Source organism: Bufo bufo, chromosome 3 (assembly GCF_905171765.1).
Source record: "Bufo bufo chromosome 3, aBufBuf1.1, whole genome shotgun sequence".
NCBI classification, from domain to species: domain Eukaryota; kingdom Metazoa; phylum Chordata; class Amphibia; order Anura; family Bufonidae; genus Bufo; species Bufo bufo.
Genome location: NC_053391.1, coordinates 20,280,444 through 20,424,622, shown reverse-complemented (window position 1 = coordinate 20,424,622; position 144,179 = coordinate 20,280,444). Strand labels below are relative to the sequence as shown.

Here is a 144,179-nt window from a genome sequence, read left to right as displayed (position 1 = left end):
AGGCAGGACAGGGAAAGCGATACTTAGACTGTATAACTTCAGCTCCGTCCTTCTGCTCTCCTCCTCAGGGCTGCTCTGGGCTCAACTACTCAGCCTAGTCTCCTCCACTTCTCTTCAGAGCGCTGCCAGCCTTTCGGGTATGTGCAGGAGCGCAGCTCCTTCGCTGGCTGCGCTCTCTCCTCTTAGTGGGGGGGGGGGGGATCTTCACTCCGGCATGCAGGGGGTCCACTTCTGAGCGCAGAGCACAGCGCTCTGCTGCGGCAGGCAGGCAGGGGTTCTCTATCCCAGCGCCGGGTGCGCTCACCTTCAAGGGTGGGGGGGGGACCGAACTGTCAGAGCGCAGTGCTGCTGGGGTATTTAAACCCTGCAGCACTCGCGCCCGTTTTACCGCCCTGCGCCAGCCCGCTCTCCCAGGCAGGGGGATCCTTTGATCCTCCCGCCTGTGGAGATATCGCACATCTCTGGCGCTGTAATTACAGCGCCGGAGGTGAGCGGCACACAGGGGCATGGGAACTCTGTTCCCATGTCCCTGTTAGGCATACCATCTCCAGAGCTGCCGGAGATGGTGACAAAGGGCAGAGGATCTTTTTGATCCTCTGTCCTTTGTAGAGGCCGACGCTGGACATAATTGTCCAACTGTCTGTCTCCTCCACCCACCCAGCAGGCGCATATGAGCGGGATTCCGGCCATATATGCCCATAGATGCTTGGGGCACATCTATAAGCATATATGAACGGACATTATTCACATAGGGGCAGGAATAAGCCCTCCTATATAACTGTATAGGGGCACATATATATGATAAGGGGGCATATATTAAGGGGGATTATCTAAGGGGCCACATTCATATATAAGGGGGCACAGATAAGGGGGCACAAGCCCCTACAATATAAGAGGGCACAAGCCTCTACAATATAAGGGGGCACATATTTCGCACAGGGGCCACCATGAGCCCCTGGAAATCACCATGGGCAGACGTGCGCAGATGCTGGGCACATATGCGCACATCGTCCCATGATGCTATGTCTAATGTATGCACATATATACCATACATGCCCGCACGTGTTTGCAGCCATGCATGAATATATATGCATATGTCTCAACCGTTCCTCAACAGTAACACACTAAACATGTATAAAGCAAAACATAAATTACCCATGATGTGCTGAAACACAAGGTGTATGACCGGAGCTGCACCTCGACGCGCGTTTCGCCAAGAAAGGCTTCGTCAGGAGGTAAAGATTACACACAGGTGTCCGTCTTTAAATAGTGTGGTCCACAACCGGCATTTGACTTTGCGCAAGCGCCCAGCGATTAAAGATAAAACATCATAGAAGCGCGCCACCCGCCACCCGGAAACCAAGCGAGACACGCCCATCGCGTCACATGGCCAGGCTGGGAGGAGGGAGCCGCGCTGAAGACGCGCAGCCACACCCCCCTCCCGTCCGATCACATGACACGAGGGCGCGCGTCAGTCGGCTCCCATGGAAACCAGGTAAAGGAGCACCCCCACAATGTCACTCCACAGCGCACTGGTGCGATGCGCAAATGCCAGGTGGAGACAATAGATAGAAGACAAAATAGGGCAAGTATCATAAATGTCATCTGGGCAATACAGCATACAGAGGTAACAATAGATGAAGAACATACTCAGAAAATGACATAGCATGTCTTAAGTACAATATACCAACCATACAGTACATATCATATCAGGCCAGCTTGTAAAATCCAATGATTATAAAAAATGTAAAAAATTATACATACAAAATACAATAATGAAGTATTGGCAAACAGGAGAGGATGTGTTCCCCCCTCTCAATCATACCACATGATGCATTGCTAAAGGTGACCCGTGCTATAAGTGACATACTAAAAATATATATAAATACCTTCATAGTAAATACAGTGATGTCGTTGAACAATATAACATGATAGTAGTGTAATAATAAGAAAAATGTATTAATTAAAAAATATATATATATATATAAAATAAAAAAATGAATATGAAAGAATGAAAAATAATTAATAAAATTTATAGAAAATTCTCATCCCCCCCTTCCATATATAATTTAATATATTGCATATACTAAGAATACAATTCATATATAGAGTGCAGTACATGTGACAGTATCAGAACACAAAATATAAATCCAATCCACATTATGAAAATAAAATAATAAATAACGTGAATCTAATATGTGAAGACAATAAAATAAAGTGCATCGTGCAATACGGCCCTGAGACCATAGTCACAGAGCATATCCCTATAAAAATAAATGCTAGGTACATTATAAGTGAATGTAAAAAAAAGGGGTAGTAACGTTTTAAAACCTAAATTTTAATAGGATAGTTATGAATCCCAACTGGGAAATAGACCCCTACCTGACAAACAAAACACAGACACAAAAGAACAGGGGACCTGGTGTGACAGGTCACCCGATGGTCAAAATAGACGAGCACGTCCCAGGATGGAACGGGACGCGAGTAATATGACCAGTAAACGTAAGCAAAATAACAATAATACTGAAGACCGTGGCTTGTGCCGTGGTCTATAAACATGCCAGGGAGGCAAAAATAAGGGTAGGTCTTACCGGTAAATGGGCAAGAGGACCGGCCGGTCCAATGCCCTTAGGGGAGATGTTCACACGTATGGATGCGTCCCCCAGTGGTGGTCACTTTGTGCAGGAGGGCCACAGGGAAGAAACTGTCCCTGGTGTTGCCCTACTTGGCCTAAAGCTGCCCTAAAGTGCCTGCTAATACGGGGTCCGATCCCCGCAAGGGGTGGCCCCGTCCGGAACCTAGCCCTAGGAACAATGACCCTAAATGGCCCTGTGAGGACAGGGGAGAGGGCCCTGTGGGGCTCCAATGGCCTGGGTCAGCCAATGAAAAAGAGGGAGGGGGATTAAACGCTAGTGTGGATGGATGTACAATATCTCATACACTAGTGTAAATGGATACTCTATGTCCCTACGCGTTTCGTTGGAGAGTAAAAAGATGCTATACGTGTCCTATGATAAAGGAACTATAGGTAATTGCCTATGGCAAATCCCAAAACTCGTCAGGTCAGACGCTGGCAGACGATCGGCACCTGTATCTGCAGTGCCGCATCTCATGAGGAGAAGTCACATGACCCTCACGCCAAACAGATTCTGGGTCATCTAGGACTATCTAGTCCCGCTAAGTCTGCGCCACCTTGGTACTCTCGTATTCCCTCCCTCCCCTCCCCCATTTCTGTTTTGACCATACAGATAGGTTGTGAGTGGGGAGGCATACTGTACCCTCTACCCCTGTCCCCTGACGAGTTTTGGGGTTTGCCATAGGCAATTACCTATAGTTCCTTTATCATAGGACACATATAGCATCTTTTTACTCTCCAACGAAACGCGTAGGGACATAGAGTATCGATTTACACTAGTGTATGAGATATTGTACATCCATCCACACTAGCGTTTAATCCCCCTCCCTCTTTTTCATTGGCTGACCCAGGCCATTGGAGCCCCACAGGGCCCTCTCCCCTGTCCTCACAGGGCCATTTAGGGTCATTGTTCCTAGGGCTAGGTTCCGGACGGGGCCACCCCTTGCGGGGATCGGACCCCGTATTAGCAGGCACTTTAGGGCAGCTTTAGGCCAAGAAGGGCAACACCAGGGACAGTTTCTTCCCTGTGGCCCTCCTGCACAAAGTGACCACCACTGGGGGACGCATCCATACGTGTGAACATCTCCCCTAAGGGCATTGGACCGGCCGGTCCTCTTGCCCATTTACCGGTAAGACCTACCCTTATTTTTGCCTCCCTGGCATGTTTATAGACCACGGCACAAGCCACGGTCTTCAGTATTATTGTTATTTTGCTTACGTTTACTGGTCATATTACTCGCGTCCCGTTCCATCCTGGGACGTGCTCGTCTATTTTGACCATCGGGTGACCTATCACACCAGGTCCCCTGTTCTTTTGTGTCTGTGTTTTGTTTGTCAGGTAGGGGTCAATTTCCCAGTTGGGATTCATAACTATCCTATTAAAAGTTAGGTTTTAAAACGTTACTACCCCTTTTTTTTACATTCTCTTGTCTATTTACGAGTAGTTTAGTTGGGGGGTGCCTTTGCACTACCCCCAAAGGACCACCCTTCATTCATTTTTTTACATTATAAGTGCCAATGCCCCAACTACATCATGAAATCGCCAAATACTAACAAAAAAGTATAAAGAAGAGAAAAACAGCAGCCAACCCCCCCCCCCCCACACACACACACACACATGTATGTGGGTATTAGGATGTTAATGGATATCCATTGCTCCAATAGCAGTTATTCTTCCCTAAGCCCGAGTCTCACATGTCTCCAGTTGAACCACACAAAATCGCAGCAGGGTTAGATGTACTATGAAAAACAAATGACAGCAATAAATACATAATAAAGGGACAACCAACAATAAAAGAAAAAAAAACACGATTTATAGAAAAGACTTGAAGCTAACTGTCTCGTTTAAACCTCTAGGGATCTCGCTCTTAAGTAGAACAATCCATTTTGTCTCCAGCTGCAGGAGACGCTTCTTAATATCACCTCCACGACAGCCCATGGAGACCCTGTCTATGCCCCTAACCTGTAAACATCGTGGATCACTATTGTGTTTATCCCTAAAGTGTAGTGCTATAGGTTCAAATTGGGTCAACTCGTCATACTCAATGGTAGCTGCTTGTCGGATTTTACTGTTTACATGTTCAAATACCCTAACACGCAACTCCCTAGTGGTCATCCCAACATACAGGAGATTGCAGGGACATGTAATCAGGTATATCACAGATGCAGTTCTGCATGTGATATGATGCACAATATGATAATCCCGTAGACCCTCAGAGTCCATAAATGTGGAGGTCCGAACCATGTATCTACACGCCTGGCAGTTGTTACATGGGTAGGAGCCCCATTTAGGGCCCTTACTCCCAAAGATATAGAATGGCAATGGGGATACATAGTGACTGTTAGTAAGCATATCAGGAAGGAAAAACCAAAATAAAGAATAAAAGGAACCTGTATACGGCGCCAAATCCCTCAGAGGTAGTCAGCTGCTTATTTCAGAATGGTAAAACAGGGGGTAATGGAGTGCTAAAACAAGCCGTCGTCTCATTCACTATTGAAAAATCCCAGGTGCTTGTGCAACCCAGCAGGGTTACTTTTAGGATAAATAGTGATGGTAAATTAAAGATGGTATATTAAAAATAGTATATTAAAAATGCCCCAGTGGGAACAGATTACATTTTTTGATCAAGGTATTCTCTTTAAAAGAAGAATTTTCTAAAAATGCAATATTAGGAATGGAAATTTTCAAGTAAAAAAACTTTTCAAGTAAAAAAACTCACTTCACCCAGGAGGGGCAGGGTGGGATAAAGCACATAACACCCACTCTGCTTCCTCCTGCGCCTGGGTCGCCTAAAAGATCGTCTGGAAATAAACGGCAGTCACAACTGGAACGTCTGGTAAATTTCCTCTTTAATAGCACAGGGTAGGGTAAAGGTAAAAGTGGGCTCAACGCGTTTCGGGGTCACCAAGGATCCCCTTCATCAGGAGCATAAGTAAATTACAATCGTTCACATGCATTTATACTTAAAAAGAGCGGCAAAAACCTGTTTGCAGGGCATCAGCAGCGGGGAGAGGAAGTGATGTCACTTCCGGTATGCGTTCCAGAGTGGAGCGCATATCGGCCGGCTGAGTTTGAAATAGTTCCGGTTTGCGTTCCAGCGTGGAACGCACCGGAACCTAGGAGGTAAGAAGGCAAGCACTTAGAAGGAAGTGACGTGGTTTGGAGTTGTGCTCCAGCTTAGAGCGCTTGGAGCGGCTGAGTAGTGAGTTCCGGTCTGCGTTCCACAGTGGAACGCATCGCAACTAGTACAAGACGGATGCAGAATAGTACAATTTCAGGAATGATATGGGTGGCTTGTCTGGAATGGTGATAGGGGGCATATATGGTGGTGATAATGCAAGGTTTTTTACTCTAATTCTGTATATATGGGCAAGGAGGGGAGGGGGGAGAAGGGTTGGGAGAAGAGGAGGGGGTGAAATTGCACCGATTAGTTGCTCCAGAGTGAAGAGCAAATTGAAAATTACAAATAATACAAACAGAAGTTTCATATATATAAATTGTATACAGATCTGTGTTCAACTCTGTCATTGCACCAGGAGTGTTCCGCATGAGCTTATACAGAAATTGCGCAAGAATTGTGAACAGTAAAGAGTAAAAGAAAACTATTAAAAAACTATATGGTAGAAAAATTAGATAAAGGATGAATAAAAGTGTTAATACCATATATAAATAGAAAAATTAAAATTAAAGGAGTGAAATGAGTATTAGTCAAATGAATGTTAGTCAGACTGTGCGTTGGCCTCTCCAAAACATCACCAAGTTTTTTGATCTAAAGGAGACACATATACATATATATAAACGTATATACACACACATCTACATACACACACATAGATACATGTATACGCATAAAATACATACAAAAAAAAAAAAAAACGACAAAAAATAAATAAAAAATGAATAAAAAATAAAATATGCATTTAGTCATGTGTAGCATTGATAAAAGATGTGATCTTTGCCAGATCCCTAATGTGCGGTTAAATGTTTTCGTATTTAGGATGCTTAAAGAGATATAGACAGAAATATGTGGAAAATAAGGAAGGTCTTGTGGTGGAGGCTGTGTCTGTGCGCGTGTGCGCAGCCCGTGCATGTTGGCGATGTGGGGATACACGTAGCTTTTTCTGTGTTTTGTTTTCAACTGTATACACATACATACGAACATATACATATATATACATACATGAATACACATACATGTATATACATAAACTTGCAAATACCACGCACACACACTTTCTGATTATATTCTGTTCTTGACATAGTGGTATTTAAAGGTTCTGGTTAGTAGTTTGAGTATTCGATCGATTCGTTTAATCCAAAAGGTGTTAATGTATTGAGGCGATAAATCCAGTGCATTTCTTTCTGGCAAAGTTGTTGATAAGAGGTGGTTATGTGTTCTATAGGTGAAACTTTGAGTGTTGATGGGTCCTTGTTATGTTTCTCTGAGTAGTGGCGGGATACGCTATGGGTTAGGACTCCTCGTCTGATGTTTGAGCGATGCTCATTCATTCTTTCTCTGACTGTTTGTGTTGTTCTGCCGACATATTTTAATTTGCAAGGACAGGTAAGTAAATATATCACATGTTTTGTTCCACAATGTAGGTCTTGTTTGATGTTCCATGTTTCACTATGGCCTTCTTTCGGTGTATTGAGAGGCAACTCTTTGGTCCCATGGGTGATCATGGTGCAACATAGGCACTTTTTGAGTTGGCATTTACGTATCCCTATCCTACTTGTATTTTGGGTGGTCCCTAGTGGTAGGATCATTTTTTGCGTCTCTAGTTTGGGACAGGACGGGGCAATTAAATTCTTTAGAGTTTTTGCTCTTCTGAATGTAAGGGACGGTTGCCTGGGTAGGGAGTCTCTTAAGATTGGATCTTTAAGAAGGATACTCCAATGTTTATTCAGAATCTGTCTGATGTTTTTATGTTTGGCATTAAAACGGGTGATTAGGTTATATTGGTATTTCTCATTGGTTGTCATTTTCGGTCGAGTGGGTTGGAGGGTGACTTTTTGGTTTAGGGTGCATACCTTCTTTGCGGTGGCATTGATTAGTCCCTTCGGATAGCCTTTTTCTTTGAATCTGTTTTTGATGATGTTTAGTTGTTCCCTCATTACTTTGTCATTTGAGCAGTTTCTTCTGATCCTTTTCATTTGGCCAAATGGAATGTTGTTTTTCCATTTGGAGTAATGACAGCTGGAATATTCCAGATAGCTATTCGCATCGACTTTTTTGAAATGTGTTCTGGTTGTGATTTTGTTTGAGAGTGTTTTGATGTGTATGTCTAGGAATATAGCTTCCTGAGGGTCATGTTCGGAGCTGAATTGTAAGCCCCAGTTGTTTGTGTTTAGCTCCTTGATGAAATTGACTATTTCATCTTTTCCTCCATTCCAAATTAGTATGATGTCATCAATGTATCTTTTATAAAAGATGATCTGGTCGTGGGAGAGGAGGCCTAACTTTTCCTCAAAAAGGCCAACAAAAAGATTGGCATAAGAGGGCGCAAATTTTGTCCCCATTGCTGTCCCCTTTATTTGTAGATAAAAATTTTCGTTGAAGGTAAAGAAATTGTGGTGAAGGATGAAGTGGATGGACTTGAGAATGAAATCCTTTTGAACTGAGGGCATTTCATGATCAAGCATATCACCCAGATTTTTGGAACGTCGCCATGTAACCTGCTGATAGTCTCGAAGTGTCGCCCGCAAATCATTATCTGAGAGCAGTATGGGCCAGAGATTAGTGAGTATTTCACGTATTTTACGCCATTGCGTATTGTTGGTCTCGTGGTCGCGGTATATCGACAATGTACTGTTCATCTGGCAGGGCACAGAGGGGCAGCTTCTGGCCTTCCTCCAGCGACTTAATGATAACACCCTTAACATCAGACTGACATGGCACTACAGCCAGGAGAGGATGGAGTTTCTTGTCATTCTGATTAGCAAGGAGGGGGATGGTCGGGTCTCCACGGATCTATATAGGAAGCCCACTTCCACTAACACCCTCTTATATGCTCAGTCCTCACATTATCCACAGACGGTTAGGGCTATCCCGGTGGGACAATTTTTGCGCCTTCGTCGTGTCTGCTCAAGTGATCAGAGATTTGAGGCCCAATCTAGGGAGTTGTCCAGGAGATTTTAAAATAGAGCATATAATCAACGGGACATTAAGAGGGGTTATGCAGGGGGCGTGGCCAAGCAGCCGAGTGAGATGGTAGCCTGAATCTGAGCTCCTGCTCCACCGAAGCATCTCAGACCTGCTAAACCCCACAAATATCCACCAAACTAACATCTATTCATCCCTCTAAGCTTCCTGCATGCCTCCATGATGACCAGAGGCAGGAAAAGCTTGAAGCAGCAGGGAAAACTAGACTTTTTCTTCGCCCATGAGAAGATCAAAGATGGCGCCGGAGATGAAGGCACACGGAGCACGTCTGGCTCCAGCCCTTCTTCATCAATGGGCCCACGCTCACCAGCTTACCTCCCGCACAACAAGTCTCCCTCTAATGCTTCTTCAGCGGAGTCTCCTTCTGCAGCGACTTCACACAATCCCCAGCGGATGGCAGAGGAATCCCTTCCCGCGCACCCAGGGAGCGCCGGTATCCAGGCCTCACCGACAGCCAGTCCGGACAAGCAGAGACCGAGACACCATGGTCCCCGTGACTCCGGTGAGTGCACAGCTTCCCCCAGGGGCCAGCCGGGCGTACCCTCCATACATGAAGCGCTACAGGGCCTGCAAACAACAGACCAACCAGCTTCAGGGACCCTGATAAAAGATATGCTGCTGACGTTTCACCACTCCATAACGGCGCAGATCGCAAGGTCGATCGTGCCGATCCAGGCCACTGTTAGGGAGTTGGGAGATAAAATGGAGCATGTGGAGACCAAAATGGGAGAATTTGCCACCTCCCATAATACGCTTATAGATTCTCATGAGCTCCTCTCTGAGGAGGTCACCCAGCTCAAAGCAAAGATCGCAGATCTGGAGGATCGCTCCCGCCGGAACAACCTCAAATTGCGGGGGGTCCCAGAAGATGTCACTGCATCTGAGTTGACAGTCTATATTCAGAAACTGATACAGCTGCTTCTACCCAAATGTGCTGAGCGCGATCTTATCATCGATAGGGCACACAGAATTGTCAAGCCCAAACACCTACCAGATGACGTCCCAAGAGATGTACTGGCTAGGGTGCATTTCTTCCACATTAAGGAGCAACTCCTCACTGCTGCAAGGAAATTAGAGACTCTACCGGCCCCATATGCTGGGGTTAAGATTTTTGTGGATCTTTCAGTGGCGACACTACAGCTCCGGAAGTCTCTTGCCCCTATCACCACCACTCTGAGAGCACACTCCATTGCCTATAGATGGGGCTTCCCCGTCAAGCTTCTGATTCACAAAGATGGCTCTTTTGTGGTGATTCGCTCTGTCGCTGAAGGCAAAGCGACCCTTGCATCTTGGAACATTTCTGTGGACTCTATACGAGACTCTGATGCTCCTAGACGTCACCACACATCTGGAGAATGGCAGTTGGTGGAAAATAGGCGACGAAAGAAAGCGCACTAAGGGGGTCATATCTGTTACTATCCCCATGGAGCAGTAGTCCTACTATTCTCCTCTATGGCATTTGGCAGGACTCTTCCCCCTACAATTGTCAAGGCGCAAACACGTGCCTTACTCATATCCCTCCCCCTACCTTGTCCTACCACTAGGGCAATATTTGTTGTGACTCCTCAGTCACTGTTCATGTTTTCTACTTCTCTGTTCTGGTTCTTTATGTATTTTTGGCAGAGCATTATTTTTAATTGCACTTACAGTGTGTGCGTTCATTGCTGCTGGGACAGCGCCTCCCTCCGCTTCAGGGCATCTCTTGCGTTCATAGCAATACAGATTACCAATGGTATTGAAGCTTAGCTATTTAAACGTTAGGGGGCTCAATAGCCCATACAAACGCAACCTGATGTGTAGGGAGGCTCTCTCTCTACAGTGCAACATTTTTTGTGCTCATGAGACGCATATAATTGCGGCGGATGCTGACCGCATCAAACATAGATGTTTCCCGGTTGTTCTCCACGCCCATTGTACCAAAAAGAAACGGGAAGTGTTGCTGGCAATTAATAATACTGTAGCTTACTCTGCTGTATCATCCATTGTCGATTTCGGAGGGCGGTATATCATACATGTCTGTTATCTAAACAACATTCTCTATACTTTAGTGGGGCTATATGCACCCAATGCGCACTCCCAGCGCTTCCTCCAAAACCTATTCAGTAAAGTTCAGTCTGTACAGCAAGGAAGAGTCCTCATATGTGGTGATTTCAATATAGTTCCAGATGCATCCATGGACTCTTCCTCCTCCATGAGAGAGAAGCAGTCCTCACACATTGATGAGTCTTCTAACCAAAATGTCCCTGTACGACATTTGGCGCTTACATCACGCCATGGAACGAGACTATACATATTTCTCCCCTTCTCATCTAACATATTCTCATATAGACCTTGTGTTGGTAGATAGAGCTTCCCTCTCAAACATTACAAACTCTGAAATAGGAACAATATCATGGTCAGACCATTCTCCTGTCTAGGTAAAAATTTCAGAACAATACAACCGCCCTCCGAATCCGACATGAAGGGTAAACAAATTTTTACTTGCAGATTTAGACTGTCAAAAAGAGGTAAAAATTGCTTTGTCTGAATATTTCTTGAATAATGTGAACAAAGTAGATAATCCATCTATTGTTTGGGCAGCACATAAGGCCTATATTAGAGGTATTTTCATTAAGCTAGGGCATAGGGCCAAAAAGAAAAGAGAACACCTCACTACGTATTTGCTGAACAAAATTCGAGCATTAGAGATTCTGAATAAGGCATCTCCCTCTCCTCTTTATTCAGAGGAGCTACGTTCCCTCAGGGCACAGCTAGGGGAGCACATGCTGCATAGATATGAACTGTCCTTGAAAAAAGTCAAAGCCATGTATTACTCCCAAGCAAATAAAGCAGGGAAGCTGTTGGCAAACAGAATTAAATGTAGAATCCAAAACTCAAGGATTGCTTTTCTCTGGGACCCCACTAAAACCCACAAAATGTATGACCCAAAAAAGATTTCAAATAGGTTCATGTCCTTTTACTCGAACTTATACAATTTGGCCGATAATAAAGAGGTGGTTCAACCTTCTGACCACGACATTAGCAATTTCCTTGATTCCCTCACACTACCTTCCATGTCTGCAGAACACAAAACAAGGTTATGCCGACCCATCACACTGGATGAGATAATAGGCATAATCAAGAAGCTGCCTCATCACAAAAGTCCCGGACAGGATGGTCTGACTAATTCCTATTATAAACTTTTATCTGAACTTCTGGACCCACATCTTCACTTGTCCTTATCAAGAATCATGGCTGATGGGCACATGCCTAGGGAAATGTTGGAAGCAACTATTGTCACCTTGCCAAAGCCCGGCAAAGAACCATCTACTCCCCAAAACTTCCGGCCTATCTCCCTCCTCAACACCGACCTGAAAATATATGCCAAGTTACTAGCAAATAGGCTGGCGGCGACCATACCGACCTTGGTCGCTCCTGATCAAGTGGGATTTGTCCTGGGTAGGCAGATTACAGAGTATTTAACCTACTGGATAGAGTCAATAAACTAGGGCTGCCCGCGGTGTTCCTTACCCTGGACGCTGAGAAGGCATTCGACCGGGTGAATTGGTCGTTTGCCTTCTCGGTACTCCAAAAAATGGGTTTCCCTGCTGCTCTAATTAGAGCTATAGAAGCACTATATAAAGGCCCTGCTGCCCGTGTTTTAGCCAATGGTGTTCTGTCTGACCCTTTTAATCTCTCAAACGGCACTAGGCAGGGTTGCCCCCTGTCCCCTTTAATATTCATACTGTCCCTAGAGCCGTTGGCACAGGCTATCAGACAAGCAGAAAACATCTCAGGGGTTCAGATTGGCGACAGGCAGCACACTCTTTCCCTATACGCGGACGACATAATACTTTCCCTAACCAACCCTGTCCTATCGCTACATGAAGTTAGGAAGGTTATTCACACGTATGGCTCTTTATCATTTTACAAACTTAATGAAGGAAAATCCCAAGCCCTCCCTCTCTTTATCCCTAACCAAACGCTAGAGCATCTAAAATAGCTTTACCCTTGGGACTGGCAGACCACAGGAGTCCAATACCTTGGTGTTCAACTTACCCCCACTATTCGAAAACTGTATGATGCAAATTTTCCTTGAATTCTCCTAGACCTTCAAAAGGAATTGGGAAACATCGCGAAAATGGAGATATCGTGGCTAGGCAGATTGGCAGCCTTCCAGCAGCATGTGCTCCCTAAGCTTCTCTATATCTTCAGAATCCTCCCACTGGAATTACCCGGCTCCTTTTTTACTGCTGTTAATAAACTGCTTAATGGGTTCATTTGGAAGAAGGGTCCCCCCCCCCCCGCATTGCCAGGACAGTTATGTCTAGATTTAAGAAAGTGGGTGGATTAAACCTCCCAAATATTTATGACTATTATCTAGCCACCAGGGTACACCAACTTAAGGAATGGTGGACCGTTGATAATCCCAAACACTGGGTCCACATTGAGCAGACACTTGCCCCAGTCCACAATTTAAAGGCAATATTGCTGGCTTCCCTCTTCAAGGAGGTGCCGTCACAAACCCTCCCATACTTACTTTCCGCCTCTTTGAAGGCCTGGAAACGATATCATAGTAGTGGACGCGGAATAGCTGCCTCTATAGCGAAATTCACTCCAATAGAGGCATTACAATATCTCATTCCTAATCTCTCTATGGCAGGGTGGATGGAAGGGGGCGCCGTAACAATTGCAGATCTGCTCTCTCAGGCAGGTTTGGATTCCTTTGAAAACTTGCAAAACCGATTTAATATACATAAAAGGGATTTTTATAAATATTTGAGAATGCGCCATTTACTGGCCTCAAATCCTACACTAATAGTGAATTCACACTTTGAGCTCCTGAACCAATGGGCCCTGGAACAATCCAAATGGAGGGGAATCCGCCCACTCTACTCGTTTCTAGGGAGAAAAAACTCCTTTGTAAAAACTGCCCCCATTGTATCATGGGAACTAGACTTGGGACGTGGTATCCCCCCAGCGCAGTGGTCCACTGCTATCAATTTCGCGACTAAAAGGCTGAAATGCGTGTCACATCTTGAATCTTACTCAAAAACATTACTCAGGTGGTATTTCACCCCCATGAGACTAAGTCGCATCTACCCAGGCTCGGGGCCTCTGTGCTGGAGGGGATGCGGCGGCAGAGGGACCCTTGTACATATACTTTGGGGTTGCCCCTTATTGAAAGCGTTGTGGTCTAGCATCTTTCATTTAGTTGAAAGGGCATCGGGCCGCGAGCTAAACAGAGACCCAGCTCTGGCCTTACTCTTTATTGACATTACAGAAGTCCCTTATAACTTTAGGACCATTTCTATGCACTTGTTTCTAGCCACGAAACTAGCCATTACTAGGTACTGGAAGAGTTTAGTGATCCCGACTGTGCAGGAGATTTTAAGGGCCGTGGATACTACTAGATCATATGAAAGAATGGTGGCACACAAAAATTTCACGTTGCGTAGATTTGAAATAGAATGGGCACAATGGAACAACCTATCCCCTAGTAGAGAACCTAGGAGACACGAGATCTGATTAGCTAGGTACGTTATATAGATGACACACTGATTATGCTCGCTATGTCTGTGAGGCATACTATGACAACCTGATCTAAGTATAATTCTCTGCCTTTTCTTTTCTTTTGTTCTTGTTATTCCCTATGTTTTTGACCCGCCAGATATTGACAGCTCAAGTATACTAACGCTATGTCACGTAGTTTTATACATGCAATTGTAGGAGTACACTTTATTGTTTTACGCCTGATTGCTCATGCACAGTGACCTCTGTATACTAATGTATCACACTATGATGTATGGATATTTTTGTACTGATCCTTTGTATACTACTTCTTTGTCAATCTGGATAAATGAAAAAACCTCAATAAAGACATATTGAACGATAAGAGGGGTTATGCACGTGCTAAATCCACAAATAGGGACTCTCTCTTGGCCAGCAATAGACAAAAGACTGATAACCCCAGCTGTCGGTTCATTACGCCTTTTAATACGCAATGGCGTAAAATACGTGAAATACTCACTAATCACTGGCCCATACTGCTCTCAGATAATGATTTGCGGGCGACACTTCGAGACTATCCCCAGGTTACATGGCGACGTTCCAAAAATCTGGGTGATATATTTACCAACAGTCACTATGTATCCCCATTGCCATCCCATATCTTTGGGAGTAAGGGGCCTAAATGGGGCTCCTACCCATGTAACAACTGCCAGGCGTGTAGATACATGGTTCGGACCTCCACATTTATGGACTCTGAGGGTCTACGGGATTATCATATTGTGCATCATATCACATGCAGAACTGCATCTGTGATATACCTGATTACATGTCCCTGCAATCTCCTGTATGTTGGGATGACCACTAGGGAGTTGCGTGTTAGGGTATTTGAACATGCAAGTAAAATCCGCCAAGCAGCTACCATTGAGTATGACGAGTTGACCCAATTTCAACCTATAGCCCTACACTTTAGGGATAAACACAATAGTGATCCCGGTGTTTACAGGTTAGGGGCATAGACAGGGTCTCCATGGGCTGTCGTGGAGGTGATATTAAGAAGCGTCTCCTGCAGCTGGAGACAAAATGGATTGTTCTACTTAAGAGCGAGATCCCTAGAGGTTTAAACGAGACAGTTAGCTTCAAGTCTTTTCTATAAATCGTGTTTTTTAACTTTTATTGTTGGTTGTCCCTTTATTATGTATTTATTGCTGTCATTTGTTTTTCATAGTACATCTAACCCTGCTGCGATTTTGTGTGGTTCAACTGGAGACATGTGAGACTCGGGCTTAGGGAAGAATAACTGCAATTGGAGCAATGGATATCCATTAACATCCTAATGCCCACATACATGTGTGTGGGGGGTTTGGCTGCTGTTTTTCTCTTCTTTATACTTTTTTGTTAGTATTTGGCGATTTCATGATGTAGTTGGGGCATTGGCACTTATAATGTACCTAGCATTTATTTTTATAGGGATATGCTCTGTGACTATGGTCTCAGGGCCGTATTGCACGATGCACTTTATTTTATTGTCTTCACATATTAGATTCACGTTATTTATTATTTTATTTTCATAATGTGGATTGGATTTATATTTTGTGTTCTGATACTGTCACATGTACTGCACTTTATATATGAATTGTATTCTTAGTATATGCAATATATTAAATTATATATGGAAGGGGGGGTGAGAATTTTCTATTAATTTTATTGATTATTTTTCATTCTTTCATATTAATTTTTTTATTTTCTATATATATATTTTTTTTTATTAATACATTTTTCTTATTATTACACTACTATCATGTTATATTGTTCAACGACATCACTGTATTTACTATAAGGGTATTTATATATATTTTTAGTATGTCACTTATAGCACGGGTCACCTTTAGCAATGCATCATGTGGTATGATTGAGAGGGGGGAACACATCCTCTCCTGTTTGCCAATACTTCATTATTGTATTTTGTATGTATAATTTTTTTCATTTTTTATAATCATTGGATTTTACAAGCTGGCCTGATATGATATGTACTGTATGGTTGGTATATTGTACTTAAGACATGCTATGTCATTTTTTGAGTATGTTCTTCATCTATTGTTACCTCTGTATGCTGTATTGCCCAGATGACATTTATGATACTTGCCCCATTTTGTCTTCTATCTATTGTCTCCACCTGGCATTTGCGCATCGCACCAGTGCGCTGTGGAGTGACATTGTGGGGGTGCTCCTTTACCTGGTTTCCATGGGGCGTCCCATCCATGGGAGCCGACTGACGCGCACCCTCGTGTCATGTGATCAGACGGGAGGGGGGTGTGGCTGTGCGTCTTCAGTGCGGCTTCCTCCTCCCAGCCTGGCCGTGTGAAGCGATGGGCGTGTCTCGCTTGGATTCCGGGTGGCGCTCTTCTATGATGTTATATCCTTAATCACTGGACGCATGCGCAAAGTCAAATGCCGGTTGAAGACCACACTATTTAAAGGGAGTCTGTCATCAGCATTTCATGTTTGTAACCCTTCCCATAGCTTTCAAGCATGCTTACAGTTAATAAAAACGTTACCTTTAGCATCAATCCTGGACTTATAAAATCGTCAAAAAACATCTTTGTAGCATATGCAAATGAGGGCTCACAAGTGCTCAAGGGCGGCGTTACGCTCGTAGGTGCCCTGCTAGCTCAGCCTTTTCTTCAGTTCCCCCCGCCCCTTCCTTCCCTCCGCCCGCCCATCCTTTCCCTCTGACCGCCTATCTACTAACTTGTTTTTTCGCCATTCATTGTACGGCATCACAGTAATTAATGCGCATGCGCCGGCTTCGCGCCGTTAGCCGGCGCATGCGCAATAGTTACTGTGATGCCGTACAAGGAATGGGCATCTCAGTGCGCATGCGCCGGCCGACGGACTGACTGCGCAGGCGCGGGATCTTGGTGAAACAACAAGTTAGTAGATAGGCGGTCAGATGGAAAGGATGGGCGGGCGGAGGGAAGGAAGGGGCGGGGGGAAGCAAAGAAAAGGCTGAGCTAGCAGGGCACCTACAAGCGTAACGCCGCCCCTGAGCACTTGCGAGCCCTCATTTGCATATGCTACAAAGATGTTTTTTGACGGTTTTATAAGTCCAGGATTGATGCTAAAGGTAACGTTTTTATTACCTGTAAGCATGCTTGAAAGCTATGGGAAGGGTTACAAACGTGAAATGCTGATGACAGACTCCCTTTAAAGACGGACACCTGTGTGTAATCTTTACCTCCTGACGAAGCCTTTCTTGGTGAAACGCGCGTCGAGGTGCAGCTCCGGTCATACACCTTGTGTTTCCACACATCATGGGTAATTTATTTTTTGCTTTATACATGTTTTGTGTGTTACCCTAGCGTCATTGTTTACACATACCACTCTTGTTTCACCCGTACTTTAGTTATTATGTGATCTGGCTGTCTGTATACTACGTGATGGCCACAATAGTTATTAGTGGTGGGCAAGTCTGTTATGTGTGACCTTATTGATCCTTTACATGTGTGCAAAACATATGCTTATATGTCACTCTGGGCGAATTTACAGTTCTCTCATTAGTATGCAGTTCTACACTCAGTGTTTTATGACACCTTTTCCTTGTTAGTCTGGTATATGTGAGGGTGGGGGTTCACGGTCCCGCTACACGGGGCGTCCCATGCCCTTTACCTTGTGCCTTCGTGTTATTATATAATTTATTATTTTTCGCCCCAATAAACTACATATATTTTATATGAGTGTTCTCTCATTTTTCAATGGGGTTATTGGTCTCTCTTCTCTTGTTGGTTTCAGTATATTATACTAGACCCCAGAGTATTTTTTTCACCTTATTCAAGTTTTTCTTATAGGTTGGTTTAACAGGGAAGCTACATTTCCCTGACCGCACACTGGGTGAATGTTGTGGAGGCTGGGAGTGAGTCGTACCCTGGGATGGCATAGGTGCTACCCACGCCCAAGATTGTGGGTCCTTCGTCCATCAGGGTCTCTGCCAGCAGCTATTACTGGTTCCAACCCCCACTTCTCCTCCTCCTCCTCCTCTTCCACCTCCAGCAACAGTCAGCCATCAGTCGCTAGCTGGAAGCAGTGTAGCGCTGCTGTGGGTAAGCTTTAACAGGTCGTACTGATGTTGATCTGTTTAGGGGACAAACAGCACACCACCGCAGAGCTATGGCAGAGTATAAGGGACCAGATCGAGCTGTGGCTCTCGCCACTCAACCTACAACCAGGCATGGTTTTGTCTGGCAATGGCCGTAACTTGGTGGCAGCTTTGGAGCTCGGCAACCTGACACACATCCCATGCCTTGCCCCACATCTTAAACTTAGTGGTTCAGCGGTTTATCAAAACCTACCCCAATTTGACAGAGCTACTAGTGAAGGCGCGCCGCGGGTGTGCCCATTTCCGAAAGTTGTTCACAGCTTCAGCCGGTCTGTCAACGATGCAGCTGCGCTTGCAGCTTCCAGCTCACCGACTCTTGTACAACGTGAGAACGTGCTGGAACTCTACGTTCCACATGTTGGCCAGGCTTTGTAAGCTGCAGAGGGCAGTTGTGGAATACCAGCTGCAACATGGTCGTCGCCTTTCGAGTCAACTGCCACTTATTCACAAGTCGAGGAGTGGGCATTGATGTCAGACCTCTGTGAGGTTTTAAAAAACTTTGATGAATCCACACAGATGGTTAGTGGTGATAACGCTATTATCAGCGTAACCATCCCACTGCTGTGTCTACTCAAACAATCGCTGCTCACAATTAAGCACGACACTCTGAATGTGGCAGACGAGGAAATGTGGGAGGACATTATACAGGATGATAGCCAGCCCACCCTCAGTTCGTCTTGTCAGCGTGAATTGGACCATGAAGAGGAGGCGGAGGAGCTGCAGACTGTTGCCTCTGCTACAGAGGGTAGTACCCATGGAACTTTAATTCCATCTGTTCAGCGTGGATGGGCAGAAGAGGAGGAGGAGGATGAGGAGATGGAGAGTCATCCTGATGTCGACATCGACGTCTTGTCTGTCAGTACTTTGCCACACATGGCTGACTTCATGTTAGGCTGCCTTTCCCGCGACCCTCGCGTTATACGCATTTTAGATAACACGGATTACTGGGTGTTCACCCTTCTCAACCCCCACTACAAAGAGAACTTCTCATTTTTCATTGCTATGGTGTAGAGGACGAGTAAAACGGTGCAATAACAGAAGGTACTTGTTGAGAGATTGCTCCAAAACTTTCCATCTGACAACGCTGGAGGTAGAGTCCGTACTTCCTTAGGCAACCGAGGAAGGGAGACAAGGGGAACAAACAGCAGTTCCAACAAAGGCACGGCAACACTCTCTAAGGTATGGGACACTTTCATGACACCCCGCCAGCAACCACACCCTGAAGCATGTCCTAGTGGTACAAGGGGGGAAAAGTTTTGGAAGGTGGTGAAGGAATACATAGCAGACCGTGTCAGCGTCCTAAATGATCCCTCGGTGCCTTACAACTACTGGGTGTCCAAGCTAGACACGTGGCACAAACTTGCGCTCTATGCCTTGGAGGTGCTGGCCTGCTCTGCCGCCAGCGTTTTGTCTGAGCGTGTATTTAGTGCTGCTGGCGGCATCATTAGAGTCCATTCACTCGTCCGCAATTTTTCGGAACGGAATTGAGGACAAATTCATTTCTATGGGGCAGCACGGTCCCGCACTTCAGGGTCTGCAATTCTGTTCCCGAAAAAAAAATAGAACATGTCCTATTCTCGTCCTCAATTGCGGACAAGAACAGGCATATTCTATTAGTGCCGGCAATGTGCGGTCCGCAATGTGCGGTCCGCAAAATGCGGAACGCAGATTGCCGCTGTCTGTGTTTTGCAGATCCGCAAAACACACACGGATGTGTGAATGGACCCTAACAGGTAAGCGTATCCGCTTGTCCACTGACAATGCTGACAGGTTGACTCAGATAAAAATGAACAAGGCCTTGTTTGCCCCTGACTTCTCAACTCCACCAGAGGAGAGCTGAGCTGATGATGAACATAAAGGCAATTTCAATATATCATTTATAATGTACTCAATCTACTGTAGTGTATTCCCATGCACCTTTTCCACCACAAAAAAAAAGAGTATATGGTTGAATCTTGTTTTCTCCTCCTCCTCCAGATTGTATATATTCCCTCCACTCAAATTTTTTTAATAGGGTCAGCTCAAATGCATGCCCTCAAATCAAATTTTTTATAGGGTCAGCTAAACCGCATGCACTCGCATATAATGTTTTACAGCATCTGCTCACCTGCAGGCACTTGAATATAATGTTTTAGAGCGTGAGCTCACTAGCAGGCACTAGCATATAATGTTTTAGAGCGTCAGCTCACCAGCAGGCCCTCGCATATAATGTTTTAGAGCGTCAACTCACCAGCAGGCTCTCGCCCCAAATGTTTTAGAGGGTCAGCTCAGCAGCAGGTCCTTGCATATAATGATTTGCAGGGTCAGCTCACCAGCAGTCCCTCGCCCCTAATGTTTTGGAGGGTCAGCTTAGCAGCAGGTCCTTGCATATAATTGTCACTACCAGAGCTTTGAGACGTTCTCACAGCTCTGTTTCTCCACCCCTGTGATGATGTCACTACTAGAGCTTGGAGGAGTTCTCTCTGCTCTGTTCCTCCGCCCCTGTGTTGAGGTCTTTACTTTCTGTTTCCTTCCTCCCAGCTGTCCCTCCTGTGTTTGATTTCTCTGCCTTTAAATCACCCCTCCTCCTTTGTAGGGTGCGGATTATATTTTTCATTTGAGCTGTATCTCTCGCTTGAGTATCTTCACTTGTGTGATATCTTTCTATGGACCTGAGTTCTGCTGAAGCAAGTACTTCGGATATTGTCTGCTGACTTTGGATCTGTTTTCACTGCAGCTCCTTCAATTAAGTGTGCAGACATTGTGTGTTTCTGTTTGTTTGCCGACTGGATCCGAGGCGACCCCGGTTCCGACCATATTCTGAGCAGGGCACCGGTGGCCGTGCCCCTTCCACTATTGTAGGGGTTACAGTGGTCATCAGCCTTAGGTACGCGGGCATGTCTCGATCCACCATCTGGATCTGGACATGTGCTTAGCAGCATAGGGAGAGCTTTTAGGGTCTGACAGGGGTCACCCTTTATCCTCCCTAGTTTGACATGGATCCGCTTTCTAACCTGGTTGACCGCATGCAGGGTCTTTCTTTGGAGGTAGCGGATCTCTGTCAATCTATGACTCAGCTTCATGCATTGGGCTCTGCTCCGGCCCATGGAGTCTGTTGCGAGCCAAAGGTCTCACTTCCCGAAACGTTCTCCGGGGGCAGTGAGAATTTTGTTCGCTTCAGAGAGGCATGCAAACTCCATTTTTGCTTGTGTCCCCATTCCTCTGGTAATGAGGAACAGAGGGTGAGGATTGTCATCTCCCTGCTCAGGGGTAATGCTCAGACTTGGGCTTTTTCGCTGCCATCGGGGGATCCCTCCCTTCGATCCGTGGAAAGATTTTTTGTGGCCCTGGGGCAGATATATGATGACCCGGATCGTGTTGCTCTGGCTGAATCTAACTTACGTTTTTTATGCCAGAACAAACTGTCTGCGGAGCTTTATTGTTCTGAATTTCGGAGATGGGCAGCTGATTCAGGTTGGAATGATTCTGCACTCCGGAGTCAGTTCTGTCATGGTCTCTCAGAGAGATTGAAAGATGCGTTTGCTTTCCATGAGAGACCAACGTCCTTAGAGTCTGCCATGTCATTGGCGGTACGCATTGACAGGCGTCTAAGAGAAAGAAACGAGACCTCTCTGTCCAGCCATGGTCAGTCTAGGGGCAGTGGTGCGGACTCATTCAGTGTGCAGGGGCCTCATCCTGTCTCGGTCCCCTCTGAGGAGGAGCCCATGCAGCTAGGTCGACTTGCCCCTGATAAAGGAGGATTTAATCCTCAGAGAATGGTGTGTTTTTGTTGTGGGGGCATAGGTCATTTGGCAAATGTTTGTCCGTCTAGGAGATTCATGAACTGTACTAAGAGTGATAATAAGAGAACTCCTCCAAGCTCTAGTAGTGACATCATCACAGGGGTGGAGAAACAGAGCTGTGAGAACGTCTCAAAGCTCTGGTAGTGACAATAATGTTTTACAGGGTCAACTCACCAGCAGGCTCTCGCCCCAAATGTTTTAGAGGGTCAGCTCAGCAGCAGGCCCTCGCATATTATGTTTTACAGGGTCAGTTCACCTGTAGGCCCTCGCATATAATGTTTTAGAGCGTCAGCTCAGCAGCAGGCACTCGCATATAATGTTTTAGAGTGTCAGCTCAGCAGCAGGCCCTCGCATAAAATGTTTTACAGGGTCAGCTCAACTGCAGGCCCTCGCATATAATGTTTTACAGGGCTAGCTCAACTGCAGGCCCTCGAATATAATGTTTTACAGGGGTCAGCTCACCAGCAGGCCCACACCTAAAATCTTTTACTGGGTCAGCTCACCTGCAGGCCCGCAACGCAAATCTTTTACAGGGTCAGCTCACCTGCAGGCCCGCATCTCATGCTGCCTTGTTTTGAAGTAGTAGCCGTTTATCAGGCTCCCTCTCCGAAATCGAACAATGATTCCCCATTACTGGTGGTCACCATGTTAGGCGCATAAAATAACATCGAAAGTTAATAGGAAAGATATCAAATTGGATCGTGGACGTCAAGGAGACATGCAATCAGGCAGAAGTTATCTAGAGTCAACAAAGCGGCAGCAGGGCCTCTCCTGTATAACGTTTCCTCATCCAATATACTGCAGTGACATTCCCTGTAATTTTTTATTACTCATTCCAATAACAGGGCATCTTAACCACCTCAGCTCCCCTAGCTTAAACCCCTTTAATGACCAGACCACTTTTTACAATTCTGCACTACACTACTTTCACGGTTTATTGCGCGGTCATACAACTTACCACCCAAATGAATTTTACCTCCTTTTCTTCTCACTAATAGAGCTTTCATTTGGTGGTATTTTATTGCTGCTGACATTTTTACTGAAATTGACCGAAATGTTTGCAATAAAATGTCATTTTTCACTTTCAGTTGTAAAATTTTTCTAATAAAACTACATTTCTATATAATTTTTTCTCTAAATTTATTGTTCTACATGTCTTTAATAAAAAAAATGCAATAAGTGTATATTTATTGGTTTGCGCAAAGAAGACACCCCAAGGTAATCTGTGAGGGGCATGACGAGTTTCTAGAATTTTTTTTTTTTTGGAACAAGTTAGCGGAAAATGATTTTTTCTTTTTTTTCTCTTACAAAGTCTCATATTCCACTAACTTGTGACAAAAAATAAAATTTTACATGAACTCGCCATGTCCTTCACGAAATACCTTGGGGTGTCTTCTTTCCAAAATGGGGTCACATGTGGGGTATTTATACTGCCCTGGCATTTTAGGGGCCCTAAAGCGTGAGAAGAAGTCTGGAATATAAATGTCTAAAAAATTTTACGCATTTGGATTCCGTGAGGGGTATATGAGATTTAATTTTTTGTCACAAGTTAGTGGAATATGAGACTTTGTAAGAGAAAAAACAAAACAAAACAAATAAATAAAAATTCCGCTAACTTGTGCCAAAAAAAAAATATCTTCTATGAACTCGCCATGCCCCTCAAAAGTGATCTTTTTATAGCGCCGCAGCGATTTTACGGTGTTTTTGCAGTGATCAGAAAAAAAAAAAATTCTGTCACTGCGGTAGGGCGGACTGAATGCAAGTGTACGCACAAGATCAGGCCTGATCGGGTGAACACTGCGTTTTTTGTAGAGCCTATAGAACATGTCCTATTCTTGTCCGCAATTGCGGATACGCAAAACACATACGGACGTCTGAATGGAGCCTTACAGGGGGGTGATCAATGACAGGGGGGTGATCAGGGAGTCTAATATGGGGTGATCAGGGGTTAATAAGGGGTTAATAAGTGACGGGGGGTGTAGTGTAGTGGTGTTTGGTTCTACTTACAGAGCTGCCTGTGTCCTATGGTGGTTGATCCAAGCAAAAGGGCCCACCAGAGGACCAGGTAGCAGGTATATCAGACGCTGTTAACAAAACAGCGTCTAATATACCTTTTTGGGGTTAAAAAATTGCATCTACAGCCTGCCAGCGAATGATCGCCGCTGGCAGGCTGTAGATGTACTCGTTTACCTCCCGATCCTGTGAACGCGCGCTCATGTGTGCGCGCGTTCACAGGAAATCTCGTGTCTTGCGAGAGGACGCATCGGCGCGTCCAGGAGGAATAAACCTGCCGCCGCCAGGACGCAATCCTGCGTTCGGCGGTCCTGAGCAGGTTAAGAGTCCTGTATTGTTATTTATGGTCACTACCTCCCTGAGTCGGGAGTGGGTAATTGCCGTGCGCCTGCTGCCTTCCTTGGATGTTTCTGCTTTAATAACTTGACCCACCGTCTCTGGGTGGTACGCAATTTGGCTGTTGTTGCCTTGCCTCTTTTTTTTCCAATCAGATTTCAGCCATTGACCTCCCTTGGATGTGGTATCCCTTTATCAAGCTCCCTCTCCAGCTTCGAACCCTGATTCCCAGTTTCCCGTGATCAACATGGTAGGCGCAGAAAAGAACATCGAAAGTTAATAGGGCAGACATCCAAATGGATCGTTGCCATCACGGGGACGTGCAATCGCCCAGAGGTTATCTAGAGTCATCAATGCGGCAGCAGGCCGTCGCCCCTAATGTTTTAGATGGTCAGATCAGCAGGCCCTTGCTCCAAATGTTTTTGAGGGTCACCTGCAGGCCATCAATCTTAATTTTTCAAGGGTGTGTATGATGCCCTCCTTTATGTGTATCAAAGGGTGTTTTGGAGTGCTGCTTCCTTGTAATTTTTGGCAGCCCTTTCACTTCGTGCATAGGCTTTATGAGTGTAGGAGTCCCACTACCTGAACAATTGTACCACAATGTGAATGAGGCCCTCCTTTATGTGATATACAGGCTGTTTCGGAGTGCCTCTTACTTGAATTTTTTTTGCAGCACTTGCACTTTATATACAATTGAATAAGAATGTTTCCTAATATTTTTCCCTGTAAAATTCATTCTTTGGGTGGTTTTGTGTGTATTTTTGTCAGTCTGTAAAAGTGGCGTAAAACTCGGACAACATGGTTCCCAGCAACGACCTGGGAGTCTAAGATGCATCCAGACATCGTCCCCATGCTGTTCCCGATCCATTTCGGTGGTGTTTCTGTCACTTTCTGACTTTTTACAAAAGACCAGTCACCCTACCCTTTTTCAGAGCCGAGCACATGAATATAGCAATGTGTTTTCGGGCCGAACACCTGAATACTTTGGTGCTCGATCATCACTAATACTAACCTTTTATGTGGCACAGTATCAAATGCTTTGGATAAGTCAAGATATACAACATCAATTGATTTGTCACAGTCAAGTCTAAAATTTACCTCCACATTGAAACTGATTAAATTAGTTTGACATGACTGATCCCTCATTAAACCATGCTAATATGGCGTTATTTGCTTATTTTCATTGAGGTACTCCAAGATAGCATCTGTAACACCCCAGAGTGGTGTTACCACTTTTGACAACCACCCGCCAATCCCGTCGTACTATGCCACAGTATCCATACAAGTCACATCCACTAGAGACTTCTGGAGGCGAATCCACTGTGAGTACAGTAAACGTTTAAGATTGGTGGTGTGCCTACCCATACACGATACAATCGCGATTGTATGTACAATCGGTAAAATTACAGATTTCGCACTGGAAATGAAATAAATTTGCTGCCACCACTCTTCATATTGAATCGGTGAGAAGAGACCCCGGCTAGCTATTCCTAAAGGGAAGAAACTGTTATTTGCAATCTAGCTAATAAATCCACAATTTATAATAATAGGACAATGCGGTAGTATGTCTCTTCTGAGGACAGAGCTCTTAGAATAGACCAGATGGTCAGGTAACAAGGGCAAAACTGTAACGATTATATTTATATCGCTATTTTAATTTTAAAAACTATACACTGAAATATACATTAAAACTGACGGATTAATATACCTGCCAGTTGAACAGATTGGTTGGATAGAAATAAGTAAGAGATAAAAGGGAATAGAATTTCTGTAAGTTCAGAATTACCGTGGTAGAGTCCAGTAAAAGATAAAGTCTTTGCAAGGAATAATCAAAGATCCAAGGTGCCCGTGTCCGGCGGTCGTGATGTTATTCGACTTCAGATGGTAGATGAAGGACCAGGACCTGAGTGGATCACTGTGTTTTAGCCACTTTGGAGCTGGGAGTGGCTATGACACGCACAAGTCCAGTCTTGTGTAATTGGAACAGGGGGCCAATCTTGTCCCAGATAGAGAAAATCTGGCAGCATCGTTGCTTTGCCAGTTTCTCAGTGCCCGTAAGTCAAATCAAGAAATAGAGATCATATTTATAATAAGTAGAACTTTACGAATCATCTGATACCAAATATGACTGGAAGACAATACAGTGTGCCTGAGAACCCTTATATCTCAAAGTGTGAATTTCCGATTTGCTTGCGGATTCCCTGGATGGTGTGTTAGAATAACCCGAACAACCTCTGAAGAGATTGTTCATTCCGTATTTTCCTAACCCATGAAATATAAAGAAAATATGAAAAAATATATATATATCTATGGATTGGAGGTGACTTTAAGGTCACCTTACTTCTTGTACCAACCAACTGCGTGATAAGGATCTGTCATTCTCTTCTGAAGTTTCTGACCAGGTTTAGGGTGTTAGGACCCCTGCCGTGCTGGGGCCGTTCAGACTAGAGAGAGGGCACTTTTATGGGGTTTTGTCAAGATAATATCAGATTGATGGATGCATAACCCTGCATGGGACCAGGAAGAATCTTTGGCAAGGATTTGCGAATTTACCTCTGTGAGCTGTTACTTAAAGTTTTAACTCTTTGTGTGAATGAGATGGCTCTTGTGATTTTTGTAATTTTAAAACAGGATGCATTTTCGATTTCTTCATATTGCTGAGATCTCGATGCGTTACACCACTCCTGCACCCTGCTACTGTCTTTAATGGTCTAATATAAATGTCATCTTTGTAATTCTGTTCTAGGTTCACTACAATGTGCATCTATAATATTGTTATGCAACTGTTATACATGTAATATGCCTGGTTCACCAGCAGGTGGCAGTGTTTCTGACAGAGCTATCTTGGACAGAATGGAACTCTCCATTCCATTTTCCTCCCTTTTGGGCAGAAGTGGGCGAGTACTGCTTGCTACCAGAAGGAGGTATGGCAGTTCTAGATTATTCCAGTTCAGACTCCATGCTGTAGCTGACAGGACACTAACCTATTCCTTGGCTGAAACTAAGTCAGACTAAGAGTGGAGTGCAGCATAAAGAAGGAATCAAAGTTACTAAGCTAGCCTGTCAGTACAGCAGAGAAAAGGAGATAAAGTAGAGTTGAGTTTGCCTGTCAGTTCATGCTAAAGCCTGCTGGAAACAAGACAAAGTCTGAAAACTGTTTCAAGGTCACCTTACTTCTTGTACCAACCAACTGCGTGATAAGGATCTGTCATTCTCTTCTGAAGTTTCTGACCAGGTTTAGGGTGTTAGGACCCCTGCCGTGCTGGGGCCGTTCAGACTAGAGAGAGGGCACTTTTATGGGGTTTTGTCAAGATAATATCAGATTGATGGATGCATAACCCTGCATGGGACCAGGAAGAATCTTTGGCAAGGATTTGCGAATTTACCTCTGTGAGCTGTTACTTAAAGTTTTAACTCTTTGTGTGAATGAGATGGCTCTTGTGATTTTTGTAATTTTAAAACAGGATGCATTTTCGATTTCTTCATATTGCTGAGATCTCGATGCGTTACACCACTCCTGCACCCTGCTACTGTCTTTAATGGTCTAATATAAATGTCATCTTTGTAATTCTGTTCTAGGTTCACTACAATGTGCATCTATAATATTGTTATGCAACTGTTATACATGTAATATGCCTGGTTCACCAGCAGGTGGCAGTGTTTCTGACAGAGCTATCTTGGACAGAATGGAACTCTCCATTCCATTTTCCTCCCTTTTGGGCAGAAGTGGGCGAGTACTGCTTGCTACCAGAAGGAGGTATGGCAGTTCTAGATTATTCCAGTTCAGACTCCATGCTGTAGCTGACAGGACACTAACCTATTCCTTGGCTGAAACTAAGTCAGACTAAGAGTGGAGTGCAGCATAAAGAAGGAATCAAAGTTACTAAGCTAGCCTGTCAGTACAGCAGAGAAAAGGAGATAAAGTAGAGTTGAGTTTGCCTGTCAGTTCATGCTAAAGCCTGCTGGAAACAAGACAAAGTCTGAAAACTGTTTCAAGAAATGTTTATTCAAGTAAAGCTGCCATTGAACCTCATCTCAAGGTCTAGGCTCAAGTTATTCTTTCAAATCCCCCAATTATTCCCCCTATTTATTGCTTCGGAGCCAAAGCATGGGGTCCCGCAGTATCCATGTAGGAGTTTTACTCTCTTTGGCAATGAACCTCTCTGTCTCTAGTTTGGCTGCTTTTATTTGTCTTTTACATATTCTATTTTTTCCTTATAGTTTTTTATACTTCCTTGTGACCCTCCTGTTTTAGTAATTTAAATGCTTTCTTTTTGTAATTTATTGTTTTCTTTACATTTCTGTTTATCCACATTGTTTTTTTTTTACTTCCTTACCCTTTTGTTCTCGTATGGTGTGTACCTCTCACAATTAGAGTTTGGATTAGTCACTATTTCCCAGGTTTCCCCCAACTTGCACATCTGTTGTTCTGTCAGGTCTATTGGTTAATACTAAGTCCAGTATGGCTGTCCCCCTAGTCGGGTCCAGAACACTTCTTCAACCTTCTATCCATCTTCCCCCCCAAAACAGCTGCACCTTCCTCATTGAGGTACAGCCCATCCCTACAAGCCTCTATAGAGCCTGTAGCCGACAGAGAAGTTAGCCCAATTCTCCAGGAACCCACCCCCTCCTTCCTACTGTCATGGGAAATGGGGAGGGGAAACCACCAAATACACACAACAACGTAAGTACAACAATCTAGGCCTCGAAAGCTAAGGAAGCGGGATGGTGACCTCCTAGCAATCCCTAGGCCTCTTCCTAACTCCTGCCAGTATTAGCAGATTCTGAAGATGGAAATACTCATACGCCAGATACCTGAAGCCTACTAAAGCTAACGAGCCCTAGAATAGGGAGCAGGAGATGAGACTGCTAGTTCCTCCCCAGATGAAGGAACCCACGTCTCCCTGAGGCCTAGAAATAACACACACCAAGGAATAACAAACAGAGAAGTAGACAAGCTTAGAGGAGTATGGAGAAGCAGGAGATCCAACACACCCAAGCTCAAGCAACTCCAAACAGAAAGTATCAACCGCATGGTTAGAAGTGTGAGGCGGACCTAAATAAAGCCTCATCACTGATAACTAGCTGCACCTGAGAGGTGAGATCCTGCCAAACAACATACATAGAATAACACAGAGATCCCTGTCAGCCTCACGTGCGTCAAGTCTATCCGATCTTCTCACCTCACTCACAGGAGGGACCGTGACACCTACACTAGTTCTTGAGCCATTTGTTAACCTCTCTAATCTCCTGCTGCCTTTCTTGTGTGGCTCATGGTACATGTAGTATTTTGGAAAACACTACCTTTGAGGTCCTTGCCCTAAGCTTGTGGCCTAAATCCCTAAAATATTTTTTAAGGATGTTCTACCTACCTCTTACTTTGTCATTAGTTCCAATATGGACCATAACTGCTGGATCTTCACCAGACCCTCCCAGTAATCTGTCAACCTGATCCACCATATGTCAAACTCAAGTGACAGGAAGACAACACACCGTTCGACGATCCTGGTCTTTGTAACAGATCGCCCTATATATAACCCTAATAATTCAGTCTCCCCCTACCAGCACCTGTCTCGTCTGCCCTGCTCTCCGTGCCGCCCCCTGCTTACTGGAGCCGACATTCCGATGACTGGCAATCAACAAAGACTCGTGCTCAAAATAAAAATACTGTACTTCCAGGCAGTTGGGCTTCCTACATTTATCTTTCTACATTAAGTAACTCTATCTATTTATCTACCCCCCCCCCCTTCCCTGCCAATACTCATTTACCAAGTTCCATCTATCCTGGGTAATATCTATTATATTTTCCGAAAATATCTTAATACCAAACATTTGTTATTGAATACAAATTTTATTAATTCAAATTGAAGATCAGGTGAATACAGAGGAGGAGGGATTTCCAATGAAACGTATTTGTCAAATCCAGTCATGCGTTAGAGGATTTCTCTTGTATAAAGAATAATATCTGACAACTGAACTACTACAAACAGAATAGAACAAAGCAAAGAAAGAAAATACTGAGAAAACAGATAGGAAAGCAATTCAAGGAGCTATAGATAAAGACAAATCTTCTTACTTTAATCTCAAATAGTAGGATTTTGGGGTGCAGCCACTTTAGTCTAAACCCAATTGAATTTGGTTCTAGACATAATAGTATTATAGCCAGATATTTATAGAGAACCTGTCACCACAAAATGTATTGCAATCTACAACAAGTTATATTTTTCTAATCTTAGAAAACACCTTCACGTTACATTCTATATCAGAAATCGTCTGATGCAGCAGGTCCTGCAATGGAGCTCCCCATCTGCCAAGTACCAACAATTTCAGTGGGCTTCCACCTTACTGAGCCATCTGATGTGCACAAGTCTTGAGATCTGGTAGTTTCTCCCTAGACTTTACCCACATACATCTTCTCCCTTGTGAATTCTCTGATGTTTCAAAAGACTTGATTTATGGCTAAACGATTTCCCACATTCTGTACATGCATTTGGCTTCTCTCCTGTGTGAATTCTTTGGTGTTTCACCAGATGTATTTTTTGACCGAAACTCTTCTCACATTCAAGGCATGAAAAAGGCTTCTCTCCTCTGTGAATTCTCTGGTGTCTCTGAAGTCTCCATTTACAACTAAAACTCTTCGCACAATCAGGACAATAATAGGGCCTTTCTCCTGTGTGAAATCTCTGATGTTTCACAAGATTTGATTTATCTCTAAAACCTTTGCCACATTCCAGGCATAAATGTGGTTTTTCTCCTGTGTGAATTCTCTGATGTATCTGAAGACTGTATTTACGATTAAAACATTTCCCACATTCAGGACACGAAAATAGCTTCTCTCCTGTGTGAATTTGGCGATGTTTAAAAAGGTGTGTTTTGAAAGTAAATTTTTTCTCACATTCTGTACATGAATATAGCTTCTCTCCTATGTGAATTCTCATATGGTTTTCAAGGTTACTTTTATAATTAAAGCACTTCCCACAATCTGTACATGAAAATGGCTTCTCTCCTATGTGAGTTCTGAGATGTTTAAGAAGATATTCATTCAAAGAAAAAGTTTTCTTACATGCTGAACACGAGTATGGCTTCTCTCCTTTGTGCTTTCTCTGCTGTTTAACAAGACCAGGTATCAATGTTTTTTTACTTTGTGAATCTGAAAATGGCCGGTCATCGTTGTTAATTTCTTTATGATTAAAAGATTTGATTTATTTTCAAAATCTTTCCCATATTCCGAACTTGCAGACATCTCAGACAGTCTGTTACTGGTAATCTGTGATCTTCTACTTCATAAAAAGGAAATAAAATTAAACGTCTATGAAAGCTCCTCCTTCAGTCTTCACCTAGAAAAGGAAATTATTTTTATATTAGATAAGTTTCTCTTTTTTCTAATTACACAAAGTACAAATACAATATCTGTCAGTGACATGAAAGTAACTATATTTATAAAAGAATTCTGCCAAAGTTATAATTATTATCTGCTAATGAGATGTTAAATGCATTGATTAACCCCTAAACTACTGTGATATAATCAGTTTTTGCATTTTAATTTTTTATTCCCTGCTTTCCCATGTATTGTAAAAGGTGGAAAATCATTGTCCAGGTATGATGGGAGTTATATGAAGATATACACAAGAGACATTACAGACAGATATGACATATATGGGGTCATTTATTAAGACCGGCATTTGTAGAGGTGGCAACCTGTAGATTTAGGGAAAAAAAATAGGTGTGGAAAATGATAAATGAGGCACCCTCTTCCTTGACCACACCACACACACTTTTCTAGAACTGGCGTACGTGGCATGGAAGGGGAAGATGTTGCTGATTCAGCCGCAAGTCCCCTTTACAACCAAATCTGCGACAGATATACGCCAAAGTGTCATATGTCTAATCATAAATGACCCCATAGTACTTTTACACAGCAAAGGATTACAATATTTCTACTTACAGTCAGTTCAGTGACACTTACCAGACATGAACCCTCCACCCACTCAGGACTTGATCGCCACTCAATGTCTTCTCCTCAGCAAGTCAGTGATCAAAGTAAATACTCTTGGTGAATTTCAACTTTCTGAGCCATGCTTGGGTCTTTTGTACCCCTTTGGTGGCTATAGCTATCTGCTCCTTTTCTTCTCCCAGTACACACCCAGCCCCACCTTTATAATCAATGGAACCTTTGATCATCAGATCTGGCTTTCCTCATTACAATATGTAATAGAAGAATAATGGTGCCACCTCCTTATCAACCAGTTGGTTCTTCATTTACACATTGTATTTGCAGGGTAGAGACCTATTGTTCACACTCCTATTTAGCATCTGTAAGAGATTCCTGAGATACTCCGAGACCTTTTCATGAGAGATTTAATGTAAACAATGAGCATTTTACATCCCAATGAGATATATTCCACCCAGACCTTCAACCATATGACCATCTATAATTCACTTATATGAAATGCTCCATATTATATCCAGTAGAACAGATTGTAAGACTTTCTTTAGGCAATGGTCCTTATTTCTTACAGATCTCACCTACAGGGTGAATGACTAAAACATTGAACCCTCTTTGATTTTAATTTTTTTGTTTATAGGGGTGATGGCTGATATATTTCAGCTTGAAATGATAAGTTTTACTGAGACACAAAAATATGAATAAATTCAGCTTACATAAAAATCTGTAGTTTATGTAAGAAGATAAAATGCCATGCGCAACACAGTGTTCTCTGTGTGTGCATTTTCATAATTTTTTTCATAAATAAACTACAGATTTTTATGGAAGCCAGATTTCTCAATATTTTTGTATCAGGATTGGTGCAGTCTCATGCAGATGTTGTCCGTGCTTCCAGGAATTGCCCACAGACGGACTTGTGCTTTATATTTGATTTCCTGAGACAGACTTGATATTTATGATGCTCTATAACAAATGATTGACTTAAGGAAGTACATTATTTATGATCATGGCTCTTGGGTGAAATACAGACAGACTCATATATATATATTAATGGAGACAGACAATTAACACAATTCAAGAACCTAAAAATATGAAATATAAATCCAGACTCATTGCAATTTATTATACCATTAATTCATCACTGATGTTTTTACAGATATTAACTCTTTCCCGTTTAATGCTGTAATAGGTAGTTGCTTTGCCCACACCACTACTTGGAGTCAGGTAAATTATGCAGCTGGCAGCCTGTTATTACTGACAGAAGTGGAAATAATTACGATCCCAGCATTTTAACCCTTTATCTCCCTCGATAAATGTAACCAGAATCGAACTGTTTAGAAACAAGAAGGATTCTGTGGGGAATCTGTCACCCCATGCCCCCTCATTGTGATTACGTAGGACTGAAGTATTGCTATGGCAATCAAAAATGCTTTGAATTGCCCCCAATGTTTTCCATTCCTAATTGGCTATCCCTTGGCAGGGCTGAATAGGCATAAGGTCAGTTTTTATGGTAACTGATAAACTACGCTACAATGCAACATTTCTGCAATGCATTATATGGACAATTAGCAAATCATATGTTACCTCTGGGACTTAAAAAAAAGCATAAAAAATATATAAGAATTTAACAGATCATATAATTTGATAAATAAAAAAATAAACCTGTTATCATTGAGCTAAATGCAAATAAAAAAAATCGCAAAACATGCAACCATTGCTCCACCACATTCACAGAGACGTGTGATTGTCCACACAACAAGAGTGAGAGATCCTCACATGGACATTAGGAAATAAGGTATAAAAAAGGTGTTGCGATATGTGCCAGGTTACCACCGAGGAAGAAGTCAGTCACCTATAGGACTTCGAAACGCGTCTGGAGAGAATCTGGACTTTGCAACACCATTGTCTCTGCGTACGCTGAAGATTGCTTACTTATCTGCCGCCTGCCGATTAGGAAACTGATTCGTCCCCTCGTAAACAACTGCTCCAAAGAACACTTGGAGTCTGGCGAATCTACTTTCACGTGACTGGAGCAAGCCAGGATTGAAGCACGAGGGACGCTGAAGCGGCAGAGTTCAGAGGAGCAAGCCGCACACTGACTTGGAGGTAAGGGAATAATATAGCTCCAAACAGGTGGGACGCCACCTAGAACTTAATTCACCCCACTGTTAAGCATCTGTGAACTATACCTTACACAGAGATGATAATGGCAATGTGACTTTTTGAAACATATGGTGCGGCTATATCCTATACTTACCATATAAATTGACTACCTGAACTAAATCCTATGTGAACGATCTATGGAGATGCAATAGTATGCAATATTTGCAACCCGGTATACCTGAGTTAATCATGGTGGCTACTATTTAGTCCTATTTTAAACTATATATTCCTAATTACGTCATTTTAGTGGTGTTATATTATATTATTTTATTTTATTGTATGTTTTTATGGATGAATTTTATGGTTTTTATTACTTACTGTTATGATATATGAATTAATAATAAATCAATAATTGTTAAAGCCGACTCTTCATATATATGAGTGCCATATCACAAGCTGCTATTATCTAAATATTTTATTGTGTTTGGAGCTAACACTTTTAGGATATTGAGCACCTTTCCATCCTACCTGTAGGTAGAGCCACCTCATTTAATTACATTTTCATTTTTTCACATGGCCCTTAGCCTCACAATGACAACAACTCCCGTCATTCAGATGATGATTTTCCTCCCCCGAGATACCAGTCCAGAGGTTTGTGGAAAAAAAATTAACATAAAAAGAGTAGCTTACAAGGTATCCCCCGCCTGTGCAATTTTTTTTAGCCTAATTTCACACAAACATGTGATGCGGTCATTTCCTGCCTCTTTATTGTCCTTTTATAACATGACTCCATCACTTTCTAAAGCCGTAACAAATTGTGTCTATTGAGTTCTTCTGTTTTCTTCAGTTGAACCAAGAACCTCCATATGGCACCCCATTTACACTGCTCTGTTATAGCTTTCAAGATTAAGCTGATCAGAGGGTGGTCAGATGTGACCTTGTCAAGAATAGGCGATTGCGGATAGCGTGCAGTAAATAGGAAATCTATACGAGACAGTGATCCCTGGACTGCCGTAAAAAAAGAATAGTCCCTTTCGACTGGATACATTATGTATCTACTGCATTTCAGAGTTTAGGGACCCACTTTCAATTTTGCCCAGGGCCATGCTTTGGAACGATCAGGGTCGGTTTTAGACAAAGTTGTTACCACATAAAGTGACTCGTGTCAGATTTGACAAATGGAGCTGCGTCCTGAAGGTCAAAACAGGCATTGTCCTTAAGCAGTAATGACCACTGATCATGGTTACAATTTAAAGCAGTTTTTTGGAAAATGCAAAATGAGAAGCTGATCCTTAGAATTTGTGTGCAAAACCATCCGTTTTTGCTTAACAGATACAGACACAATCCACATAATTTGCGTGAAAGGGGCTTAAATGGTGATGTGAACTCGGCCTGAAACAGTAAAACTGCACAACACCACCATTAACCCTTTCTACCCCGGGCCAGTTTTCACCTTCCTGTCCAGGCCATTTTTTTCAAATCTGACATGTGTCACTTTATGTGGTAATAACCATGGAACACTTTTATTTATCCAAGCCATTCTGAGACTGTTTTCTCGTGACACATTCTACTTCATGATAGTCATACATTTGAGTCAATATATTTCACCTTTATTTATGAAAAAATCCCAAATTTACCCAAACTTTGAAAAAAATTGGCAATTTTCTAAATTTCACTTTCTCTGCTTTTAAAACAGAAAGTGATACCTCATAAAATATTTATTACTTAACATTCCCCATATGTCTACTTTATGTTGGTATCATTTTGTAAACGTCATTTTATTTTTTTAGGACGTTAGAAGGCTTAGAAGTTTAGAAGCAATTCTTAACATTTTTAAGAAAATTTCCAAAACCCACTTTTTAAGGACCAGTTCAGTTCTGAAGTCACTTTTTGGGTCTTACATAGTGGAAACCCCCTATAAATTACCCCATTGTAGAAACTACACCCCTTAAGCTACTCAAAACCTATTTTAAAAACATTATTAACCCTTTAGGTGTTCCACAAGAATTCAAGTAAAATGGAGATTACATTTTTTAATTTCCCTTTTTTGGCAGATTTTCCATTTTAATAAAAAAAAATCTTTAACACTTCAAGGGTTAACAGCCAAACAAAACTCAATATTTATTACTCTGATTCTGAGGTTTACAGAAACACCCAACATGTGGTCGTAGACTGATGTAAGGGCACACGGCAGGGCGCAGATGAAAAGGAGCGCCATATGGTTTTTGGAAGGCAAATTTTGCTGGACTAGTTTTTAGATGCCATGTCCCATTTGAAACTCCCCTGATGCACCCCTACAATAGAAACTCCCAAAAGTGACCCCATTTTGGAAACTATGGGAAATGGTGACAGTTTATGGGTTCTATTTTGGGGTACATATCATATTTATTTGCTCTATATTAAGTTTTTTGTGAGGCTGTTTTGGCACCGTTTTTATTTTATATTTTTTTACAACATTCATCTGGCAGGTTAGATGATGTGCTATTTTTAAAGAGCAGGTTGTTACGGATGCAATGATATCAAATATGTCTACTTTCTTTGTTATGTTTTTGTGTCTCCATTTTCTGAACGCCTTATTTTTATTTTTTTTGCCGATCGTCTTGTGCAGGGGCTCGTTTTTTGCAGGAAGAGATGTTTTTATTGGTACCATTTTTGGGTACATATGATTCTTTGATCATTCATTATTACACTTTATAGGGCAAGGTGACATAAAAAATTGGTAACTATGGCACAGTTTTTATTTATTTTAACAGCGTTCACCTGAGGGGTTAGGTCATGTGATATTTTATAGAGCAGATCATTACGGATGTGGCAATACCTAATATGTATACTTTCTCTTATTTATTTAAGTTTTACACAATAATAGCTTTTTTAAACAAAAAAAATTATGTTTTAGTGTCTCCATAGTCTGAGAGCCTTAGCTTTTTTACGATTGTCTTAGAAAGAGTCTAATTTTTTGCAGGATGAGTTGACGGTTTGATTGGTACTATTTTGGGGGGCATACGCCTTTTTGATCGCTTGGTGTTGCAATTTTTGTGATGCAAGGTGACAAAAATAGCTTTTTTTTATACAGTTTTTATTTTTTACGGTGTTCATCTGAGCGGTTAGGTCATGATATTTTTATAGAGCTGGTTGTTATGGACGCGGTGATATCTAATATGTATACTTTTTTTTTTATTTCACTTTAACACAATAATAGCATATTTTAGTGCTTCATGTACTGATAGCTATATAATAATTTTTTTTTTAAGCGATTCTCTTATGTAGGGTCTCATTTTTTGCGGGATGAGGTGACGGTTTTATTAGTATCATTTTGTAGGACATACGCCTTTTTGATCGCTTGGTGTTGCACTTTTTGTGATGTAAGGTGACAAAAATGTTTTTTTTTATTTTTTATTTTATTTATTTTTTTGGTGTTTATCGGACGGGGTGGATCATGTGATATATTTATAGAACCAGTCGTTACGGACTCGGCCATACCTAAAATGTGTTTGTTTTTACTTTTTTCTATTTTTTATTATAAAATCAGGGGAAAGGGGCGTTTTTTTCTTTTTTACTTGAATCAATTTTTTTTTCATTAAAAACTCTTTTTTTATTTACTTGATTTCTCACTTTAACTTTTGGGGGTCTGATCCCCTCTGTAATGAATTACAATTCATCTGTATTGTAATGCATTGCCTGTTAGTGTATTACACAGAGTAGTACACTAACAGGTTGCCTAGGAAAAGCAGCCTGAGGCTGGATCTCCTGGGCTCCCGTAGAAGGGAAGGCATTGGACAGCCTCTGCACGGCATTGGGCTGCCTTCTCACCCATCGGATTCCCGCCACAGCAGCGCGGGGAGCCGATGGGCTCCCTCACCCCCATCAAACCGCTTCTATGTCGCAGTCAGCGCTGACCGCGGCATAGAAGGGGTTAATGCGCTGGCATCAGTGTTTTCACCAATGCCGGAGCATACAGCAGGGGTCCGGCTAAAGGGAACAGCCAGTCCTCTACAGCTGATCGGGCGTGCGCAGCTCCTGCACCCGCCCGATCAGCGCGCCGTAATAGTACGGCGCTGGGCAGCAAGTCACATCCAGCTGTGCCATACTATTACGGAGCAGGTTGGGAAGGGGTTAAAACCCTATCTGTGATCAGCCATGAGAGTTACTGCACACGTTTCAGATTTCATGCAGATTTGATAAATCTCCTATGCACTTTATTTTTTTCCTGCGAGTAGATATTAAACTGCCAGGTGGATTTTGAAATTTGCAGCATGTCAGGTCCGGACCATTCATACGTCTCCTGTCAGCCACACGCTTATACCTGTTGCCCATTTTTTTTCAGGTTATTTTGAATTTTCTGCCAAATCGAAGAAAAAGAAGAGGAAAATCGTTCCTCCTCAGGAATACCGGAAGTTTGAGAACCAGAAAATGTGCCAAACTGTGGATGGAATCCATATGCCCCCAAAAATGGCGACTTATCAGTCGACTACTGTCTACGGTTATTAATGGCAAACTCAGCTAATGACAAGACTGAAGACCACTCCTCCTGGTTCTCTGAAACATAACATGTCAAGTAAGTCTCCAGATTCTGATTGGTGCGCTTCGTCTGTCCGTTCGACTGAGGATGAAAAGCTGAAGAAAAGGACAATTGTAGCCCCATTTGAGTACAGAACGCTTTCCAGAATCAGGAAACAAACTGAGTCCCCCGATCAGACACCACATCAGAGGGAATGCCATGTAGTTTCACAATGTTATCGACAAACACCTGTGCATGAGTCTTGGCATTAGGTAGAGCAGGCAATGCCATAAAATGCACCATTTTGCTAAACCGATCAACTACCATCAAAATCACAGTTTTTCACAAAGAAATCGGTAAATCCACGATAAAGTCCATGGACAAATGCGTCCAAGGTCTGGACGAGATGGGTAACGGAAGAAGAGATCCAGAAGGCCGAGTATGTGTCACCTTAGCACAAGCACAGGTACAACAGGCTGACACATAGTCCCCAACACACTTATGCAGCCCCGGCCACCAAAATCTGAGAGATGAGATCAACAGTGGATCTACTCCCAAGGTGTCAAGCCAAGACAGTACAGTGATGTTCCTCAAATACCTTATGACGTAAGTCTGAAGGAGCAAACAATTTCCCTGGAGGACAAGAGTCCTGAGCATCCTCTTGGGCCTCCAACACCTTAGCCTAAAGATCAGGATATAGGGAAGATATGACTACCCCTTCAGACAAAATAGGACTAGGATCTTTAGAATCACCCCCTCCCCAGGAAAGCTGCGTGACAAAGCATACGCCTTGACGTTCTTAACCGCAGGGCGGTAGGTGACAATGAAGTTAAATCTGGCGAAAAACAGCGACCATCTGGCCTGCCTTGGATTCAGTCGTTTAGCCGACTCATGGTAAGCCAGATTTTTGTGATCAGTATTTACTGTAATTGGATGAATTGTTCCTTCCAACCAATGGCGCCATTCCTTAAAAGCCAATTTAATGGCCAGCAATTCCCTATTACCGACGTCATAAGTTCTTTTAGCAGTCGAAAGTTTTTTACTAGGTGAAGTACCTTGCGACAAAACTGCACCCACCCCTACCTCGGATGGGTCAACCTCTACAAGGAATGGCTGAGACACGTCCGGTTGCACCAGAATAGGGGCTGAAGCAAAGCATTCCTTCACAGCAGAAAAGGCTTGTAATGCCGCCTCAGACCAAACAGAGAAATAGACCCCCTTCCTAATCATGTCTGTTAAAGGTTTAACCACAGTTGAATAGTTCACAATGAATTTACGGTAGTAGTTGGTGAATCCCAAAAAACTTTCTTGGGATCCATACGGAAACCTGAGGGTGAGAGCAGGTAACCCAGGAATTGCACATCCTGAACAGCAAAAACAAATTTTTCCATTTTCGCATACAATTTATTCTCTCTTAGGATCTGTAACACCTGTCTCACATGATACTTATGAGTCTCCATGTCTGGAGAATAAATTAGTATGTCATCCAGATATACAACAACAAACCTCCCCACCAGATGATGAAAGATGTCATTGACAAAGTGTTGAAAAACCGCTGGAGCATTGTTTAACCCAAAGGGCATGACTAGGTTTTTAAAATGACCCTCAGGGGTATTAAATGCGGTCTTCCACTCATCCCCCTCCCTGATCCTTACCAGATTATATTCCCCCCTCAAATCCAATTTAGAGAACACCTTGGCACCGACAATCTGACTAAACAAATCCGGAATCAAAGGAAGGGGGTAAGGATCACGGACGAAAATACGGTTAAGCTCACGGAAGTCCAGACATGGTCTAAGGGTACCATCTTTTTTTTTTTTTTTTACAAAGAACAACCCAGCAGCCACTGGGGATTTGGATAGTCTGATATGACCCTCCGCCAATCTCTGTGGTGCGTTCTTCCTGCCGTAAACCACGTAACTTCGTCTCAGCCTGAGAGATCCGATCAGGGTCATCATAAATAAGACCCAAGGCTCATCTGTATCTAATCCTATCCTGTGTGATACAGCCTGCAGAGCGGTGTATCTAATCCCATTACTGACATTGCTAAAATGTGTATCTAATCCCATTTTGTATGATCCTGCCTGCTGAGCTGTGTATCTAAACCCTTATGCACTCTACCGTATCCGAACTCTGCAGTCCCATTGAGTTCGATGGATTTGAGGTGCTCATTTTGAGGACTAGAATAGGACATGTTGTGTCTTTACTGGAACTGACATACGGATGTAAAAAAGACACAGATGACATCCATGTGCTCTCCACATCTGTATGTCAGTTCTGCGAAAGATAGAACATGTCCTATTCTGGTCCTCATAGTGCAGATCTAAAACCCATAGAACTTAATGGGACTGCAAAAAAATGTGAATCCCACACGGACAGTAACCACATTTAGTGGATCCGCGACTTGCAGACCCCAAAACAGATACAGTTCTGAGCACTTATATATTCCTATCACTTATACTGAGCGCCCATAACAGTGACGTCCACAGTGCCCCCATAACAGTGACGTCCACAGTGCCCCCATAACGGTTACCTCCACAGTGTCCTCATAATGATGACGTCCACAGATCCCGCATAACAGTGTCATCCACAGATTCTGCATAACAGTGTAACATAGTACATAAGTAACATAGTACATAAGGCCGAAAAAAGACATTTGTCCATCCAGTTCGGACTGTCATCCTGCAAGTTGATCCAGAGGAAGGCAAAAAAAAACCCTGTGAGGTAGAAGCCAATTTTCCTCACTTTAGGGGAATAAAAAATTCCTTCCCGACTCCAATCAGGCAATCAGAATAACTCCCTGGATCAACGACCCCTCTCTAGTAGCTATAGCCTGTAATATTATTACACTCCAGAAATACATCCAGGCCCCTCTTGAATTCCTTTATTGTACTCACCATCACCACCTCCTCAGGCAGAGAGTTCCATAGTCTCACTGCTCTTACCGTAAAGAACCCTTTTCTATGTTTGTGTACAAACCTTCTTTCCTCCAAACGCAGAGGATGTCCCCTCGTCACAGTCACAGTCCTGGGGATAAATAGATGATGGGATAGATCTCTGTACTGCCCCCTGATATATTTATACATAGTAATTAGATCTCCCCTCAGTCGTCTTTTTTCTAACGTGAATAACCCTAATTTTGATAATCTTTCAGGGTACTGTAGTTGCCCCATTCCAGCTATTACTTTAGTTGCCCTCCTCTGGACCCTCTCCAGCTCTGCTATGTCTGCCTTGTTTACAGGAGCCCAGAACTGTACACAGTACTCCATGTGTGGTCTGACCAGTGATTTGTAAAGTAGTAGGAATATGTTCTCATCACGGGCATCTATGCCCCTTTTGATGCAACCCATTATCTTATTGGCCTTGGCAGCCGCTGCCTGACACTGTTTTTTGCAGCTTAGTTTGCTGTTTATTAAAATTCCTAGATCCTTTTCCATGTCAGTGTTACCGAGTGTTTTACCATTTAGTATGTATGGGTGACTTGCATTATTCCTTCCCATGTGCATAACTTTACATTTGTCAGTGTTAAACCTCATCTGCCACTTATCTGCCCAAGCCTCCAATCTATCCAGATCCCTCTGTAGTAGTATACTGTCCTCTTCAGTGTTAATTACTTTACACAGTTTAGTGTCATCTGCGAAAATTGATATTTTACTATGCAAGCCTTCTACAAGATCATTAATAAATATATTGAAGAGAATAGGGCCCAATACTGACCCCTGAGGTACTCCACTAGTGACAGTGACCCAATCTGAGTATGTACCGTTAATAACCACCCTCTGTTTTCTATCATTGAGCCAGTTACTTACCCACTTACAGACGTTTTCTCCGAGTCCGAGCATTCTCATTTTATATACTAACCTTTTATGAGGTACAGTGTCAAATGCTTTGGAGAAGTCCAGATACACGACATCCATTGATTCGCCGCTGTCAAGTCTAGTACTTACCTCCTCATAGAAACTGATTAAATTAGTTTGACATGACCGATCCCTCACGAAGCCATGCTGATATGGCGTTATTTGCTTATTTCCCATAAGATGCTCTAACATAGCATCTCTCAGAAAACCTTCAAGCAGTTTACCCACAACAGATGTTAAACTTACCGGCCTATAGTTTCCAGGCTCTGTTTTTGGACCCTTTTTGAATATTGGCACCACATTTGCCATGCGCCAATCCTGTGGGACATTCCCTGTCAGTACAGAGTCCGCAAATATCAGAAATAAGGGTCTGGCTATGACATTACTTAATTCCCTTAGGATACGGGGGTGTATGCCATCCGGTCCTGGCGATTTGTCTATTTTGATTTTTTTAAGTCGCTGTTGTACTTCTTCCTGGGTCAGACAGGACACTTTTAATGGCGAATTTATTTCAGCATTCAGCATTTCATCTGACAGTTTATTTTCCTCAGTGAATACATTGGAGAAAAAAATATTTAACAGCTTTGCTTTCTCCTCGTCGCTCTCTGCGACTCCCCCCTCATTACTCTTTAAAGGGCCGACACCTTCAGATTTATACTTTTTAACATTTATATAATTGAAGAACATTTTAGGGTTAGTTTTACTCTCTTTGGCAATTAATCTCTCGGTCTCTAGTTTGGCCGCTTTTATTTGTTTTTTACATGTTCTGTTTTTTTCCTTATAGTTTTTCAGTGCTTCCGTGCTACCCTCCTGTTTTAGGGTTTTATATGCTTTCTTTTTGTCATTTATTGCTTTCTTTACAGTTCTGTTTATCCACATTGGTTTCTTTTTGTTCCTTAACCTTTTATTCCCATACGGTATGTACCTCTCACAATGAGATTTTAGGATGTTTTTAAAGATATCCCATTTTTTGGCTGTATTTTTATTTTTGAGGACTTTGTCCCAGTTAGTTAGGCCTATGGCCTCTCTTAGTTGGCTAAATTTAGCTTTTTTGAAGTTTGGTATTTTTGTTTCTCCCTGTAGAAACGCTCTTTTGAATGATAATTGGAAGGTTATTACTTTATGGTCACTATTTCCCAGGTGTCCCCCAACCTGCACGTCTGTTGTTCTGTCAGGTCTATTGGTTAATATTAAGTCCAGTATGGCCGTCCCTCTAGTCGGGTCCTGAACCAGTTGGGAGAGATAATTGTCTTTGGTTATTGCCAAGAATCTGTTTCCTTTATGAGATATACAAGATTCAGTTTCCCAGTCTATATCTGGGTAGTTGAAGTCCCCCATAATAACCACCTCATTATGATTTGCCGCCTTGTCTATCTCGTTTAGTAGTAGATTTTCTGTGGACTCTGGTATATTAGGTGGTTTATAGTAGACTCCTATTAGTAATTTATTGTTGTTTTTAGCTCCATGTATCTCTACCCATAGTGACTCCACATGTTCATGTCCCTCACTTATATCTTCACGGAGTGTGGGCTTTAGACAAGACTTTACATAAAGGCAGACCCCTCCACCTCTCCGGTTTTGACGATCCTTTCTGAACAGACTGTAACCTTGTACATTAACTGCCCAGTCATAGCTATCATCCAGCCATGTCTCAGTTATTCCCACTATGTCATAGTCCTCCTCACACATCACTAATTCCAGTTCACCAGTTTTATTAGTCAGGCTTCTGGCATTAGTATACATACATATGAGAGGTTTATGTATATTTTTTACCCTACACCTATCCTTCTGAACTGTTCTTGTCCCTCCTTCCATTTCTCCCCCAGTCCCACTACCTTGCCCCCGGTCTCTATCTGCACTATCTTCCCCTTCTATAGTGTAATTACCCTCCCCCCCAGTCCCTAGTTTAAACACTCCTCCAACCTTCTAGCCATCTTCTTCCCCAACACAGCTGCTCCTTCCCCATTGAGGTGCAGCCCGTCCCTACGATAGAGGCTGTAGCCGACAGAGAAGTCGGCCCAGTTCTCCAGGAACCCAAACCCCTCCATCCTACACCAGTTCTTGAGCCACTTGTTAATTTCCCTAATCTCCCGCTGCCTTTCTTGTGTGGCCCGTGGTACCGGTAGTATTTCGGAAAATACTACCTTTGAGGTCCTTGCCCTAAGCTTTTGCCCTAAATCCCTGAAATCATTTTTAAGGACTCTCCACCTACCCCTAACTTTGTCATTGGTTCCGATATGGACCATGACCGCTGGATCTTCTCCAGCCCCTCCCAGTAATCTGTCAACCCGATCCGCGATATGTCGAACTCTAGCGCCAGGAAGACAGCACACTGTTCGGCGATCACGGTCTTTGTGACAGATTTCCCTATCTGTTCCCCTAATAATTGAGTCTCCCACTACCAGCACCTGTCTGGCCTGCCCTGCTCTCCTGGTCCCCTGCTTACCGGAGCTGACATTCCCCTGACTGGCAGAGGAAGTGTCCGGCTGCGGCAGTGCCGTCCCTGGACTGATATCCCCCTCATCTGCCAAACGTGCAAACTTGTTGGGGTGTGTCAGATCAGGGCTAGCCTCCCTGGCACTCTTCCCTCTACCCCGCTTTCTAAATGTTACCCAGCTAGCTACCTCACTTTCCTCAGCCTCCTCTCTGTCACCCTCTCCCTCATCTACCCCAAAGAGTGCTTGCTCGGTGAGAAGCAAACTTTTTTGCAAATTGTCAATGCCTCTCAGTGTTGCAACTTGCCCATTTAGAGACTCGATTAGCGATTCCAAACGGGTAATTTGCTCACATCTTGAACAAAGAAATTCACCCTGGAACGGCTGTTCCAGGACTGCATACATCATGCAAGATGTGCACTGGACTGCGTTGTCAATTGTGCAACACATACTAAATGGGGATTACACCACAAAAGCAAAAAATACAATACAATGTAGTAATAAGATACAGGCTAATTGCAGTCCCCCACAGAAGTCCCTGAATCTAAAGTCACTTAATCTTAAGTCACACACTTACACAACCACACTTAATCAACCACGCGTCGCGGTCAAACTCGCGTTATATATCTGCTTATATTAATATAAATGCAGCTCACTGCACCAGCCTGGTTTGCTTCCCCTCTGGAATCAAAAAGGCTGTGCTGTTCTTACTGCTGAGTTTTTAAAGTCTCCTAATTAGACAGCCACACCCTAATTAAACAGCCACACCCTAATTGCTCACCTGTGCAACCCCTGGAGAAGGAAAAAAAAGTGTTATCACAGCACAAAATACAGTCAAACACAGCCACTTATCAATGTCCACAAATAATTTAGCTCTCAGATACTCCCTCACTTAATCTTAAGTCACACACTTACACAACCACACTTAATCAACCACGCGTCGCGGTCAAACTCGCGTTATATATCTGCTTATATTAATATAAATGCAGCTCACTGCACCAGCCTGGTTTGCTTCCCCTCTGGAATCAAAAAGGCTGTGCTGTTCTTACTGCTGAGTTTTTAAAGTCTCCTAATTAGACAGCCACACCCTAATTAAACAGCCACACCCTAATTGCTCACCTGTGCAACCCCTGGAGAAGGAAAAAAAAGTGTTATCACAGCACAAAATACAGTCAAACACAGCCACTTATCAATGTCCACAAATAATTTAGCTCTCAGATACTCCCTCACTTAATCTTAAGTCACACACTTACACAACCACACTTAATCAACCACGCGTCGCGGTCAAACTCGCGTTATATATCTGCTTATATTAATATAAATGCAGCTCACTGCACCAGCCTGGTTTGCTTCCCCTCTGGAATCAAAAAGGCTGTGCTGTTCTTACTGCTGAGTTTTTAAAGTCTCCTAATTAGACAGCCACACCCTAATTAAACAGCCACACCCTAATTGCTCACCTGTGCAACCCCTGGAGAAGGAAAAAAAAGTGTTATCACAGCACAAAATACAGTCAAACACAGCCACTTATCAATGTCCACAAATAATTTAGCTCTCAGATACTCCCTCACTTAATCTTAAGTCACACACTTACACAACCACACTTAATCAACCACGCGTCGCGGTCAAACTCGCGTTATATATCTGCTTATATTAATATAAATGCAGCTCACTGCACCAGCCTGGTTTGCTTCCCCTCTGGAATCAAAAAGGCTGTGCTGTTCTTACTGCTGAGTTTTTAAAGTCTCCTAATTAGACAGCCACACCCTAATTAAACAGCCACACCCTAATTGCTCACCTGTGCAACCCCTGGAGAAGGAAAAAAAAGTGTTATCACAGCACAAAATACAGTCAAACACAGCCACTTATCAATGTCCACAAATAATTTAGCTCTCAGATACTCCCTCACTTAATCTTAAGTCACACACTTACACAACCACACTTAATCAACCACGCGTCGCGGTCAAACTCGCGTTATATATCTGCTTATATTAATATAAATGCAGCTCACTGCACCAGCCTGGTTTGCTTCCCCTCTGGAATCAAAAAGGCTGTGCTGTTCTTACTGCTGAGTTTTTAAAGTCTCCTAATTAGACAGCCACACCCTAATTAAACAGCCACACCCTAATTGCTCACCTGTGCAACCCCTGGAGAAGGAAAAAAAAGTGTTATCACAGCACAAAATACAGTCAAACACAGCCACTTATCAATGTCCACAAATAATTTAGCTCTCAGATACTCCCTCACTTAATCTTAAGTCACACACTTACACAACCACACTTAATCAACCACGCGTCGCGGTCAAACTCGCGTTATATATCTGCTTATATTAATATAAATGCAGCTCACTGCACCAGCCTAGTTTGCTTCCCCTCTGGAATCAAAAAGGCTGTGCTGTTCTTACTGCTGAGTTTTTAAAGTCTCCTAATTAGACAGCCACACCCTAATTAAACAGCCACACCCTAATTGCTCACCTGTGCAACCCCTGGAGAAGGAAAAAAAAGTGTTATCACAGCACAAAATACAGTCAAACACAGCCACTTATCAATGTCCACAAATAATTTAGCTCTCAGATACTCCCTCACTTAATCTTAAGTCACACACTTACACAACCACACTTAATCAACCACGCGTCGCGGTCAAACTCGCGTTATATATCTGCTTATATTAATATAAATGCAGCTCACTGCACCAGCCTGGTTTGCTTCCCCTCTGGAATCAAAAAGGCTGTGCTGTTCTTACTGCTGAGTTTTTAAAGTCTCCTAATTAGACAGCCACACCCTAATTAAACAGCCACACCCTAATTGCTCACCTGTGCAACCCCTGGAGAAGGAAAAAAAAGTGTTATCACAGCACAAAATACAGTCAAACACAGCCACTTATCAATGTCCACAAATAATTTAGCTCTCAGATACTCCCTCACTTAATCTTAAGTCACACACTTACACAACCACACTTAATCAACCACGCGTCGCGGTCAAACTCGCGTTATATATCTGCTTATATTAATATAAATGCAGCTCACTGCACCAGCCTGGTTTGCTTCCCCTCTGGAATCAAAAAGGCTGTGCTGTTCTTACTGCTGAGTTTTTAAAGTCTCCTAATTAGACAGCCACACCCTAATTAAACAGCCACACCCTAATTGCTCACCTGTGCAACCCCTGGAGAAGGAAAAAAAAGTGTTATCACAGCACAAAATACAGTCAAACACAGCCACTTATCAATGTCCACAAATAATTTAGCTCTCAGATACTCCCTCACTTAATCTTAAGTCACACACTTACACAACCACACTTAATCAACCACGCGTCGCGGTCAAACTCGCGTTATATATCTGCTTATATTAATATAAATGCAGCTCACTGCACCAGCCTGGTTTGCTTCCCCTCTGGAATCAAAAAGGCTGTGCTGTTCTTACTGCTGAGTTTTTAAAGTCTCCTAATTAGACAGCCACACCCTAATTAAACAGCCACACCCTAATTGCTCACCTGTGCAACCCCTGGAGAAGGAAAAAAAAGTGTTATCACAGCACAAAATACAGTCAAACACAGCCACTTATCAATGTCCACAAATAATTTAGCTCTCAGATACTCCCTCACTTAATCTTAAGTCACACACTTACACAACCACACTTAATCAACCACGCGTCGCGGTCAAACTCGCGTTATATATCTGCTTATATTAATATAAATGCAGCTCACTGCACCAGCCTGGTTTGCTTCCCCTCTGGAATCAAAAAGGCTGTGCTGTTCTTACTGCTGAGTTTTTAAAGTCTCCTAATTAGACAGCCACACCCTAATTAAACAGCCACACCCTAATTGCTCACCTGTGCAACCCCTGGAGAAGGAAAAAAAAGTGTTATCACAGCACAAAATACAGTCAAACACAGCCACTTATCAATGTCCACAAATAATTTAGCTCTCAGATACTCCCTCACTTAATCTTAAGTCACACACTTACACAACCACACTTAATCAACCACGCGTCGCGGTCAAACTCGCGTTATATATCTGCTTATATTAATATAAATGCAGCTCACTGCACCAGCCTGGTTTGCTTCCCCTCTGGAATCAAAAAGGCTGTGCTGTTCTTACTGCTGAGTTTTTAAAGTCTCCTAATTAGACAGCCACACCCTAATTAAACAGCCACACCCTAATTGCTCACCTGTGCAACCCCTGGAGAAGGAAAAAAAAGTGTTATCACAGCACAAAATACAGTCAAACACAGCCACTTATCAATGTCCACAAATAATTTAGCTCTCAGATACTCCCTCACTTAATCTTAAGTCACACACTTACACAACCACACTTAATCAACCACGCGTCGCGGTCAAACTCGCGTTATATATCTGCTTATATTAATATAAATGCAGCTCACTGCACCAGCCTGGTTTGCTTCCCCTCTGGAATCAAAAAGGCTGTGCTGTTCTTACTGCTGAGTTTTTAAAGTCTCCTAATTAGACAGCCACACCCTAATTAAACAGCCACACCCTAATTGCTCACCTGTGCAACCCCTGGAGAAGGAAAAAAAAGTGTTATCACAGCACAAAATACAGTCAAACACAGCCACTTATCAATGTCCACAAATAATTTAGCTCTCAGATACTCCCTCACTTAATCTTAAGTCACACACTTACACAACCACACTTAATCAACCACGCGTCGCGGTCAAACTCGCGTTATATATCTGCTTATATTAATATAAATGCAGCTCACTGCACCAGCCTGGTTTGCTTCCCCTCTGGAATCAAAAAGGCTGTGCTGTTCTTACTGCTGAGTTTTTAAAGTCTCCTAATTAGACAGCCACACCCTAATTAAACAGCCACACCCTAATTGCTCACCTGTGCAACCCCTGGAGAAGGAAAAAAAAGTGTTATCACAGCACAAAATACAGTCAAACACAGCCACTTATCAATGTCCACAAATAATTTAGCTCTCAGATACTCCCTCACTTAATCTTAAGTCACACACTTACACAACCACACTTAATCAACCACGCGTCGCGGTCAAACTCGCGTTATATATCTGCTTATATTAATATAAATGCAGCTCACTGCACCAGCCTGGTTTGCTTCCCCTCTGGAATCAAAAAGGCTGTGCTGTTCTTACTGCTGAGTTTTTAAAGTCTCCTAATTAGACAGCCACACCCTAATTAAACAGCCACACCCTAATTGCTCACCTGTGCAACCCCTGGAGAAGGAAAAAAAAGTGTTATCACAGCACAAAATACAGTCAAACACAGCCACTTATCAATGTCCACAAATAATTTAGCTCTCAGATACTCCCTCACTTAATCTTAAGTCACACACTTACACAACCACACTTAATCAACCACGCGTCGCGGTCAAACTCGCGTTATATATCTGCTTATATTAATATAAATGCAGCTCACTGCACCAGCCTGGTTTGCTTCCCCTCTGGAATCAAAAAGGCTGTGCTGTTCTTACTGCTGAGTTTTTAAAGTCTCCTAATTAGACAGCCACACCCTAATTAAACAGCCACACCCTAATTGCTCACCTGTGCAACCCCTGGAGAAGGAAAAAAAAGTGTTATCACAGCACAAAATACAGTCAAACACAGCCACTTATCAATGTCCACAAATAATTTAGCTCTCAGATACTCCCTCACTTAATCTTAAGTCACACACTTACACAACCACACTTAATCAACCACGCGTCGCGGTCAAACTCGCGTTATATATCTGCTTATATTAATATAAATGCAGCTCACTGCACCAGCCTGGTTTGCTTCCCCTCTGGAATCAAAAAAAAAAAAAAAAAAGGAACATAACAGTGACATCCACAGTGCATCCATAACAGTGTCATCCACAGGTCCCCCATAACAGTGTCATCCGCAGATCCCCCATAACAGTGTGTCATCCGCAGATCCCCCATAACAGTGTGTCATCCGCAGATCCCCCATAACAGTGTATCATCCACAGATCCCTCATAACAGTGCGTCATACACAGATCCCCATAACAGTGCGTCATACACAGATCCCCCATAACAGTGTGTCATACACAGATCCCCCATAACAGTGTGTCATCCACAGATCCCCTATAACAGTGTGTCATCCACAGATCCCCATAACAGTGTGTCATTCACAGTACATCCATAACAGTGACGTCCACAGTGCATCCATAACAGTGTCATCCACAGATCCCCCATAACAGTGTGTCATACACAGATCCCCCATAACAGTGTGTCATCCGCAGATCCCCCATAACAGTGTATCATCCACAGATCCCTCATAACAGTGTGTCATACACAGATCCCCATAACAGTGCGTCATACACAGATCCCCATAACAGTGTGTCATCCACAGATCCCCATAACAGTGTGTCATCCACAGATCCCCATAACAGTGTGTCATACACAGATCCCCATAACAGTGTGTCATACACAGATCCCCCATAACAGTGTGTCATCCACAGATCCCCCATAACAGTGACATCCACAGTGCCCCTGTCACGGCCATGGCTATGACCGTGACTCCTGAACCGCATGCGGTTGTCAGCGGTTCTCTTTGGTGTTCAATCACAGGTGAGGGCTGTGGTATTTGCCTCACCTGTGGTTGCCGCTGGCAACAGTGTGTATGGGCAGCGTAGCAGTCGGAGCTGTGCCATTGCAGCTTGCTACGTTGTGCATGCGGTTTTGTGTGATGTGTGTATGTGTGCACTTGTTTTTTATGTTATTGTGTGCACGTCTCCTTTAAGTTGATGTCTTCCCTTCCCTGGTGCTGGAGGGGTTAACTCCCTTCCCAGTGTGTGTGATGTCACTGGGTGTGTCTGTCTGTTGGGTGTGGCCTCTTAGGCCTATATAGCCTTGGTGTTTGGCAGGGCTCAGTAGGTTGCTCCAGCATGCTTGCTGATAGCAACCTCCTGTGTATACCAACTGCCTGTGAGAGCCACCCTTGTGGTTCATAAACCATATGTCACATTTTAGTTTTGTTAAGTTTATGTGTGATGTCTATTTGATGTTTTCCTGTTCTATCTTGTGTTAGTGCAGCTTATGGATCTGGATTCCTGTTTGCACAGGGATCCAGTCAGCAGGGCTGTGGCAGGTAGGTGGAACTCGGATAGTTCACCTGCCATATCCGTAAGTTTGTTTGTGTTCCCCTTTTTCCTGCAGCTTGGCCAGTGAGACCCCTGTTCCTCCGTGTCCAGTAGGAACAGGCCGTCTTACCTTGACTCCTAGTCCAGGGACCGGTCGGAGGGTGAGTTAGGGATCCGAGGTTCCGGAGCATGGGTCCTCCTACCTTCAAGGTCGGCCCATGCAGCTAGGAGTTAGGGTCAGGTTAGGGACGCTTTAGGAGGTGACCTGCTCCCTAATCCTGTTGTCCTGGCCGAGCAGCCAAAACATCAACTGGCATCGCACGGCTGAGGATTTCCCCCATCCTCAGCCGTGACAGCCCCATAACAGTGACATCCACAGTACCCCTCTTGTACCATCCAGAGCCCCTTGTGCCATCCTGTTCTCTTCTTGTGCCATCCTGTGCCCCCTTGTGCCATCCTGTGCCCCCTTGTGCCATCCAGTGCCTCTCGTGCCATCCAGTGCCCCTTGTGCCATCCTGCACCCCCTTGTGCTATCCTGTGCCCCTTTGTGCCCCTCTTGTGCCATCCAGTGCCCCTCTTGTGCCATCCAGTGCCCCTCTTGTGCCATCCAGTGCCCCTCTTGTGCCATCCAGTGCCCCCTTCTGGCATCCTGTGCCCCCTTGTGGCATCCTGTGCCCCCTTTTACCATCCTGTGCCCCCTCATGGCATCCTGTGCCACCTAATGGCATCCTGTGCCCCCTTGTGCCCTCCTGTGCCCCTCTTGTTGCATCCTGTGCCCCCTTGTGCTATCCTGTGCCCCCTTGTGCCATCCAGCGCCCCTCTTGCGCCATCCAGCACCACTCTTGTGCCATCCTGTGCCCCCTTGTGCCATCCTGTGCCCCCTTGTACCATCCAGCGCCCCTCTTGTGCCATCCTGTGACCCCTTGTGCCATCCAGTGCCGCTTTTGTGCCATCCTGCACCGCTGTTGTTGAATACTGTGCCCCCTGTGTGCCATACAGTGCCCCCTGTGACATGCACAGCATAGCGATCAGCCTCTGAGTCAATACAAGCTTCACATAGAAGCCTGTACGATACAGACGGCGGTACTGCGCATGGGCACTAGCATTCAGCCTAGTGCTCTGTGTAGACGGCCGGGCGGAGCCTTCTCCAGCAGGAGGCAGTGACATCATTAGTGACGAACCGTCTCCTTCTAGAGAAAGGAAGAGAGGACTGGAAGACAGGGAGACGGACTTTGTCCGGAAGAAGAGAAAAGATGGCTAGAGGGACCACATGACCAAGATCCAGATCGCAAGAACAGCTGCACTGTGGAAGGTAAGTATATTAGTAATACTCTTTCCTCCACAGGTTAGTTCTTTTTAGCAAATAAATGATCATACCTACACATTGACACTCATCCCCAGAAGAGTATAGATGCAGCTTAAAGTACAATTTACACGATTCACTGAACCGAAAGAAATTGTCACTACCCCCAGAAAATCTGTCCGGGAGGACAACCTTAGGTTCAGGGCAGGCCTGGTACCCGGAACCAGCTGCCTGTGGTCTCTGAATCCGTAAGACTATCGCGCGGAGGTCAGCTACCTCCAAAGACAGTCCCTGCAGCTGTTCGACCAGTACAGACATAGGATCCATAGCTGCACTGACCTGAACGAAATGGCGGTTTTTCTGGCGGTTGATAATGTCACGATCAGTGTGGGGGGGAAACTCCACACTGAACACAGGAGGGAAGGGGAACAGTAACTGGGCCTGGAAACTAGGGAAGAAACAGGTCACCTCGTAGACAACCCTAATCCGGGCCCTGACTACCTCTCAATATGAATAGACCTTGAAGGTAGGAATATTCATAAGCAGGATACCTAGGCCCTGATTTCCCTATAAGGCCCTGGAATAAGTATAGGACCAGAGACAACCCATTCCTCCCCAGATGGACGAATGGAAGTCTCAGTCTCAGGCCCAGATACAACAACAGGGAATATAACAAATACAAACGCCACACTTAAACTTCTGTAGAGGTGGAAGAACAGGAACACCAGAGAGGATCTCACACCAGCTCAGCCAAACCCAAATTAAGCTATCAACCGCATAGTCAGAAGGGTTGGTGCGACTATAAAGGGTAGAAGTGATGACCACTGAGCAACAGCTGAGAAAAGGGAAGTGGTCATTAACCCTATGAACACTGAATCAAGAGAAATCAAGGAGGCTGTTAGTTTCCTCCACGCTCAGCCAATCTCCTTATTTACTGACATCAGTTACCTGAGGGACCGTGACACAGCATTTTTGAAACAAAAAAAATCATGATTCAATGTCTCCATAGTCTGAGAGCCATAGTTTTTTTTTTTTCTGGAGATTGTCTTAGGTAGGGTCTCATTTTTTGCAGGATGAGATGATGTTTTGATTGGTATGATTTTGGGATGCGTACGACTTTTTAATCACTTTGTATTACACTTTTTGTGATGTAAGGTGACAAAAAATGGCTTTTTCGACACAGTTTTTTTTTTTTTTTTACGGTATTGACCTTAGGGGTTAGGCCATGTGATATTTTTATAGAGCCGGTCCATACAGACACAGAGATGCCTAATATGTCTACTTTTCTATTTTTCCCTATTTAAAAAAAATATGGAAAAGGACTTTTTTTTTTTTTACTTGAAACTTACAAATTTATTTTTAAACTTAATTTTTAAAACTTTTTTTTTCACTTTATTTTTTGTGTCCCACTCTGGGACTTCAACATTATATGGTCTGATTACCGTTTCAATGCAGCACAATGCATCTGTATTGTACTGCATTGACTATTAGTGTAATACACTGATAGTTTGTCTATGAGACCCAGCCTGGGGGCTGGGCCTCATAGGCCTCCGTACATGCCAGGCCCCAAGGCCTTGGAATGGCTAAGGGATGCCATGGCAACCATCGGGTACCCACCACAGCAGCGTGGGGACCCGATGACTAAGGGGAGGGGGCGCAAACCTCCCATATGCCGCAGTCAGCGCTGACTGCGACATATGAGGGGTTAATCCACGGGCATGGGCGTTATCACTGATGCTGGTGGATGCATCAGGGTTTAGGGATACAGAAGCTTATTTGCGGCACCACATGAGGGGCGGGTATGGACCGCAGGACGAGTATGCTTGTCCTGGGGCACAAAGTAACGGCCCTTTAGGATGAGCATTCTCATCTGGCTAAGTCAATCACTTGTTATAGAGCATCGTAAATTTCCAGTCTGTCTCAGTAAGGGCTCATACACACAAACATATTTTATTTCCGTGTCCATTACGTTTCTTTGCGGCTCGTATGCAGAACCATTCACTTCAATGGGGCTGAAAAACACGGAAATGATTCAGTATGCATTCTGTGTCCGCATGGTCGTTCCGCAAAAAAGAACATTTCATATTAATGTCCATATTATGGACAAGGATAGGACTGCTCTATTAGGGGCCAGCAATTCTGTTCCCAAAATGCGTTTTGGGGATTCGCAATTTGCGGACCACAAAAACATCCAACGGTCATGTGCATAAAGCCCTTAATAAACCAACTTCTGGGTGGGTAATTTCTGGAAGAACAGACAACATCTGGATAAGCTGCACCTTCCCGATACAAAAATATGCAAAAATCCAGCTTCCAGAAAACTCAGTAGTTTATTTATGCAAAAAGATCAAAATCCATTCACACAGAACAGCATGTTATATGTGTGCATAACTTTTTATATTTTTGCATAAATAAACTATGGACTTTTAATGAAGCTCGATTTCTCCATATTTTTGTGTCTCAGTAAATTGTATAATTTCAAGCCGAACAGCATCAGCCTGATACCCCTATAAACAAGAAATGTAAAATCAAAGAGGAAGTTATAGGATAAAGATGGCTCACCCACTGACCAGTACCTACTGAGAAGATCGACACAATCTTAGTGAAAAATTGATTGATATATAAAGTAGTAGGGCACACCTACAGACAGGTCCACATGGAAGTGAGACTATTGTATCAATAAGTATTTATTAAAACTGAATAAAACAAGATAAAAAAATCCCCCTTTAAAAACTAATAACAAAACAAAATTGTATATATCATTATTGCATAGATTTTTCAACCTTCATATATATTTCTAAAATTAGCAAATGGAATACAGATACCGCAAATAATAATGTAACTGATTATACTGGCGTTAGTGGTACTTTAGGCTGTGATATGTCAGCAACATATACGTTTTCAATGTACATGGAGAAAAATTGTGTTGCTCTTGCGGTATATATGCGGTTCCCCTGTACACAATAGAGACTATATGTTAGCTGGCTCATGTATATGCTATATACGCAAAAGAAGGTACACATGCAGTGCACATTCACTTTTAATAAATACTTATTGATACAATAGTCTCGCTTCCATGTGGACCTGACTGCAGGTGTGCCTTACTACTTTATATATAAAATCAAAGAGGGTTCATTGTTTTAGAGTCATTCATCCTCTAGGTGAGATCTGTAAGGAATAAGGACCTTTGAATATAAGACTTATAATCTATCATACTGGATATATTATGGAGTATTTGATATATGTGAATTATAGATGGAGAGTCATGTAGGTCTGAATGGAATGTATCTCATCGGGATGTAAAATGCTCATTGTTTACACTGATTCTCACATGAAAAGGTCTCGGAGTATCCCAGGAATCTCTTACAGATGCTAAATAGGAGTGTGAACAATAGGTCTCTACCCTGCAAATACAATGTGTAAATGAAGGACCATCTCAGGAGGCCAGAAAATGCTAAACTGATTGATGAGTAGGTGGCACCATTATTCTTCTATTGTATATGGTAATGAGGGAAGCCAGATCTGATGATGAAAAGTTTCATTGATTATTAAGGTGGGACTGGGCGTCTCCTGGGGAGAGGAGGAGCAGATAGCTATAGCCACCAAAGGGGTATAAAAGACTTAAGGAAAACTAGAATGCAGCAAGGGGCTTTACTTGGATCACTGAGGAGAAGACACTGACTGGAGATCAAGTCCTGAGTGTGTGGAGGCTCCATGTCTGGTAAGTATCACTGACTGTAATTGGAAGGAATTATATTGTAATCTGTGCAGTGTATAAGGACAGTGGGGGAGATTTATCATTCCCTTTGTGCCTGAAAAGTGACTTAAAAAAGTGTCACATCTGCCACTTTTTGCCATCCTCTGTGCTGTTCTGAAAAGAGGCATGGTAAGGGCTGGGGAGGGACTGTGACAAATTTATTTTCATGAAGCCCGACACTTTCAGACGAGTGTCCCGGATTTGCTCTGCATGCGTCCAGGGTGCATTGCGGGAAACCCCCAGGAGTGCGCAAGCAAGTTTTGACTGCGATTGTGTTGCATTGTTCGTTTTTTTCCGTGCGAGTACAATGCATTTTGCACCCGCGTGATAAAAAAACGAATGTGGTACCCAAACCCGAACTTCTTCACTGAAGTTCGGGTTTGGGTTCGGTGTTGTGTAGATGTTATTATTTTCACTTATACCATGGTTATAAGGAAAAATAATAGCATTCTTTATACAGAATGCTTACTAAAATGTTGTATGAGGGGTTAGAAAATAAACTCACCTCATCCACTTGATCGCGCAGCCGGCATCGTCTTTTATCTTCATCTTTCAGGACCTGCAAAAGGACCTTTGATGACGTAATCGCGCTCACCACGCGGTCCTTCTATCTTCATTCAGCAGGACCTGCGCTGACGTCACCGCGCTCACCGCGGTCACCACGTGGTGAGCACGATTACGTCATCAAAGGTCCTTTTGCAGTTCCTCAAAGAAGAAGAAAGAAGACAATGCCGTCTGGGCGATCAAGTGGATGAGGTGAGTTTATATATATTTTTTTTAACCCCTAAAACAACTTTTTAGTAAGCATTCTGCATTAGGAATGCTATTATTTTCCCTTATAACCATGTTATAAGGTAAAATAATACAGTAAATTGACTTTAATCAATTTACTAACATCATCTCCTAGCAACCATGCGTGAAAATCGCATTGCATTCGCACTTGCTTACGGATGCTATGCGATATTCACGCATCCCCATTCATTTCTATTGGGCCTACTTTGCGTGAAAAATGCAGAATATAGAACATGCTGCGATTTTCATGCAACACACAAGTGATTAGTGAAAATCACCGCTCATCTGCACAGCCCCATTGAAATAAATGGGTCTGGATTTAGTGTGGGTGCAATGTGTTCACCTCACGCATTGCACCCACGCGGAATTCTCACCCGTGTGAAAGGGTCTAATGCAGCTCTGAGCTGTCGTAGATTTCTGGTTAAGAGCACGGACTGCAGGAGAATGCACCTACTTTATGACGAGGCCCGCACCTTGTCATAAATTAGCCGCAGGGGATATCAAGACAGGCACAGAAAGCACCAGTCTTGATAAATCTCCCCCAATGCATCTCTGTTTGAAATGTCTCTTGTGTATGTCTCCTTATAACTCCCATCATAACTGGACACGGATTTTCCACCTTTTACAATACACATTTTCTACACTTCCTGTATTTCATTTCCTGCACTGAACCTTAGAATCAGACCCAGTAAGAGGGAGGGAATTCTTACAATGGGAATAACTCTTTCCTGGAGGTTCAGTGATGGCAGCAGTGACTGGTGATTGTCCGCACAGTAGTGTGTAAGTAATTGTACATGCAGTGTCCATACATGTGATAGTACATACCTGTAACTGTGCAGGGAACACAGACAATCAGAGATTCCGACTCTTAACACTCGCCTGCCTTAAAGCATCTACAAAAGGAGGAAAGAGGCTTACTGACAGGGTGGAATCTTCTTTAATTGATGTCCACACATTCATTTTACTTTATGTATAGTTATATAATAAATGTGTGTACATAGAGCATGTATTATACAGTCTATTATGTATATAGTCCAAAAAAAAACTATTGCACATACAGTCAGGTCCATAAATATTGGGACATCAACACAATTCTAACATTTTTGGCTCTATACACCACCACAATGGATTTGAAATTAAACAAACAAGATGTGCTTTAACTGCAGACTGTCAGCTTTAATTTGAGGGTATTTACATCCAAATCAGGTGAACGGTGCAGGAATTACAACAGTTTGCATATGTGCCTCCCACTTGTTAAGGAACCAAAAGTAATGGGACAATTGGCTTCTCAGCTGTTCCATGGCCAGGTGTGTGTTATTCCCTCATTATCCCAATTACAATGAGCAGATAAAAGGTCCAAAGTTAATTTCAAGTCTGCTATTTGCATTTGGAATCTGTTGCTGTCAACTCTCAAGATGAGATCCAAAGAGCTGTCACTATCACTGAAGCAAGCCATCATTAGGCTGAAAAAACACAACAAACCCATCAGAGAGATAGCAAAAACATTAGGCGTGGTCAAAACAACTGTTTGGAACATTCTTAAAAAGAAGAAACACACTGGTGAGCTCAGCAACACCAAAAGACCCGGAAGACCACGGAAAACAACTGTGGTGGATGACCGAAGAATTCTTTGTCTGGTGAATAAAACACCCTTCACAACAGTTGGCCAGATCAAGAACACTCTGCAGGAGGTAGGTGTATGTGTGTCAAAGTCAACAATCAAGAGAAGACTTTACCAGAGTGAATACAGAGGGTTCACCACAAGATGTAAACCATTGGTGAGCCTCAAAAACAGGAAGGCCAGATTAGAGTTTGCCAAACGACATCTAAAAAGCCTTTACAGTTCTGTAACAACATCCTATGGACAGCTGAGACCAAGATCAACTTGTACCAGAGTGATGGGAAGAGAAGAGTATGGAAAAGGAAAGTAACTGTTCATGATCCTAAGCATACCACCTCATCAGTGAAGCATGGTGGTGGTAGTGTCATGGTGTGGGCATGTATGGCTGCCAATGAAACTGGTTCTCTTGTATTTATTGATGTGACTGCTGACAAAAGCAGCAGGATGAATTCTGAAGTGTTCCGGGCAATATTATCTGCTCATATTCAGCCAAATGCTTCAGAACTCATTGGACGGCGCTTCACAGTGCAGATGGACAATGACCCAAAGCATACTGTAAAAGAAACCAAAGAGGTTTTTTAAGGGAAAGAAGTGGAATGTTATGCAATGGCCAAGTCAATCACCTGACCTGAATCCGATTGAGCATGCATTTTACTTGCTAAAGACAAAACTGAAGGGAAAATGCCCCAGGAACAAGCAGGAACTGAAGACAGTTGCAGTAGAGGCCTGGCAGAGCATCACCAGGGATGAACCCCAGCATCTGGCGATGTCTATGCGCTCCAGACTTCAAGCTGTAGTTGACTGCAAAGGATTTGCAACCAAGTATTAAAAAGTGAAAGTTTGATTTATGATTATTATTGCGTCCTATTACTTTTGGTTCCTTAACAAGTGGGAGGCACATATGCAAACTGATTTGGATGTAAATAACCTCAAATTAAAGCTGACTGTCTGCAGTTAAAGCACATCTTGTTCGTTTAATTTCAAATTTATTGTGGTGGTGTATAGCGCCAAAAATGTTAGAATTGTGTTGATGTCCCAATATTTATGGACCTGACTGTAAGTTTGAAAATGGACCAGACTTCAACCAACACATCTTCTTTTGATGTTATTTTATGTACAGTATTTATGGTTTGAATAAATGAATACTTAAGATCATGATCTACTAGATGACAATCTTCTAACTTGGAATGAAATTAAACAAAAATAAATGTTAGACAGTGAAAAGAGACAACGGAAAATAACTTTCTCCATAGATATCAAATAGATAGCTGCTCATGTGTAGATGAATTCTCATCCAGTGAGATATTAACTGTACATTACATTACTACTGAGAAATGAAAGGAAGTTCCGGAAAATGTCTTCCTTGTGGTTATTACTAATTTAGCATAATAATAATAATAATAATAATAATAACTTAATAAGCTATAAATAAGACAAACGTAACTCTGTAGATAATTACATTTGCCATATATTAAATAGATCATCTTAATTCTGTAGCTAATACATTTGCAGTTACCTATACAGTATGTATTTTTTTGTTAAACTATAATTTTACTTTTTTTCCCCCCCAAGGTTCCGAGAAGAGCACATGAAGCTTTGAACATGAATTCACACATAAGGTTTTAGAATACTTACTCCAAAGAATTATAATCTGTCTGAAAGGCAATTTATTAGGTCCTGGCTCTGGCATGGTCAATTAGTCTGATACATTTATCAAGCCTCAAGTTGTCATATTAACACATTAGCATCCTGAGTGCATTTTGGTGGATTTTTTTTTATTTCTACAAATTAAGCACAGCTTGTCAATAATAGAACTGGACAAAGACTGGGTGAAATGTCGGCAAGTTCTGAACGTGGGAACAATTTGGAAAATAAATCTCATCTTTCCATGCATAAAGAAATTCAAAAAGATGGAAGACGATTTAAATGTTCAGAATGTGAGAAATCCTTAAGTACAAAAGCAAATCTTGTTGAACATCTGAAAATTCACACAGGAGAGAAATCATTTTCATGTACAGAATGTGGAAAATGTTTCATTCAGAAATCAATGCTTAATCAACATCAGCGAACTCATACAGGAGAGAAGCCATATTCATGTACAGAATGTGGGAAATGTTTTACTCAGAAATCAAATCTTGTGGATCATATAAGAATTCACACAGGAGAAAAGCCATATTCATGTACAGAATGTGGAAAATGTTTTACCCAGAAACCAAGTCTTGTGGAACATCTAAGAAGTCACACAGGAGAGAAGCCATTTTCATGTTCGGAATGTGGTAAATGCTATAGAAGTAAATCAGGTCTTGTTAAACATCAGAGAACTCACACAGGAGAGAAGCCATATTCATGTACAGAATGTGAGAAATGTTTCATTGAAAAATCAATGCTTAATCAACATCTGAGAACTCACACAGGAGAGAAGCCATTTTCATGCCCAGAATGTGGGAAATGTTTTTCTCACAAGCCAAGTCTTGTGGAACATTTGAGAAGTCACACAGGAGAGAAGCCATTTTCATGTTCAGAATGTGGGAAAAGCTCTAAAAGTAAATCAGGTCTTGTTAATCATCAGAGAACTCACACAGGAGATAAGCCATATTCATGTACAGAATGTGGGAAATGTTTCATTCAGAAATCAATACTTAATCAACATCTGAGAATTCACACAGGAGAAAAGCCATTTTCATGTCCTGAATGTGAGAAAAGTTTCAGTCAGAAATCATGCATTGTTAAACATCTGAAAACACACTCGGGGAGAAGGGAAATTCATGTACAGAATGAGGGAAACTATTTTAGCGGGTATTGAGACACATCTTAGAGCTCGCTCAGATTAGAATTCATTGCTCTGCAGATTTTTGGAAGGTGGTAGACATGAAGCTCCATTGCAAGTTCTGCTACCTCAGGATATGTTCTCGTATAATTTAAGACTTTTTTTGGTCTTCGAAACAATGCGCCTTTCCTCTAAAGCCATTGTTATACAACCTCATCAAGCCAAGGCTGGGGACGGATCTGGCCCTGTGGCGCCGTTATATAGATGATGTGATCTTCATCTGGAAAAAGAGTAAAGAAGAATTGGAAAAATTCCTAGAAACAATTAATATTAATATTTTAAATTTGGTCTTTACCTCAAATATACAGGAGAGCACCGAATTCTTGGATTTATTAATCACACAATCTGGTAATAAATATATATGTGAGACATTTTGTAAATCCACAGCTAGAAATAGTTATATTGATTTTTCTAGCTGTCACCTGCCGAAATGGCTGACAAATGTTCCCTCTGGTCAGTTCCGTAGGATTAAGCGGAACTGCACAGAGGGACATACTTTTGAGATGGAAGCCATTGAGATGAAAAGACAATTTATTGAGAAGGAATATCCTGAAAACTTAGGCCAAGTTCACACGAACGTGTGTGACCCGTGCCAGTGCTGCGGCCCGCAAATAGCGGGCCACAATGCACGATCGCCGGCCGTAGGTCAGCCGCATCAGATCGCGGACCCATTCACTTTAATGGGTCCGCGATCCGGCCGTTCCGCTAAAAGATAGGACTTGTTCTATCTTTTAGCGGAACGGAAGTACGGGACGTAACCCCACGGAGGCACTCCGTAGTGCTTCCGAGGGGTCCCGTCCCGTGCGGCCGTTCCGCGATTCCGGATTAGCGGACCCATTGAAATGAATGGGTCCGCATCCGTGATGCGGAATTTACACGGAACTGTGGCCGTGTATTGCGGCCCGCGATTTGCGGGCCGCAATACGGCCACAGATCACACACGTTTGTGTGAACTTAGCCTAAGTGGAGGAGTCACTCAACCAAATTAGGAAATTAGATAGAAGAGAGTTCTTTAATAAGGAGGACAATAAAGATAAAAATGAGATGGATAATGAGAAAGATAAAACACAAAATAAAGAAGAAGCCATGAGAGTTGTTCTTCCATTTAATGAGAATTATAGGAAGATTCAGAAAATTATTAAAACCCATTGGCACCATGTGTTGAATGACAAAATTGTGGGACACTTACTCCCGACTGTTCCAACGATTACCTTCACTAGGGGACCCAATCTAGGTATCAAGGTGGCCCCTACCGTAAAACCGTGGAAACAGAATAAGTTGAGTTTTTCAGGAACTTGGCTGAGTTTGAAGGGTTTTTATAAATGTGGAAGGTGTATGGGTTGTAGAATGAATAAAAAACCCCGCCTGACGGCTAATGTCCCCTCGACTCAGAACAATTTTAATTGGGAGATAGAAGATTGTCTTACATGTGACTCCAGTGGAGTTATCTACCTTCTCCAGTGCCCCTGTAACAGACAATATATAGGACGTACCAAGAGGCCATTCAAAAAAAGAACGGCCGAACATATTGCCAACATCAGGAAGGGTTATGATAAACATTCCCTATCTAAACATTATAAAGAGATGCATAATCAGGATCCATCAAGTCTGGTGTTTACGGCACTGGAGAAGGTGGAGAAACACTGGAGAGGAGGTGATTTTATCAGACAAATGTCTAGGATAGAATCCAGACGCATTTATGAATTTGGATCTCTTCAACCGAAAGGCCTTAATTCGGAGTTGGAAATTTTTGGATTTATGTAGGTTGGGTGTCTAGTGGCCGACGGCACGTCGCATGCTAGGCCGTTTATCGGCGCTGCGACGTGACGCTAGTCGGTAAGCTAAATATCGATTTAAAGTTTTCTTCAATTCAAAGCTCATATCGACCTTAAAAGGATATGCTATAAGAGACTTTTCACATTATCAGGATTCCTGTGGACACTTTATGAACATATTGCGCTCCCAGTGAATACACCTACAACATTTTCAGTGACATTCAGTTTCCCAAATTGGGATAGAGCTCTAGAAGATAATACCCCCTCTTTCCCAAATAACAGCATATACTTGAAGTTTTTTGGTGTGATATATATTATTGAATTTATCGACACTATTGAGTCATATGAATATAGTGTCGATCATATCTACCACAATATATGTGACTGTAATGTTGTATATTATTGCTACATTGTTCTTATAAATTTTATTACGTGTATTTTATGGGGATTTAATAAATATTTTCTGCACATGTCAATCTGGTTGCCAAGTGTATCGTAAAGAGTGCTCGTTCAATATTCTATTAATACAAATTTCTGCTTTTAACCTGGTTTGTACTAAATTGGCTATATCTAAAATATTATTCAGTATGAGATTTAAGTATCTCTTCACATAGAGATTTTTGCCAAAATATTTTTTGCTATTATCTTGGTGACAATTATTGTAACAGCTACAAAAGAATCAATAAAAGGGACTTCTTACCAGTATATATGTGCAATGTATATATTATATAGTAGTAGTAGGAGTACAGTGCATTGCAAAAATATTCACCCCCTTGACTTTTTTAGTGTTTTGGTGCCTCACAACCTGGAATTAACATGGATTGTTTGAGAATTTACATAATTTAATTTACAGAACATGCCCACAACTTTATTTTAGTATTGTGAAGCAAACAACAAATAGGACAAAATAACAGAAAAGGTCAATGTGCATAACTATTCACTCCACTAAAGTCAATACTTTGTAGAGCCACCTTTTACGGCAATCACAGCTCCAAGTTGCTTTGGATAAATCCTCTTGCACACGGCCGTTGTGGGTCAGTGACAGTATTGTGGCCCGCATACGGCGGGTCCGCCATACACGGACACCAGCCCGTGTGCACTCCGCATCACGGAGATGCGGAATGGAAGCACAGAACAGTACCCCTCGAAAGCACTACGGAGTGCGGTCCCCAATGCGGTCCCCAATGCACGGAACGGACCCACAACGGCCGTGTGCAAGAGGCCTAAGTCTCTATGAGCTTGCCACATCTTACCACTGGGATGTCAGCTAGCTTAAAAGGGTTAAAACTGGTGACTGAAAATAAAAACAGCCAATTTGCCATTTTTTGTCACATCAACTACCTAATAATTTTTTTTATAAAAAGTGATCAAAAAGTCGCACACTTCAAATTTGTATCACTGAAAAGAACAGATCGTCCAGCAAAAAAATTTGCCCTCAAACAGCCCCGTACAAATAACTACATGGTATGCAACCATAAATGGTGCCATTAGAAAGTACAACTTGTCCCATAAAAAAAAAGCTGTGATAAAAAAAAATAAAACTATGGTAAGGCGGGGGGTGAAAAACGAAAATGCAAAAATGTAAATTCCCAGGGTCCTTAAGGGGTTAAAATCTAGACGTGTAAGGCAAATTCCAAGTTCATATTTGGAATCAGCGCGCTCATTTTAATTTAAATCACATGGTTTTCTCTCAGTAGCAAAATTATTGTTGCGCGGTGTAATGAATTAATTTTCACTGAAATGGCGGTTAAAAAAAAACATACTTACCTCATCCATATGAGCACGAAGAGGCCGTGAAGAGAATTTCTTTGTGAAATTTGGTGAAGCAGCAGAATCATGTTTTTGTAAACTTCGCTCCTCTACTGGAGACTAGAATCTTATCCAAGAGATTGTGGCTAGTGTTGAGCTAATCGAGCTTCGGATCAAGTCGATTCGTTCAAAAACGTTTAAATGTTAAAATATGTGTGCTTTGTGGAGGCAAACTTTGTTACGTCTGAAGTCGCGCGTCACTTTGAAGAATAACTTTGGGATACGATTCTATTTCTTTAAAAACATTTTAAAAGAGAATTTCGAAGTTGTCTTCAGCACCGAGATACCAGCTGAAGAAGACTTCCAATTCCTGTTTTTAAATGTTTTTAAAGACGTAGAAATAAAATCCTGAAGTTATTCACCAAAGTCTTGCACGACTTCGGACGTAACAAAAACAAATTTTTGCACTTACATTTCAATGTTGTATGGAGACAGGTCTCCGTAGAGCATTAAAATGAAGGGGGTCTTTTATCGTACATAAATACACACATTCATGAGGTGTACTTCTGGTGCAGATAAGGCAAAAAGCTCAGTTGCGCTGCAATCTGGGATTTCTCCCAGTTCATGCCAGGTCTAAAAAAGTGGGTGCGGCGATGGCGGGGAAGGGGATGGGCCGACAGACTCGACTCACTTACCATTTTCTACGCCTGTTTTAGGCATAGAAAATGGTTTAAATGTAAGACAGCAAGGAAGATCTCTTACATTTAGAAGAGGCGGCGCCGTCTTTATAACTCCTGCCGATCCACCTCCAGGTATAGAGGTCTAAAACGCCAGTCTTAATAAATGTGCCCCAAACTTTTTTGAATTATACAACTTCAGATCTATGATCCAAAGCTCTAATTCTAACCACACTGGTTATTTACCTGACTGTAGAACTGGAAATCACCTACAGCAGTTGCCTTTCCCAAGTGTCAACAGTTACTCTTGGTGCTTGGATACTCTCAGAACCTGCATTAGGCAGAAATGCACTACAATCAGATGGTCTTAAGAAGCTTATATGAAGCAACATTTAAAGGTGGCCATACACAGTCTAAATTTGATCAAAACAGACAGTTTCATTACATTCCTGCCTACACATAGCAATAAACAAAAAGACGGCAGGTAAAATTTGCAGTCTACATATAGACATAGAATTGCCAGTAATATATTCTATTACATCCAAAAACACTGCTCAAGACAATTTAAAACCGTTTAAAAACAAACATAAAGCGCTTACTGCAACACATGGGAAACCATGCCATGATAAACCTGGAGCGGTTTTCTTATGCACCATAATATATGTAAAAGCCCCACATAAAACATTCATAAAAATACATCTACAATCTACATTAACCCCTAAGCCAGGGATGGCCAACCTGAGGCTTTCCAGCTGTTGCAAAACTACAACTCTCAGCATGCCTATACTTCCTACAGCTATCAGCCTACAGCAGGGCATGGTGGGAGCTGTAGTTTTACAACAGCTGGAGAGCCGCAGGTTACCCTAAGCGATCTTCACGGCACATGTACAGCAATGTTGGCAGTGTTTAAAAGCCCAACAGCATACATGAATGGTGCACTGATCAGACAGGTGAAGGAGATGTAACTTCGATGTCGGCAGATTAACCTTTTAGATACCATGGTCAGTGCTGACAGCGCCATCTAAGAGGTCTGCACAGTATTTCCAGGGAGGGCTGACCCATTCGCCCTGCATGGCGCACGTCTTCAATCTTGATGTCAACTAAGGGATGAATGATATAATTACACTCCTTTACTTCCTGGAGGGGATGCTGATAAATCTGACTGGTGAAAGGAGAGGACAGAAGAAGTGTTGCCTACATCTCACAGCCAGAGGAAGATGAGGACAAGGAGGACATAAACATCTAGAAAGGAGCAGATGGAGCTAGAGGACAACGACAAAGACAAAGCAGATAACCCCGACAGACCTTGACAGTGTGCAGTGCAGATGGAGGCAGGGAGTCCCTCTGAGTCCCTTGCGCAAATGGCCAGATGACTCTTGGCTCTCCACAATGTAAGACCCTCACCACTGGTCTAACTAGTTGCCTTTTTAACACCTTCTGAGAGGGATGAAAAACTCAACTACTATTGAGACATCCTTTGTAGTCAGTTGGTCGCTGCCTATGTGTGCCATTTGCCCATCCTCATGAAGGTCTAACTGGTAGGGACCTTCTAATCTCATGCTCCACTGCCATGACTGCTGGAGGGGGGTTAGAGGCAGAAACAGTCCCAGCTCCATCCACAGCAACTTAAGTCTCGATTCTCTAATGAGCAATTATTTTCACCTGCCTACTGAAGAAACCACCCAGCAGCAGGACATGGAGCAGAACCTGAACCAGCAGGTGGTGGCATACTTGGAGTGTACCCTGTCACTCATGAATGAAGACCTCCTGGCAGAGAAACTTGAGTTGAGCCTGCAACTTGCCAAGTTTGCCCTGGGCAAGCTTTCCTGCCCAGCCAGTAGAGTGGCATCAGAACGGGTGTTCAGTGTGGCGGGTGGCATAGTTACCCCAAATAGAATTTGCCTTTCAAGACAAAATGTTGAGAGACCAGCCGTTATAAAGATGAATCAGGCCTAGATCAACCAGGATTTCCACACACCGGTGCCTAATACAACAGACTAGATTATTCTGGCAGTAATGATTTTACTATAGTGTGCTACCACACCAGAACATTGTGAAAAATGGCCCTTTACTTCTGGGCATTTGCTGCAGCCATTTTTCTGATGCTGCCGCCCACCTGCTGCCTCTACTGTGATCTGTTCCTACTGTGATCTGTAACCATCTTGTGCTGTTATTGCCATTGCTGCCCCCCTCTCCCCACTTTGTTCGGCGGCATTACTGTGACTCTTCATGCTGTTGCCACCCTCCCCACTCTGTCCCAGGGCCACTATTGTGACTTCTCATGCTGTTGCCACCGTCATCACTATGTTCTGGGGCCACTACTGTGACTTCATGCTGTAAACCCTGAATAGTATACAACATATGCGAGTAATCTATGAAAGGTAGCCTACAAACTAATTGACTATGTTTTGAGATAAAGATGAGCAAACCATTTTGTAACAATCCTGGTTCATTACAAAAGGTTAACATTTTCAGCCTGCAGATGAACCCAAACTTTTTCAGTTTCATTTTGGATGAACCCAGTATTGGGCAGACTAGATGGGCCAAATGGTTCTTATCTGCCGACACATTCTATGTAGTGCTAATTTACTGCACTTGACGGCAGGAAAAAGCACTAGGGAGGAAGAAGGGTGTTCACATGATCCATGATCCTCTAAGGAAGTGGGGGGGGGGGGCTTGAGTGGCCCCCGACTGACAGACTGCCTGGATGAGCCAATCACTGCTTTAGCAGGCAGGGAGGTTCCCTATCAGAATGAGCAGAATTTCATTCTGTCCTGGGCTGTGAATGAGGATGGTTGTGCCTTACAGTGTCTGCCAGAAAAACATCTTAAGGAGTTAGGGAAAGTCAAAAGTCACAATGACACTTGCATTCTACTGCCAGAGACATTAAAGGGAAATGCTAAATTTACAAAGAAGAAAAATTGTGTGTGTAGAATATGGATAGATATTAAACTGGTTGATTTATTGTCACGGATAAAAATCAGCAAAAAATTATAATATACAATAAAAGACAATATAAACAACAATTTCAATACAAATAAAAATAAAAATAAATGACAAATGTCTATCCTACCTCACAGTATATAAACTTACAGCTTATATGTAATTACTACATCAATACACAGGGTAGCGCTCAACTTTACCTGTGAGTGAGAACGTAAAATTAGGTGTAAATCTGTGTATTTCCACACTGAGCAAAAATATAAACGCAACACTTTCGGTTTTGCTCCAATTTTGCATCAGCTGAACTCAAAGATCTGAAACATTTTCTACATATACAAAAGACCCTTTACTCTCAAATATTGTTCACAAATCTGTCTAAATCTGTGTTAGTGAACACTTCTCCTTTGCCGAGATAATCCATCCCACCTCACTATAAGCCTTCTCCAAAGGCATTTCAGAGAATTTGGCAATACATCCAACCAGCCTCACAACCGCACACCACGTGTAACCACACCAGCCCAGGACCTCCACATCCAGCCTGTTCACCTCCATGATCGTCTGAGACCAGCCACCCGGACAGCTGCAGCAACAATCGGTTTGCATAACCAAAGAATTTCTGCACAAACTGCTGGTCTTCCTTGTGCAGTCAGGCCACATCCATTGGCAGTACGGTGTCTTTCACAACATCATTATTCCTTTCTGCTTCTCCTGCTCACACTATTCCTCCGCTCCATCATCAGCCATCGATAACAGAATGCGTGGCCAGGAAACAACTGTACACACCCAGTAATCGGATGGTGTGCAAGCTTAATTACCACCTGGCCAAGTTGCTGGCGGTGCAATTGCTGTCTTACCATTTAGTCTTCTTCCTCTAGGGAGATGATGACGTGCTCTCAGCCTCGTTGGAAGATACCTAGTCAACATTATTTCTCCCAAAAAGTTACCCCTGCCTTGGGCGACGCTCCTTGTATTTGCCGCTCCCTGCATTTGTCGCTGTGCTACAAGGCACACACCACTGTGGACACTTGTTATGAGAGTACATGTCTTTCACAGCTGTTTTTTTTTTTTTTTGCAGCGGTGAGCCAGGACTCTAGCAACAAGGCCAGGTCCTTTTGACGTCTCCATGATTGTGCTGGGCTGGCTCCAACAGCAGGCACTTACCCTCCTCCTCCATAGACATCCTTCCATCCCCAACAACAGCAGGACACATTGTCACTCCCACTCCCTCCCCTTCCTATTACATATGTCAAGTGTTGCCATGCCGTGTTGGAGCGGATCATCCTGAGCAACCGTAGCCGCTCAGGCAAGCAGTTGTTAAAGTACCTGAAGCAGCAAACATCCAACTGGCTGTCTCCCCGCCAACGCTAACTGGGCAAAGTAGTCAACAACAATGGCTGTGCTGAACCCAGCAAAAATATCACATGCTCCCTGCATGGAACACATAATTAACCTAGTTGTGCAGCATAAAAAAAAAAAAGTACACTGGTTTGCAGAATGTACAGACAATGTTCTGGAGACTTTTATTGCATTTCAGCTAAGTGGCAAGCAACGCTCTCTTCGACTTGCAGCAACAGAACGGTGGAAACCCAAAATTTATGTCAACACTGTCCTTCTTTGTTACAAAAAGACACACATCAGCAAACGGACGTGTGCTGTCTGAACAAGTCGGTACAGTAATACTTGAACTGTGCCCTTTCTCTTGCACATGTACTTCTTGGGAGGAGGAGTACTGGCTGTCTTGCCCATCTTCCTGTGTTTTTAGCATGGCAGGTGCCATGGGCAAAATTGTCTTGAGCAAAATATTACCAATGTCAAAATAAATTAGGCACATGGATCCATGATTATTTGCACTCATCTCGGCCTGATGACAGTGAATAGATCTGCAAATTGTTGACAGAGGCCATCACTGGCCCAATAATGCAACTGCTGTCTAATTGTTCCATACTATACTGCAGTTTCTGCTGCAGCAGCCCCTGCTACTACTACTACAGCTGCCGCTAAAAGGCTGCACATCTTCTGCCTGCAATGATGATGCTGCTTCCCAAAAAAAGTGAATTTTTGGACACTTGTTCAGAGCAAGCCACTCATTTTTCCGATACTACTGTGTGTATGAACTAGAGATGAGTGAAGTTTTAAAAAATTAGATTCGGACACTTAAAAAAAAAAAAATTGATATGATTTAATTTGTGACTAACCGAGTTAAAAAAACATCTATTTCCCGGCTGCACGGAGCATATATCTTGGTGTACATTACTGTGAATTGCAGAAATATGCATAGCTAGTCTGCTGTGGTAGTGAAACAGTTACTGTGCATCAGAATGACATGCATCACTCTTAGAATCATTTCATGCTTCACTATTTGGTCCAATACTGACCAAATAACTGAAGTGTGAACTCAGCCTTACAGGTCAAAGTTAGCGTGACCCAATATTCTACTATAGAGTGAAAGAGCGCTCTCCTTTTACACTAACTTCTGATTCCACATAGACTACCACAATTTTACCCCAGAATCAAGGATTAATGGAATTACTTATGTATAAAAGAATGCGATCAACCTAAAATTAGTAGCATTAGAATGGTTTTTAACCCCAATTAGTGCAGCAAGGTGTAATACAATAGATCCTATTACCTAGGCTTTACACTCTTCAATTGGCCCCTGTTCTCTGCCTACAGTGTGGATAAAGCCTCCTTATTATATTACCACACTAGCTCTGTGCTGTCACTGAACTGCTCAATAGTAATATTTTGTGAATAAAGTCTTTCCTAATCACTGTCATGTAACGTCTCTCCCTGCACTAAGTTCTCTGGAAAATGGGCAGGATGAGGCTTTTTATAGGGCTGTGACATCACAGGGGCTGGCTAGCTGCTGATTGGCTGGCTGCACAGCATTCTGGGTGATCCCTCGTTCCTGGGCTTCGTATTTTCACTTTGTAACATGTGCAGCAGGCATTTTAGAAAAAAATCAGATTTGTTACCATGAAACAAGATTTTTTCAACAAAGTTTTGCTGAAATTTATACTGAATTCCACTTTGTCAACTTCGAATCGAGCAACACTAGTATAAACACTAGCAGGGATCTCTTTCCAATAAGGGACAATTTGTTAAGTTTTTTCATATTGGAAACATTGCACAAATATGACAATGTATTGTGTTTTTAACAGTCTGTTAACACAGTCAACTTTACATTTACCCATCGATATACAGTGGGGAAAATAAGTAAAGCTAACAAAGAATGGAGAGGTCTGTAATTTTTATCGTAGGTACCCTTCAACAGCGAGGGACAGAATCTAAAATAACAAATCCAGAAAATCACATTGTATGATTTTTTTATAATTAATTTGCATTTTATTGCATGAAATAAGTATTTGAAAACAGAACTTAATATTTAGTACAGAAACCTTTGTTTGCAATTCTAGAGATCAGACGTTTCCTGTAGTTCTCGACCATGTTTGCACACACTTAAGCAGGGATTTTGGACCACTCCTCCATACAGATCTTCTCCAGATCTTTTAGGTTTCGGGGCTGTTGCTGGGCTACATTGAGTTCCAGCTCCCTCCAAAGATTTTTGATTGGGTTCAAGTCTGGAGACTGGCTAGGCCACTCCAGGACCTTGAAATGCTTCTTATGTAGCCACTCCCTGGCTCTGTGTTTTGGGTCATTGTCATGCTGGAAGACCCAGCCACGACCCATCTTCAATGCTCTTACTGAGGGAAGGAGGTTGTTGGCCAAAATCTCATCATACATGGCCCCATCCATGCTCAAATACAGAGTTGTCCTGTCCCCTTTGCAGAAAAGAACCCCCAAACTATGTTTCCACACCCATGCTTCTTGAGATTATACTCAAAAGTTATATTTTGTTCTCATCTGACCTTCTCCCATGCCTCTTCTAGATCATCTGGATGGTCATTGGCACACTTCAAATGGGCCTGGAAATGTGCTAGCATGAGCAGCAGGATGTTGTGTGCCCTGCAAGATTTTAATCCTTGGCGAAGTAGTGTGTTACTAACAGTATTCTTGGAGACTGTCGTCCCAGCTCTCTTCAGGTCATTGACCAGGTCTGCCCGTGTTATAATGGGCGAATTCCTGACCTTTCTCAGAATCATCCTTACCCCACGAGGAGAGATCTTGCATGGAGCCCCAGACAGAGGAAGATTGACAGCCATCTTGTATTTCTTCTATTTTCTAATAATTGTGCCAACAGTTGTTGCCGTCTCATCAAGCTGCTTGCCTATTGTCCTGAAGCCCATCTGAGCCTTGTGCAGGTCTACAATTTTGTCCCTGGTGTCCTTAGACAGCTCTTTGGTCTTGGCCATAGTGGAGAGATTGGAGTGTGATTGAGTGTGTGGACAGGTGTCAAGTTCAAACAGCTGCAATTAATACAGGTAATGAGTGCCATGTAGGAGGGCTTCTTAAAGAAAATCTAACAGGTCTGTGAGAGCCAAAAGTCTTGCTGGTTGGTAAGGGATTAAATACTTATTTCATGCAATAAAATGAAAATTAATTATTTAAAAATCATACAATGTGATTTTATGGATTTTTTTTTAGACTGTCACTGTACCTACAATAAAAATTACATACCTCTCCATTCTTTGTAAGGGGGGGATTGCAAAATTGCCAGTGTATCAAATACTTATTTTCCCCACTGTATATGTCACTGTCACTCTGACATTATTTACTATGACTGTCACTGTGTTAAAGAACTTAAGGGGGGAGGGGACAAGAGTGCAAAATTATCTAGACGAGTCCCAGGAGTGCTTAGAGTGTCATGGTCATACACCAATTTTCCGGTCAATTGGAACATTTTTGATTTGGGAAGAATCAAGTCATTTGAATCGGACCTGACAAATTTAAAAAATGTATTTATCTCTACACCAGACCTGTTTATAGAATATGTCTGAATTAAAGCAAAACAAAATGCAAAATTACAACACTACAATCAACCCATGGTCAGATAATGCAATGTTTTTGGAGAAAAGAAGACCATTTTCTAATCCCTATAAACACGTTTAACTTATAAAGCAGAACAAATTCTGAGGCACGATACAGATGAAAGACACTGTAGCACATCCTACAAAGGATCTCCATACCTGTCACATTTCATTCAATCTGAACATTACAATGCCATCTCAGCTGAAGGAGCTCTCTGATTTCACAAGCTCCACTTTCTGGCTATTTCTTTTTACCCCTAACTATACAGATATATGGCTTCTCTCTCATGTGGATTCTTAGATGTTTCATAAACTGATTTAAAGCTAAAACATTTCCCACATGATTTTGGCCTCTACCCTGTCTGTTAGTCTGAGATATGATTTATGAGAAAAACATTTCCAATATTCAGGACATGAAAATTTTGCCTCTTTTGTGTAAATTGTACAATGTTCCTAAAGACTTGAATTAAGATTAAAAGGCTTCCCAAATTATTTGCATTAACCACCTCCGGACCGCCTAACGCAGGATTGCGTTCCGGAGGTGGCAGCGCTGCGCAGAGTCACGCATATACGCGTCATCTCGCGAGACGCGAGATTTCGCTCAAAGCCGGCCCGCGCATGCGCATCGCGGGCCGGCAAAATTAAAAGAAGTATTTCGTCACCAGCCTGCCAGCAACGATCATTGGCTGGCAGGCTGGCGATTTTCAAAAAATCCAATCCAAAGTCATATAACAGATCATATTAGTAAATATGATCTGTTATATGGCTTGTCTGCTGCTGTGCTGGTCCTTTTCGTCGGTTGGATCCAGCACAGGAGCAGACTGAACTGTGAGTACACCAAACAGCACACCTTAGCCCCAGATCACCCCCCTGCACCCCAATTAACCCTTTGATCACCCCTTTGATCGCCCCTGTCAATCACTAGTGAAAGGAAAAAAAGTGATCAGTGTAAACTGTCACTTTTTTTTTTTCACTGGTATTGGCTGTTCGGTTTTAGGGATAGTTTAGGCCCCTTGGTTAGGTAGTTAGCGTCAGTTAGCGCCCAGCCCACCGCACCGCAGTCACTTTTATTCGCTGTTTAGCGTATCACTAATCAGCATTTGTACTTTTATAGTATCTGTAAGTGATCAAAACTGATCACGGTCAGATCTATAATAGTATTAGTGTCACCTTAGCTCGCCCTCCACCCAAAACGCAGTGTTTGCCCGATCAGGCCTGATCGGTCGCCCACACGTGCGTTCACCCACGCCCGCCCCGCCGCAGTGACAAAAAATATATATTTTTTGATCACTGCACATTCATTTTACACGCACTGCGGCGATAAAAAAATCAGTTTTGATATTTTTTATCAACCGCAGCAGCCTTCGGTACTTCGCTAGCCTCCCCTTTGTAAGACAGGTTTGCTTTTTTTCTTGGGTAGTCTCAGGGAATACCCCTAAATTTAGTAGTCCAAAATGTCAAACAGGGGGTATTCTTCTGAAGAGGCCTACAGGATTCTGACCCAGTCGGATGAGGAGTGGGAACCCTCATCTGACGAATCTAGCGGGTCAGAATATGAACCTGTAGAAAGCAGTGGCTCTCTGACCCAAAGTTCGGACGAGGAGGTGGAGGTCCCTGGCAGCACCAGGCGTACCCGGCCCCATGTCGCTAGACCACAGGTTACGCAGGATCCGCTTCAAGAGCAGCAGAGTGGGGCTGTCGCTGCCGGATCACGTGGTGAGGCATACACCAGCAGCGCAGCCCTTCCTGGACCTAGTACCAGCACTGCCGTACAACCTGGTGAAGTAGCGAGCACCAGAAGGGCAGTTGAAGCTGGTACGGTGGCACGTGCACTAGTTACCCCGTCGCAGCCACCGCACAGACAGGCCCGTAGAGCCCCTAGAGTCCCTGAGGTGCTGGCAAATCCTGATTGGCAGTCACCAACTTCAGCCGCACCAGTAGTTCCCCCTTTCACCGCCCAGTCTGGAGTTCGGGTTAAGACGGCTCAAATCGGTTCGGCCCTGGGATTTTTTGAGCTGTTCTTGACTGCGGAGCTCTTGGACTTAGTCGTGGCAGAGACCAACCAGTATGCCACACAATTTATAACCGCAAACCCGGGAAGCTATTATGCCCAGCCTTTCCGGTGGAAACCAGTCCAAGTTTCCGAACTTAAATTTTTTTTGGGCCTTCTCCTCAACATGGGCCTGACAAAAAAGCATGAATTGCGGTCATATTGGTCAACGCACCCAATTCATCACATGCCCATGTTCTCTGCTGCTATGTCCAGGACACGATTTGAGACCATCCTCCGTTTTCTGCATTTTAGCGACAACACCACCTCCCGTCCCAGAGGCCACCCTGCTTTTGACCGGCTCCACAAAATTCGTCCCCTCATAGACCATTTCAACCTGAAATTTGCAGATTTGTATACCCCTGAGCAAAACATCTGCGTAGACGAGTCCCTAATACATTTTACCGGGCGCCTTGGCTTCAAACAATACATCCCAAGCAAGCGTGCCCGGTATGGGGTCAAATTGTATAAGCTCTGTGAAAGGGCCACAGGCTATACCCACAAATTTCGGATCTATGAGGGAAAAGATCAGACCCTGGAGCCGGTCGGTTGCCCTGACTACCTGGGGAGCAGTGGGAAGACAGTCTGGGACTTGGTGTCACCCTTATTAACAAGGGGTACCATCTTTATGTGGACAATTTCTACACAAGTGTGGCCCTCTTTAGGCATTTGTTTCTAGAACGGATTTGCGCCTGTGGCACCGCGCGAACTAGTCGCGTGGGCTTCCCCCAACGGCTTGTAACCACCCGTCTTGCAAGGGGGCAGAGGGCTGCCTTGTGTAACGAAGAACTGCTTGCGGTGAAATGGAGAGACAAGCGTGACGTTCACATGCTCTCCTCCATTCACGCAGACACGACAATCCAAATTGAGCGAGCAACCCGTGTCATTGAAAAGCCCCTCTGTGTCCACGACTATAATGCGCTCATGGGAGGGGTGGACTTCAATGACCAGATGTTGTCTCCGTATTTAGTTTCCCGCAGAACCAGACGCTGGTATAAGAAGGTGTCTGTATATTTGATTCAATTGGCGCTGTACAATAGTTTTGTTCTCTACAGTAAGGCTGGGAGAACAGGATCCTTCCTCAAATTCCAGGAAGAGATCATCGAGAACCTCCTTTACCCAGGAGGTTCCGTGGCCCCATCCACCAGTGTAGTTAGCCGTCTACACGAGCGACATTTCCCCAGTGTCGTTCCTGGTACCTCAACCCAACCGTCACCCCGAAAAAGATGTCGTGTCTGTAGCAGGAGTGGAATAAGGCGTGACACCCGCTATTTCTGTCCTGACTGTGCTGACCACCCTGCCCTATGCTATGGAGAGTGTTTCCGGAAGTACCACACACAGGTACACCTAGCATAGGGATCACATCTCACCAGGACAGGCACACAGGGCTATTAGGGCCCATTCACTCACAGCTGCTGCAAACCTCTCCTTTCACCTGGGATAAAGTGCATAACGTACTTCGCCACATCTTTGGGCGATTTGCGCTTTGCACATTGTCCCATGGGGAAGGAGAGGTTTGTTCTATAAAGGTAAAAAAAACTAAACAAAAAAAAAAATACCGGTAAGTAAAAAAGTTAAACGTTCAGTTAAAAAAGTTTAAAAAAAGTTTCTATGTTCTGTTCAACAGTTAATAAAGTTATTGCTTTGCGGCCTGTTTTTTTTTTTTTTGTTTTGTTTTTTTTACCTTTCAGGTGGACCAACCGATCGACTAGCTGCAGCACTGATGTGCATTCGGACAGAAGCATTGCGCTGCTGTCAGATTACACGCAAGTCGGTGTATGCGGCGCTGCAAGACGAGATTTCTCCTCTGCAGTAAAAGATACGTTTGCCGAGGCATATGAGCTGAGGAGGTGGCGGTGTTCATATACTTTGGCAAACACTTTGTATATATAAAAAAAAAAATCCCGGCAATGATTTATTCATCCACATCGATTGATGTGAATGGAGAAATCTGGTTTGTCAGGGCATAGGAGCTGAAGTGGGTATGGATGTTGGGCGGAGCTCCTATGTCCTGGCAGACGCCTTTCCCCTCCTTTTTCTTTTTTTGGCAGAGATTTTTTCATCCACATTGATCGATGCGAATGAAGAAATCTGTGCAGTTCATTTTTTTCTTTCAGCCCAGAGGCTGAACGGAAAAAAAAAATCTCATTACCCGTATGCTCAATATAAGGAGAATAGCAGAAACTCCTAATGCTGGGCATACATGTAATGATTGCGGAGACCCTCAAATGCCAGGGCAGTACAAACACCCCACAAATAACACCATTTTGGAAAGAAGACACCCCAAGGTATTCGCTGAGGGGCATATTGAGTCCATGAAAGATTGAAATTTTTGTCCCAAGTTAGCGGAAAGGGAGACTTTGTGAGAACAAAATCAAAAAAATCAATTTCCGCTAACTTGTGCCAAAATTTTTTTTTTCAATGAACTCGCCATGCCCCTCATTGAATACCTTGGGGTGTCTTCTTTCCAAAATGGGGTCACATGTTGGGTATTTATACTGCCCTGGCATTTTAGGGGCCCCAAAGCGTGAGAAGAAGTCTGGTATCCAAATGTCTAAAAATGCCCTCCTAAAAGGAATTTGGGCCCCTTTGCCCACCTAGGCTGCAAAAAAGTGTCACACATCTGGTATCTCCGTACTCAGGAGAAGTTGAGGAATGTGTTTTGGGGTGTCTTTTTACATATACCCATGCTGGGTGAGATAAATATCTTGGTCAAATGCCAACTTTGTATAAAAAAAATGGGAAAAGTTGTCTTTTGCCAAGATATTTCTCTCACCCAGCATGGGTATATGTAAAATGACACCACAAAACACATTCCCCACCTTCTCCTGAGTACGGAGATACCAGATGTGTGACACTTTTTTGCAGCCTAGGTGGGCAAAGGGGCCCACATTCCAAAGAGCACCTTTCGGATTTCACAGGTCATTTACATACTTACCACACATTAGGGCCCCTGGAAAATGCCAGGGCAGTATAACTACCCCACAAGTGACCCCATTTTGGAAAGAAGACACCCCAAGGTATTCCGTGAGGGGCATGGCAAGTTCCTAGAATTTTTTATTTTTTGTCACAAGTTAGTGGAAAATGATGATTTTTTTTTTTTTTTCATACAAAGTCTCATATTCCACTAACTTGTGAAAAAAAATAAAAACTTCCATGAACTCACTATGCCCATCAGCGAATACCTTGGGGTCTCTTCTTTCCAAAATGGGGTCACTTGTGGGGTAGTTATACTGCCCTGGCATTCTAGGGGCCCAAATGTGTGGTAAGGAGTTTGAAATCAAATTCTGTAAAAAATGACCTGTGAAATCCGAAAGGTGCTCTTTGGAATGTGGGCCCCTTTGCCCACCTAGGCTGCAAAAAAGTGTCACACATCTGGTATCTCCGTACTCAGGAGAAGTTGAGGAATGTGTTTTGGGGTGTCTTTTTACATATACCCATGCTGGGTGAGATAAATATCTTGGTCAAATGCCAACTTTGTATAAAACTTTATTTTTTGTCACTAACTTGTGACAAAAAATAAAAAATTCTAGGAACTCGCCATGCCCCTCACGGAATACCTTGGGGTGTCTTCTTTCCAAAATGGGGTCACTTGTGGGGTAGTTATACTGCCCTGGCATTCTAGGGGCCCAAATGTGTGGTAAGGAGTTTGAAATCAAATTCTGTAAAAAATGACCTGTGAAATCCGAAAGGTGCTCTTTGGAATATGGGCCCCTTTGCCCACCTAGGCTGCAAAAAAGTGTCACACATCTGGTAGCTCCGTACTCAGGAGAAGTTGGGGAATGTGTTTTGGGGTGTCTTTTTACATATACCCATGCTGGGTGAGATAAATATCTTGGTCAAATGCCAACTTTGTATAAAAAAATGGGAAAAGTTGTCTTTTGCCAAGATATTTCTCTCACCCAGCATGGGTATATGTAAAATGACACCCCAAAACACATTCCCCACCTTCTCCTGAGTACGGAGATACCAGATGTGTGACACTTTTTTGCAGCCTAGGTGGGCAAAGGGGCCCATATTCCAAAGAGCACCTTTCGGATTTCACAGGTCATTTTTTACAGAATTTGATTTCAAACTCCTTACCACACATTTGGGCCCCTAGAATGCCAGGGCAGTATAACTACCCCACAAGTGACCCCATTTTGGAAAGAAGAGACCCCAAGGTATTCGCTGATGGGCATAGTGAGTTCATAGAACTTTTTATTTTTTGTCACAAGTTAGTGGAATATGAGACTTTGTAAGAAAAAAATAAATAAAAAAAAAATCATCATTTTCCGCTAACTTGTGACAAAAAATAAAAAGTTCTATGAACTCACTATGCCCATCAGCGAATACCTTAGGGTGTTTACTTTCCGAAATGGGGTCATTTGTGGGGTGTTTGTACTGTCTGGGCATTCATTGTAGAACCTCAGGAAACATGACAGGTGCTCAGAAAGTCAGAGCTGCTTCAAAAAGCGGAAATTCACATTTTTGTACCATAGTTTGTAAACGCTATAACTTTTACCCAAACCATTTTTTTTTTTTACCCAAACATTTTTTTTTTATCAAAGACATGTAGAACAATAAATTTAGAGCAAAATTTATATATGGATGTAGTTTTTTTTGCAAAATTTGACAACTGAAAGTGAAAAATGTCATTTTTTTGCAAAAAAATCGTTAAATTTCGATTAATAACAAAAAAAGTAAAAATGTCAGCAGCAAAGAAATACCACCAAATGAAAGCTCTATTAGTGAGAAGAAAAGGAGGTAAAATTCATTTGGGTGGTAAGTTGCATGACCGAGCAATAAACGGTGAAAGTAGTGTAGGTCAGAAGTGTAAAAAGTGGCCTGGTCTTTCAGGGTGTTTAAGCACTGGGGGCTGAAGTGGTTAATGTGGGTTCTCTTTAGCAATGACCGAAACTGAGTATTCTCTACCATACAATGTAGCAAGACAGCCAAGACAATGCAAAACAAACAGCAAACAAAACACAGAACCCAGGACAAACTACTATTCTAGCAGCAATGAAAGACAGTAGAATCACAGGTTCCAGGATACACAGATAGTAGAGCCTATCTATCATACAAGAATCTTGAAAAACTTCACAGAGTTTTCTCTATACCCAGAAAAGCAGTCGCAAACTTAAAAATTTAAAGAAATGTTAACCCATCAAAACACCTACCTAAATTGACCAAGCTAAGCAAGTTGATAAAATAAACCAGATACAGATGTAAGACAGTTGCATACCAACAGGAGAGTATTAGAAAGAAATGAATTCCTTTTTTCTCAAAAACATGGATTCCAAAATAAAATGATTTTTTCTGTAAAAGTGCAGATTTTACTGTTTAGTTGAAAACGTTGCAATTCTTCCAGAGAATCTATAATATGTTTATTCAAAATACAAATATATCCTTGACATTTCATTGGATAAACTCTACAAAGTTGTCCTATAGCCCCCTCCAGAGGTGATGCATTAGCCAGCTGAGAGATAGTAGAGATATGAATCGACAATTTTTTGCCAAAGGTGGTAGGCGCTAGAAGAATGTTCTTCTTTCATGCTTTAAAATTATTTTCTGATCCTCCGTGTAGAAGCAGAGCATTTAGCTTTCTCACTGGACTGCACATAGAAAGACATATCTCCCAGCTCTGATTGCAGGTGTTTTAAACCACAGTGCACCTTTCTGAATGACATAGCACAAAAGGATGTATTAGAGTGCGGAGGTGAGGTTGATACTTGCTAAAAGGCTCCATGTATCCCTTGTCCGAGCTCTAGTGAATACACACAGATGATTCCTTCTGACACTGTATGTTCACGGCTATTGTCTATGGCTTTATCTCTACTGAAGCTGTAAAACAGCTTTACCGACATATCTGGAAGTAGTTTTAGACTATATTTCTACTGTTCTTACTCCATACCAAACCGTAGGTGTGAGGCTCGTGAGACAATATGTGTCACGGACGTTCCCGTGGCAGGTACCAGGAGATCGGAGAGACTGGCAACTCGTGTGTTAAATTGACAAGTTCACTGTGGATCTTATTGTGTCTGTTTTGGTGAATGCCACTCCCCTTGCTTCAGGTGTTGCTTGTTGGTAATTTGCCTTTCCCATAAGTAGCCACTTCTCACTCTTGGATGTGCGGTTTATAGATTTTCTTTATTCCTTCTAACTAGCTAGTCAGTTGTACTCTGTTAAAAAAAAAAAATATTCAAATTTTTAAGGTTCAAAAAAGTAATTCTGTTTTACAATAAAATGATAATGAAAATCCATATCATAAACATAAATAAGATTGGTCTACTTAGCATTAAATATCATGACATGTATTACAATGGGATCGTACAACAATCAAGTATTAATGTAATCAACAGACTCAAAAAATGGTGGCTCACTTCAGGCAGGGTTCTGGAGTAGGTGCTTCTAACCCAATATAGAGGAACACCCAACCTCTAGTGGTAATTGTAGCAAAATTCAAAATTAAGGGCGAGCACTCAACAATTGGACCACAATATAATAGTACATAAAATTTAATTAAATCACAATTATACAATTATACAACACGTATGTATTGAATAAAATCTACAATAATCTATAAAATCCGTATACATAAAATGCTTGATGCCATAAATAAAGGTAAGTAGTAATAGGGGTCCCTTAGTATCCAATATCGCTAGTGTACATATATCTGAACCACTGCTAAGATCCGATATGCAACCTGGGGCTGCTGGAAGTAGCAAATTGTAACGCACTGTTAATGTATTTCCAAGTCCAATGCGTATATGGATATAGCAGTGAGGTTGTAAATCTCAGATGGCTGCACTAAGGTCCAGTGCGCACACTTAGGTTGCTGGAAATGGCAAATATTAGCGCGCTATTGATACACTCCCAAGTTCAATGTGCATAGACAATGGAATTGTACGCTCCTGCGCACTAGTAGTTGGCGGTGAAGTCAAACAAACTACTAATTGCGTAACAGTTCGTATCCTAAAGTACAGGTTTGTACAGTGGATATATACACTTGTTCAAATAAATAGCCCGTCACATGAGAAATCTCGACCTGAGTCTTCCTACCTTCCCATCGATGTATCTCGGAAATACCTCTATAGATGTGCAAGGTAGATGGGCAGCATGGAGCGTTCTCAGACTCTTGCTTGTGGTTCCTGTCGTTCGTTAGTCCCAAATCTCGCGGTGTCTCGAACGTGATCTGTGTCCGGGCGTCGGAGAGCAGAAGTTAGTAGATTCTATGTTCTGCGTATTGAATATCCAACATCATCTGTTAGAATAGAGTTTGCATGGCCATGCTTAAGGTGCGGAGGTGCTGTTTCAACAGGTGTGCGGCCCAGACGCGTTTCGGGAACCCTTTTCCCTTCGTCAGTGGTACGGCATCACCTGTAAACCTCCGTCTTTTATATCATAGATGAGCACCAAAACCTGGATCGCTGGATTCATTTGGAGCATTGAAAAATCGCATGCGTTTTTATTATGCGTTTTCAGTGCGGTTTTTTGGGGATATGCGTTTTTTCATAATATAGATTCCTTTTGCCATCTATAAAGCTGGTGTACACCCAATTTGTTATTGCTCGTTGTCTGTATGAATTATTAGCGATTCTCTAAATCTCCAATATGCAAAATCTATAAACATATATTATTAACATTTCCAGCATAGAATAAAAGTGCTAATGATCATTTATGGCTTCATTATAAAAAGTATCAATGTAAAATCTAACATCTAAATTTGTACAAGATGTATAAAAGTCCCTATTGTATATCACCAACAGTTTGGTGACAATTGGACCTATATAAAAATAAAAACAAGATAAAAATACAAATACGATACATAAAATTGCTACTCATTGAGCATATTGATAAGATGTATAAAAATAAGAGGTGGAGAGACTGATTCAAGATGCACGATCTGGTTTGTTAAAGATGTACAGATATAGGAGTCCTAACTGTGTTTGGGTGTGATGTATAAGACTGGGGGCCCACGTCCGAATCCGCGACTCAGTGTCGATAAACGGCCAGACTGAGTCGCAAGAGTCGGAACGGGGGCACCCAGTCTATAGAAACCCAAAAATTTCTAGTTCGGCATTCAAACCCACTGGTAACAATGATCCAAATTGGTATATATGTCTGGATTCTGTCCTCGACATCTGTTTAATATAGTTGCCACCGTGCCAGTGTTTGTTTACCTTTTCCAATGCCATAAATACTATGCCTGAGGGATCTTTGTTGTGTATGTCTTTGTAATGTTTAGATAGGCAGTGTTTTTCATATCCCTTACGTATGTTGGCTATATGTTCAGCCATCCTAGTTTTTATAGGACGTTTGGTTCTGCCTATGTACTGTCTCCTACAGGGGCACTGGATCAGGTAAATAACTCCTGTCGTGTTGCAAGTCAGACAATCCTTAATATCCCATATATGGTTGTTTTGTGTTGATGAAATTGTGGTGGTCTTCCTAGATGCGGGATTAATCTTGCAGGCCATACATTTCCCACATTTAAAAAAAACTTTTAGATTCATCCAAGTACCCAAAATTGTGTTCTCATTTTTCGGTACATTAAATTTTTTAATCGATGGGGCTATTTTTAGGCCTAAATTGGGTGCCTTAGTGAATACTAATGCCGGCATGGTTGGTAAAAGATGACCTATCCTTTTGTCATTTAAAATATGGTGCCAATGGGTTTTAATAATTTTTTGTAGCCGTTTATAGCTATTATTGAATGGAAGGACAATTTTATTGTTGATGATCTCACTATCTTGTGTTCCTTTAGTCACCGATTCCTTATTGATAAAAAAGGTGCTTCGGTCTAATTTCCTGGTTTTTTCTAATGCTGTATTGATCACTATTTCAGGATATTGTCTATCCATAAATTGTTCTCTCATTTTGGCCGCTTCTTGTTCAAAATCTGAATCCTGTGTGCAGTTTCTCCTTATTCTGCGGAATTGGCCATATGGGACATTTATCAGCCATGTCGGCAGATGACAGCTGGAGAACTGTATAAAACTATTTGTCGAGGTAGGTTTTGAAAATGTATTACAAATATATCTTTGTTCTACTCTTTTTATTTTCAAGTCAAAAAATTCTGTCTCTTCTATAATGTTTGCAGTGAATTTCAAATTTAACTGATTCTGATTAATTTCTTCCAAAAACGAATCAAGTTCTTCTCTGCTTTTTTTCCAAATGAAGATGACATCATCAATAAATCTCCGTCATAGGGCCAGATCGCCCCCCAGCCTGGGCTCAATGATGTTATGTTCCCATTCTGCCAAAAATAAATTTGCATAGCTGGGGGCGAATCTGGTCCCCATGGCGGTCCCACATTTCTGTAAGTAGAAATTTTTCTCAAAATAAAAATAGTTGTGGGTCAAAATGTATCTTATACCTTCTAGGATAAATTCTATACATATCTTGTCAATTGTCCCATCCCTCCTAAGTTGTTCTCCTACTGCTAGTATACCTTGTTGATAGTCGATTTGTAATACATTTTCAAAACCTACCTCGACAAATAGTTTTATACAGTTCTCCAGCTGTCATCTGCCGACATGGCTGATAAATGTCCCATATGGCCAATTCCGCAGAATAAGGAGAAACTGCACACAGGATTCAGATTTTGATTAAGAAGCGGCCAAAATGAGAGAACAATTTATGGATAGACAATATCCTGAAATAGTGATCAATACAGCATTAGAAAAAACCAGGAAATTAGACCGAAGCACCTTTTTTATCAATAAGGAATCGGTGACTAAAGGAACACAAGATAGTGAGATCATCAACAATAAAATTGTCCTTCCATTCAATAATAGCTATAAACGGCTACAAAAAATTATTAAAACCCATTGGCACCATATTTTAAATGACAAAAGGATAGGTCATCTTTTGCCAACCATGCCGGCATTAGTATTCACTAAGGCACCCAATTTAGGCCTAAAAATAGCCCCATCGATTAAAAAATTTAATGTACCGAAAAATGAGAACACAATTTTGGGTACTTGGATGAATCTAAAAGGTTTTTTTAAATGTGGGAAATGTATGGCCTGCAAGGTTAATCCCGCATCTAGGAAGACCACCACAATTTCATCAACACAAAACAACCATATATGGGATATTAAGGATTGTCTGACTTGCAACACGACAGGAGTTATTTACCTGATCCAGTGCCCCTGTAGGAGACAGTACATAGGCAGAACCAAACGTCCTATGAAAACTAGGATGGCTGAACATATAGCCAACATACGTAAGGGATATGAAAAACACTGCCTATCTAAACATTACAAAGACATACACAACAAAGATCCCTCAGGCATAGTATTTATGGCATTGGAAAAGGTAAACAAACACTGGCGCGGTGGCAACTATATTAAACAGATGTCGAGGACAGAATCCAGACATATATACCAATTTGGATCATTGTTACCAGTGGGTTTGAATGCCGAACTAGAAATTTTTGGGTTTCTATAGACTGGGTGCCCCCGTTCTGACTCTTGCGACTCAGTCTGGCCGTTTATCGACACTGAGTCGCGGATTCGGACGTGGGCCCCCAGTCTTATACATCACACCCAAACACAGTTAGGACTTCTATATCTGTACATCTTTAACAAACCAGATCGTGCATCTTGAATCAGTCTCTCCACCTCTTATTTTTATACATCTTATCAATATGCTCAATGAGTAGCAATTTTATGTATCATATTTGTATTTTTATCTTGTTTTTATTTTTAATTTTATTTTTATATAGGTCCAATTGTCACCAAACTGTTGGTGATATACAATAGGGACTTTTATACATCTTGTACAAATTTAGATGTTAGATTTTACATTGATACTTTTTATAATGAAGCCATAAATGATCATTAGCACTTTTATTCTATGCTGGAAATGTTAATATTATATGTTTATAGATTTTGCATATTGGAGATTTAGAGAATCGCTAATAATTCATACAGACAACGAGCAATAACAAATTGGGTGTACACCAGCTTTATAGATGGCAAAAGGAATCTATATTATAAAAAAACGCATATCCCCAAAAAACCGCACTGAAAACGCATAATAAAAACGCATGCGATTTTTCAATGCTCCAAATGAATCCAGCGATCTAGGTTTTGGTGCTCATCTATGATATAAAAGACGGAGGTTTACAGGTGATGCCGTACCACTGACGAAGGGAAAAGGGTTCCCGAAACGCGTCTGGGCCGCACACCTGTTGAAACAGCACCTCCGCACCTTAAGCATGGCCATGCAAACTCTATTCTAACAGATGATGTTGGATATTCAATACGCAGAACATAGAATCTACTAACTTCTGCTCTCCGACGCCCGGACACAGATCACGTTCGAGACACCGCGAGATTTGGGACTAACGAACGACAGGAACCACAAGCGAGAGTCTGAGAACGCTCCATGCCGCCCATCTACCTTGCACATCTATAGAGGTATTTCCGAGATACATCGATGGGAAGGTAGGAAGACTCAGGTCGAGATTTCTCATGTGACGGGCTATTTATTTGAACAAGTGTATATATCCACTGTACAAACCTGTACTTTAGGATACGAACTGTTACGCAATTAGTAGTTTGTTTGACTTCACCGCCAACTACTAGTGCACAGGAGCGTACAATTCCATTGTCTATGCACATTGAACTTGGGAGTGTATCAATAGCGCGCTAATATTTGCTATTTCCAGCAACCTAAGTGTGCGCACTGGACCTTAGTGCAGCCATCTGAGATTTACAACCTCACTGCTATATCCATATACGCATTGGACTTGGAAATACATTAACAGTGCGTTACAATTTGCTACTTCCAGCAGCCCCAGGTTGCATATCGGACCTTAGCAGTGGTTCAGATATATGTACACTAGCGATATTGGATACTAAGGGACCCCTATTACTACTTACCTTTATTTATGGCCTCCAGCATTTTATGTATACGGATTTTATAGATTATTGTAGATTTTATTCAATACATACGCGTTGTATAATTGTATAATTGTGATTTAATTAAATTTTATGTACTATGATATTGTGGTCCAATTGTTGAGTGCTCGCCCTTAATTTTGAATTTTGCTACAAGTATTAATGTAAGAAAGAAAATTTTCAGTTCTAAAAAGTTATTGAACCTATAACCATTGACGCTGGGGTGACAGGCAATCAAATATCAAGTTAGGACCGAAGTCTTTATTGACAACATGAATTGTGTTTGCCATTTGTTATATGCCTATACCACTACAGTGTCCTTAATACTTTGGAGTTTATCCAACTTCTAAATTACTGATTGTGGCAGACCTAGTCAAGTCACCCTAGATATGTCTCAAAGAGAACAGTAACTTTGGGGGGGGGGGGGGGGAACAAATTAACAGGGGAAACACAGGGAAGGGTGTACTCTGTGTTGCTTCTGGAGTTGCCAGTTTTCTACTTTCAGATAAGTCTTGTCGTTTCTTATTGGTTTGTGCTTGTTATATTCCCTGGTGTTTATATCTGGGCCTGAGACAAAGACTTCCATTCGTCCATCTGGGGAGGAATGGGTTGTCTCTGGCCCTAACCTAATTTCAGAGCCTTATAGGGATATTAGGAATATACATATGCTGGATACCTAGGCCCTATCTTCAAGGTCTATTCATATTGATAGGTAGTTAGGGCCCGAATTAGGGTTGTTTAGGAGGTGACCTGTTCCTTCCCTAGTTTCCAGGCCCAGTTACTGTTCCCCTTCCCTCCTATTGTTTAGTGGTGGAGTTTTTCCCCCCAATACTGATCGTGACAATATGGCGATGGTTGTCTATTTTGTTAAGTGCTCCTGAAATCAGATCGCTTCAACTGAATTGAAAAGGAAGGAATCCTGCCGGATCTTTAAATTTGATAGCCTTATACCTAAAGGACTCAACGCAGAGATGGAACTGTTTGGATTTTTATAATTTTGGGGGGATGTCTGGTGGGGATGTGGGATCCAAGTCTGGCTGTTTATCAGCATTTGGATTCCCCCTCCCTATCAGACTGCCCTTCCCTTCCCAACATTTCCACCTCTCCGAATAACAGAATAGACCTTCTGACAAGCATATTGCAATATATGTTCCTATTGTGCAGGTTCATATGCTTATTAAGTGTCGACCTTGATTGCTTATATTATACATCTAGTTTGCTGCAATTGTATATAAAAAACGCACCGAAAACGCACATGCGTTTTTTACTCCATGGGTTTCTATGTGGATTTATTTGTTGTTATATGTTTTTATATGTTTTTATGACTAAGAATTTGATTGCTTACATTGCACATCCAGTCTGTTACTATTTTGAACGAAAATGCATCAAAAACGCATATGCGTTTTCTATTCCACTGCCACTACTCCATGCCACAATTTCAGATGGATTATTTTCCCATCATTCCATGTCCAAAATGGAGTATTTAAAAACTGGATTTCCTGCTTGCTAAACACCGCCACTGAAGAAGGGGAGGTACCCCGAAACACGTATGGTACATTTGGACGGAGTAGCAAGCAACTAATGATTATGGTCTATGCCATCAGCGGCCTCTATTATCAAGACAAAAACACAGAAATATAGTGGCAATTCTGGAGGAGCTGCTCAGCCCCAAACACTGTGGCGTGTCTTTCATTGTGGGAGCAGCCCGACCGCATGTGGACCGCAGTAATTGACTAACCCCAGCAAAATATGCATACAATGGAGGATGTCGGCGCGGTCCACATGCACCACAAGAGCAAACTACACAGAATGTAGCAAATAATCATATGAAACACAGAGAGAGAATGCACCAAACCGATAAACCACTGACTATACTGGCATGCAATAAATGCAGGTATAAAAAGCTGAGACTTTCGCCAATATGTTCCTATCAGGAAAATATCGGAGCCCATCATGCACCGCGTCACGGTCACTCAGCATGGCAGAGGGTCCTAACCGCTGCTCTAACTATGGTGTGAACAAGGTCTGGGGGTGATATAATTCAGCTCACAGCCAAGCTTCCCCACAAAAGCCCAGCATGAATACTGTGGTAGTACAATGTGAATGAGGCCAGACTGTGAGCCACACCTACACCAGATCATGTGATGGAGGTTACCAGGTGCAGAAGAGTGTTGAAACACACTCCAATCTAACAAGACAAAAACACAGAAATATAGTGGCAATTCTGGAGGAGCTGCTCAGCCCCAAACACTGTGGCGTGTCTTTCATTGGGGGAGCAGCCCGACCGCATGTGGACCGCAGTAATCGACTAACCCCAGCAAAATATGCATACAATGGAGGATGTTGGCGCGGTCCACATGCACCACAAGAGAAAACTACACAGAATGTAGCAAATAATCATATGAAACACAGAGAGGCCTCTATTATCAATTTAAGACCACAGGAATACACCGCATAGAAATTCCCACTGGAAGATGCTGGATTGACAGGCGCACATCCCACTACATACAACTTCCTGATCACGTGGACTGCTTATCACGAGTCACGTGGGACGCCACGTTGGTACCGCGAGACTACACGGGACGCCGGTAGCAGGTACACGCAAGACAGGAGACATCCGACATACCATTTGGTAGTAAGACTCTTGAATTACGGTGTTCAAAGGGAAGAGCTAACTGACTATATGGTGATCTAGTATATGGTAACCCAGTTGGTCTATTTGATACGGACTGATTTCATATTTATCCATCTTACTCATCGCTGCAGTGGTACGCTTCTGCTCACCTATATGGGACACTCTATTACATTTCGGGGACATTCAGATACACTTGGTGCTACAGTCAGCATTTTGGAGGTGTCATATTTACCTATCAATGTCAGCCATATTTTAGACGTCTCTTTTTATATGTGAATTTTATTATATGTAATTTTTATCATTTTTGATTCTATGAGTGTTCAATAAAGAATACTGTCTATTTACCTGATACCCTAGGCTCCCTGATATTTGAGTGCCCCTCCACTTTTACAAGAATTCAGATTAGGTTTTTATTTTCAGCAGGAGAAAAGATGATGCTTTGACAGAGCACAACACTAATACTGGCAATCAAGAACAGTAAGAACAAGGGGCTAATTAAATCAGAGCCAGGCAATAGGGAGATAGCAGGGATAAAGCAAACCGGGTGCAATACAGTAGAAAAACATGGAATAAAAACTATAGGTCATGGGACATAAAGAGAGAACAACCAGACTTGTTGCTTACCTACCTACAGTAAATCAATACAAGGAGACATAGATAAAGAAAAGTCATCTTACTTTAATCTAACTTAAAACAAATTTTGCGATATAGCCCATGTAGTACAGACCCAGCTGAATTTGCTCGTAGCTGTAATGATGATTTTCTGAATTGAAGCCAGGCATCTAAATGGGTTGTATGGAAAACAAAATCATGGCTGCTTTCTTAGACAAACAGCCGCCCATATAAATTAGTTAAATGTTAAGTCTGGTATTGCGACTTTATTCCATTGATATGTCTGAGGTAGATATAAAATGCCACACAACCTATGGACAGATATGGCTATGATTTTAGAGGAAAGATCTGTTTTTCTAATTCTGGACACCACTATAAGGACATAAACACACGATTGAGTTTAATGAGAGGAATTCACAGCGTGTGTCAGTGTAAGGTTCCCATTCTGACCTCTGACAGGATCGCATAGCATTATGAGGATTTATACGGTATAATGCGGTCAGTGTACTATAATAAATTCCAGGACTCTCAGGGTCACACAGCTTTATAAATCATTTTGCAATCCTGTCAGAGGAGCCGATGTCAGAACTGTTTGAATTCACTTGTGTTTGGCCTAAATTATATTTTACAACACATCCTGAGGTAGAGGAATGGTTTCTCTCCTGTGTGAATTCTCTCATGCATTACAGGATTTGCATTTTGTTAAAACACTTTCCACATTCAGGACATAATTATTATGGCTTCCCTCCTGTGTAAGTTCGTAGATGTTTAACATTTGATTTCTGACTAAAACATTTCCCACATTTAGGACATTAATAAGGCTTCTCTCCTGTGTGAGTTCTCTGATGTTCCACATGTTTTGATTTCTGAATAAAACATTTCCCACATTCAGGACAAGAAAATGGTTTCGCTCCTGTGTGAATTTTCTGATGCGTTTGAAGATGTGCTTTTTGTTAAAACACTTTCCACATTCAGGACATGAAAATGGCTTCTCTCCTGTGTGAGTTCTCAGATGTATATCAAAATGAGATTTCCGACTAAAACATTTCCCACATTCAGGACATAAATAAGGCTTCTCTCCCATGTGAGTTCTATGATGTTCCACAAGATCTGATTTCTGAATAAAACTTTTCCCACATTCAGGACAAGAAAATGGTTTCTCTCCTGTGTGATTACTTTCAAGCTTTGCTTTTTTGTAAAAACACTTTCCACATTCATTACATGAAAATGTCTTCTCTCCTGTGTGAGTTCTCAGATGTATATCAAGATGAGATTTCTGACTAAAACATTTCTCACATTCTGGACATGAATATGGCTTCTCTCCTGTGTGAATTTTCTGATGTTCAACAAGACATACTTTCACAGTAAAGGATTTTCCACATTCTGAAGATTTATTTTGAAAATGTTTTCCATGTTCAGAACTTTCAGACATTTCACCAAGTCTTTGTCCAGTTCTATTATTGGCAAGTAGTGCTTAATTATAGTCTACATTATCAAAGAGAGACAAAATTAGACTTCCATGAGGGCCTCTCATCCAGTCCTTACCTGGAGAAAGAAACATTTTTTAATAAAAGGAAGGATCTTTTCACCAAGTTAAACACATTTAGCACAGGTCAAATTTGGTATGTCACTAACAAAGATATGCAGATTTAAAAAAGAAATTGGGTTGAAACACAAATCGATTTGTCCGTAAGAGAGAGAGAAAGACAATAGTATGAAAATCTGTTTCTCAACTAGCTACGCTAACGAGTAATATATCATTTAGAGGAACTGGTTTAACTCCTTTGCATTTAATATTTAGGGGAGCTTCCCCTATTTGAACCAGGCATTCTCTCCCATCTGCCTAGTGCCTTTAATCAGAGTAGCCAATAGCTGGAGTAGCCCATAGCTGGATTCCACATTGCCCTGAAAATTGTAGGCTAAAAGCCCAGCAGACACAAGACTGTTAGGCCCCTTGCAGACGAGCGAGTATTCCGCGTAGGTGCAATGCATGATGCAAATGCATTGCGTCCGCACGGAATCTGGACCCATTCATTTTAATGGGGCAGTGTACATGAGCGATGTTTTCCCGCATCACTTTTGTGTTGCGTGAAAATCGCAGCATGTTCTATATTCTGCAATTTTCGCGCAACGCTGGCCCCATAGAAGTGAATGGGGCTGCGTGAAAATCGCATCCGCAAGCAAGTGCGGATGTGATGCGATTTTCACGGATGGTTGCTAAGAGATGTTTGTAAACATTCAGTTTTTTATCACGCGCATGCAAAACGCAATAAATTGCATTGCACCCGCGGGATAAAAACTGAACGCGATCGCAAACAAAACTGAATGTACTTGCTTGCAAAATCGCACATTTTTCACTGAACGCATCCGCACCTGAACCGCTTACGCTCGTCTGCAAGGGGCCTTAGTGTAGGTCCTGTCTGATAGATAGAAATCACAGCTAAGACGATATCCTGTCAGAGGGAGAATAATCACGGGTGGTATGTATATATTGTTTAGTCACAGGGTACCCCCTGGTATAAAACGTAGCCTTTAATGTTATAAACGTATAAAATAACAAACTCCCACAAAAAACAACACACAAAAAGAAAAAGAAAAGAAAAACGACACGGCATGAGTGGATATGCACTTAGTATACTCTGAGGAAATGTTCCTGGTACTCTCCAGAGTGCTTGAGGAGACCGTGATACAGGCAGGGTGGTCGCTTCTTGGTTTAGGCCTGTCCCTGAAAATGACCCTATACTGCATGGTCCCTGCCTAAAAAATGGAATGGCCGCCCCGATAGGGGCGATCCCGTGTTCAGGAACCTCCTGAAATGCCTTAGACTGACCCTATTAAGGGATGAAACGGGCAGAGCCAAAACGGATGCCCAGTAAATTAGTGGCCTAGTCTAGGTACAAAAAATAATAAACCTTCGGTACATAAAGTTGCAGAATAACTACTGCTATGTATGTACTGTATACTAGATGATAAGTGCTCAATACTGTATGTCGTTTTGTATGATACAAAAGAGTAAAGATGCTCGGTATATACGGTTATCTATGTAGATATTCTGAACAGCTGCTGAGTACATACATTGATATAATACACGATACAGCTGTCTATCAAGATGCCAAACACATTATTGGTTTAATCAGAAAAGAAATGGTGGCTCTCTCACTGTGGAATGGTGCGCTACCCCTCAGCACTCCCAAATGCTGGTATAAAGAAGTAGGTATAACATTTGAATAGGGGGTCACTCAATATTTAGGCAAACACACGATAAATTAGTATCCACATAAATTTTATAGGCTTAAAAATAAACGCTACAATGTTACATATAAAACATCTCATAAAATACAGTTAAAAAATATATAAGTACCGCACTCTGGTGCCACTATAATTGCAATGTCCCAATGGATAGGGAATATAAATTGGCGTAAGTGACAAGTCTGTCTAATTAAGTTGAATTATTATGAACCGGAGCTGTAAATAGTGGTTGGTCGATTGTACATTACCACATCTTCATCCAGTATCCACTTAGGCTCTTCCTGGACGTGCTGTTTATTCAATCCCACGAATAGGTGAAATCTCCCGCTCCTCTGTGCAGAGCGCAGCGATATTATAAACGTTCTTTGTTGTGACCTTCCAGGACCTTACGTGGCGTCCCACGTGGTTCACTGCTTGGTCATGTGCTGCTGATGTCTTTTAGGTGGGGATTCACATCACCTGTATTCAGTAGTGATGAGTTTGAACGTGATCGCTATTCCAAATATTCGATAGTACACGTCAAAGTTTATGATGTAGAGTGCTCATGTTTCGATAATCCCTCACTGTTTTCACCAAACGCGTTTCGGGGTGAAGAGACCCCTTCCTCAATGGTTTTTGGGACGCCACGTAAGGTCCTGGACGGTCACAACAAAGAACGTTTATAATATCGCTGCGCTCTGCACAGAGGAGTGGGAGATTTCACCTATTCGTGGGATTGAATAAGCAGCACGTCCAGGAAGAGCCTAAGTGGACACTGGATGAAGATTTGGTAATGTACAATCGACCAACCACTATTTACAGCTCCGGTTCATAATAATTCAACTTAATTAGACAGACTTGTCACTTACGCCAATTCATATTCCCTATCCATTGGGACATTGCGATTATAGTGGCACCAGAGTGCGGTACTTATATATTTTTTAACTGTATTTTATGAGATGTTTTATATGTAACATTGTAGCGTTTATTTTTAAGCCTATAAAATTATGTGGATACTAATTTATCGTGTGTTTGCCTAAATATTGAGTGACCCCCTATTCAAATTTTATACCCACTACATTATTGGTTTCGATGCAATGTTTTGGGTGCCTAGGATTGCTGCCCTAAAGCAGCAACACATATATAGGCGCCTCAAATCCAACACGTTTCGCCCACACCAATAACCTGGGCTCATCAGGGGACACCCGATTCAGTGTCCTAATAGGCATCAATACTTAAGTGAAGATAACACAATATTCCTTCTCAATGATGACACTAGTAAAGTTGTCATCCATAACAGGCTGTCATTAGTTACAACAGTACATTAATCATTCACAACAGATAACTCTTATGATATAATATTTAGTCCCGCCAGACCTATGGACCAGAACAAGCCCCTACACACTCGTTATTGGTATAAATGCTTCCTGTATAATTGAGAACCAAAAAGGACAAGGTGCTTTAAAGATATTGCACCATGTTAAAGTAAACAATGCTAGTAGCGTACCCGGGAATGACTAAATGGGGGTGGTCACATATGATTACGGATGTATACCACATCATATTAGAGTAAACAATGTTACTTGCGTGCCCAGGAATGACTAAATAGGGGTGATCCCATATGATCACTGATGTGTATGACAGCCAAATCGTTCCGGTTTCACCATTGGTGTTCTATAGGAGAAAAGGGAATAAAGGAGGATTTAGCCATCACATTAGCCATGCTACTATCCTTCTTGCCCAAAAGATTCAGATCATCTGTGCTCCTGAGAACCTACCTACACCGGCGCCTCAGTAGATTCAATGTGAGGTCGCTGGCTTCTGCTCAGGGTATGATTTATATAGCCCGCCTTGTGCTACAGTGGGAGGGGCCAATTTCGGCATGCTCTCAATCCATCGCATGCCACCTTGGTGCATCTACACTCACCTAAAGAATTATTAGGAACACCTGTTATATTTCTCATTAATGCAATTATCTAGTCAACCAATCACATGGCAGTTGCTTCAATCCATTTAGGGGTGTGGTCCTGGTCAAGACAATCTCCTGAACTCCAAACTAAATGTCAGAATGGGAAAGAAAGGTGATTTAAGCAATTTTGAGCGTGGCATTGTTGTTGGTGCCAGACGGGCCGGTTTGAGTATTTCACAATCTGCTCAGTTACTGGGATTTTCACGCACAACCATTACTAGGGTTTACAAAGAATGGTGTGAAAAGGGAAAAACATCCAGTATGCGGCAGTCCTGTGGGCAAAAATGCCTTGTGGATGCTAGAGGTCAGATGAGAATGGGCCGACTGATTCAAGCTGATAAAAGAGCAACGTTGACTGAAATAACCACTCGTTACAACCGAGGTATGCAGCAAAGCATTTGTGAAGCCACAACAGTCACAACCTTGAGGCGGATGGGCTACAACAGCAGAGGACCCCACCGGGTAACACTCATCTCCACTAGAAATAGGAAAAAGAGGCTACAATTTGCACGAGCTCACCAAAATTGGACTGTTGAAGACTGAAAAATGTTGCCTGGTCTGATGAGTCTCGATTTCTGTTGAGACATTCAAATGGTAGAGTCCGAATTTGGCGTAAACAGAATGAGAACATGTATCCATCCTCTGATGGCTACTTCCAGCAGGATAATGCAACATGTCACAAAGCTCGAATCATTTCAAATTGGTTTTCTTGAACATGACAATAAGTTCACTGTACTAAAATGGCCCCCACAGTCACCAGATCTCAACCCAATAGAGCATCTTTAGGATGTGGTGGAACGGGAGCTTCGTGCCCTGGATGTGCATCCCTCAAATCTCCATCAACTGCAAGATGCTATCCTATCAATATGGGCCAACATTTCTAAAGAATGCTATGAGCACCTTGTTGAATCAATGCCACGTAGAATTAAAGCAGTTCTGAAGGGCAAAAGGGGGGTCCAACACCGTATTAGTATGGGGGCACTAATAATTCTTTAGGTGAGTGTATATGGGAAGGGGCGTTTTGCGGTGACGTGATCCGCATCACGTCACTGCATTGCTGGTCACATGACGGCGCGTTACTGTGTCACTGGTCACGTGATGAAACCACGCCCTCCCCCCAATTACATGATCATGCCGCGGCATTGCTATGCATATATCTGCCGGCCTCATCTTGTGACACAGCCAAGTAAGCTTCCAATCGTTCAATATATTATCCACAAGGGGTGGATATTAAAGACACTACTACAGAGGGATATTTGAGCAAACACCGAACCATTTATAGTCCGGATGCACAAAGAAGTATTCATATCTATCCATAATAGCACTAGCACACAACAAGGAACCTGGAGGCTGTAGGGTTATTAGTTCTATGTCCATGTTTGACACATCCATATTACATATTTCATTTCTGTGCCAGGTAGATGTGGGCAGAGATATTCATTTTTATTTAAAATGTAATTATTATTTTCAAGAGAGAGTGAAAAGTACAGTGTTGGAGATGGCTACAGACCCTCCTCCTCATGATCGGCACTATACTATGGGGTTCACTGACTCTTTTGTAGATAAATAATGACCAGCTATAAAAAAGCAGGAGAAAATCAATGTTCTCATTCAATCCCATTGGTGACATTGGTTATTTAAACATATGGATCCATTTGGACTCTTTCTGTTTCAGGATAGTATCTATGTCACCTCCCCTGATGGAATGCTTGCTTGATTTGTTTCTATCATGGAGAAGCGTAATGTGTTGGGATCAGCTCCATGCTGGAGCACAACGTGTCTAGACAGTGGCTTGTCGCGTTTATCGCGAACGTCACCCACATGTTCCAGCTATTCTCTTCTTAAAAAAGCCCTACATGTTTTTAACCAACATATCTCAGGCCGCACCCACACTGTGGCTATATAAACCAGGCCTTCCGTGTTACAGTTCGCAAAAGTGCGGGCTGTGTATGTATAGTCTCGATTTCTATTTGAGAAAGTGTTCCCCACTTTAACAAACGTAGGAGGCGTTACAGCTACCACAATTTGTGGGTGCCACCTCTCCTATCATAAGCCGAGTGTTTGGTGCAGGGGGCGCTTCGAAATGGCTATGTACTAATTGATCCCCAATACTTCAACCTCGTCTAAAAGTGATGGATGGACGCTCTGGGAGGAGATCAGTTAGATCCGGATCAGATTTTAATAGCGACCAATAACGTTCTACTATTTCCCAGACCTGGTGGGACTCAGTGTCATAGGTACCAATGACCCTAATGACATCTTGTGACGATTTGTGTTTCCCTTCAGAGTGGATTAGTGCAGATCTGTCTCTGGACTCTGCATGATTCCAGGCCTCATATAGGCATGAGTCAGACTAGCCTTTCTGTTTAAAGCGATGGAACAATATAGAGGCTTGTCTCTTAAAATCAGTCTGATCCAAATAGTTTCTGCGTACTCGCAGGAACTGCCCTTTAGGAATGCCCAGTTTGAGTGGCTTAGGATTAAAACGTTCCCATCTGGGCAAGCTATTTGTTGATGTTTGCTTTCGAAACAATGTAGTCGTTAAGGTGTTATTGGCGCTTCTACTAATTTGTAAATCCAGAAAGGTTATGTGAAAGGTTACAGCCAGCTCACCTTTCGATCCTGTGTGACGGTGCACGGGGCGGACACAAAGCCAGTCCAAAGGTAAATGCACGATAAAAAGAAAGCTCCGTGCACCAGAAGGACGTAATGAAAAGTTCCCGGTCTTTATTCAAATCACCAACATACAGGTGCATACAGCGACAGTGACACTGAGACCCACTTGTCCCCACGATCTACGCGTTTTGGACAATGTTTGTCCTTAGTCATGATCTATGGCGTCTGGCGTGTACCGGGCTGAAATAAGGCTCACCTCAGGAGTATCCACCCACAAGGAGGGACCTCGGAATCCAGGGCAGGCAGAATAATCAGTCCGGTTCACGCAGGACACCTGTGCAAACATATTCACCTATGACATACAAAAAGTTTCTATACCCCAACAATACTTAGAAAAACCAATACAAAATATAAAATTGTGTTATTACTCTCCTCATAGAAAAAATATATATTAGTTGGAAAAGTATAATTCATGATTTTATCACGCTTTTTTCATCCTTACATAGTATGGATATCATAGTATTGCCCACTAGAAGTAGACAAAGAGGCACAGACTAAAGGCAAATTTGGCAAACTGAAAAAACAAATGCGAACATGCAAAAATACCGATCAAGTTCCCATGAATCAGGGCTACTGGTTTTCTTAGTTCTGTGTCCATGAGTCCCGAGTGCATCATGTTCTTTTACTATTAAGCAGGTCCAAATTGGTCTAGTCATTCCATGCGAAATAACGCAGAGTGTGAACATAGCGCTTGGATTCATGGAAAATTTAGGACACATTGAGATAACTGTGGTGCATTCGGGAATCGCTGATCAGACTGCCAATTCACCTGAAATACACTGCTCAAAAAATAAAGGGAACACTTAAACAACACAATGTAACTCCAAGTCAATCACACTTCTGTGAAAATCAAACTGTCCACTTAGGAATTAACACTGAGTGACAATCAATTTCACATGCTGTTGTGAAAAATGGATAGACAACAGGTGGAAATTATAGGCAATTAGCAAGACACCCCAATAAAGAAGTGGTTCTGCAGGTGGTGACCCTGACCACTTCTCAGTTCCTATGCTTCCTGGCTGATGTTTTGGTCACTTTTGAATGCTGCCGGTGCTTTCACTCTAGTGGTAGCATGAGACGGAGTCTACAACCCACACAAGTGGCTCAGGTAGTGCAGCTTATCCAGGATGGCACATCAATGCGAGCTGTGGCAAGAAGGTTTGCTGTGTCTGTCAGCGTAGTGTCCAGAGCATGGAGGCGCTACCAGGAGACATGCCAGTACATCAGGAGACGTGGAGGAGGCCGAGGAGGGCAACAACCCACAGCAGGACCGCTACCTCCGCCTTTGTGCAAGGAGGAACAGGAGAGCACTGCCAGAGCCCTGCAAAATGACCTCCAGCAGGCCACAAATGTGCATGTGTCTGCTCAAAGACGGTCAGAAAACAGACTCCATGAGGGTGATATGAGGGCCCGACGTCCACAGGTGGGGGGTTGTGCTTACAGCCCAACACCGTGCAGGACGTTGGCATTTGCCAGAAAACGCCAAGATTGGCAAATTCGCCACTGGCGCCCTGTGCTCTTCACAGAAGAAAGCAGGTTCACACTGAGCACATGTGACAGACTTGATAGAGTCTGGAGACGCCGTGGAGAAACGTTCTGCTGCCTGCAACATCCTCCAGTATGACCGTTTTGGCATTGGGTCAGTAATGGTGTGGGGGTGGCATTTCTTTGGAAGGCCGCACAGCCCTCCATGTGCTCGCCAGAGGTAGCCTGACTGCCATTAGGTACCGAGATGAGATCCTCAGACCCCTTGTGAGACCATATGCTGGTGCGGTTGGCCCTGGGTTCCTCCTAATGCAAGACAATGCTAGACCTCATGTGGCTGGAGTGTGTCAGCAGTTCCTGCAAGACGAAGGCATTGATGCATGGGACTGGCCCGCCCGTTCCCCAGACCTGAATCCAAATGAGCACATCTGGGACATCACGTCTCGCTCTATCCACCAACAGACTGTCTTGCCCACAGACTGTCCAGGAGTTGGCAGATGCTTTAGTCCAGGTCTGGGAGGAGATCCCTCAGGAGACCGTCCGCCACCTCATCAGGAGACATGCCACAGGCGTAGTAGGGAGGTCATACAGGCACGTGGAGGCCACACACACTACGGAGCCTCATTTTTGACTTGTTTTAAGGACATTACATCAAAGTTGGATCAGCCTGTAGTGTTTTTTTCCACTTTAATTTTGAGGGTGACTCCAAATCCAGACCTCCATGGGTTAAAAAATTTGATTTCGATATTTTTTTTTTGTGTGATTTTGTTGTCAGCACATTCAACTATGTAAAGAACAAAGTATTCAGAAGAATATTTAAATTAATTCAGATCTAGATGTGTAATTTTTGTGTTCCCCTTTATTTTTTTGAGCAGTGTATATCATCTGTTTATGTTCACATCCATCTGCTAAAAAAAGGGGAGAGATCTATTTCATGTGAACTGTGCCCGTACATTCCAAGATACGGACCGCTTCATACAGAGGCAACACAATAGTTCATTATGATGATAACTTAATATTATAGAAAGAGTATATATAGCATTGGTTTAAAGCATAATCTGTAGATGTTTTATATTTTTCACATATTCTGAAAAATAAAAAATAAACAAATTGCTATATATTCTGTTGCTGTTGCCTATGATTTTTGTCTTGATAACAATTATATTATTATTTTGATATATTATATCTGCTGTCGTGACATATTTTTATATTATCATTATCATCATTAGTTTCTTGATATCTCTGGTTTCTTTGTTTTATTCCTATTTATCACTCATCTGCATTTTGATATTTGGATATCTGTCCAGACATAGTCTCTGGAAATATAATAAAAAAAAAAACTATATATATATATATATATAAATATATATATATAAAAAAATACAAAAAAATAAAAAATAAGGAGCACAATACCAGATAATACCTGTTCTTAGATTTGTCGGCTGTCATGTGATAGAAAATTCACATATGTACTGGAGCGCATAATTAAATGCGCAACAGGGCAGACATACCATCACAACACTAGTGTCTCAGGTATGACAAGGCCATGACCCCTCATGATAGAAAGTCTCCATAATTATATGCATGTCGAACCCATACACCAGTATAGTAGGGTGATCTAATCATGAATTTCAAAGAGAGTACACACAAAAATTAAAAATAACCATAAAAAATATATATATATGGGTATGTATAAAAACAAGGCGAAACCTTGGCTATGCTGCATGTAAATATTAATACAAATACATTAATTCCTTTTTTAAGATTGAGACCGTATGGAAATCTTGTATTAAGTCTCCAGATCCAGAATGCTTCCTAAGGAGGATTTTTTGTTTAATATTGCCCCCTCTTGTGAGACATTGTAACACGTTCGAAAGCAAAGGTACTAAATTTATCTATAGTAAAAATGGAAGTGGGGCACTCTCTTAAGTAAAGGGATCTTTATTACACATTACATACCATGGTTAAAAATAGATATAAAATAAAGTTCAAAATAGCAGCAGATAAAAGCAGAATAATAGCCCTACAAGAATGATAAAATCGTAATAAATAGTAATCAACATGAATATGAATCCCTAATCAATGTAAAATTATTCAAATTTTCATATAATTATTCGAATAAATATTCATAGAAAAACTTGCACTGATGTTTGTAAAATAGTCAAGTAAAATTCCTGAGTATGACCAGTCTTTTATGTACTTCAATCAGTAAATGAACTGAAAGTTCTCCTATTAAGAATAGTCGCAAGTTACATTCAGTAAACTTGCAACATTGTAGCAACACTTGTGCGTATAGAGTCCAAGGTTCAAAACAATGTAGCTTTCAATGATTAAAGTAGCTACTGATATATACAGCGGCGTCCCGCTGTGTTTGATAGGAAAGCGATCGCTTATGTGGAATCTGTGTAATCTTACCCGGCAGGTCTTTTAGCTGGACGGTGAGCCCTCGACTCGGCACATTTGACTTGTAAGGTCCCGGTCTCAAGGGCTGTAGCTTTGGATTTGAATTATGGCGCCAATGGATTGGTTTGTTCCACGTGTTCTTGGCGTCTCCGCTGTCGTAGTTAGCAGACTTAGCAAATCCTTAGTCATATGGCAATGTCCAGTCCTCCGGAGTTACACTGACCTTTCTTTCTTTAAGGGGGGATTCGGACCAGACGCGTTTCGGGGATTTTGAAGTATTGACCCCTTCCTCAGTGGTTAACATCCCCCTTCTGTTGTCCCGCTTTTATAGTGGTTGGGGAATATGCAAAAGACTGGTCTGGAATGTCAGTTTTTCAGGGATTGGGATCCAAATGTGTTACTTTCAACTTAAAATTGTTATAGAAGTTATACTTACAATAAAATAATGTATAATTTATCATCGGCTTTCTTGGAATCGACTGATAGAAAAAACGCATGCGGTTTTAATGTACCTCCGGTGCGTCTTCTCCAAAACTCGATAATCCCAAGGGTTTTATCTAAAGAATTCATTTTCTAACCTCCCATGGTAGATCTAAAGCATAAAATTCCTAAAAACATTTAAGATTTATAAAAAACTTTGATGGACACCATTTATAATAGCAATATAATCATATGGGGAGGCCTTAATATACTGGATCAATATAACTTCTCAGTCATATAATGTCAAAAAACGCACCGGTAACGCATGCGGTTTTTCAATGCGTCTCCGGTGCGTTTTTTCTAAAACTGGATTTTTAAAGTCCTTTCAACAGGTTCCTCAGGAGAATTAATATTAGGCTCATTTAAAACAGTTCCAAAACTTGGAAAAGCAAAAAAATAAAAAAATAGCATAAAAATAGCAATAAAAATAGCAAAGTCATTAGTAACATTAAGAGCATTGCTCTTCTTCACAGCCATTGTAGAGTAATAGGGTGGAGGCCAAATGCAGAGGAAAAACTGGACCAATTTGAAATATAGTCCAGTTAATCATCGACAGATGGCGTCCACCCTATAGGAAACCAAACAGTTCGAAGTCTGCATTCAATCCTGACGGTTGTAAAGTATTAAGTTCATAAATTCATTTTGTTTCTAACCGTGACATTTTTTCTATATGGTTTCCACCTCTCCAGTCCTTCTGTACCTTATCAATGGCCGTGAATCTCAACCCCGAGGGGTCTTGGTTGTGTACTATTTTAAAATGGGATGATAATGAATGAGTTTCAAACCCCTTCTTTATGTTACTAATATGTTCCGCGATGCGCTTTTTCAATGTTCTCTTAGTTCTCCCTACATATTGGAGCCCGCATGGGCATTCAATCACATATATCACATTTTCAGTGCTGCAGGTGAGGAATTCATCGATTTTATGACAGTGCTTATTTGTTGTCGATATAACTTCAGTTGTTTTTTTGGGGAACAAAGTAAGTTTACAATTATTACATCTACCGCACCGGAAAAAACCTTGAATATTTGCCCAAGATTGGACCGTAGTGTTACATGTGTTCTTTTTCTGAACAGTAGGGGCTATTTTAATGTTTAAATTAGGAGCCTTGGTAAATACAATTTTTGGTTTAGATGGTATTATAGTATTTAATATTTTATCTTTTTTCAACAGATGCCAATGTTTATGGATGATAGATCGAACCTTCCCAAAGTCTCCATTAAAGGGTAAGATTAAACGCAAATTGGAGTCTATAGTCGCAGCCTTCATGGTTTTTTTCTCAATGAAAAATTCTTTTCTATCCATGTGTATTACTTTATTAAGAGCAGCATCTAAGATTTCTATTGGATATTTTTTGTCCAAAAATTTGTCAGTCATAATTTTGGCTTCTTTTTTGAATTCCACATCCTGTGTGCAATTGCGTTTTGCTCTCCTCAGTTGTCCCTGTGGGATGTTAATTAGCCAATTGGGAAGGTGACAACTGTTAAATAAAATATAACTATTGCACGCTGTAGGTTTAACAAAAGTTGTGCATTGTAGTTTGCCCTCTTGGTTGGAAATTTTCAGATCTAAAAATTCCAATGAAGTTTTACTACTGTTTCCTGTGAAGGACAAATTCCACTCATTATTGTTAATATCACTTAAAAATTGTTTTAATGAATCACCTTCTCCCTGCCATATAAAAAATACATCATCGATGTATCGTTGCCAAAGCACCAGGTTCGTCCCTAGTCTGGGTTGAATGTTTTCATGTTCCCACTGTGCCATAAATAAATTTGCATAGCTAGGGGCGAACCTGGTGCCCATGGCTGTGCCCTGCATCTGTATATAAAAATCCTCTAAAAAATTAAAATAATTGTGTGTTAGAATAAAATCTATAGCATCTACCACATACTCAATTTGTGTTTGATTCAAGGTGCCCTCTAACAACAGTTGTGATGTGACTGATTTCTTGCCCTGCTCGTGTTTAATTACAGTATAAAGTGATTGTACGTCAAGGGTACCCATAATCCAATTTTCTTTAAAATCCAACGATTCTATAATTTTGATGATTTGGGTGGTATCCTTGACGTATGAAGGAACTTGTTTCACTCTAGACTGTAATGTCACATCTACATACTTCGATAAATTTGAGGTCAAGGAGCCAATTCCCGATATAATTGGACGGCCGGGTGGATTGGTTTTATCCTTGTGGACCTTGGGCAAACAATAAAAGACAGGAATGCGTGGAGATATATTCATTAAAAAATTATATTCATCTTCATTTAAAATGCCAATGTCTTTACCTCTGCTGCAAAATTCTTTTAATTCTGCTAAAAAAGTTTCCGTAGGGTCATTTTGGAGTTTTCTATATGTGTTGCTATCTGAAAGCTGACGTAGGCATTCAGAGTTATATTTCTCTGAATCCTGTATTACTATTGTGCCCCCCTTGTCTGCTGGGCGAATAACGATATTTTCTTCTTTTTGCAATTCCTTTAATGCTTTCACCTCCACATTCGTTAAATTATTACGTTTATATCTAATTTTTTCTTTTAATTTGCGTATATCGTGTTCAACACATTCTTTGAAACTAGCCATCTCTTGGCTGGTTTCATCTCTGGGATATTTTTTTGATGGTCTTTTAAGATCAGTATGTTTAAATTCGTTATTCAACGTTTCCCGATTAATAGGGTTCTTAATGAAATATTTTTTCAGACAGAGACGTCTCATAAATTTTTCAAACACCAATAAATGTTTCAAACTTGTTCAGTTTATTGGTGGGGGCAAATTTGAGACCTTTATTTAATAAAGTGACTTGTGCATTTGTTAAGATTTTTGTGCTCAAATTAATAATAGAATCATTGGTGATAATAGTGTCAATTATCTGTGTCTTTTCCCTCTTCTTTCTCCCTCCTCTACGTATCGTTCCCTTTCCCCGTGATTTCTTGTTCTCATTCGGTGTTCCTGATTGTTGTAGTGTTCCTGTGACTGTATTCTTTCTGTCCTGTAGTGATGAGGTCTGTGTATTTCGTGTGGGGTTTGTGGTCTGTGTCTTAAGTTGTACTGGTGGTCTATTAATGTTTCTTGATTCTGTGTCCGTGTTCCTTGTGATGATTCGTGTCTCGTCCGTGTCCTGTGGTGTGGTGGAGTCCTGTCTAAAAAATTTTCTCGTTCCTCTAAATTTCAAATCTATTTTGAAGTGGTATAGAGAAATCATTTCCAAATTTTCTCCCTATTTTGTATATCCTCATTTTGTATCAGATTCAATGTGCTTGGTCTAATTAATATATCCCGTTGTGCTTCCCCAGTGTCCGCCCTTCTTTTACTAATTCTATTTTCATAAACTCATCTTCTTTGTTTTTTTCTCTATAATTCTTGTTCTATTCTGTCCAGATTGAGGCACAATCTGGACTGAAAGGACAGAAATTCTGTGTTCTGTGGCAATTTATTAACCATTGGGCGTAATTCATTTATTTTATTGGTTGTATCTGTCAGAATTTCCAATCTTCTCTTGATAATTAATTTAACAAGAGAGAGGGAATGTTTGGTGTAACGTCCTCATCCCATTCCTTAATGAAGGATTGGTTACACAAATCTTGTGCTGGGTTTTTAATTAATGTTAGACCCTTAGGGATACTGTTGCATTCTATATGTCTGGTTAGGGTCTTAACTTCCCACCTTTGTTTGAGCTGTCTAACCAGGAGTGTTTCTAGTTCCCTAAAGGTGTCTCTCATGGATATAGTAGCATTGCTATTTTTAGACTCAAAAGTTGCAAATGAGAAATTGTCTACCATTTGTTTTTTAGTTTCGACATGATCCCAAATACTTTTGGTCATCTCCTCATTCTGTGCAGACATTGTGGGTGAATAAAGATTCTATAAATATAAGATAATGTCGCACTTGAATGAGGTGGGGATCCAACAGAGGTGCTCCCACTGACAGACAGCACCCAATCTAAAAAAGTAGGATAATAGTAAAAATGGAAGTGGGGCACTCTCTTAAGTAAAGGGATCTTTATTGCACAATGTTATAGAATAAATGTAAAATACGATAAAGTTTAAAACAGCAGCAAATAAAAGCAAAGTGACAGCCCTACAGTGATATTAAAATTATATTAAATAGTAATCAACATAAATATGGATCCCTAATAAGTATATAAAATTATTCAAATTTTTCAAGTAGTTATTCGAATAAATATTCATAGAAAAACTTTCACTGGTATTATTAGTTTGTTTGTACACTTGTAAAATATAATTCCTAAGTATAACCAGTCTCTTATATGCTCAGTCTATGAATGAACAGACAGTTCTCCTGTTAGGAATGGTCACAAGCTACATTCAGTAAGCTTGCAACATTGTATCAACACATGTGCGTATAGTATCCGAAGTTCCAAGCAATGTAGCTTTCAATGATTCAAGTAAGTGTTGAAATAGCTACTAGTGCATACAGCGGCGTCCCGCTGTGTTTGATAGAGAAGCGATCGCTTGTGTGGAGTCTGTGTAATCTTACCCGGTGGTCTTTTAGCTGGACGGTGAGCCCTCGACTCGGCACATTTAGCTTGTGAAATCCCGGTCTCAAGGGCTGTTGCTTTGGATTTGAATTATGGCGCCAATTGGATTTGTTTGTTCCACGTGCTCTTGGCGTCTCTGATGCCGTAGTTTTATGCGTTTAACAGATCCTTTTTTCGTATGGCAATGTCCAGGCCCACCGGAGTTACACTGTCCTTTCTTCCTTTAAGGGGGGATTCGCACCAGACGCGTTTCGGGGATTTGAAATATTGACCCCTTCCTCAGTGTTTTTTTGATATTATATAATTGGGAAGATATATTGATCCATTATATGAAGGTCTCCTCATACGATTATCTCGATGTTGGAAACAGTGCCCATTTAAGGTTTTTTACAAAGTTTTTATAAATCTTAAATGTTGTTAAGGATATTATGTTTTAGATCTACCAACAGGAGGTTAATAAATGAACCCTTTATATAAAACCCTTGGAATATCGAATTTCTGGAAAAAAACGCACCGGGTGACGCATTAAAACCGCATGCGATACCGGTGCGTTTTTCTATCAGCCGTTTCCAAGGAAGCTGATGATTAATTATATATAAGTTTTCCATTACTATTTTATCGTAAGTACAATATTTAACAACATGTTTAATTTTAAGTTGAAGAGTAACACATTTTGATCCCAATCCTTGAAAAATTGATATTCCAGACCAGTCTTTCACATATTCTCTTAATCACTATAAAAGCGGGACAACAAAAGGGGGATGTAAACCACTGAGGAAGGGGTCAATATTTCAAAATCCCCGAAACGCGTCTGGTGCGAATCCCCCCCATAAAGGAAGAAAGGACAGTGTACTCCGGTGGCCTGGACATTGCCATATGAAAAGGATCTGTTAAACGCATATAAACTACGGCATCAGAGACGCCAAGAGCACGTGGAACAAACAAATCCAATTGGCGCCATAATTCAAATCCAAAGCAACAGCCCTTGAGACCGGGATTTCACAAGCTAAATGTGCCGAGTCGAGGGCTCACCGTCCAGCTAAAAGACCGCCGGGTAAGATACACAGACTCCACACAAGCGATCGCTTCTTTATCAAACACAGCGGGACGCCGCTGTATGCACTAGTAGCTATTTCAAACACTTACTTGAATCAATGAAAGCTACATTGCTTGGAAACTTCGGATACTATACGCACATGTGTTGATACAAATGTTGCAAGCTACTGAATGTAGCTTGTGACCATTTCCTAACAAGAGAACTGTCTGTTCATTCATAGACTGAAGCATATAAGAGACTGGTTATACTTAGGAATTATATTTTACAAGTGTACAAACAAACTAATAATACCAGTGAAAGTTTTTCTATGAATATTTATTCGAATAACTACTTGAAAATTTGAATAATTTTATATACTTATTAGGGATCCATATTTATGTTGATTACTATTTAATATAATTTTAAATATCACTGTAGGGCTGTCACTTGCTTTTATTTGCTGCTGTTTAAAACTTTATCGTATTTTACATTTATTCTATAACATTGTGCAATAAAGATCCCTTTACTTAAGAGAGTGCCCCCACTTCATTTTTACTATTATCCTACTTTTTTAGATTGGGTGCTGTCTGTCAGTGGGAGCACCTCTGTTGGATCCCCACCTCATTCAAGTGCGACATTATCTTATATTTACTAAATGTATCTATATTACGGTTATGGACATCTATGAAGTGATGTGCCGCATTAGAGACTCCTGTAGCTGTTGGGTTCAGTATGTAATTAAGATGTTCGCGTAGTCGGTCTTTAAATTTCCTGCTAGTGCAACCAACATATATCAGTGTCCTGCGTGAACCGGACTGATTATTCTGCCTGCCCTGGATTCCGAGGTCCCTCCTTGTGGGTGGATACTCCTGAGGTGAGCCTTATTTCAGCCCGGTACACGCCAGGCGCCATAGATCATGACTAAAGACAACATCATCCGAAACACGTAGATCGTGGGGACAAGTGGGTCTCAGTGTCACTGTCCGCTGTATGCACCTGTATGTTGGTGATTTGAATAAAAACCGGGAACTTTTCATTACGTCCTTCTGGTGCCGGAGCTTTCTTTTATCGTGCAGAAAGGTTATGTCTGATACTGCAGCTCATGTGTAAAATATAACCCAATATGGTTAATATTTAGATCCTGCATGAAACATTTAAAGTCGTCTGAAGTTCCTGACCAGAGTAAAAAACTGTTGTCGATGAATCTTGACCAAAACGTGATGTGTCCTGGTCCATTTCATCTATCCTCAGTGAAGACAACAGTGTCCTTCCACCCAGCCCAGGAGCAAATTAGCATACGTTGGGGCGCATGGACTCCCCATCGCTGTGCTCCTGAGCTGGTGGTAGAAGCGGCCATTGAACACAAAGTAATTGTGATTCAGCGCAAAGTGATTGTAGTTTTTTAGTTTATTAGATCTAGAATCTAAAAAGTGCTTTACTGCCGCCAGGCCTTTATTATGAGGGATCGACGTGTACAGGGCTTTCACGTCGATTTCTTTTTGTGTGTTGTTTTTTGTGGGAGTTTGTTATTTTATACCTGTCTGATAGATGCCACCTTGTCACGGGTAGATGGGCCTGGCATATCCTTGATCAAAAATATGTGCACAAGCTTCTAATTTTCATATAGTCAGTATAGCGGTAATACAGTTTACATTAATTCCTGTTTGCATGTGCCTTTGTGCATAAAGCAGTGCGCTGCTACTTGTAGTTGTACTTCTGTCTTCAGATGATACGATTCCAATCTGTAGCAGTCCACGTTTCTCGTTCACTACCCTATTGCAAACAACGGAGAGAGTGGCTGGCTATCAATTGCAAGATGATGGACAATGAAACTGTGGAGCTGCTTGTGCTTATCAGCAGATCAATCACCTCTATTTGTGGCCTTTCTGAATCGCCCAGAGCCAGTTCGCCATGTGGACGTGTCCTCACATAGCCACTGCTCCCAACAACTACTAAGAGCTGGGTCAGAATGCTAAAAATGGCAGGCAATTTGTGGAAACAACATCCTGCTTCTCTCAGTCCAATCATGTGCTCCCTCTCAAAGTCTGTCAACTGGGTAAAATGTCTTCTAGTTTGCTATTCAGTCGACTAGACCTGAGCTAATCGAAGTTGACGAAGTGGAATTCGATCTGAATTTTAGCAAAAATTTGATTCGTACCAAAGTTGAATTCCCTTGTGCTTTGTGGTAACGAATTACATTTTTTTTCTAAAATGGCTGCTGCACATGTTACAAAGTGAAAGTAAGAAGCCTGGGAGTGAGTCATCACCCACAATGCCATGCAGATAGCCAATCAGCAGCTAGCCAGCCCCTATGATGTCACAGCCCTATAAAAAGCCTCATCCTGCTCGGTCTCCGCCATTTTACAGTGAACTTAGTGCAGGGAGAAACGCGACAGGCACTAGGTATGGTGTTCAGTAAAGACTTGATTCACCAAAAAATACTATTGAGCAGTCGAGGGACAGATTATTGATAGTGTAGCGATGTAATAGGGAGGCATTATCCAGAGAGCAGGGACCAATTGTACAGCCTGGCTAAAAGGTGCTATTCTATTACACCTTGTTGCACTAATTGGGAATACAAGTGCTCTAATACTACAGATTTTAGGTTGCTTGCATTCTTTGATACATCAGTAATTCCAGTAATCCTTGATTCTGTGTTTGGGGTGAAACTGTGGTCTGATACTACAGATTTTAGGGTCTTTGTGTTCTTTTATATATAATTCAATCCGTTAATCCTCGATTGTCTAATTGGGGTGAAATTGAGGCTTCATAATACAGATTTTAGGGTGCTCAAGTTGTATTATACATAAGTATATCAGTTAATCCCCAATTGTGGAATTGGTGTGAAATTGAGGCCCGATACTACAAGTTTTGGGGTGCATAAAAGTACATCATTCATCCTTATTTAGGGCGTGAAATTGCAGCCTGAACGGGCTGTGGCCAAAATGATGCTGGAGCTGGCAGAAGTAGCATCAGGAGAAGGGAGAATGGTAGCAGCAGTCGTTGCGACAGACCAGAGCTGCAAGTGTCATCCAGTGGTCAGGTTTTGACCAGCAACCCAGCTATCCTTGAATGGTTGAATCGGTCTTTAACTTCATCTCAAGTGACATCAGAAACCCCCAGCCAGGAGTCAGGTTCCTCCAACACCACGTTTAGTTGGCATGGTCCGGGAACAAGCTCTGTGCCCCCACCAGTCCTAAACCTGCCTCTTTCATTTTCTGTTCCTTTCTGCTCTAGAAGTATTATATGCCGTCGGCTCGACTCCACTTTTCAGCAAGGGCGAGCTTCTAGAGGACAGTAAGCAGCTCCTGGCCCAGCCAGGATATGGAGGAGAGATCTGCTGCTTCCTCTAGTAGGCGGGCAGGTAGCGATGATGAGAGTTGCGTGGGAGCTGGTGTTTTGAGCCTTTAGGCACGCAGCCCTGAGACTGGTAAGGTGGACATCAGTGACGTACAGACAGTAGTGGATGATTATGTAGCCGATCGTATGTGCGAGCTGGATGAAGAGGGGGCTTCATCATCAGGAGAAGAGGATGGCAGCTTAGGTGTGAGACAGCAGCTGACCACCAATAAGGTAGCATGGCCATGAGTCAGCAGTGTGAGGTCTGAAGCCAAACGTTTACGGGGTAGACCGTCTGCTATACAGGAGCATACCTGTCGGGAAATAAGTAGCAGTGTAGAGGTTCACGGAGGCAGTCAGCATGGAGTAGAGGGGGGAAAATGGCATACTCAGTGGTGTGGGAATTTTTCATCAAGCCTCCGGAGGACGTCAGCTTAGCAATTTGTAGAATCTGTGGGCAGAAGGGGAAGCATGGCAATGTTGGCACCACGGCCCTGCGTCAACACATGCAGCATCACCATAAAGTGGCCTGGGAACACCGGGGTGCTAATGTAGTGGTACAGCCTGATGCATAAACCAGTGGCCTGTACCCATTCTTCAGCAGTCAAGGCTCCACCACCTCAGCAGAAAGTAACTGTGTTTCCTTCCCATCATCTACTGGTCCTGATGCTTCTGCTCTTCCTCCTAGTCACTCATTTTGTCAGCAATCGATCTTCAAGGTGATTGGAAAAAGACAACAGTATGCATGCACTCATCCAACGGAGCAGAAGCTGAAGTTGCTGGTACTACAGTCCCTCCTTTTCCATGTGGTGGACTCTGCACCTTTCAGAGAACTGATGGCTTGTGCCAAGCTAAGGTGGAGAGTCCCAAGCAGTAATTAGTTTTCCAAAAAGGCAGTACCAGCCCTAAACACATATGTTGAACACAAGGTAGGCCAGTCCTTGAGCCTGTCAGTGTCTGCTAAAGTTCATGGCAGTGCCGAAGTGTGGAGCTGTAACTACAGTCAAGGACAATATATGTCCTTTATGGTCCACTGGGTAAATGTGATTCCTGCCCAGCCACACCAGCAACTTAGCCAAGTGATTATACGGCCGCCTCCACATTCTCAAGCTGTGAGTCTTGCGCCAATGTCCTCCTCTGCCTCCTCATCATCCAACTTGCCCTCAGCCTCCACTGCAGGCACAATTCAGAGTGCTCCTCTAGCATACCACCTGTGCAGGGCATGGTGGTGTCACACTGTTCTGCACCTGGTTTGCCTGGGTGAAGGGAGTCAAACAGGGGAGGAACTGCTCAGTGTCCTTCATCAAGAAATCAACTCTCCTCACCAACTGACAATCAGAACCATGGTAATTGACAACGGGAAGAACATTGTGTTGGCGCTGCGCCAAGGAGGGCTGAGCCATGTGCTCTGCATGGTGCATGTCTTTAATCTGGTTGTAAAACGGTTCCTTAAGTCTCCCACCCATCTGCAAGACATCCTGAAAATGTCCAGGAAACTGTGCATGCACTTCAGCCACCCTTGCTGCACTGCAAATCACCCCCTCCTCCCAACATCAACTGATATGCAACATTTCCACCTGTTGTAACTCCACCCTTCACATGTAGGACCGACTATATGACCAGAGGAAGGCCATAAACAATTTTTTTGATGATGCAGGTGGACAGGATCACTCCCCTGTGCAACTTTGACGTTAGCCAGTGGCAGCTTATGCGTGATTCCTGCCGTTTGCTCAGGCCCTTTGAGGAGTCAGTCGCCAGGACTACAGGATGAACATCATCATTCCACTCCTTCACATCCTGGAGCAGATGCTGCTAAATCTGTCTAGGCAAGGGACAGGAGAGGTGGCGCCTACATCTCATGGCCACCTGGGCCCTTTGGGGGCTGAACTGGAGGAGGAGGAGGAGAACGACATTCATGCACAAGCAATGTATACAGAAATAGGTGGTTTTTCTGCACAAGTGACAGTAGAGGAGCAGGAGGGTGATGAGGGAGACCCTGACACAACGTGGCAGTATGCAGTGGAGATGGAGGCAGGGAGTTCCTCCAAGTCCCTTGTGCAAATGGCCAGATGCATGCCGAGTTGCTTGCCTAGTGACAGCCATATTATCACCATTCGGCAGAGGGATGACTAATGGCTCTCACCATGTTAAACCGTCGCTACCGCTCCAAATGGGGACCTTTTTTTTCCACCCACTGACCAGGAGGATAAACTCAAGTACCATTGAGACATCATATGTAGTCAGTTGGCCACTGTCTACATGCGCCATCACCCATCCTCATCAAGGTCTGACCGGGGAGCCCTCGGTGCTCACATTCCACTGCCATGGCTGCCGGTTGGAGGGCAGGAGCAGTACAAGCTCCATCAGCAGCAACTTAAGTCTGGAGTCTTTAATGAGGACTTTTCTTCACCCAACTAGTGAACAATTCACCCACCAGTAGCAGCAGTAAGATATGGAGCAGAACCTGAAGCAGCAGGTGGTGGCATATTAGTACCGCACCCTACAAGGTACCCAGTGGCGTACACACAATCCATGGGGCCCCGGTGCGAAACTGATCCATGGGGCCCCCTCCCCGTCGACGCCCCCCCCCCAACCCGCCGCCGCCCCCCGCCGCATGCAAGTGTATGTATGTGTGTGTGTATATATAATAATATACAGAACATACCAAGGCCAGATAGTAACTCTTACCCGACCTGGCTCAGGCTGAAAGCTGCTGAATGGACCTGCTGAAAGTCTGCGGCAACTGGCAAGGCTGAATGCTGGCTGGGCTCAGTGTGGGCTCTGGCTGGCTGAATGAGCGCTGCTCCTGGGCCTGGCTCAGGCTGGCAGAGAGAGAGAGAACAAGGTGGGGTGAGTGACTGTAGTATAGAGTCAGACTACTGGGCAAGTGGGCAGTGGCAGACTAGCAGTGGCTCCCACGCTCCTCTGTTCCCAACTTCCTGCGGACCTGCAGCGCTGATAACATTGTGACGTCACGTAAGTGCGCGCAACTGCGACCCCTGTATGTACGCCCCAACTACAACTCCCAGCATCACCAGACAGCAGCATGCCTAAATTTGTATTTCCACCAGGTCTAGAGAGCCACAGGCTGAAGACTAATGCAAGAACAAGAAGGTATACCCCAATGTGCGCAGTCTGTTCATCCCTTATAAGCAGATGTATCAGAGCAGAGTTAACAAATTGCCTCAACCATAACTATGTACTTTTACCCAGAACTGCAGGTGTCAGCATCAGGTACCAGCAATGCATTTCCCACGTAAAACCAGCTCTGCTACATTATGTAGCAGAGCTGGTTTTGTCATGCATTTATTTTGCCTTCATATGGTAAAATACTTCATTGGCCCATCAACGGCTTTATAACTAAGGCTACTTTCACACTGGCGTTTTGAATTCCGTTTATGAGATCCGTTTCAGGGATGTCACAAACGGTTCAAAACGGATCAGTTCAGCCCCAATGCATTCTGAATAAATAAGGATCCGTTCAGAATGCATCAGTTTGCCTCCGTTCCACCTCCATTCCGCTCTGGATGCGGACACCAAACGGATCTGTCCTGACTTACAATGTAAGTCAATGGGGACAGGTCAGTTTTCACTGACACAATATGGTTCAATTGAAAACTGATCCGTACCCCATTGATTTTCAATGTAAGTCAGGACGGATCCGTTTTGACTTAGAATTTTTTTAAAAAGAATAATGCAAACGGATCCGTCTGACTTACACTTAGACTTTTTTTTTACATAGTAATGCAGACGGATCCGTTCTGAACTGATACAAGCGTTTGCATTATAGGTGCGGATCCGTCTGTGCAGATACCAGACGGATCCGCACCTAACGCAGGTGTGAAAGTAGCCTAACTCTGCTATATTTCTGTAGCCTGCAACCTCTGACTGCCCAGTTGGGCTGAAACTACTACACCCAACATGTTCTGGCAGTAATAGTAAATGGATATTGGTGCAATTCTGAGCTACTAGTCTATATAATACATATGTAGCCTACATATGTATTATATAGACTAGTAGCTCAGAATTGCACCAATATCCATTTACTATTACTGCCAGAACATGTTGGGTGTAGTAGTTTCAGCCCAACTGGGCAGTCAGAGGTTGCAGGCACCAGGCTACAGAAATATAGCAGAGATAGAGCCAGCCCCCATGAGACCCTACTCTGAGTCTACTCTGAAGTTCTGAACTCACCACAAAGGTGGTGAGCAATTATGAAGACCTTTTTTTTTTTACAAATCTTATCTTACACTTCCGGCATCGGCTTCTTCGCGCAGCGCTCTTCCAAATCTTTTCCGGAGCCTTCTCCCTGCTGCGTCTCGGCGTCGTTGTGCGCCTGCGCAGCCTAGGGAAACCTCATGTTAGGTGCGACCGCCCGGGGAGGAGACTCAGGGGGAGGAGACTCAATGGAGGGTAGGGCTGGCCTGGCACTGAAGCGCAGCGCAGAAACGCAACACTGGGCGGCGGGCCCCGGGTCGGCGGCCCGGGTTATGCAGGCAGGCGCAGCACCCACAGAACTTCTGCAGGGCAGGGCCAGGGGTCCACAGGCGGCCGGGCCCCCTGGAGTGCCGGGCCCGGTCACAACTGCGACCCCTGTAACCCCTGTATGTACGCCCCTGAAGGTACCCTGGACTACCGGGCAGCCAAATTGATTTGGGGCTGCAACTGTCCAAGCTTGCCCATGACAAGCTTTGCTGCCCGGCCAGTATTGTGGCATCAGTGCAGTGGAGGGCATAGTTAGCCCAAGGAGAACTCGCTTTTTCACCCAAAATGTGGAGAGACTGACCATTGTAAAAATGAATCAGGCGTGGATCAGCCAGGATTTCCATACACCAGTGCCTGATGCATCAGGCTAGATCATTCTGGGTGCCACACCCAAACTTTGTCAAAAAAGATCTGTTTCTTCTGGCCACATGCTTCAGCCACTATTCTGATGCTGCCACCCACCTGCTGCCATGTTCTCCTACTGCTACTCACCATCTTTTGCTGTTACTGCCACAGCTGTTGCCCCCCACCTCACACTCTGACTGGGACACTACATTGATTCCTCATACAGTTGCCACCCTCCCCATAATGCAATTGGGCAACTATGTTGACTCCTCATGCAGTTGCCACATCACCACTCTGTGACTGACCACTATGTTGATTTTTCATGCGGTAGGTCCATTTACATTATGGGGAGGGTGAGACTTCTCATGTGGTTGCCACCTCACCCTTCTATGAGGGAGCCATTAAGATCACCATTTTTTTACCCTTCTTCTGATCTGTCAGAAGGATGGAAAAATGAGAAACACAACGGATCCTGTCTTTGGGGCAACTGTAAGGCTTGTATCACACAGTCCGAATACGCTCATGATTTGGAAGACAAACACAGGAGTGGGTACAAAACACAGAAGACATGCAAAGTTTCCAATCACATGTCCTCTCAGCTTTGGATCCACTCCTGTTTTTTTTTTTTGGCGTTAGCAGTAATGATGGATTAAGGACCAAATGCTGACCATGTGAAGGCGGATGCTCAAAAGACAGGATCTTTTTTTGAGGGGATGTTCTTATGATGGACCCGAAAAAAGGGCAAAAAAAGAAAAGTGACATCATCAAACTTACTGCTGACATCCTGTCCACTCCACTGTCATGGGGCCACTACTTGTATCAGCGTGTAGAAATCTATGTGGAATCAGCTGACGGTGTAAAAGGAGTGCACTATTTCACTCTATAGTAGAATCTTGAGCCACTCCATGGTTCTTTATACCTGGGCCTAACATTGACCTGTAAGACTGAGCTCACATTTGAGTTATTTGGTCAGTTTTGGCCCTGTAACTGACCAAATAAGTGAAGTGGGAACTGATTCTAAGAGTGATACCTGTCATCTGCGTGTCATACTGACTCACAGTAGATGTTTCACTATTACAGCGGACTCCCTATGCTTGTTTCTGCAATGCACAGTGTCCTACACAACTATTCAGGCTCCCTGCAGGCAGGAAATATATATTTTTTTAATGCAATTAAGATCAAATCTTTTTGGGAAATTCGGTGAACAGTCCGAATCAAATTTTTGAATAATTAGCTCAACTCTACAGTCGACCATTTGTCATTAATAGGTACACTACCCAAAAGTAGCCTGTGGCTTTTACCCCAACTTGCGGCAAGACAAGGATACATTTGGCCCTGAGTCGCCCTGATAATCCCTCACATAGGAGCAGGGGAGAGAGGACCTGTTCTTCCCAGCAGTGTCGGACTGGGGTGCCTAGGGCCCACCAGTGGAATTAATTTTGGGGGCCCACCCTAACACTACTGTAAACAAATACGCATTACATGTATATTTTTCGGCCTCACGTGCATGAACATGTGCACTTTATCACACAACACAGCGTGCAGAACAGAATGCGTTGTGGATGCGTTCAGTGAAAACTGCGTGATTTTGCAAACAAAACCATTCAGTTTTGTTTGCGATCGCATTTAGTTCTTCAGTTTTTATCGCAGTGCAATGTGATTTACTGCTTTTTTGCGCACGTGTGATAAAAAACGGAATGTTTACAGACAACATCTCTTAGCAACCATCCGTGAAAATCTCATCGAATCCGCACTTGCTTGCGGATGTGATGCAATTTTCACGCAGCCCCATTCACTTCTATGAGGCAAGCGCTGCGTGAAAATTGCAGAATATAGAACATGCTGCAATTTTCACACAACGCAAAAGTGATGCGTGAAAACCACCGCTCATGTGCGCAGACCCATTTAAATGAATGGGTTCGGATTCCGTGCGGGCGCAATGTGTTCGCATCACGCATTGCACCCGCGCGGAATTCTCGCTCGTGTGAAAGGGGCCTAAGAGCAGTGTCTAAAACACCGGTCTTAATAAATATGACCCTTTTTTTTAACTCCCTGCCTTCTGTGCCACTCACTCATGTACTTGCACACTTCTGTCAAAACGGCAGTTAAAAATTGGCCCATTGATTTCAAAGGGGTCCGTCTGGCTATCAAAATATCTAAATGTACAAAAAATAGGACATGTCCTATTTTTTGATGGCAGCTAAAAAAAACAACCAAGTGAATAGCCCCTATAGTCTGCAATGGTACTGAAAATGGCAGTCGTTTTCCATTATTGTGTGAATTGAACGTCATTCTTTTTTTTTTTTTTACAAAGGAATGGGAAAGAAATTAAATCCATCGCTTTTCTTAGCTTTTTTATGCCATGCACTGTCCAGTGTAATGTACAGTGTGTAGCTCTCATTAGCACCATGTTACCATGATATATATAAAATACAGTTTGATTTTTATAACCTTTTTATTTTTTGGATGGAATGGAATTTCTTTTTGATCTTTGTGTTTTACTTGTGCCTGTGTTTCGTTCTAATACTGTACGGAGCAGGAGCTTCGTACAGTATTAGAATGTATTGGCTCCGATGAGTGGTACTTTGAAACCGAACAGGAAATGTTTTTTTTACAGTACAAATTAATTTCTGAAGTTATTACATGAGACTTCCAAAAGCAACATCTTCGGCTCATTGGAGCCAATACATTCTAATACTGTACTGGGCTCCTGCTCCGTACAGTACAGTATTAGAACAAAGTTTTATGCGAATCGACTTCAGATGTTTCATCCGAAGTCAATTCGCTCATCCCTAATTCAGACCAATTTTTAAAGGGGTTCTCCAGGCATCCTGAGAAATACACGCATTCTGTGGACCTGTGGAAGAAATTTGGTTTCATTACTACTCACCTGTCCTTTGCTCTGTCAATACTCGATCAAAACTAATAGCCCAAACAAAATACACATAGAGTATGATATAAAATATATCAAAATTTGTTATAGACTATTCCAACTGATCCCCGTACTGTTTTTCACCTTTAATATTTATACATTTTATGTGATCATGTTTCAATAAATACATTTTGATATATTTTATATCATACTCTATGTGTATTTTGTTTGGGCTATTAGTTTTGATCGAGTATTGACAGAGCAAAGGACAGGTGAGTAGTAATGAAACCAAATTTCTTCCACAGGTCCACAGAATGCGTGTATTTCTCAGGATGCCTGGAGAACCCCTTTCATTTTTTTGCATACTGTATAGACTTTCAGTTGTCATACATGTATATACCGTAATATATTGATAATATATTGATAAACCTCATCACCAGCATTTACTGTGAGCGGTAAGGTGATGATAATTATCACCAAAATAATCTAGTCAAGTACCACAAGCCTTAAAAAAAAAAATCTATTTTTTTTCATAGACACAGGAAAAAAAAACATCTATTTTTACTGACTGTCCAGAAAATTCTGGACGATTAGCAACCCTGTCCAGTGGCAATGTGGTGTCTGCTTCCCATTGTTTTCAATGGGAGGCAGCAGTGCAGTTTGCAGTGCGAAGGTCTGCATGGTGTCCACTTGCTGCTTGGCTGTATTCCAAGGAGCTAAGACACAAGAGGATCCATAGCATCTAAAGTGAACAGAAACTGCGTCAGTTTCTGTTGCGGTATACAGTACATTGCGGATTTTGAGAGCATCAAAATTTGTCATGTGTACAGGGTACGGGCCCTAAGAGTACAGCATTTTGTAGTAAGAAAACTACAACTCCCAGAAGGTCCTGAAGGTCTGAAACTGACAGGGTGTGCTGGGAAATGTAGTTTCCAGAGAGGAGGTGAGTAAAAATGCAGACCTTTTTTTTTTTTTAGAGCATTAAATACCTATTAGGCCTCTTGCACACAAACGTATGTGTTCCATTCCATGCATTGGGGACCGCAATTTGCGGTCCCCAATGCACGAACAAAGTTTGTGCAGCGGCCAGGACGGATCCGGACCGATTTAATTTGAATGGGTCCGCATCCGTCCGTTCTGCAAAAAGTGCTCCGTAGTGCTTCCGTAGGGTTCCGTTCTGCATCACTGTGATTGCGGACCCATTGAAGTGAATGGGTCCGCATCCATGATGCGGAATGCACACGGACTGGTGCCCGTGTATTGTGGACCCGCTGTTTGCGGTCCACAATATGGCCACGGGAAGCACACGGTCGTGTGCAAGAGGCCTTAGGCTGGAAGGAGACTGGCCTGGGCATACTTCTCAGCTTGCTTTATTTGAAACATCTCCTTGTGCTTCTCTTCTTTGGCTCTTCCTGTGTCTGTCTGGTCATCACAATCCTGCTGCTGCACTCTACAATCACTCAGAATATGGGTGGGCGGCAGGGCTGCTCCTGTGCGCAGCGTCATCAGTGCACACACTTACAGGTCAAGAGGTGGGGCCCACAGTTGAAGAAGATGGGCCCCAATGTGCTGCCCCAGCCATACAAGAAGACAAGCAGTGAGATAATCTCAGAAATCATGTCTCCACTTGCTGCACATTGATGCCCATTGCTGGCCCTGTAGTGAGTGCTGCACTGTTTATTACAGCGACAGGCAGTGGCACTTGTGAATATACTACACATATGCACTTACTTTGATGCAGGATTCCTGGGGCTCCATCATGCAGTGGAAGGGCAGCTAGAGCGGTGGGTACAAGGCAGGACTGAGCCCCCTGTACTGTAGCTGTAAGCACTGCATGGCCTGACAACCCCCCTCCCCCCCCCCCCCCCCCCCGACCTCAGCCCTGACTACACAGCTGCATCATTTTGTTGGGCCTTTTCATAGGTAAATGCATTGATATCCAATTCATTATTATCAAAATGGATGTTCATTGCCTTTAAGAGCCATGCTCGACTATAGTTGCAATTTTGTATGTCTTGAGTAGGCCAAATTAAGGTCACACAAAGCTTAATGTTATTCTTCTCATGAATATACCAGTCTGAGAAGAGGCATCCTTGTTTACTTACTTAAATTTATGACGGGAGTAAAAGATAAGCTTTATGCAGCTGGTGATAATTACCTATACAATTAGGCATTTATAAATAAAGCAAAATACATACTATGTGTGTATTCATTTATTGAGCCTTAGTTAGTCCTTAGCATAAGACAATCAGTAGGACATATATATATATATTACTTTATATTATATTGTTATATGTTACGAAGACAACATGTATCCAGTATATTGTATATATTTCTCATTAGAAGAGTGCCTGTGAAGATGTGTATTTTGTAACAATTAATCACATCTTTGGTATGACAGAGGAGGTACTGATATCTCTGTGAGAAAACAAGGGCATTTACGACCCATAAATTAAGTGTAAGAAACATTCAAAAGAGACGCCTAGAGGTCTGTCTCTAATTGCTACAAGTGTCAGAATTAATCCCTATGGCTTTGAATTAAAGCTTCTAAGGTCAAAATGTATATTCAGACTTATATAAGTTAACCCTTTATACTATGATGCAGATAGCTTATACAGCAGTGCCACCTAGGTATCAGTAGGTGACATTACAACAGTAGCAAAAGTGCATTCTGGGTAGGGTTATGATGTCACAATTTTTATCAATGGTCACGCCCATCCGACAATGATTGGAAAGATCCAAACTAGGAAGGTGTGTCTAACTGATAAGTTTGGGATCATAAACCATACACAGGAGGTAGAAGGGGGAGAGAGAAAAGTAAGAAAGAGAGGAGAAGAGAAGTTGAGGTCTATCAAGATGAAAGCCATGGTGAGATGTGCTATGATGGACCACCCAGCTTTCCTAGGAGCAGAAGTGAGATTCCTACTAGGACTTGGTAAGAGACACAGAAAATGATATTTCATTTTATTAAGACTAATTTGACAGTGTGGGTGAAATTATACCATCTAGATTGGCGAATAAATAAATAATTAAATTAATTGATCATCTCCATATTGAGATGTAGTTTTAGGATATTGTGAGGCTTCATTCTACCTGCAGAAGAATCTAGACTCATAATCTAGCAAAGCATTAAATAATTGCTTATATATCTATATTGATAGAACATTCTTTGCCAAGCTAAGTGATGGATTCCCACAGGAAGGACTTATATCAAATCCTTCCCATTTAAGATATGGACTAGCAAAATCCTAGATCCCTGTTATTTGTCTTAATAGTCTTACCAAAGTCATGTATGTGAAAATAGTCCAGGATGGGGCGGAAGGATATGGTTATCTCTTCTAAGTTATATCTTTGGATGGATTTGCCCATCTTGAGGTCATGTGATGTGTAGTTGGTTAGAGGGGGGCGGAATGTATTTAGCATTCTATATTGATGTCTAGGATTAGACATTCCCATCCTGATATCATGAGGTTTTCTCTGAACAGAAGTGATGTATATAACTTATGTCCATATTTTGATATCCTAACCTAATAATAGCTTTGTTATAATGTGACGAGTTATTTCCACTCACATGTATTGTTAAGCTTGTAATGCTTTATATTAACGCTATATATATTCATTTGCATGTATCATTGTGTTTATTACTTATATATGTTTATAACCTTGTAACCAATAAATCTGCATATTTTTATAATACCTGTGTATAATTGTATAATGCAGAACTACATTTTATCATTAACGTCATCTCACGTCAAAAAGAACTTATTTATCTGAGGAAATAGTCGGACTCAGATGTGAATTGTATCAATTAGGTTGTCTACAATTCACCAGGTCATGATTTTAAGAATTTATGACAAATTTTCTAAATTTAATTTTTTTATGATTAATTATTTTTATGACCATAATTAATAATTCTTAATTGAATTATTACCCACCGACAATTTACACCAGCCCTGGGAATGTCTGGCTGCTGGGTAAGAGGGTAAGGGTTAACAGGCACCACAGCTAGCCAAGGAATAAGAGATGGGAGGTGGAAGGGAGGCTCTAACTAGTAGTAATTCTTACAGCAGTGTCGGCTCCTCTGACCGGGAACAGGCTGGGAGGAGAAGCTTTCTTCTAGGCTGCTGTGTGCGGGACCACAGGGCTGGCAGCAGTGCTGCCCACAGTCTATCCAGCAAGCGCTGAGCTGTCCTGTAGTTCAAAACAGCTGATCACCATCTGTGCCCTGATCTGCCTTGCGAGTCTGGAGTCCATGCAGAGGGAGGACTGTCACCCGCCCTGGCGCCCCCTCAGGAGTCGGACACATCTCTGTCTGCACCCCCAGGCTGCCTGATTATAAATATTAGCTTGCAAGCAAGGGGCCCACCGGGGATTTCACCGGCTCTCCGGTGGGCCAGTCCGAGCCTGCTTCCCAGACACGGATGAACAGGAGTCTCAAATGGCCTAGCAGTAGGGAAAGGAATCCAAGTGGAATGACAGATAAACACCACACCAAGGTAAACTGGAACCCATACAAACGTACTGACACACAGGAACCAGCATTCCAGCAACAGCACCCAGACTTGGCTTCTGGTTCACCCCTCCGGGAAACCATGGAGGATAGAATGGGAAGACATCGCTGGAGACATCGGGATGACATTGATGACCACAAGGGTGGCCCTCACTGGACAGATGGAACACCCTGGACTGGAGCAACGGCAGCTGAAGTACAACTGACTCCAGCCAGGGAGCCACAGGGGATAAAACTAGTAACCACACCCAGTCAGGGAGTTACCTCTTACAGCACCAGACAGAGGGAGGCTACAACTTAAAAGGGAAGTGCACACACAAGCATGCCAAACCACACGTTACCACCGGCAACAGCATGCTTGGCAACCATGTCACGGCAATCGCCCAGAAGGCCGAGACACTGCCACTGCATGCTCTCACAGCAACACGTTGCCGCGGGCAACCGCAAGTGTGGCAACAGTGTCACAGTGCAAACCAAAGGCCGTGACAGAGGCACTCCGATACACCCTTAGTTACACATAAAGGAGGGCATCATACACACCCTTTAAAAATTATGATTGCTGGCCTGCTGGTGACCCTCAAAAACATTAGGCACAAGGGCCTGCTGATCTGACGATCTAAAACATTATGGGCAGTGGCCCTCTAGTTAACCTGGGGTTAATGGCACATCCCCGTGACAGCGACGATCCATTGGGATATCTGGCCTATCAACTTTCAATGTAATTGTCAGCTCAAAACCATTGTAAAAACTACGGGTAACGGGGAATCAGTATTTGATTCTGGGAGGGAGCCTTAGAAATTGCAACCACATCCAAGGAAGGGAAGCGGGTGGAGCGCAAATCACACACTTCCGACTCGTGGAGGTAGTGACGATAAATAACAATACAGGACTCTTAAGATGCCCTGTTATTGGAATGAGTAATAAAAAATTTCAGGGAATGTCACTGCGGTATTTTGGATGAGGAAACGTTATACAGGAGAGGCCCTGCTGCCGCTCTGTTGACTCTAGATAACTTCTGCCTGATCGCACGTCCCTGTGACGTTAACGATCCATTTTGATATCTTCCCTATCAACTTTTGATGTTCTTTTATGTGCCTAACATGGTGACCACCGGTAACAGGGAACCATTGTTCGATTTCGTAGAGGGAGCCTGATAAATGGCTACGGCTACTACTTCAAAGCAAGAGCCCAAAGTGCCAAATGGTAAATAATGTAAATATAGAATTTTATTATAATGTAGGAGAACACAATTAAAATTACAATTACATGCATGTGATGCCATAGGACAGGGAACAAAAAGGAACAGGGAAGGAAAAAACTGGCGCCACCCTGGGAGGAACACACCGGTCAGGGATATGTAGGTGTATGGGATCAGCGGGATGTATATGGTATAATAACCTATCCTCAGATCACATATGTATACATAACAAATGGTGAGTCGCAAATCAACTGCAAAGGACCAGACACAGACATGAAGTAAAGTATGTGGAACTAGAGGCTGTAAATAGGTAATAAAATAAACAGCAAGCCACGCTGAATGTAAACCTAAGTTGTAAGTAAACATCCAGGTATAAAAAATCAAGGGGGTAGAATTGCAGATGAGACTCACCGAAAATTGACCGGGAGTATAACAACCAGGATGGCGCTACCCCAACGCGCGTTTCGGCGTGCCTTCGTCAGGGGGTCCTGTTTGTCACCTATGCAAATAAATTTCAGCACCGCCCGTTACCGATTCCCCACTGCAGTGCTACACTGATTCCAGCTACTGACTGATGGCTGACTGGTGCTGCAAGATTATAATTCAGAGGTGGAAGTGGAAGAGGAGGCGGAGGAGGAGAAGGGGAGGTTGCAGCCACTAACGTAGGTGGCGGCAGAAACCCTGATGGCAGTAGGGCACGCAATCCTTGGCATCGGTAGCACCTGTGCAATCCCAGGGTACGACTCGCTCCCAGCCTCCACAACGTTCACCGAGTGTGCCGTCAGGGAAATGTAGCGTCCCTGGCCAAAAGCACTTGTAATGTTGCTGCCACTATGGATAAAATCCAATCTCTTTATTATAATTCTTTAAAATTCCATGAGCTGATTAGAAAGCTTTACCGTCTACACCAGGGGTGCACAACCTTTTTTGGTCTGAGGGCCGCATTGTCACATTGCTCTATTTCAAGGGGCCGCAATGTACACAGGCCGATGTAAAGTGACTGGGGAGGAATGATCGCTATCACAGTCATTCCTCCTTCATTTAGTTACATTGACTATCAGTAGCACATCCCTGATCACACAGAGATGTGCGGCACGATTAGACCGCCAGTTATCATGAGTGAGTGTCCCTATGAAGACGTTTTTCCAATAATTGACCTGAATATCTCGCTGCTGGCCCTGGAAAAATACTAACAGTGGCCCCGTTTGGTAGTCGGGTACAAATTGATGGAAGTCCGGGCCAGCAATACCATATTGTGGCCCATTATACCGCCCCACAGTTCATCACACAATACTGCCCCCATGAGCACAAAATACATCCCCAAAAACTCTCACTGGCTGGCCATGAGGAGGGCCCAGGCAGCCCCCTGGGAAGTTTCCCTGTGAGATCTATAGCTAATCCACCCTGGCTTAAAGGAATTTCCCAGTAAAAATGAATTTTTAACATGTTCTTGCAGCATGGCCCCTTAAACCGAAGAGTTATACTTACCTGCTCCCGGCACTGATTACACCTGTCAGTGCATGGCCATGGTCACATTTACCTCTGCAGCCAATCACTGGCTTCAGCGGTGATGTGGCCACAAGCAGCGTGTCACTGCTGCAGCCAGTCATTGACTGGAGCGGTGTATGTGACCATGGTCATGCACGGACAGGTGTAAAAGTGCAGGAACCGGAAGATGAAGGCAGCTGGGGCAGGGCGGCATGGAGCAGGGAGGCAGCGGGGGCAGGGCGGAATGGAGCAGGTAAGTATGCATCTTCTGGTTCAGGGGCCACGCTGAAGGAACTTGTTCATAAATAAGTGATTTTCCTCACTGCAGAGGCCGTGCTCTCTGGTTATTACCGCCTCCTGCCAGTTACAGGCGCCCTGCAATAACCAGTAAGCACTTTCTCTTACTAGTGGGGAAAGCGCTTATTGGTTAACACTTTAATAACCAGGCCTGAAAATACACTTTTTTTGTGTTTTTGTGCACCTGGTGGTTCGAATAGTTGTAACTTTTTTATGTGTTGGGACTACCAAAATAATTTTTGCAACAATTTCCCACTTGACAGATAGGGACTTTTTTGTTTTACTGCACAAAACATTTTTAAAAAGTATTTTTTTTTTCAAACTATAGCTCCTTAATCTTTAAATATGCAAACTGACACCAAAATAAATTATTATAATTAGTTCCCTATTTTGTGTCGGTCGTTTTGTTATATTTATATGTATAGTTCGTTTCACATGAATGGGGCGATAATGGCAACGGTTTTTGTTGGTGTGGGTGTTTTTTTTTATGTATTTTATTATTTTTCATCTTTTTTAACTTAATTTTTTATATATTTCTGCTACAAATAATATCCCCCAAGAGGTCATAAAAAGACCTTTGGGGGACACTGACACTTTTTGCGAATTTTTCACTATTTCTTTTTTATTTATTACTTTTATTTGTATTTTAATAATATTTTATTGTAACATAACATAGTAACATAGTACATAAGGCCGAAAAAAGACATTTGTCCATCCAGTTCGGCCTGTCATCCTACAAGTTGATCCAGAGGAAGGCAAAAAAACCCTGTGAGGTAGAAGCCAATTTTCCGCACTTTAGGGGAATAAAAAATTCCTTCCCGACTCCAATCAGGCAATCAGAATAACTCCCTGGATCAACGACCCCTCTCTAGTAGCTATAGCCTGTAATATTATTACACTCCAGAAATACATCCAGGCCCCTCTTGAATTCCTTTATTGTACTCACCATCACCACCTCCTCAGGCAGAGAGCTCCATAGTCTCACTGCTCTTACCGTAAAGAACCCTTTTCTATGTTTGTGTACAAACCTTCTTTCCTCCAAACGCAGAGGATGTCCCCTCGTCACAGTCACAGTCCTGGGGATAAATAGATGATGGGATAGATCTCTGTACTGCCCCCTGATATATTTATACATAGTAATTAGATCTCCCCTCAGTCGTCTTTTTTCTAACGTGAATAACCCTAATTTTGATAATCTTTCAGGGTACTGTAGTTGCCCCATTCCAGTTATTACTTTAGTTGCCCTCCTCTGGACCCTCTCCAGCTCTGCTATGTCTGCCTTGTTTACAGGAGCCCAGAACTGTACACAGTACTCCATGTGTGGTCTGACCAGTGATTTGTAAAGTAGTAGGAATATGTTCTCATCACGGGCATCTATGCCCCTTTTGATGCAACCCATTATCTTATTGGCCTTGGCAGCCGCTGCCTGACACTGTTTTTTGCAGCTTAGTTTGCTGTTTATTAAAATTCCTAGATCCTTTTCCATGTCAGTGTTACCGAGTGTTTTACCATTTAGTATGTATGGGTGACTTGCATTATTCCTTCCCATGTGCATAACTTTACATTTGTCAGTGTTAAACCTCATCTGCCACTTATCTGCCCAAGCCTCCAATCTATCCAGATCCCTCTGTAGTAGTATACTGTCCTCTTCAGTGTTAATTACTTTACACAGTTTAGTGTCATCTGCGAAAATTGATATTTTACTATGCAAGCCTTCTACAAGATCATTAATAAATATATTGAAGAGAATAGGGCCCAATACTGACCCCTGAGGTACTCCACTAGTGACAGTGACCCAATCTGAGTATGTACCGTTAATAACCACCCTCTGTTTTCTATCATTGAGCCAGTTACTTACCCACTTACAGACGTTTTCTCCGAGTCCGAGCATTCTCATTTTATATACTAACCTTTTATGAGGTACAGTGTCAAATGCTTTGGAGAAGTCCAGATACACGACATCCATTGATTCGCCGCTGTCAAGTCTAGTACTTACCTCCTCATAGAAACTGATTAAATTAGTTTGACATGACCGATCCCTCACGAAGCCATGCTGATATGGCGTTATTTGCTTATTGTATTCTTTTTTTTATAATTGGTTTATTACTTATTATTTAAATATATTTTTGCCACATAATATCTCCCCCAAGAGGTCACAAAAAGACTGTTGGGGGACAATGCACACTCTACTATTTTGCACTTTTTTTTCTTCTTTTTTTTTGTATTTTATTTTATTTTTATTTTTTTTAATTTTCTATATTTTTAAAAATATATATTTTTGCCACATAATGACAAGGGATCATAAAAAAGACTGTTAGGGGGCAGTGGACACTCTTTAACTTAGCAATTTTTCCTTTTATTTTATTCTTTTTATTTGTATTGTATTTTTTTTTATAATTTTCTTTTTTTTGCCACATCTTATTTTCTTTTATTTTTTCTTTTATTTGTGATTTATTATATTTTTTTAATAATTTTTTAACTTATTTAATATATTTTTTCCACATAATTTGTCCCCAAGAGGTCACTGAAAGACCTTTGGGGACACAGACTTTCTTTTTTACACTATTTCCACTGTAACTGTGGCATCCAAAGGAGCCCCAGTTACAGGGGAAACCAGCCTGCAGCGGGGGCCTTGTACACAGGCATAGCTGATCAGGTCTCCTAACCCTGCAGCTCAGCGCTCCTCTGCCCCCAAGCTGGGTCCACCCTACATAGCGCTCACCTGTGTGAGAAGGCAGAAGCGCTGATAAACTGCTTCTGCCTTCTCCTCGGCTCCCCCGCTTTCACTGACAGCCGACGACCCGTCCTGCTCCTGCTACAGTGCAGGGGCAGGAGATGTAATGATCCATCGCGCGGCGCTGCGGGCAGAAACACAGCTGATTTTACGATCAGCTGTGTTTCTGTCCAGGAGGACGGGGGCCGCAAATCTTGCCTCTAGGGGCCGCATGCGGCCCGCGGGCCGCAGGTTGTGCACCCCTGGTCTACACGTTTCAACAATCTGTCTTATTCATGACCATGATCATGACCTTGGTCATGAATAAGACAGATTGTCAAAACGCATAGACCGTAAAGCTTTGTGATCAGCTCATGGAATTTTAAAGACTTATAATAAAGGGATTGGATTTTATCCGTAGTGCATGTGCTTGATTTTTCTGATTTTTCAAAAATATTACCAATCTAATATATAAAGCTGATTGTATGTATGTCCGCTAAAGGAATCCGCACCGTCACATTTACAAACATGAAATTTTGCACAGCCGCCTCCTGTAACTCAGGGAATGTCATAGACTATGTTTTGAGTGGAAATTTTCACCTCACGCTTTACAATTGCCAAAAAATCTGCTTTGTAACATAACCGCCAAACTTCAGGAGCCATTGTTTGTTGGCTGTTATGACAGCCTGGATATTCATCAGGTTGCATTTGGCAACCAATCACAGCTCAACTTCTGTTTTGTTACAGGTCATTATTATGAGCTCTGATTGGTTGCTATAGGCAATGAAGGACATTCTTAGTATAAGACAGCTTATGTGTGATTTAATATGATGTCAATTGCGACGCTTAGCCAATATTGTTGTAGAGGGTGAGGTAACTTACATGACCTTAAGTGTATACTAATTCTGTGGGGTTTTATATTCTGTAAATTAAAGACAATAATGCTCCACTGTGGAGGTCTTTGTTAGGGGAGCAGGTGGGGTGTTGTGCAGGTCGCTGTTAAAGGAGCGGGCTGCTATGAAGGTGAAATTTAAGGGGATGGGCTGCTGTGGAGATCACATTTTAAGGAGGCGGGGCAACGTGGGGGATTAGTGTTAAGAAGTAGGGGGCTGGGGAGGTCACTGTTAAGGGAGATACTGACAATATCTTTTACCAACACACACAAGCATTAAATTAAATAGATGAAATATACCCGTGCAAAGCCGGGTCCTTCTGCTAGCATTATATAACAACGACCTCTTAGTGAAAATTGTTAAAAAAGGAGTTAAATGTGTAGATAGACAAGAGAAACCACAGGTTTTTTTTTATGTTTGGAGGTTCATGTTACCCTATTTGCACCTATGCTCAGAAAAGAGGAACGTTTAATACTTCTTATAATAAGATTATTTCCATTGTGACACCAAATCTGTAGTTTACAAAATTTATTGAACTAATTGCAGTAAATCAGATTTAGGATGGACAACCAGAAAACTAAAAACCAGAATAGCAAAACATATATCTTATATTAGTAAGAAACTTTGAAGAGGTTAAACTTGCTCTGAAAATTATGAGTATAATGTCATAATACATTGTATTGTAACTAGGCATGAGTAAATCGACTTTGAAAGCTTCATCCAAAGTCAATTCGCATAAAACTTTGTTTTGAAACTGTACAGAGCAGGCACTCCGTACAGTATTAGAATGTATTGGCTCCGATGAGCCAAAGTTATTGCTTCACGAAGTCCTGCAAGACTTTGCGAAATAACTTCATAAATTAATTTGTACTGTAAAAAAACTGTTCCCGAACTCGGGTTTAGTTCCAAGTGGTACCTTGGAATCGGCTCATCTGAGCCAATACATTCTAATACTGTACTGTAAGCAATAATTTCGGCTCATCAGAGCCAATACATTCTAATGCTGTACTGAGCTCCTGCTCCATAGAGTATTAGAACAAAGTTGAATGAGAATCGACTTTGGATGTTTCATCCAAAGTTGATTTGCTCATCTCTAGTTATAATGACTTTTGACTTGTCAGGACTTTGATTTGCCACATGAACTGATTTTTATGCTACTGTTTCCTCATACTGTACATACACATGGTTATTTCCTTGTGTGAATTTTTAAATGTTACCAAAGACCTAATTTACGAGTAAAATATTTCCCACATTCTGTACATGAAAATGGCTTCTCTTATATGTGAATTTTCTCATGTCGAACAAGATGTGATTTCTCACTAAAACATTTCTTACATTCAGTACATGAATATGGCTTCTCTCCTGTGTGAATTCTCTGATGGCGAATAAGTATGGATTTCTGACTAAAACACTTTTCACATTCTGAGCATGAAAATGGCTTCTCCCCTGTGTGAATTTTTTGATGATCTACAAGATTTCTTTTCAGACTGAAACTCTTTTCACATTTAGGACATATAAATGGCTTTTCCCCTGTGTGAAATCTCTGATGTTTAACAAGACCAAATTTATGACTAAAGCACTTTTCACATTCAGAACATGAATATGGTCTTTCCCCTGTGTGGAATCTCTGATGTTTAACAAGACTTGATTTATGACTAAAGCACTTCTCACATTCAGGACATGAAAATGGCTTCTCTCCTGTGTGACTTCTCTGATGTTGAACAAGATGTGATTTCAAACTAAACCATTTCTTACATTGAAGACATATAAACGGCTTCTCTCCTGTGTGAATTCTCTGATGTTTAATAAGAGTTGATATCTGACTAAAACACTTATCACATTCAGGACATGAATATGGCTTCTCTCCTGTGTGAGTTCTCTGATGTTGAACAAGACTTAATTTGTGTCTAAAACACTGATCACATTCTGAGCATGAAAATGGCTTCTCTCCTGTGTGAATTTTCTGATGATCTACAAGATTTGTTTTCAGACTAAAACTCTTTTCACATTCAGGACATGTAAACGGCTTTTCTTCTGTATGACTTCTCTGATGTTTACCAAGATTTGATTTGTGACTAAAACACTTTTCACATTCCGGACAAGAATATGGCTTCTCTCCTGTGTGGATTCTCTGATGTTCAACAAGATGTCCTTGTCTAACAAAAGATTTCTCACATTCTGGACATATAAATGGCCTTTCACCTTGTTGAGTTTCCTTAAATTTCTTTTCAAAGGGTTTCCTACATTCAGATCTTGTTGACATTTCGCCCAGTCTGTGTTCAGTTCTATTACTGACAAGTTGTACTTGATTATCTTCTACTTCTTAAGATGAAGAGAAAATATATTTCCAGTAGCCTCTTATCCCATTCTCACCTGGAGAAAGAAGAACATATTTATAAGATAAAAGGTCCTTATTTTCCTTCCTACTACAAATACATAAATATATGTAACCTGCTTCCCCACACTTATCACAGCTGACATCCTAAGCTCCACATTTTATCAGTCATACACATAGATAAGAGCTCCATGCTACACCGGGTCATTACACACCTCTTCTTGAATGGTCTTGTATAGAGATTTTCTCTCCATGTATGTCACATTCAGGGACTTATGTTCCTCTATTTATTTTTGCACTGCACCTCTATAGCACTTTGGTTGATTATTAATCCTGCAGACTATTCTATATTATGTTCACATACATTTTTTTTGCACTGTAATATTATTTCTATATGAACTGTACACTTTGGCCCATGATATGGACCTTGATTAGAATTTCTCTGTCCCTTGTGAGTTTATTTATTTTTATTTTTATGGGATTACTTATTTAATAAATCTAAAACTGGACAATCCTTGCTTTCTATTCAAAGCTATAATAATGCTATAATGATGTGGTGTAGTGTGTTTTGAATTTATATCCTATAGTCAATGCAAAACCCATGAAAAAACTGGCATATGGACCCCAAATCCCATTAAAGTTTTGAATAATCTCTATACCCTCTAAAACTGGTACATTCTGGCAAATCTGTACCACCATATTATATAAGTACACATTGGAACAAATCACGGACAAAAGACACAAAACCTCCTGCACAATATGATAGTATATACAAATGTACATGGCTACATTTATAAAGTCAGCCGCCAATGAGAGGGAGAGCACACACACCTATATGTACCACCTAATCAAGGTCGCCTCTTAGATAGCTGGGGCAAAAGTGCAAATGAATGCTACTCCCAGAATAGGACAGATTAACACCTGAAGGTGCCACTCCTTCAGGATCAATTAAAATAACACATTGGAAGACTGCACCCAAGTAGGACATGATATTAATAAGTCATTTATGGAAGTCAAGTCATGATGGCACAAAATACCCTCAAAAGGCAAGGTTTTGTGCTCCACCATCCTCTCCACTATGTACTGTCTACAATATGTGTTATGTGTACAGACCTGTATTATATAACTGTAGATAAACAGAAATCTCTAGTTAGAGGAGCAGATAACGGTATCTATAGAGAAAATGATGTGTGAGAGATAATTACTGATTATTAGCCATGTCAGTAAAACTCTTTCACAAAATTATTGATACGGTACAGTGATGGCAGTCAGGATCGGTGATTGTCCATGTTCCCTGCATAGTTACAGGTATGTACTATCACATAGTACATAACATAGTAACATAGTACATTAGGCCAAAAAAAGACATTTGTCCATCCAGTTCGGCCTGTCATCCTGCAAGTTGATCCAGAGGAAGGCAAAAAAACAAATTGTGAGGTAAAAGCCAATTTTCCCCACTTTAGGAGAATAAAAAATTCTTTCCCGACTCCAATCAGGCATCAGAAAGACTCCCTAGATCAACGACCCCTCTCTAGTAGCTATAGCCTGTAATATTATTACACTCCAGAAATATATCCAGGCCCCTCTTGAATTCCTTTATTGTACTTACCATCACCACCTCCTCAGGGAGAATGTTCCATAGTCTCACTGCTCTTACCGTAAAGAATCCTCTTCTATGTTTGTCTACAAACCTAATTATCCTTGGGGATAATTAGATGATGGGAGAGATCTCTGTACTGACCCCTGATATATTTATACATAATAATTAGATCTCCCCTCAATCGTCTTTTTTCTAAAGTGAATAACCCAAAATTTTGATAATCTTTCAGGGTACTGTAGTTGCCCCATTCCAGTTATTACTTTAGTTGCCCTCCTCTGGAACTGTACATAGTACTCCATGTGTGATCTGACTAGCAATTTGTAAAGTAGTAGGACTATGTTCTTATCACAGGCATCTATGCCCCTTTTGATGCAACTCATTATCTTATTGGCCTTGCCAGCAGCTGCCTGACACTGGTTTTTGCAGCTTAGTTTGCTGTTTATTCAAATTCCTAGATCCTTTTCCCTGTCAGTGTTACCGAGTGTTTTACCATTTAGTATGTACGGGTGACTTGCATTATTCCCTCCCATGTGCACAACTTTACATTTGTCAGTGTTAAACCTCATCTGCCACTTATCTGCCCAAGCCTCCAGTCTATCCAGATCCCTCTGTAGTAGTATTCTGTCCTCTTCAGTGTTAATTACTTTACACAGTTTAGTGTCATCTGCGAAAATTGATATTTTACTGTGCAAGCCTTCTACAAGATCATTAATCAATATATTGAAGAGAATATGGCCTAATACTGACCCCTGAGGTACTCCACTAGTGACAGTGACCCAATCTAAGTGTGTACAGTTAATAACCACCCTCTGTTTTCTATCACTCAACCAGTTACTTACCCACATACAGACATTTTCTCCCAGTCCGAGCATTGTCATTTTATATACTAACCTTTTATGTGGTACAGTGTCAAATGCTTTGGAGAAGTAACTAAATATACGACATCCATTGATTCGCCGCTGTCAAGTCTAGAACTTACCTCCTCATAGAAACTGATTAAATTAGTTTGGCATGACCGATCCCTCATGAAGCCATGCTGATATGGCGTTATTTGCTTATTTCCGTTGAGATACTCTAAGATAGGATCTCTCAGAAAACCTTCTAACAGTTTACCCACAACAGATGTTTACCGGCCTATAGTTTCCAGGCTCTGTTTTGGACCCTTTTTGAATATTGGCAGCACATTTGCTATGCGCCAATCCTGTGGAACATTCCCTGTCAGTATAGAGTCTGCAAATATCAGAAATAAGGGTCTGGCTATGACATTACTTAATTCCCTTAGGACACGGGGGTGTATGCCCTCCGGTCCTGGCGATTTGTCTATTTTATTCTTTTTAAGTCGCTGTTGTACTTCTTCCTGGGTCAGACAGGACACTTTTAATGGGGAAATTATTTTTACATTCAGCATTTCATCTGACAGTTTATTTTCCTCAGTGAATACATTGGATAAAAAATATTTAACAGCTTTGTTTTCTCCTCGTCGCTCTCTGCGACTCCCCCCTCATTACTCTTTAAAGGGCCGACACCTTTAGATTTATACTTTTTAACATTTATATAATTGAAGAACATTTTAGGGTTAGTTTTACTCTCTTTGGCATTTAATCTCTCAGTCTCTAGTTTGGACGCTTTTATTTGTTTTTTACATGTTCTATTTTTTTCCTTATAGTTTTTCAGTGTTTACTCGCTACGCTCCTGTTTTAGTGATTTATATGCTTTCTTTTTGTCATTTATTGCTTTCTTTACAGTAATATTCATCCACATTGGTTTCTTTTTGTTCCTTAACCTTTTTTCCCCATACTGTATTTACCTCTCACATTGAGATTTTAGGATGCTTTTAAAGATATCCCATTTTGTGGTTGTATTTTTATTTTTGAAGACTTTGTCCCACTTAGTTATGCCTATGGCCTCTCTTAGTTGGCTAAATTTTGATTTTTTTGTGTATGCGTGTACAATTACTTACACACTATTGTGCAGACAATCACCAGACACTGCTGCCATCACTGAACTTCCAGGAAAGATTTATTCCCATTGTAAGAATTTCTTCACTCTAACTGGGTCTGATTCTAAGGTTCATAGCAAGAAATGAAATACAAGAAGTGTAGAAAATATGTATTATAAAAGGTGTTAAATCAGTGTCCAGTTATGATGGGAGTTATATGGAGTTCTACATGGAGACATACACAAGAGACATTACAGACAGAGACACATTGTCCTTATACACAGCATAGATTACAATATTTTTGAATTCCTTCCACTTACAGTCAGTTCAGTGACACTTACCAGACATAGACCCTCCACACACTCAGGACTTCATCTCCAGTCAGTGTCTTATCCTTAGCAAGTCAATAATCCAATTAATTTCCCTTTGAGAATTCTAGCTTTCTGAGCCATGCTTGGGTCTTTTATACCTCTTTGGTGGCTATAACTATCTGCTCCTCCTCTTCCCCCCCAGGAGATGCCCATTCTAATGCTAATCATGAAACTTTGTTCATCACATTTGGCTTCCCTCATTACAATATACAGTGGAAGAATAATAGCCCCACCATCTAATCTACCAGTTTAGCATTTTCTGGCCTCCTGAGATGGTCCTTCATTTACACATTGTATTTGCAGCGTAGAGACCTATTGTTCACACTCCTATTTAGCATCTGCAAGAGATTCCTGGAATACTCTGAGACCTTTTCATTTGACAATCAGTGTAAACAATGAGTATTTTACATCCTGATTAGATACATTCCATCTAGACATACAACCACATTACTCTCCATCTATAATTCACATACATGAAATTCTCCATATTATATCCAGTAGAACATATTAAAAGACTTTCATTATAAACCCTCTATGACAACTATATATGATTATTTATTGTTTTCAGATATCAGGCTGATATGATTTAGTTATAAATGACGCAATTTACTGGGTCAGATTTAATCAGACACACATAATTAATGTTCGACACATTAGATTTTTTTTATATATGGCATAATCTCTATAAGGTCTACACTATCTGCTCTGTAATTCACTTTTTTGTCAGATCGGTTGTCGTTGATCGATCGGGTCATTTTTTGGGCCCAGTACATCGATAACATCTTTATGATCTGGCAGGGCACATTGGATGCATTGCATCTGTATTTGAGGACCTCAACAAGAACAGATGCTACATCCATTTAACTTATAAATATCATCTGAAAAAAGCCTCTGTAAATGCAATACTACATGCCTCATCATCCCATCCTCCACAGACAATCAGAGGGATCCCAACAGGCCAATTCATTAGAATTATACAGATTTGTTCCAGTGATGAAGACTTCGAACATCAGGCTGATATCATTAAACAACGCTTTCTTCAAAGAGGATGCAGTAAGAGATCTATAGAGGGCATACAATAGAACCAAGAATATATCACATGCGATTCTGGTCCATCCAAGACCAAAGAAGGACTTAAAAGACACAGTGAGATATATTACTAATTATCACACACAGTGGAAGAATATGTGCTTCTGTTGGAAAGATTCAGGTCTATTTTAAGGGAAGACCCCATTTTGGCCAAATATTTGACCCCCTATCTAGCTATTGTAACTAGGAGATCGAGAAATCTTAGGGGCCATTTGGTCAAATCATATCATCACCCAAAAAAAGGTGGTGAATTGTTTGGATCAAAGGGACTGAATTGGGGATGTATCCCCTGTGGTAAATTTGTTGCGTGTCCGAATATAACATGAGCTTCTGACTTTACTGATTCTGCCAAAAGGAAAAAGTTTCAAATTATTCACAGTATTACCTATACCACTAAAGCTGTCATTTATTATGCAACATGTCCATGTCCTAAGATTTATATTGGTCTGACCACGAGAGAATTGAAGATTCAAATCAGGGAACATGTTTGTGACATTGATAAGGCAAAAGAAAATGAAGATCTAATCAATTTGAATCCAATCCCTAAGCATTTTAAAATATATCATGATTGTGATTCCACTCTCTTGATGGTTCGTGGAATTGACCATGTAGACCTGGGCATGAGAGAAGGAAATGTCATGAAGGAACTGGCACAACGAGAGACAAAATAGATTTGGAACCTGGATACAATGCAACCCAAAAGCTTAAATGATGTTCTGAGTTTTGCTCCATTCCTCTGAGGTTACTATTTAAATATCATTATTTTAATTTAGTTGATCCTTTGGCTTCCTATATATATTTTTTTATTATTTTTTTTATTATTTGTGTTTTTCCCTGTTTGGTGCTTTTTTAATTCTAATATTTGCTTTCTTCTGTTTTCTTTAGTGTCTACAGCCTACCTGATTAGAACTTGATGAGTATATCATGCCTGTATTTTTGTCCATCAGCAGAAGTCGTCTTTTAAAAGCCTTTATTAATCCCTGGCTTCCTTATAATTTTTATTAAATTTTTTGGTGCGCTAAGCACTTATAGTTATTTTTGATCCATTGTTTTTTATGTTTCAATATATTTTTCAATATTTTAATAATTTTATTTTAATTTTAATTTTTATTATGATTTTTTATTTTTAACATTTTCACGTATTATGATTTTTTTCATTTTTTCATATATTTATTTTTCAACATGATATTAAATATTTTATGTTAATTTCTATTTAGTATTTAATATAAACACGCTTTGCTTAATGGATTGTCAATATGTATTCGCACTTTGTCACTTTACAAGTTTTGCTTAATTGATTAGTTTATAGACTCTTGCACTTTGTCAGTTTACCTTTTATGTATATATTTGTTAGTTCTGTTCTCACTTATATATGCATTTATATTCTTGTGTATGTTTCCTTTATTAATTACTTATTTTTTGTCATTACTTATTGGCATATTTATTATATGCTTCTAATGCAATAGCACTTTATTTTTATAACACTTTGAATATACACTCTCTGTTGTAATGCACATATGTAAAATTATATTATTGTGATGCCTGTGTGAAATATATATATATGTATGTATATATATATATATATATATATATATATATATACAGTACAGACCAAACGTTTGGACACACCTTCTCATTCAAAGAGTTTTCTTTATTTTCATGACTATGAAGGCATCAAAACTATGAATTAACACATGTGGAATTATATACATAACAAACAAGTGTGAAACAACTGAAAATATGTCATATTCTAGGTTCTTCAAAGTAGCCACCTTTTGCTTTGATTACTGCTTTGCACACTCTTGGCATTCTCTTGATGAGCTTCAAGAGGTAGTCACTTGAAATGGTCTTCCAACAGTCTTGAAGGAGTTCCCAGAGATGCTTAGCACTTGTTGGCCCTTTTGCCTTCACTCTGCGGTCCAGCTCACCCCAAACCATCTCGATTGGGTTCAGGTCCGGTGGCCAGGTCATCTGGCGCAGCACCCCATCACTCTCCTTCATGGTCAAATAGCCCTTACTTTCAAAGTTTTCCCAATTTATCGGCTGACTGACTGACCTTCATTTCTTAAAGTAATGATGGCCACTCGTTTTTCTTTACTTAGCTGCTTTTTTTCTTGCCATAATACAAATTCTAACAGTCTATTCAGTAGGACTATCAGCTGTGTATCCACCTGACTTCTCCTCAACGCAACTGATGGTCCCAACCCCATTTATAAGGCAAGAAATCCCACTTATTAAACCTGACAGGGCACACCTATGAAGTGAAAACCATTTCAGGGGACTACCTCTTGAAGCTCATCAAGAGAATGCCAAGAGTGTGCAAAGCAGTAATCAAAGCAAAAGGTGGCTACTTTGAAGAACCTAGAATATGACATATTTTCAGTTGTTTCACACTTGTTTGTTATGTATATAATTCCACATGTGTTAATTCATAGTTTTGATGCCTTCATAGTAATGAAAATAAAGAAAACTCTTTGAATGATAAGGTGTGTCCAAACTTTTGGTCTGTACTGTATATATATATATAAATATATATATATATATATATATATAAGATGAAAAAGGGCAGCACTCCACTGGATAAAAATAAAACAAACTTTATTTACCCATAAGGCTGTAGCGACGTTTCGGCTCTTACACAGGAGCCTTCCTCAAGCAGAATGTACACATAAAAACTCTGAATATATATAGTGTGTACAGCCAATCAAAGCCAATTACAAATCAAGTGAACATAATTAATAAAAAATCTAAATACATAATGCATTATACAAATATGAAGCAATAAAACCAACAATGTGAAAACATTAGACCGTGATACATACAGTTGTAAAGTGGTTCAGTGCATATAAATAACACAATACATTTATATTACATAAATCATGTAATAAGTGCCAACTGTGAATAATTTCATAAAGTGCAAGGTGCTTACTGGTACAGGTGATACACATGATAGACGCAGGAGGGAGGGCGGCTGTCATCCATGTTGACATGTGCGATCCGGCGTACCTGAATCGCCACTGCGCATGCACCTATGACGCATAAACTGTGCTTCCATCTAACCTTAGCCACGTCACATGGCGCATGCGCTCTTGAGCTGTAACGCTGAAACGGCCATTTTGGATAGGGGAAAAAATACCCACTAGATTATAATGTTGCTGAAAGCAACTAGTGTTGCCGATACATTGCAGGCTCGGGGTGACAATGACATATCAAGATGCCAGAGTGTCACAGTGGCTAAGTGGACATAAGGGAGGGTCACACCTACAATTAAAGTGGAACACCCCACCATGACTATAAAGTGGCAGCGCATCCGCATGTAAATGCGGGGTTGCGCCGCCACAACAGTCAAAGTCCACCCCTCACCACCACACTCTGAGGGTTCTCCTCCTAACACCCCGCCATACTTGTAGCGGAATAAAAATAAACAATGCAGAAACAGTTATTTGAGGAAATATACAAGTCTAAGGACCACAAAGTGCATGAGCAGACGCGTCCGGACAACACGATCGCACAGCCCACATGAATATTACACCACTTCTCCTTATCCCGAATCCAGTGAAGAATTATCTAAAGGAATAAGAAAGAAAAAAAGGGGGGGAGAAAAAAATATTTTTCATTAAAAATATAAATCAAAAACCATGTTTTTGACCAAAGGAGAACTCGCGGAATAAACAGGAATATATGTTTTTGTGCACACAAGTCACATATTTTACAGCAGGACAGTCGACATTTAAAATGCTAAGAGAGAGGGCAAACCACGTAGTTAACCCACTCCAACCCTGTAGTCCACATTAAGACCACATGGTTGCAGGGAATTAAGTGTATAAATCCATTTAAGCTCTCTCTTTTTTAGGAGGCCAATTCTGTTGCCACCCCTCCTTGGCATTGGTATATGGTCAATAATATAACACTTCAGATCTTTCTCAGTGTGTTTATACTTGGCAAAGTGTTTAGAGACTGGTAAATCCAGTCGTTTCTTCCTGACACTAAGTCGATGGTTGTTAAATCGTGTCTTGAAGTCAGTTGTTGTTTCTCCAACGTATAGCAAATTACACGGACAAACAATCACGTATATAACGTGATTGGAGTCACAAGTCAGATAATGCCTTATCTGGTATGAGACTCCAGTTTGTGGGTGTACAAAGGACCTACCCTTGATGATATATTTGCAATTTACGCAGGACAAACACGGAAAACAGCCGACACTGGCACTAGTCAATGTCCGCTGTCTTGTCATTTTTGAGGTTCCTACGTCTGCCCTAACCAATTGGTCCTTAAGGCTCTTAGATCTACGGTAGGACATAATAGGGGGAGAATGGAATTCCTTAATGGTATTGAGACAACCACCCAGTATGTTCCAGTGACGTCGAATAATGTTGTTAATATCGACGCTCTGTTCACAGTGGGTGGAAATAAAAGGGATCCTACTAGTTTTCACTTGTTGCACTTTCCTTTTGAGGATGTCGTCCCTGTTAAGTTGACCAATCATTTTCTTTTTCTCATACAGCAATTTGGTTGGATAACCTCGTTGCTTAAATTTATGCAGTACTGTGTCAAGCGTACTGTTAGATGTAATGGGGTCAGAGACTATGCGTTTAACTCTCAGAAACTGAGAGTATGGAAGAGATTTTACCATGGATCTAGGGTGATACACTAGTAATCACCCTAGATCCATGGTAAAATCTCTTCCATACTCTCAGTTTCTGAGAGTTAAACGCATAGTCTCTGACCCCATTACATCTAACAGTACGCTTGACACAGTACTGCATAAATTTAAGCAACGAGGTTATCCAACCAAATTGCTGTATGAGAAAAAGAAAATGATTGGTCAACTTAACAGGGACGACATCCTCAAAAGGAAAGTGCAACAAGTGAAAACTAGTAGGATCCCTTTTATTTCCACCCACTGTGAACAG

The 144,179-nt window shown here is 42.0% G+C and overlaps 1 protein-coding gene across 1 annotated transcript; it reads left to right on the top strand.

The window, feature by feature from the left end:
* Nucleotides 1–61,769: 61,769 nt before the first annotated feature.
* Nucleotides 61,770–139,934, top strand: LOC120993571 (gastrula zinc finger protein XlCGF8.2DB-like). The gene is made up of 4 exons (XM_040422046.1): nt 61,770–61,895; nt 61,977–62,608; nt 139,110–139,227; nt 139,698–139,934. The coding sequence occupies exons 1-4, from the start codon at nt 61,770–61,772 to the stop codon at nt 139,932–139,934; spliced, it is 1,113 nt and encodes a 370-aa protein (XP_040277980.1).
* Nucleotides 139,935–144,179: the final 4,245 nt, after the last annotated feature.

Coding starts and splice junctions, on each gene's coding strand:
- LOC120993571 (XM_040422046.1), top strand. CDS start 61,770: ATGTCGGCAAGTTCTGAACGTGGGAACAATTTGGAAAATAAATCTCAT. Junction 61,896..61,976: donor AGAAATCCTTAAGTACAAAA/GCAAATCTTGTT, acceptor TGTTTCATTCAG/AAATCAATGCTTAATCAACA. Junction 139,228..139,697: donor CTTTCTTCAAAGAGGATGCA/GTAAGAGATCTA, acceptor CCATGTCCTAAG/ATTTATATTGGTCTGACCAC.